At 35.8% G+C, this 144,179-nt stretch overlaps 1 protein-coding gene and 1 long non-coding RNA gene across 4 annotated transcripts; both read left to right on the top strand.

Annotated features, from left to right (window-relative positions):
• The first annotated feature begins 34,229 nt into the window (after positions 1 to 34,229).
• POT1 (protection of telomeres 1) lies at positions 34,230 to 122,982 on the top strand. Of its 3 annotated transcripts, none has more exons than XM_045495496.1 (20): positions 34,230 to 34,547; positions 35,348 to 35,532; positions 43,641 to 43,713; positions 47,590 to 47,681; positions 58,435 to 58,548; positions 59,307 to 59,354; positions 68,091 to 68,205; positions 82,314 to 82,444; positions 85,622 to 85,912; positions 90,314 to 90,469; positions 95,679 to 95,848; positions 97,195 to 97,283; positions 102,142 to 102,198; positions 104,287 to 104,443; positions 105,810 to 106,015; positions 109,288 to 109,423; positions 113,761 to 113,849; positions 115,705 to 115,796; positions 117,458 to 117,563; positions 119,591 to 122,982. In XM_045495496.1, exons 2-20 carry the CDS (start codon positions 35,410 to 35,412, stop codon positions 119,701 to 119,703), a joined length of 2,358 nt encoding a protein of 785 aa, XP_045351452.1. In that variant the 5' UTR covers positions 34,230 to 34,547; positions 35,348 to 35,409; the 3' UTR covers positions 119,704 to 122,982. The 3 variants fall into 3 exon arrangements, with proteins under 3 accessions (XP_045351452.1, XP_045351453.1, XP_045351454.1); XM_045495497.1 differs by having other exon boundaries at positions 34,544 to 34,795; XM_045495498.1 differs by having other exon boundaries at positions 34,544 to 34,851.
• A 10,398-nt stretch (positions 122,983 to 133,380) lies between these two features.
• LOC123606800 lies at positions 133,381 to 140,138 on the top strand. Its single transcript, XR_006716501.1, has 2 exons — positions 133,381 to 135,824; positions 139,681 to 140,138. It is a non-coding gene; the product is annotated as an uncharacterized LOC123606800 (long non-coding RNA).
• The last annotated feature ends 4,041 nt before the right edge of the window (positions 140,139 to 144,179 follow it).

Genomic DNA, 144,179 nt, shown 5'->3' with positions numbered 1-144,179 from the left:
TATCTTTTTAAAGTCCTTATTGATACATCACACACTATTTTGTTTCTTAAAGATTGGTTGAGATGCATGTAGAACTTAAAGGAAGTTGTTTTCATGATAGTAAGGGTTAAGTTGTATTCAAATTCATTGGTGCCTCTTCTACTTTTCACACATATTCGAAGTAAAATTGAACTCCAAAATAAGTTTATCAACACAAAATTTAATATTAAAAAATATATAAGCCCCCAAATTGGGTAGGGGCAATTCATGAAAATATACATTTTTAAAATCATTCTCAAGAATGAAAGAGACAGAGAATCAGAGAAAGAAAGAGAGAGAGAAGGAGAGGAAGAGACAGAGAGAGACAGAGGGCACAAGCATCCAGGGGAGCTAATTTTTTTTTCCTTTAGAAATTGCTTACATTTCATTTTTGTCTCAAAGGAACAGAAGTGTCATATGGAAAGTTTCACTTTGACAGAACTAACATCTTAAAACCAAAGGCAAAATGTGACAAAAATGTTAACAAGAGTGATTGAGAACTCTTTTTAATTTGGAGCTGCATAATGAATCAGGATGCAAGAACTTACAACTGGAGGAGAGAACAGAAAAGTGTTTTCTCAATAAATATCTTCCCAAGAGCTTTTAGAAATAATGCTCTCCTCTATAGATTATATGTTGTACATTAGCATCATCTTCCTAATGACAGGTGGCAAATACCACAGAGGAAGTTTAGGAGCTGGACAAGAGAATATAGAAAGAAGTGAAGTAAAATCCTCTGAAGTATATGGCAAATATTTATTTATAAATAAATAAATAAATAAATAAATAAATAAATAAATAAATAAAAGTAAGAACCGACTAGAAATAGATGCCCAAACTTTAAATTTTCTCTTTGTTGCTCAATCCATTAGACTATGTTATCTCTAGGGTGTATCGAATTGAGCAATTCTTATTCACAATGCTAGAAACAAATGGGGAAACGCTGATTCTGTTTTAAGCCTGAATGGGTGTGAACCGACGGGTAGTTTGATGAAGGTAGTCATATGATGACTCTTTGTAAGAAAATGTTTGACAAGCTGTCAAAACTCTTTTGGAGAAAAAAATAGTGGATAGAATTGCTCTAAGGAATACATGTCAAATCAGTTATCTTATTTCTACATCATATTTTGATGCTAGATGAGTAATCTCTGTGGATCTCATGCTAAAAATCAGGTTAAAGTGAGTCAGATTGATTTTGAAGCATTTAGCTAATGTTATCAGAATATTCATGCCAAAATTTTATCACAGGGTAAGCTTGGTTTTACTAAGATTCAAAACAAATATTGATAATATACAAATACAATCTTATGGCTTGATCAAGTAATTCTACACAAACCCTGTTGTTCAGAGTTTTATGTATCAAATGTCAAAAGTTAGAATCTGAAGAGAAAAACTGTCAGGGAATAGGGATGAAGGGTAATTCTCTGAAACGGACAAAAACCTGCAATCTGTCATCTGGGTAATGAGAACAAGAGAGTTGTACAGTTGACATCTTAAGTGGAATATGATTAAAAAAACAACTCTATCACTCACTAAAATTTTTTTTAATGTCTTATTTTACTTTTGAGAGAGACAGAGACAGAATGCAAGTAGGTTAGGGGCAGAGAGAGAGGGAGACACAGAATCTGAAGCAGGCTCCAAGCCATCAGCACAGAGACCGATGCGGGGCTCGAACTCAGAGCTGTGAGATCATAACCTGAGCCAAAGTCAGATGCTCAACCAACTGAGCCACCCAGGCACCCCTCACTAAAATATTTTTAAGACTTGCCATTTCTCAAGGAATATCATGCAACTACTTTAACTTTGGCATTCTAGGCCCTCTGTGATCTCAATGCCATGTGTCTGTCCTCATTCCCAACATTCCAGCAGACACACTAGACCTCTTACCTGATGTCTACATTTACTGTCTAAAGCCTTCACCGCTAGTCTCTTTGCCTGAATTCCTCTTTCTCTCTGATTGCTGAGACTTTACCTAACTTTTAAAGCTGAGTTCACATACTCAAATCTCATATCTTCAACACTTCTGATTTCTTAGTGAGAATTATGCTCTCATTGTACATACAGATGTTGACTCTCTAATTGACTCATCACATTTTGCCATAAATTATGGTTAATTTTATATATCTGTCCCTTTCCTATATCTAGTCCTAGAGCATAGGAACTGTATTAGTCACTTTGTATCTCATTTATATTTGAAAGGTTTGTGGAATTTGACTAGCACTGACCCTTGAACAACATGGGTTTATACTGCATGCGTCCACTTATAGGTGATTTAGGGTTTCTTTTTAATAAATACAGTACTATAAGTGTATCTTCTCTCCCTTATAATTTTCTCAATAACATTTCTTTTCTCTAACTTTTTTTCTTGTAAGAATACAGTATATAATACATATAATATTTAAAAATGTGTTAATCAACCATTTATGTTATTAGTAAGGCTTCCAGTCAACAGTAGGCTATTAAAAGTTTTGGGAGAATCAAGTTATATGGGATTTTTGAGTGCGTGGAGGGTCACTGCCACTAATCCCCATGTTGTTCAAGGGTCAGCTGTAAATGAATTAATTAGCAGATTAGCAAACCACAGATGATGTTTCATTAAAATATCCTGTATAAAAAAAAAACAAAAACCTCAAAAGGGCTTTGCAGACCTTGATTTCCCATTTTATATAAAGGGGGAAACATCCCCTGGGGTCTTCGGCCCACGTCTTCTTTGCCATTTGAACACCCAAGTATTATTCTAGAGAAATAATGTATCTTTGAAAAATTCTCAGACTTGCCTTATTTATCTCCTGGATCTTGACTATAGCATCACATATTCATTTCTGTTAGCACCACATATTCCTTCTCATTTGGGGTAACAATGGTCTCCAGGCAAAACACACAGACTATACTTTGAAGGCTGAAAATTAAAGTTGGAGGCATGAGATATTGACAATAATTTTTATATACTTTTATATCTATGTATGGTTTCCGACACTAGACTAAAATGAGGAGTATTTCTTTACCCTGCCATAACTGCAGGGTGTTTTGCAATAACATTCTGAAGTTTCCTCTGTAGTGAAAGGGAAATGTATCTTTGGGTTTACTGATTTAAAAAAAAAAAGACTATGTTGGAGTTACAGTCCAACATAAACTCAGACCTCACCGGAGCTCTCAGCAGTTAACATCTTCTAACTAAGCCTTGTAATGTTAATATTTTATGAAGAGATTGGCTTAAATGATCAATATAAGAATTACGTCAGCCAGAAAATTGGCGGATTGCTCTGGCAATCTCGCAGTACTCAGTTATTTGTTTTTAGATTCTAATACCTCTATAGGCATCCAGACAAGAGTTACTTAGGCCTGAAACGTCTTTCGTGAGACAAGAATAAAGAAAGTTGAGATTTGGGGAAACAAACAACCTCGGCTTCAGAATTATTCCTTTTCTTTCTCATTTCTCTGGCTGTGTCTCCGTTCGTGAGTTACATCGCCCTTGTTCCTTCAATTGATGAAGATGTCTGATCCATCAGAGTCGTAACCAACCCATCTCCTACTCTTGCTTCAGTTTCTTCAGATCTCCCTGATCCTGATTAATACATGAAACTTACACCTCCTGCTCTGCTTTGTCTCTTATTCTACTTACCTGGGCACTGGATACTTCCCTTGCCTGGACATGGCATGTTTGTCTGTGTTTGGCTTCCCTCATTACACTTCTTCAAGGAGCTTCTCTATCCACTGCTTGAAGAGGCAATCACAAATAATAGTTTTCACTTTCTCATCTTTTCTCAAATACCAATTGGCCACAGCTTATTAAAAGCATTGATAAAAATGTTCACTGTAAGGAGAGGATAAGGGAGAAGAATGACATATTAGTTTTCCAGGATGGCATAAAAAAATTACCCCAAACTGAAGGACCTCAAAAAACCAATTTTTTCTCCCCCAGTTCTGGACGCCAGAAGTCCAAAACCAAGGTATCGACAAACTCTGATGGAGATAATCTGTTCCATGCTTCTCTCTCAGGTTCTGGTGGTCCCTGGCAATCCTCAGTGAGCCTGGTTTGTAGATGCACTCACTCCATTCTCTGCTTTTAACATTTCATGGTGTTCTCTCTGTGTGTCTTTGTCTCTATGTCTCCTCTTTTCTTCTTATAAGGACACTATGTATATTGGATTAAGAGCCCACCTGACTCTAGTCTTAATTACATCTTAATTAATTACATCTGCAACAACTCTGCATTCAAATTACATCTTAATTAATACATCTGCAACAACTCTGCATTCAAATAAAGTTGCATTCTGAAATAGTTGAGATTAAAATTTCAACATATCTTTTTGGAAAACACAATTAAATTCATAACAAATGGTTATAGGCTGACTGGTCACATTCGTTAGCAGAAATTTAGGACTGTTCAAAAGTATTAGAATTTCTGACCTCAGATAAATATACCCCTGCTTCTATAGGTACGGTTTCTCTGCCTCAAATACAGTTTTGTTTTTTGTTTTTTGTTTTTTTTTTCTTTTTGAGAAGAGAACTTCTCAAAGTCTTTGTCTTAGGTACATTAGCGGGATTCAGGGTGTTTTGTTGTTGTTTATTTTGTTGGCTGTAACTGCAAATACTTTCACATTTGTACTATAAGCAGGCATATACTTTATTCAACAAATATTTACATCTCTATTTATCATAAAATACTATTTTGGGAGAACAGGGGTTTACAAAAATATGTAAGGGCAACTCATTCCTTCAGGGATGTTTTAATTTAGAAGACCACCTACATTTTAATTCAGAAGACTATCTAAATTCAAAGGTATTTACTAAACTTCTAAAAATTGTACAAACAAAGCATTATAGATTCCAATAGAGGTGAAAATGACATCAGTTGAAGAAATGAAAAAAGCTTCCCACGACTACAGTTGTAAGTTTAGGTGTTAAAGAATACGTTAGGAGAAGAGCAATGATTACTGGAGTAACTGCAAGTGTGTATATCTTGCCCCAAAATTCTGAACTTCTTTGATTCCACCATCTTACAAATATGAACATAGATTGATAACGGGCAACATTCCAGGCAGAAGAAAATCAAATTGTGAATCACTGAAGGACGGCAAGGAGAGTACATCTCAGTGTGGTTGGATTAGAGCTAAGGGAACTAATTGGAGATGAGACTGGAAAGGTGGGCTGTGCATGACCCAAGCTAGTTGCTAACAGCAACAGCTGAAACTTCTGCTTTCAGGACCAATCTCGATCAGAAATAAGAGAGTTACAAACATTTCCCAGCTAAAAATCTTAAGTCTCAAATCACCTTTGCTGCAAGTTCTGCCTGCTTCCTAAGCCCAGTCATGTCATTTGTGTCTCAGTTTGCAAAAACCTAAAAGAGCACTCTGGGGAACGCATAGTCCCTATGTATTACTAGTGAAAAGTTAAATTGTTAGATGTTTGCAGAGCAATCTTACAACATCTGTTAGAAATGAAAATATACAAATTCCTCTATCTCTTTAGCATTAAACAGCTAGTAGATAAAAATCTAATAGAAGGATGCATGGTAGCATTGTTAATAGTGAAGAAAAGATTAAAAAAAAACAATGTGAAAAAATAACCATTAACAGAGGAATGATTGAATGGAACAAAATTTATTAATGACTTAATTTTGCAGGTATTAGGCTGTTATTTGATCTATTCAAGTTGATCTGATTTCACCATTCTGTTTGGAAAGGATTACTCTATTGCTATTATTAATAGTGTTCTTATCTTGATTAAAATCATGAAGACAATTCTTTTTCTGCTTTCAATACCCTTTATAGAAGAAACATGTATTATAGAAAATAGAAAATGATATAAGCAAAATTAAAAAAAACTTTACTTATTGGTAAATATTATAACCCTTTCAGTGTATATTGTCTCAGGAATTTTTTTCCTCTGAAACATATTTTTTCACTAATATAAGATGATACAAAATGAGATGTTGGGTGATAAATTAGTTTCCTATTGCTGTTGTAACAAATTATCACAAATTTAGAGGCTTAAAACAAGACAAATGGACGATATCACATTCCTGGAAGCCAGAAATCTTAAATGGGTTTTGCTGAGCTGAAATCAAGTTGTCTGCAGAGCAATGTTCCTTCTAAGCATCCTTAAGAAGAATCCACTTCCTCAACTTTTCAGCTTCTAGAGGCTGCCTGGTTTCCTTGGCTCATGGCTCCTTTCTTAATTTTCAAAACCAGCAAACTAGCATCTTAGAACCTCTCTCTGAGTCTGACCCATTTTTTTTTAATCATATCTCCTCTTCTGAATCTGATACTCCTTCTTCCCATTGGTAAGGACTCTTGTGTTTAAACTGGGCCCATATATTATAAAAAAAAAATAATTAAAAATAAATAAATAAATAAATAAATAAATAAATAAATAAACTGGGCCCACCCAATAATCTCTACCCATTGTAAAATCTTAAACTTTCTCATACCTACAAAGTCCCCTTTGCCATGTAAGTAAACATATTCATAAGACGCTGGGATTACAACATAGATATCTCTGGGGGGAATTGTACCACAGATGAGTTCTCCAGAAGCAGATGCTGAGATGGAGTTTTGGATGGAAGATGTTTTTCAGAATTTCACCTGTGAAAGGGAAGGGAAAAACAGGCTTGGGTGGAGGAAGAAATTAAGCTTTGTCAGGTCTGAAAAACCTCAGCCAACCCAAGGAGGACTTCTAGAGCAAATCTTACCTTTCAGGGTGGTTTATGTGAGGTCCAAATTGTCGAGTCCCTATACCCCAACCTGCATCAATCACTGGGTGTGGGCTGCCCCAGGAAGGGAGTGAGGTGAGGCTCTCCAAAGCTGAGCTTGACCCCAAAGGAATGGACAGCTGGAGGCTGTCTACCAACCACATTTCCTGTGACTGAGCAGGAAATCTATCCTTGAAGAAGGGAACTGCATGGCATGTCCCCATGTCATCTACATAATGTATTCAAGACATTATCTATGGATTACTCTTTCATAAATTACTTTTTTTTTCATTTAATATATTTTAAACATTTCCCAAAGGACTGCATAATTCTTAACGTCTAATACTCATGGTATCTGTAACAGGTATCTCATAGTTGAACATTTGTGTTATTTTCTTTTTTTCACTCTTATGAATAATTCTGCCATGAACTATGAACGTTAGAAATATTTAATAATATTCACCTTATACTTGCTCTTTCCTACCTGCCTAAAATACTAATCACACTTTTTTTCCATCTCTCATAACAATGAGACATTGGAACGAGACATGGTAAATCATTCAAAGCCTAACCTCGGCAATTTACCTTTCAAAAGTTGTATTTTAGGACAGGATGTTGTATTTTTTGTGGCATTAAGATTTGGAGTGTTCCTTATGAATATACTTTTACCCTAACGAATACTAAGACAGGAAATCTTGTCAAAATTTGTAAAAGCTAAACATTAATTCTAAAAATAAAAATCTGTAGCAAATCTGATATTCCTTATTTTTTTTTTCAACGTTTTTTATTTATTTTTGGGACAGAGAGAGACAGAGCATGAACGGGGGAGGGGCAGAGAGAGAGGGAGACACAGAATCGGAAACAGGCTCCAGGCTCTGAGCCATCAGCCCAGAGCCTGACGCGGGGCTCGAACTCACGGACCGCGAGATCGTGACCTGGCTGAAGTCGGAGGCTTAACCGACTGCACCACCCAGGCGCCCCTGATATTCCTTATTTATAGTCAACCTGCCTCTCTATTTTTTTTAGGTATGCCAGGTGCTCTCACTTCCCATTGACTCTGTTTTGTCAATCCCATTGTCATGGATTTTGTCTTAATCCCAGGGACACACAAAACACTGTTCTCCCAGTCCTTGAAATTTAAGCCTAGACCTGAGATAATACCTTAAAATCATGCAGACTAGGGATATTTATACATTCTCTTTATATTAAGCCTATCCTGAGTGCACGTTTATATTAACCGAGGAGAGCAAGAATTCTCCAAACACAGAGAAAAAAGTGGTTGGGAGATTAACAAACCTCATCTCTCTCTGGACCAAAAGTTAGTCATTTTAGGAATTATGTCTGCTTATCTTCCTGGCTAATGTCTTTATCCAGATGCACTGAGAAAATTAGAACACATTTGGGAACAAATTTGTACCAAACAGGGAAAAATTTGATAATGTTTTCAAATACGAATCTCCTTCTACATAGACAGTTACAGAAATAATTCTGCCAGCATTTGGAAGTAAAATTGCATTCATAAAAATAACTTTTTACATCCTTAAAAACATCCTACTCATAATTGCTCAGTACAGAATGTTTATTTTGTGCCTGTTTCTTTCACTTTTAAAAGAACACTAACTTTCAAAATTTAATTGGCTACTAAACTGTCATGTCACAGATTATATGGCCACATGTAATTTTTAAGAATACTATAAAAGAAATATTCAGGGCAAATATTTATAATGTTAAATGCTTAGTGAACATATATTAAAAATAGTTTTAAGTTTGTATTTTAAAAATTTCATGTGCCTATACTGTCCTTCACTTAGAAAATTAAAGTGAAATATTTCTGAAGACACATAAAAAGTTCTATAAAAATATTCTTGCGTATGAGATAATTCATTAGCAAAGTAAGTGCAGTTATTTTTTGCTAGAATTTACATGTCTGTGTCTGTGTACAGAATTTTTTATATTCCAAAGTAAGGAATATTACACCTGAATATAGAGCAGTCACTATGACAGATTATTGATGAAAACAAACAATAAGCTATTGCTTACTTTTATGGAAAAGCGTTGGGTGGAAATGAAACTAATTGAAGTAAATACGATCTGACAGTAGGATGATAGTTTTGAACTAATTAGTGTAACACTAAATGAAAAGAAGGCATAATCGGGTGCCAAAAAAAGATATCTCATTTTAAACAAATGCTTCTGCATTCTTTTAAAGTATGTAAAGGAAATGACAATCTCCAAATGAATCTCTCACCTACCTTATAAGTTAAGACACTAACGGTGAAAATGGGAAAAAAAAAAAAAAAAAAGGATCACAAGCATCGGTGAGATTGTGGATCACTTAGCACTTCTATTTAAGTTGCTATGTTTTTTTTCTCATTATAAAGCCATTTTTTAATAACCGGTAAGACAGTAATACCTTGAAACATAATAATTGTGTAATTATTGTTATAACCTGCTAAAGTTTTCCATCAAAGCAACTGTTATCAATGGAATTTATTCAATATATGGCCATGGTAGACCCGAGCAGTATACAGGTGAAAGATGATCATTCTCTTCAGATCCTGGTTCTCAAGGAGATATTTATGGTAGGAGGAATATAAGCCCTCATATACAAGCACTCTAATTCCCCATTTTTAGTTGTTGGAACAGGTTATAAATGTCTTGAGGGACCTCATAGAGGACTGGTTGGCAAGGAAGGACAGACTTATGTTGATAGAGCATTTCTAGTGATAAATGTTGCTTTGGCTCATTGTTCCCACAATTCATTATAGAACCGGGAATTGGTCCCCAAGTTCGTAATGGTATTGGTTGGTGCCAAAAGTTTGGCAGTTTCTTAAAGCCCTGGACCTTCATCTGAGGCTGACTCACTCCTATATTTGTATCTAATGAGGTAGAATTTTAGTTCTTTCATCCCTGTTAATGGCAAAATGTCTGGACCTTCTTTTCTTGCTCTTTTCTCTTTTCTTTTTTCCCCTTGAGATCTATTCTTGATTTTATTTGGCTCTTCCTGCTCCTACGTGTGTTGCCCTGGAAGTTACAGAAGACAATGGCTTTCATATTCACCCCTTGTTCTCGGACTCCCTTTACCTCTGGCCGTGCCAGGGAAAGAATGAGAATGAGAATCAAGGAAAGTTTGCAAGCGAGAAAATGGTGTTAAATAACAGTCGGGCAAGGCAATAAAGACAGAAAAAAGATGTAAGGTCAAAATAGTGAAAGATTAGAGACAAATTAGAATGTGGTGGATGTAATATTAGGATTTAGTCTTTATGAAAGTTACCAAGAAAAATGCAAGGATGCTGCTGACCACTTATGTGAAATGCCAACTGCATGTCATAGAAAGGAGCCAGACAGCGTGTCCCTTGGAATGTATTTGTTTACCCCCACCTCATCTGTCTGAACAACTATACATTCCTCAGCTTCCTCCAGTGGTCGGTCTCTTTCAATTATCTTCTTATTTCTTTGATAGGCTTTGCCACCATTTGAAATTAATGTATTTTATTTATTTGTGATATGTGTTTATTATCTCTCTTTCCTAACAGAGTGTATACTGCGTGATGTTAGGAGCCTCTTTCTTGTTTACAGCTATAGCCAGCAGTAATGAACAGTGCCTGGCACAAAACTGATGTTTAATAATTTTGATAAATGCATGCATGCATACACAAATGGATGAATGAATGAATTCAAGATCTAGTTCAAGCATTATATCCTTTGTGAATTGTTTGCTATATAGCTTAGTAATTTCTTTCTTGTTACAATGATGGCACCTTCTATATACAATGGTATTCTGCTTTAATAAACTCATTTGTTTACTTCTTATCTCTAATAAAATGAGTCCCTTAAAGATTAGGTCCTGTATTATTCTCGTTAGAACTCCCAACCATTTAGTATATAGTTTCGTGAGTGAATGAATACTTTTGAGAAAATATTATTAGGTTTCCAGAGCCATATTGACCACATGAAAAAACTTAAATTTTGTAAGTTATCAGATGTGGAAAATACAATTTTTTACAAGTCAGATAGCAGAGAGGTTTATATTATTTGTTTATGGAAATGTATCATAATTTAACTACACGTTTTCTCCTTACCTAAATTCTATAGTCAATTTTATCCACTTCTTTGACCAAAAAAAAAAAAAAAAATAGCTGTTCAATATAGGCAAATGCAAGGTTAAGAAACATTACTGATGGGTACTAGTCTTAGAATTTCTTTACCTTCTTCAACTTATCAGATGCTGTGATGTTTGAAAATAATTGTTTCCCTAACATACTTAATAAAAATTCCAGGAATACCGGAGACTTCCTGACAACAGATGTTAGTTTAAAGCAAAAGTCATTTTCCACTGCTTTGCAAAATTTTCACTTAATAGAATAGATACCCTACATTTAAACAAATTAGAAAGAGGCTACAAAATATGAACATTTTTTAAACAATAGAAATAGAGAGCTCAGAGTAAGGAAAACTGTTTATATTTTTCTCCATTATGGATATTAACTTCTTGTCTTTTTGCCTAAACATTTACTCAAGTGAATTTTCAATCAAAAGTGTAAAATGTATATGCTTTGGCTTTCTTATGAGAAACGTGATATTATTGAGCAACCACGAATCCCCGGTGCCTGAAGAGTTTCTTGGGATACAGGACTTTGAGTGCTAAAATCAGGCAAACCAAGACGGTTGTTCACCCTAGACTGATAGAACAATTTTTTTCTTTTTTAACTTGAATAATATACTTGAAAGAGTTTTTAGTATTTTACAAGAATTCATCTCTAAGGTATAGTTAAAAAGAGAAAGGTAACTCATTTTTGTTTGAAAGGTTGACACTTTTATGTTTCATTTTTATCCCAAGATGATGATGATTATTTATTTATAATAGTTGTAAGGGTACATGGCACTTACAAACACATAAAAGACAAAGCTCCTGTGAGATTTCCCATCTAACTCGATATACAATATGCCATGTAAGAGCAAAAGGGGAGACAGAAAAAGGTTGGAGAAAAATCAATACTGGAAAGCTTAGTGAAAGAAATGTGTTCTAAGCTTTCAAGGAGAGATGTCAAGGAATAAAAGGAAGTTTATTCAAGTAGGACTAATCTAGTTTTAAACCTTTTGAGAATTATACATGCATAAGTAATAAGAAAATGGATTTCTAGATCTTTTTTCTTATATTGTCTTAGTGAAGTATTTTTTTTTAATTTATAATTTAACAATGACTCTCTTTAACCTTACTAATGTTTTCTGCCTTAAACTATTTTCCCTGGGAGTTGTATAGCTACACCAGATTCTTATGGTTAATATTTTTCAGATATATAATTTTTATTCCTCTTACTTTCAAATTTACCATGTTACTATGTTTTAGATGTGCCTTTTAAAATAGCGTACAGCTAGAAATTTGGAATCCAGTCATCAAATTTTCACATCTTAATTGTCAAGTTCATTGCAGTTTCCTTTACTGTGTTTCTTAGTATTTTATTTCTGCCAACTTACTTCGTATTTTTATGTTCTTTGTTCCTTTACTGTCCCAGTTGCACTGACCAACGAACTGTCTTTATTCCATTTTTTTCCTCTAAACTATTGGAAGTTACACATTATTTTTCTGTTATTTAGCAATTCCCCTTAAGTTTCTAATATTTGTAACCTATGCTGACAAAGTCTGATATTAATATTCTTGTACTCCTCACCCATAATATAAGTAACTTCTAATCCCTCCCCTGTAATTCATGTCTAATGTTTTAGTTGTCTTATTTTTAAACCACATGCAATTAGTTATTTTTATAGTAATTTTAATTTAGATTACCTCATATTTTTCAATATCCATTCTTACCATCCATTTTAAATCCTGCTACTACCTCCTGGGTATAATTTTCTTCTTCCTACAGTAAATTGCTGAGTGGTAATTTAAGTGATGGAAGGTCTCTGGTGAATAAAAAAAAAAAAAAAATCCAGCAAACAAAAAGTCCTCTCTATCTGGAAATATCTCCACCCACAACTCTTGAAGAATTATTTAGTGAGGTATAGAACTCTAAACTGGTAGTTATTTTCTTGAAGCACTGTGAGACTATAATTTATGCTTTATTTTTTTAGCTTTTTTATTATTTTTGACATACCCGCTGTGGTCCAAATGTTATTACCGTGTAGTTAATCTCTTCCTCTCTCACCTTTTCTTTCCTGGTAACCTTCTTTCTCCTGATTGTCTTTATTTTCTCATTGCCTCTAGGGTCCAGCCATTTCTACTAGACATTATTGGTAAAACTTTATTTTTATTTAGCCTGGAGAGAAATCATTTTGCTTCTGGACTGTAAGAATTCTTATTTTTCTTCAACTGGGAAAAACTTTTAGCCATTATCATTTCAAATATTGCCCCTCTCCTACTTCTTTAACTTATATGAATATATATGTTGGATCTTCTCTTCTGGCCTCTATGTGTCTTAATCTCTCTTCCATTTGTTTAATCTTTGCATCTCTATGGGCTACATCCTGAGAAATTTCACCAGCCATCCAATTCAACATTTTCTGTTTGGCTTTATTTCATCTACTATTTGGCCTGCTCATTGCTCATTTTCATTTCAAGGATCTGTAAAATTTTTTAATTTTTAGAAGTTTTAAGTGGTGATTTTTCAAATCAGTCTGCATTTTTTTTCCTCGTGTCTAATTCTTTTCTTATGGTTTCTGTTCATAGATGGGTTTAACTATATTAAATAAACTCATTTTATTTTCTGTCTCAAACTGTTTTATTATTCTTTTATACATTTCAAATATATCTGCTGGGTCTCAGGTAGATCATTTCCTTGTGATTTTTTTAAATATTTGATTGTGATCTTAAGTTGCAAACCAACTACTCCATAGGCATTTTGTGCAGCGTAGATTATAGAAATATCTCTTGGAAGTAGTTTTACATTATTTTTTCCAAGTGTGTCAGGAGAAACGCTGACCCACAAATAATTTTTTAAGCATCTTTACTGAGATACAGTTCACATACTATAAAATTCATGAGTTTAAAGCGTATCATCACAAAAAGAAAGACTGTACACATTAGAAGTTACTCCCCATCCTTTCCCCTTCCCCAAGCAACCACGAATACACTCTCTGTCTCTAAGGATTTGCCTGTTCTGGATATTTTTAATATATAAATGGAATCATGCAGTATGTGGTCTTTTGACTTCTTTGGTTGATCATGTTTTCAAAATCCATCCATGTATCAACACTTTATTCCTTTTTATCACCAAACAATATCCTGCAGCATAGATATACTGCATGTTGTTATTATTTTTTAGGTGATGGATATTTGGGTGGTTTTTACCTTTTGACTATTATGAATAATGCACTTATGATTATTCATGTGTAAGTTTTAGCGCAGAAGTATGTTTTCATTTCTCTTTGAGTATATACCAGGAGTGGAATTACTATACCATATGGTAACTCTATGTTTAGCATGTTAAGGAATTACCAAACTGTTTTCTACAACTTTCACACCATTTTATGTGCCCATCAGCAGTGTTTGAGGGTTCTGATTTCTCCACCTCCTCATCATTTGTTATGATATATTGTTTTTATTATGAGCCATCTAGTGAGTGTGAAGTGGTATCTCATTATAATTTTGATTTGCATTTCCCTAGTGGCTAATGATGTTGAGCATCTTTTTATTGGCCTACTGGAATTTTGTATATCTTTTCTGGAGAAATGTCTATTCAGATGATCATCCCATTTTTTGATTGTGTTATTTGTCTTTTTATTATTGAGTTATAAGTGTTTATATATTCTGGATACTAGTCCCTTATCAAATAAATGATTTACAAATGTTTTCTCCCATTCATTGGGTTGTCCTTTCACTTTCTTGATGGTATTACTTTCAGAAAAAGCAATTTAATTTTGATGTAGTCCAATTTACCTATTTTTTCCTTTTGTCTATGTTGCTTTTGGTGTCAAATCTAATAAGCCATTGTCTTATCCAAGTTCATGAAAATTTGTCTTTACTCTTATGTTTTCTTCTAGGAATTTTACAGTTCTAACTCTTACTTTTAAGTCTATGGTCCACTTTGAGTTTATTTTTGTATATGGTTTAAGGAAGGGGCTCAATTTCACTTTTTTGCCTGTGGATATTTGTTTTTTTCAGCACCATTTGGTGAACAGGCAATCTTTGCTTTTGACTTGACTTGGTATCTATGATGAATTTTATGTGTCCACTCGGCTAGACCATGGTAACCAGATATTTGGTCAAACATTGTTTTGGATTTTTCTTTGGAGGAGTTTTTATATGAGATTATTATTTAAACAGCTAGTTTTTGAGTAAAGCAAATTACTCTTCACAATGCCCATTAACTACAGCCAATCAGTTGAAGGCCTTGATAGAACAAAGACTAATTCCCACCCACCCACCCCATCCACCCCCTCAGCAAGAAGGAATTACTCTAGCAGATTGCCTTTGGACTCAAGCTGCAACTTTTCCCTGGGTCTCCAGTCTGCAGGTCTACCTGAAAGATTTTGGACTTGTCAAGCCTCTACAATTGTGTAACTGAATTCTTTAAAATCTTTCTATGTATCTGTGTATCTATGTATCTATGTATCTATCTATCCATCCGTACACACACACACACACACACTCACTCACACACTCACTCACACACTCACACACACACACACACACACACACACACACACACACACATCTCTATTACTGGTCCTCTTTCTCTGGAGAACCCTGACAACCCTGACTAATACAGTAACATTGTCAAAAATTAACGGGCTTTAATTGTAATGGTTTATTTCTGGAATTTCAATTCTCTTCCTTCTATTCCATATATCTATATGCCTGTCCTTATAACCCAAACTACCAATTTTAATATTTATGCTTCTATTTCATGATGCACACACATAGGATTCATGCATATAAACATTAATTTAGGATCAGGCTTCAAACGCATGCATGGCACACACTTGGCTTTGAATTCTTGTGAGATATTTCTGTTTTCTATTCAGAGAACTAAACATACACATGATAACTCGATTCATTAGGTCACTGGAAACATTTTGTAATCCCTTTATCACCAAAGGTAAAAAATCAAAGGACCCCAGATATGTGCAGGTGCCTTCATTCCAATTTCATGTCTTAATTGCTCCCAAAGTCTCACCTCTGTCTCTGCATGGCTATTAAACTCAAGACTTTGGGCATTGTAACTCATCTCTGAATTTGATAATCACCTCCTAGATGTACAGCAACTTGTGTTCTTAATTGATCTTTATTTTTAACACTTCAAGATCTGTATTTATTCATTGCAAACACACTTATAGATATATGTTTTTATATTTATATCTGTATCTATCACCTTGAGTTGCAATTTATTATGTCTTCTAAGTATTTATGGGAGTAGAGACATTTTGGTCAAAATCTTTGCTGGAAGCAGAATTCAAATATACTGATTATTTTTCTTTGACAACTTCAGAGGTCCACATTGAAAATTCAGATGAAACACAGATGGAAAATGTTCAAATATGGATTATATTCTCCTATGAAGACAAAAAATAAGTACTCTAAATTCTATTAACATGAATACTCTGAATTATTTATATATTGAATATGCAAAGCTATTATCAGGATTAAATGAGATAGTCTGAGCCGGTGTATTAGTAATTAGCATAAGTTAGTTGCCACTCAGTAAATGGAATTATTATATTAATTTTGTTATTAGTATTTAGTTATACATTGAATTACATGTGTGTCTGATTTACTTTAGGAGTTACTTAATATTATATTTCTTTCTTGATAGGAAAAAATGCATTCTGAATAAAATAACTAATTTACAAATGGATTTTGAAATAAAAAAATTGCTATCTGTCATTCTATAGTATATGTAAGGCTCTATTTACTTGAAGTTGAAGCCATTTAGTGAAATATAAAGGCAGGTTATAGTGTAGTGAAGCATACAATTTCTAAATGTTGTTTCTCCCTCATTGCAATGAAACATTCATAGAGATGCATGATTTGAATAATTGATTTTTAAGGTCTCAGAACAAAGGTTCCAGAGAGAATTTTAACTATTTTACTGAAAAAAATAATTAGTTATGGAAAACTTTCCAACTTCAATTATTAGTGCACTGAAGTAATGTAACAAACCACACTAATCTTGAGAACATTTATCTTTAATTTTTGAGATGGACTATCCATCTTTCATTTCTAATGAAGGGACAAAAAAATAAATACTTATTTCTAATATTTCTGATATTTTTAAAGCCCTAATTTTACTTATATTGATGACATTATTCTAAAGGTTCATCTATGAAATATATTTTTAAACGTTAAAAAAATTCTTTAACATTTATTTATTTTTGAGAGACAGAGAGACAGAGCATGGGGGGGGGCAGGGGGGAGGGGCAGAGAGACAGGGAGACACAGAATCTGAAGCAGGCTTCAGGCTCCCAACTGTCAGCACAGAGCCTGATACGAGGGGCTGGAACCCACGAACCGCGAGATCATGACCTAAGCCAAAGTTGGACGCTCAACCGACTGAGCCACCCAGGTGCCCCATACTAAATATATTTTTTAAAATAAAATTTTAAACATTTAATTTTTTTCTTGTCAAAATGTCTTCATTTCTGGAAAGCCATTCCTTTGTTGTATGCTGTCAAATACATTTTGAAAATAAATAAATCAGCATTTTAACACCAACATTTATTTTTTCCTAATAAATATTCTAATAAAACATTAATTACAAATCAGAGGTTTTCTTACAAAGCACGAGCGATTTCACGTAGCCCAAGAATATTTTCTAGCCATGCAACAACTTTGACTACTACCATCTTACTTGGTTAGAGAGCTAGCAAGTTTGGTATCTGTATTAGATTTCTATGGGTTTATTCAGGAAAGACAAGCAAAACAAAAGATACAAAATGCACTTACTATGTATCAGTTTATCAATATGGCTTACTCCATCAATTAGACCAATGGCTAAGCTATACATCTCATAAGTGTATGTACTATATTGCATAACCAGAATTGTTCTTAGGTTCAACACAAAGATTTTACAGGAGCAGATGGCTATGTCTATGAAATGTAAACCTGTCTTATTTTATATAAAATGCTGAAATTATTTCATGCATTTTTGAACTTGTGGTTTGGACGAAAATTGATCTCATTTAAGCACACTTCCAGTTTATTAAAATAGATATTTGGCTTTCCAGAATTCTATATGTTTGATGTAGAATGAAGCTTTAAACACGCTTTCTCAACATGATTAACAGCTGATATAGTCTGCCTTAGCTGTGTGAACTTATTTCATAAAGAATTGTTTTGCTCTGTTGCATTTCCCAATAGATGTCATTCTCATTTTCTCATAATTTAATCTTTTAAAATCTTTAGAAGTGCCATTTTTATCATGTTAATTAATTTCTAAAGAACATTCCCAACCCCCCCCCCCCCCGGGTGGAAATATAATCTGCTCATTTTCACATTTAGGTGAAAGTGTAAGATTTTTATTTTTAGGATATCTGTTTTTGTAGCATATTTGCTTTTTTATCATTCATCATTTGAAAGTTTCCTTTGAGTTGTTTGATTTCAAATAACAATGGTGCCATAAAATAAATATAAAGGGATTTTTGTTAAATATATATAAGATCTAATAGTCTATCAGTTATTGATAAATAAAAACTACATTCTTCCCAAAATGCCAGGAAGAAAACCCTCACTACATATATCCTGGAACTTTTTTCTGTTAAGATAAGGGGAAAAGATATGATTGCCTGCATTACCCATATTTAATAGGTGAAAATTCACAGTGAAAAGTTAAATATCTGGCCCATCCCAATAAAGATTTTGAAAATGATGACTTCATTTTCTAGACATTAAAAATTAGTCTTAAAATAATTCTTAAATATGTTGAATTAGCAGAACTGCAAGAATAATGTCAAGTACAAATACAACATATGAGTTTTTGTCACTTGTTATATTTACATTTTTTATAGCAATTCTCATTGGTGTTATAGCTTACCTAGCAGTTTTCCTGATACGTGTGTTGACAGAAAGATTTTGAAGGCTGGTAAGAGATAATGGCTAATCATTAGAAGTGAGAGTATGACTCTGTTTTCATCTTAAAATAGCTTCATTTTTCAGATGATTTACTCTAAGTTCCACATGAGCTCTGAGTATGAACAACAGATTGTGCAGGCATGCTCTTCTCTGTATAGATTTTGCTGTATTTTCACAGTCTAACATTCCAGTTACCAAATAGTAAAATGGAGAGCCTCTCTGGCCGCAGAGATGGGCTTTGTGTATCAATCAATGCACTCGCTTCTTGTAAACTGCTATGAAGCCAGACAGCCTGGAACAATTTAATACTGAGAGAGAGGTGTGAATTTCTTCTACTTATCTTAATAAAGTGTTAACTTCAGAATAGTTAAGTGCTTGCAGTTATATTCCAAAATAAAAATGCTCAGATTCAGTTGTGGAAACTTAATGAAATAACTTCTCATTTCTTAGTACTTCCTTAGGCTCTGCTGTTTAACTACTACTATTTTGGGGGCGCCTGGGTGGCTCAGTTGGTTAAGCATCTGGCTTCGGCTGAGGTCATGGTCTTATGGTTCGTGAGTTTGAGCCCCGGGTCAGGCTCTGTGCTGACAGAGCCTGGAGCCTGCTTCAGGTTCTGTGTCTCCTCTCTCTCTGCCCCTCCTTTGCTCATGCTCTGTCTCTTTCTATCTCTCAAGAGTAAATAAACTTAAAAAAAAAAATTAACTACTACTATGTTTGAAAGGGTTCTTAAAATTAAAGTAATTGGTAAAATAGATTTCTGAGCATAAACACACAAAAAAGAACTTTGCAATACTGCCAAAGGTTTTATGAGTAATAAAAATGAATAATAATTCATCTATCATGTAATAAAACTGCAATGTTACTATAGAATACTACATTAGAACAGGAATTTAGCTTGATTTTAAAGTGATGAGTCTGGAGTGAGATTTTCTGGTTTGAGATCTTGGCTCTAATATTTACTAAGACTTTTTTTGGGTAAATTATATAACCACTCTGTACCTCAATTTAGTCATCTGTAAATGGAATGATAACGGTACTACCTCATTGAGCTGTGATAAAGGTTAACTGGGCTCATATTTCTATTTGGAACAGTGCCTGGTATATATAAATATTATATATGAGTTCAAGATGTACTTGGTCTAATAATTTATTATTATATCAGGCGTTGAATAACATACATTTCCAAGTCTGTGTTTTCTATCATCTTTCTGGATATTGGATTATTCTAGAGAATAACTAATCCTAGTCGTCAATCTCTTATTTAGAAAAAAAATAAAAGATAAACTTATCAAATCTGTTACTAACCCAGAACTGAAATCACAGCTCACACTTTGGAGAACACACTGACATTCAGAAAGAACTGCTAGGAAAAAAACGAGCTGATTATAACCAGCTAAAATTGAATAAAAAAAAAATATATGGTTCTATGTTCAGGTTTTTAAAAGTAAATGCCAAGTCTAGAATGGAGGAATTTTGTTTACCAAGAAAGAGAACTTGACAGCACTATTTGTCACCATACATAGTTCATTCTAAATTTACCTGGTAATTGATGTGACCATCTGTGTTAGTTAACTGGCTGTTTCCAAAGGAAAAACAAACTTCTTATATATTTATGATAGGAGGTAGTCTTGCAACTTGGAGGGAGGCAGCCACCTAAGTGAAGCTACAGAAATGGGGAGAAATAAGGGTGCTATATCCCTTGATAATTATATTTCAGACATGGCTCTCAGGTCCTTGAGAGAGACAAGTTGTGCCATAAAGCTGATAGGGGGTCTATTTTTCATCTAAAAGATGTATATACATTTCAAAGAGACAGAGAAAGGACTTACAAGTTTTCTCAGTAAGTTCTCTAAGAAAATGGTGAGGCAGTCTCTTATTTTCAACATGGAGAATTAAATCTGTTATTTTTAATTTATATTTGCCCTTGCAGTAGAAGAGAGAAATTGGAAAGGAAAAGGAAAAGCAAAGACAGAGTCCCTGCCATATATCATCAGACTTAAGATGCCGAAAATACAATTGGCTAAAGAGAGAAATCAAGAATATTTATTTTTAACTGCTTATAAATGAGTGATATCAAGGCAGATGGCTTTCATTAAGAAAGGAAATGTGTACCATAATGTAATTTAACGTTATTTGAAATATATACCATTTATATCTAAGGTAAGTTCAGCCCAATAAAATTATGCTTACAAATGTGGTGGGGGCAGGGGGAAGGGGAGAAAACGTTCTTTATTTGTGCCCAGGCTCCATTATTTATTTTCCCAGGAAGGTAACTGACATGCTAAAAAGAATTGCACTGGGAAGATTCGTACGTATTACCACAAACCCACATCTGAAACACATTTTCAGAAATGTGCTCTGGGAAAAGAAGAATGCATAGAAATAGAAGAGAGTAAGTAGGAGAAACCCTTCTTTTACCTTCCTGTGTCGAAGTTTCACAAGGCATATTTCCATATTAAAAGCTTCTATGAAGCTTTTAAGTCCTTTTAAATTTTGTAGAAATAAGATAGGCTTATTTTTTTCAGAGCTAGCTATACTAAGGGAGTCAGCCACTATCATTTGTCTGCTGCCTTTACAGATAAACAAGAATCTAGAATAATCACAAAATATTTAGTCACACTTCCTCTACTTGAGGATTTTCGAGAATTGTTTTACTTTGCTCTCACGCTGAAAAATGCTGTAGAGAAGGTTGAAACCAATCTTATGAGTGCCTCAAGGTGAGTTGATCGTTTATTTTACTTAGTTTTGGTTTCTTGTGTGCCATAGAAATCTTTCTTTAGTTTTAAGTCCAGGAAATTTATGTGAAACTGTCACAGTGTTAATAAGGCTGAGTCCATTTTAATTAGTCCACCTTCAATTTATTGAGTCAAGTGTCTTTTTAATTTCAGGAATTTTTTCTTGATTTATATTTTCAAGTCTACTTTCTGTCCTAATTGTTGTTTTCTTTTTTATGTGGACCCTGGGTGTGTGTATAATGGATCTATTTTGGGCAAGTTTTCACATCTTTTTCTTCCTAATTATTTAAATGCTTTTTTTTCTATTACATAATTTAAGGTACTAAAAGTTGTCCTTCATTTAGGTAGATATTTATTTTCAATGGTGTGGATGCTTCAACTGTTGCATCACTTATATCATTTTATCTTTGTTCCCACTTTTTTGTTGTATTATTATTTCTTCTCTGAGTTCCTGTATTTTCTGTCTTGACATCTTCATGCATGGGGAACTCATTTTTTTTTTTTAACAAAGCTATTTGATTCCATAGGAAAATACTTCACCAAGGTTTTTATTTACTCTGTGTTAAAATATTTTGTTGGCCATCTTTGTTTATGGCTTTTCATGGTTTTTTTCTTAATGACTTTTGCCTTGTATGTTCCTTTTATAATGCTGCACACCTGTGAACGTGAGACATTCTTTCTGGCCCCAGTTATTTACAGAATTTGAAGTGGGAAGAGACCATATGAGTACTTTGGGCTAACATGAAGAAGAGCGTGGTAAACAGCTTTGTTGCAAAAATGGAACATACGTAGGTTTTTTTCCCTTCGGCTCTAACTCCCTTGCCGCTCCATGAGAACAAAGGATTGGGAAAGCTTCTTCAGCCCACACATTTGAGCCTGATTTCTAACACGAGAGTTAATTTCCCACTGGCTGGCACCAACCACTTTGGAAACCTGCTGCTCTAACAGGTTTGCTAGAGATCTGAAGTGGTCTGTGATCTCTCAGCCTTCTATCTCAAAATGGTCCCTTGTTCAATGCACATCGTATCCTTTATTAAAATTTTTTAAAGTTTGGGATTATCTGTGCTAAATGTCATCTAACATAAAATCTCTACTTCCTATTTGTCATTTTCTTTGTTAGAAGTTGGCAGAGATTTTGTTTCTCCTCCAGCTTAAAAGTGAAATGTCTTCATTGTGTATTTTTTAAGAGTAGTTCTTTTATTCTCTTTTCCATTTTATTTATAATGGCTCATTAATTCAGTTTCTTTCACTCTAGAGCCCATTTGAGCAATTTATATTTCCCCCCAAAATTATCCATTTAAGTTAGCCTTTAAATTTTATTGGTGTAAATATTAACACCAATTAATGTTGTTTCTTTGAGCTTTTCTTTAATTCTTAATTTTTATTTTTTTTAAACGTTTATTTATTTTCGAGAGAGACAGAGAGAGCACGAGTGGGGGAGTCCAGGCTCCGAGCTGTCAGCACAGAGCCCCATGCAGGGTTCAAACTCACAAACCACAAGATCATTACCTGAGCCAAAGCTGGACACTTAACCGACTCATCCACTCAGGTGCCCCTGAACTTTTTTCTCAATACACGCATTATAGCATAAATTTCACTCTAACACCTGCTTTGGCTGCATTCCATAGGTTTTGGAATATTGTGACTTTTTCTTTTGTTTTGAGACGTACCTTTTTTTTTTGAGACATATTTTGATTTGCCATTTGATTTCTTATTTGGTCCATTGCTTGTGTAGCAACGTGTTGTTTAATATTTACATATTAGATATTTCATATTTATAAGTAATTTTTACACCAAGTGTTTTATACTCATTTAGTATTCTACATCTATAATAGGTCCCTTTTTTTCTGATATTTTTATAACATCTAGACTTACTTTGAAGATGTTAATTACATTCCTTTTAAAGTCTACTGTTTGTTCTCTAAAATCTTGAGATTAATTTCTTGTCAAATTGGGTTTGGTGACTATGTTAAAACATGTTTTCCTCAAAATGTTGGTGTTTTTTTTCCACTGGCTCCTCATATTTTTGTTTGATGATTTGTTTTTGCCTGGCTGTGGATGTACATTCTGACATAAGAGCTGGCCTCAGGAGATTGTGGGAGCAAAGTGCTGGTAGACTATGCCAGAAATCTCTGTCTGATTATGTCTGGCTTCAATGATGCAGGCGCTCACCCTTGACACTTTGCTCCAAGGGCAAATGTAGCTGATGCCCAGGGAAGGAGAAGACTCTGTCCAGCTATTCCACATTCACTCACCCAAATAATCCTTCTCTGGGGGACTCCCCAACTGTTTGAATGTGTTGCTCTGGGCTTGAAGCAACCTTTGGTACCATTTCACATCTGCTGCTCAATCCCCTTCTGTAAGCCTTTTGGGCTGTGGTTTACATGAGCCTCTTTTCTCTGTTTTCTCTATTTAATGGATTCCTCAAATGACAAGACTAATTGATAAAAGATATTCTAGTTTCCCATCACCATTTTAGATTTATTATTTAGTAATATCTTTGGGCACTTAAAGGTGATTTGGGGGCATCTGGGTGGCTCAGTAGGTTAAGTATCCTACTCTTGGTTTTGATTCAGGTCATGATCTCACAGTTTTGTGAGTTCAAGGCCCACATCGAGCTCTGCACTGGCATCACAGAGCCTGCTTGGGATTGTCTGTCTCTCCTCTCTCTGCCTCTACCCCACTCATACTATCTCTGTTTCTCTCAAAATAAATAAATAAATAAACTTAAAAAAAGTTAAGGTGATTTGGTTTGGAGAGAGTTCTTAGGTTTTGTCAGCCATCTTCATCCAATGTCCTTGTTCAGCACTTCTGTGACTACTGATTTGAACCTGTTTTATTTTTCTGTGGCCTGGATTAAACGTTTCTAAGAAGGTAATGTAGTGTCTGTATAGATTTATCTTTTCTAGGAATCTGGAGGTTTGTTTTAGTGGCATTTTTTTGTAAGGGAATTTGTCACTGGCAGAATGTTTTTCCATGTCTGTTTAAAGACAAGGCAGCTTATAAAGGCCATAATGGTAGAAGACTGACCTGATTTTACCTTATGTATAATTCATGGTGCAAAGATCTGAAAAATGTTGTTAGATATTTTATTATCTAACAGTCCTAATTGAAACGGCCTTTTGTAAATTTTTTAAAAATTATTTATTTTTTAAAACTTAATTTTTTTTTTAATTTTTTAAGTTTATTTATTTATTTTTGAGGTGGGGGGGGGAGCTCAAGCAGGGGAGAGACAGAAAGTGAGAGGGAGACACAGCATCGAAAGTAGGCTCCAGGCTCTGAGCTATCAGCACAGAACCCGACACGGGGCTTGAACCCACAAACAGCAAGATCATGACCTGAGCTGAAGTCATATGCTTAACCGACTGAGCCACCCAGGGACCCTGAAAGGAACCTTTTTAAACTTTTGATTGAGGTTACTTGGGGGTTTTTACATATTTAGTGGTGCCCATGTTTTCCATCTCTGTGGTAGTCATCACCACAGAATGCAAATATTAGGGTGCAGACATAGTACAGAAGATGCTATGAAAAATGTGGCTGTTTGCACTCCAACTTAAATGGCTGTTGTTTTTGTTTGTGTTGAGAAGGAAAAACTTTCTTCTACCATTGAAGATTCTTTTGTGTAATCTAAGAATCAAATTGACAAGAGACAGATTAACAGGAGAAAATAAAATTTAATTGTACATATACAGGGAATTCACATAAACATGAGAGACTCTAAAGACAGCAAGGCAAAGTGAAGTGTATATATATATATATATATATATATATATACTTTTTTTTTTTTCTAAACTAAGGACAAGGGGGTAAGGAGTCTGGGACTTCAAAGGGAAGGAAAGCAATTCACAGGAAAATAAACAAGAATGATCAAATGTTTGCGGATTTGGTAATCAAATTGTTGCTGGGCCATTCTGAAACAAATGGCATACAGAGAAATTTTAATAGGTTTTGCTGAATGCCTTTCTGTCTATCATACTCAGCTCATATTATACCGTAGTTATTTATGGTAATAGCTCACTTTCTGGAATATGTCCTCTATCTGAATTCTTTTAGGCAGTTAGGGAGAAGGTGAAAAGTTCATCCTGAGCCTTCTGTTTCTTAAAAATAATCAGCCTAAAATAATCCACACGCCAAAGAGACATATTTTGGGGTGGCAAATTTTGCTCCCACACATTTTCTTGCATTAAAAAATGGGGGATATGCCAAAGATAACTTGGAAAATCATATTAAATCTCGGAGCTATCTGAATATAATCAAACTATGCAATTATAATTAGAATATACTTAAACCATCAATCTACAAATGTGACTCTAGCTGTACTGTGTATTTTACTATTTGGTTCTGAAGAAAGCTAGAAAATTGTAAAGTTTATATAGGCTTATAGAAATTAGCCCATGTAAAATTTCTGGGAAGTCTTAGAATTTTAATATTTCATCCTTACATTAATTTTTAACCAGGCTTTCCAGGATTTATAATTGTACTAAAATACTATGATAAATAATTGTATTTACTAAAGGGTCCTATGAAACTGGAATAAGATTAACAACTCATCACAAATCCCAGTTATGTCCTGAAAAGTGTCTTTGTTCCTGTTTTCTCCCAGATTGCTTATTTACCCTCAAAAACAACCAGTTTGAATTAGGTTTGCTTTGCCTTGAGGTACTCACTGTCTGGACTTGTTCTTTTTTATTCAGTAATCCCTAAAGGGTAAATACTTTACCTCCTAATTCATATCCTGAAAATAGTTTTAAAGTAGTCTTCAAAAAGTGGAAGAAAGATTCCTCGAAAGACATGCCATATATTCTCCCTGTGTCTTTCCACACCTTCTTGCCATTCTGTTTTGACCTGCTGCCAGGTTCCTGAGAAGGCTGACAGGTATAGACCACATTACGGCTATCCCATATCCTCTGGCTTCTGGATGGCTTCAGCCAATGGTAGCCCTGGTCGTAGATCTTAGGGACTACGGATCTGTGGGGTGGCCTGAAGTCAGCCGCCTTACTACATTGAAGTCCTGTCTGTGCTCTAGGCAGCCTCCATTTAGCAGAGAGATTGAGGGGGTTATTTGAATACAAAGGTGAAGAGGTGGTGGGAGGCTAGATTCTTTCTTTCTGGGTTGATAAATTTTTTAAAAAAATATTGCATAGAGGAGTGTCATTTTCTAATTATATTATAATTCATTTATTTAATATTTATTTATCTTGAGAGAGAGAGAGAGCGCACGCACAAGTGGGGTAGGGGCAGGGAGAGAGAGGCCCTTCACTGTCAGCGCAGAGTGCAATAAGGGCTGGATCCCACCAACTAGGAGATCATGACCTGAGCCAAAATCAAGAGTCTGATGCTAAACTGGCTGAGCCACCCAGGTACCCCTAATTACTTTTTAAAAGACTCACTCTGGGTCCTATGTGGAGCATCAAATGTAAGAGAATAAGAATAGAAGTTTGGAAAGCATCCTGGATCCAGGATGGATATGTTCTGAAGATAGAGACAACTGGACTTGCTTACAGATTGCTTATGGGCTTTTATAAGCATTAAGTGTATCTTCAAGGCGGCTTGGAGTAAAGTGATTAGTTGCATGAAGGTGGTGTAGTTTGTTGAGTTAGGGAAGCACAGTATTAAAGAGGAGCAATTTATTTATTTATAAAATAAAATCGAGTGTTCTTTTTTAGGCTTGGTATGGTTTGAAAGTTGGAAATATCTTCTAGACATCTGAGTGGAGATCTCTAGTATGCAGTTGAAAATATAAGTCTGGAATTCATAGCAAATATGAATTTTGGAAATATGTCTAGCATAGAGGACATATATTGGGAAGTCATGAGCATGTAACTGCTTTGAGAGTGCGAAGGGAGGGATTCCAGAATAGAATGTCAAGGTGTTGTAGGATGGTGGATGGACAAGAAGTTAAAATCAGAATTCTTAGAGGCTATTTTTTTTATTCTCTCATTTAGTATTGGATTTTGCTAAGGGAAGATTTCTAGTGATGTTAGATGTCTTGTATCTATGAATTCAGGTGCTCACCTGATTTGACAGCCAACAAAAACCTGAAAACTCAAAATGATTTAAACAGTAAGGAAATTTCCTAGCTCATAGACCTAGGAATTCAGAGAAATGTCAGGTTTCAGAGTTAGTTGATTCAAGGGCTTAATACTATCATCAAGTTCACATAATTAAAAAACAAAATCCGACATTCTGCAGAGTCACCATAGACTGGCTTCATCTTTTAATATGTTTTTTTTTTTTTTTTTTAATTTTTTTTTTTTTTTTCAACGTTTATTTATTTTTGGGACAGAGAGAGACACAGCATGAACGGGGGAGGGGCAGAGAGAGAGGGAGACACAGAATCGGAAACAGGCTCCAGGCTCTGAGCCATCAGCCCAGAGCCCGACGCGGGGCTCGAACTCACGGACCGCGAGATCGTGACCTGGCTGAAGTCGGACGCTTAACCGACTGCGCCACCCAGGCGCCCCAGACTGGCTTCATCTTAAATTTGGTTCCTTTTTAGTCATGGAATGGGTGTCAGGGGTCACTGGTCTATGGGTTTCCTCACTTAGTACCAGGAAGAAGGGAGGTTGATATGTCATGTTATCTCTACAGAGAGACCAAAAAAAAAAAAAAAAAGCCTCAGCCAGTAGTCTCCAGCAAGTATCTCTTCATCTCTTCTTGGATTGCATTGGGTCACATGCTCCTTCCTGAATCTGTAACTGTAGCAAAGAAGATAGGATTTTTTAAATGGGGGAATAGGTAATTTATTATAAAGAAAATCATGCAGAAATGGGAGGTGGGGAAGAGGCACTTCTAATATAAGGGAAAATTAGGGAGGAGGTTGATCAAGCTTAGTATCATTAGCACTTGGAAGTATAAAAAGAATAGAATTAGCAGATTACTTGGAGTACATAAAAGACTCTTAATGGTCAGATATAAATGACAAAACAAAAAAGAATATATTTCGCTTTTATCTTTTTTTTAAAACTCTAATACACTTATGAGACTATTAAACAAACATGCCTCTAGACCTTGGACCTGTTTACACCATCTTAATATGAAAATAAGTAGGAATGGCAGAGTATTTGTTTTTATCCATCTGTTCTATTTCTTTGGCTGTGCCAGACTCTGACACTGCACTCTGGGTTGAATGTACCCTAATTAAACAGAAGTTTTTCAAATGTGATTATATAGTAATCATTTCTATTCTGCTCTAATTATAGGAAAGATGTCTTGGACTAATTTTTTACTATTGAGAACTAGATAAAAGTAGGGCCAACACAAATGATATTTTATCCTCTAATTAATACAGTAGCTACAACTTTATCATCCTAACAACATATAATCTTTGATGGGCAAGTTGTGGGAAGAAAAGATACCCTGTCACTTAGCCATAAAAAAGTCTCACTGTTATTGTACACGAGTGGAAAATGAATAAAATACCTTCAATGCTCATCAAGGGAACTCTGTGATGTTAACTTTTCCATTTCCTGAAAAAAGGTGTGAATATAATGAATAAATGCAGATTCTATTTAAACTAATAGAAGATCTGACAGAGTTACAAAATGTCTTTCTGTGTTAAAAATGCATTTTGAACCTAAAGCAAATGGTTCTCAATTATTCCAAATAACTGTGATGAGTTTAAAAAATATGCAACTTCCTAATCAATTTTCCATTACTTACAACCTTTCGTTATAAAGTGTTTTAAAAGTGCCTATTTTGGGTCACCCAAAAAAGAAGGGAAAAAAGAGAAAAATATCAGGCTAACAAATAGCTACCTGCTATGGTGCTCTTCAACTTCTAGACCATTGACTTTCCAAAACAAACATCAATGCAATTATTTATCCTAAGATTGCCTAGAAATAAGGTTCTAAATGTGTTATTGTATGATTTTTCAGGACACACCCTCATGGTATAAAATATAGGGCATGTAGAAAAGAGGTACTCCAAACGCTAGACATAAACCTTTACTTTTACAGTGTTAAGAAGTTGAAAGATCCTCTAATCTATCCTACATGTCTGTTAATTTCCAGCAGGTCTTTTCCTCTTATTTTTCTTATTTTTCTAACTGGATCAATCGGAACATAAACCAAGTTCTTCAGTTCCTTACTATGAGCTGAATTACTTCAGTAAAGATTATTTTTTCTTTTCAGAATGGGTGAATGGAGGACAAGACAAGCATCAGAGGGTATACGCCTTCTAGTTTTCTTATGGTTCCTCCTCAATTTCTCTCTTCCCCACCTCCACAGAGAAACCTGAAGAATCAACCATATTCTTAGGCAACATGGTTCTTCTCACACATAGACACCTGTGAGTCTCATTTTTTTCTATAAGCCAGCTTGTCAGAGAATCTTTTTCTGAATTAATACTCATGTTAATGTTTGTGAATGCAGGTTTTTTTTCATCTCAACATGTATCATTGGTGTAACTCAACAGAAGGCTATCTTTGTTGAATCAGCCTACCTCAAACTTCTTATACACTGTGAGCCACTAAGTGCCACATGGCATGGTCCAAAACAGGAGAATGACCCCTTCCTCTTCATGTGAAAATTTTGGCCCTTCTTGCTCGGACCAGGCCTTGATTTACACACTCGGATTCCATATTATGCTACCTTGGTGTTTAGTCATTTATTTTCTGTTTTCACTGATTCACTTTTCCCTTAGTATATGGCTTGTCCCTTAGCATTCCTCTCAGACAGGGCTTTTTGCCAAATTTGATTTGAAGGAAAATGGAAGTTATGCATGTACAATTTCAAAACTTTGGCACTAAAATACATAAGTTTTGGGGTGATCTCTTCAATAGACATAAGTTTTGGGGTGATCTCTTCAATAGACACTGATGTTTTTCTCAGTTTATGGTACTCAATATTATGATTTTAAAAAATCTTTATCTTCTTAATACACCCTGATTACAGACTTCATTTAATTATAAATTAAACTTATAACTTACACATAAATTTGCTATAAATTTGTTTGAATTATCTTGTTTCAAACATAGAACAATATAAAAAGCTGATACTTCAAATAGGATTTTATACATTGATCTAAATGTTCAATAGGATTGGACAAAAACGCCATTAGGTCACCAGGAAATGAACTCCAACTGATGTAGACTAGCTAGGAAATCTGCTAGGAAATCTCAGAAAACAGTAGCAAATGATATTGTCATGTTGTAGGGATGCAACATGACAACAATGGCTTGCAGAGAGATAGTAAATCACAATGGGAATGGGTTAATGATGCAGCAATTATTGCAAAGAAAATAAATATAAAGTGTTGGGTGATTAGAACATGTAATTCCAAGTCTCAGGTTACAAAGTAAATAGTAAAGAGCATTTTGAAAATGCTAAAGAGGGAAGAAGTATATCAGGGAGACACTTAGCATGTCTGACTCCAAATCGCTTCTATTTCTTTTGCTGCTGTGACCTATGGCTTAGAAACTTCTGCTTAACTCTGCACATAGGCATGTTACAGCTAAGATTTGTAAAAACTGCTTTTTACCCAAAATCTACCTCATCCAAGGAGATAAGGAAATACATACAGAAGTGATTATGCTATGTTTAAGATTTACAGAAATGGCATGACCAGATTTCTGTATGCAAAGATCAACTGACCAAGGACAAAGAAGTTACACAACCTTTACTTGGATGTCTACAGATGTCAGTCACCTTTTGACTTGAACTTCCTCCTACTTTTCTCTTTTGCTAACATCAAAGATGCTGGAATTTCATGCCAGGGGAGATTATAGTTTGGGACAATACTCCACCATCTCCTCAGTTTGCTGGCTTTCCAAATAAAGTTGCTTTCCTTACCCCAACATCTTGCCTCTTGACTTATTGGCTTATTGTGTGGTGAAAGAAGGAGCTTGGACTCAGTTACAGAAGTACCAGATATTTGCAGATTAATTCCTTTAATCTCTGCTCAATTACTTATAAACAGCACCGTATCTTTATATTTATGCTTTTATTAATAAAAATACCCACCCACTTTTAATGCTTATTATTTATTCGTGAGAATCTCATTTTAACTTTTTAAAAATTAAACATTTCACATTGTAGTTTGAAAACTTGACATGACCGCAGCCATTTTGAAATAGAGCTCGAGTGGCCACAGCAGAGAAAGTGCTTATGCTATCTTTGTTTGAACTGGGCCATAACTTTTGCACTGAACAAAACAGAAATTGTTCTAAGCAATTGATTGAGAACGGACATCCTGATTACCAACTGATTGTTTGAACTTTCTGAAGATACAATTAGTAGCCAAGGTGAAACTTAGAATTACCTGTTAACACCCGCTGATAACTTTTTTTCCCTGTTCAACTCATGTAATTGGCTCCCTTTCTTTCCCTCATAAAAACTCTTATAATCCACAAAACTAAAAGTCAACTGACAGAATGGGAGAAGATATTTGCAAATGACATATGGGATAAAGGGTTAGTATAAAAAATCTATAAAGAACTTATCAAACTCAACACCCAAAAAACAAATAATGCAGTGAGGAAATAGGCAAAAGACAAGAACAGATATTTTGCCAAAGAAGACATCCAGATGATTAATAGGCACATGAAAAGCTGCTCAACATCACTCATCATCAGGGAAATACAAATCAAAACCACAATGAGATACCACCTCACACCTGGCAGAATGGCTAACATGAACAACTCAGGCAACAACAGATGTTGGTGAGGATACGGAGAGAGGGGAACCATTCTGCACTGTTGGTGGGGATACAAACTGGTGCAGCCACTCTGGAAAACAGTATGGAGGTTTTCGAAAAATTAAAAATAGAACTACCCTATGACTCAGCAATTACACTTCTAGGTATTTATCCAAAGAATACAGGAGTGCTGATTCGAAGGGGCACATGCACCCCAATGTTTATAGCAGCACTATTGACAATAGCCAAAGTATGGAAAGAACCCAAATGTCCATCGACTGATGAATGGATAAAGAAGATGTGGTGTGTATATATATATGTGTATATATATATATATATATATATATATATATATATATACACAAGGGAATATTATTCGGAATAAAATTCCACATATGAGTAAAATCACATGATATTTGTCTCTCTGACTGACTTATTTTGCTTAGCATAATGGATTGCTTTAACATTTGATCTCAGTGCCTTATCTAGTTGGTCCACTCTTGTGTTTCTCTCATTATCTTAAGTTGTATTGTATATCCATATTTAATGTTCAATTTTCTTCACTTGTAGAACAGACTAATTGCTAATGTGAGAGAAAGGCGTATAGGCTCTGGAGTCATATGTACCCCGGCTCTACCACTAACTGGGAGACAGTAAAGAAGAAACAGGACTGGAAGTTACTTGGATGTGTATGAAGTGTTTAGGTCCTAGAGAAAGAGAGAGCAATCACAACCAAAAAAACCAGTTATAGGTATCATCATCAGGGCAGAATATGAACATTTATAGGCTAACTGGAGGAAGAGAGAAAAACTTTAAAAGATTCAGTTGATATAGGATGAGGTAAACTAAACATGTCAACAAAATGAAAATGTTTAGAAAGATAAGAAAGACTAAAGCATGTAAAGAGTGCCCTTTGGCTTAGCAACAAGGAGGTCTTCAGTGAACTTGGCAAAGGCAGATTCAGTGTAATGGGTGTGGAGGTAGGGCCAAGATGGAGAGGAGGAAGCCAGAGGTGAGGAAAGAGAACACTTTTTTCTGAGCATTTGTTCAACAAATATTCAGCCCCTACAGTGTGCGAAATACTGAATAGGCTCTAAGCATATAATAGTAAACAATTCTCCCTGCCAGTAATAAGCTTAGGCCGTGGAAGAGTATGTTTAAATGCCAATGGGAAAGAATAAGACGTTGAAAATATGTTGAGAGAAGATACATAACTGATGGTAGGAGGTGAAACAAAAGCGGCCTGGGGCGCCTGGGTGGCGCAGTCGGTTAAGCGTCCGACTTCAGCCAGGTCACGATCTCGCGGTCTGTGAGTTCGAGCCTCGCGTCAGGCTCTGGGCTGATGGCTCAGAGCCTGGAGCCTGTTTCCGATTCTGTGTCTCCCTCTCTCTCTGCCCCTCCCCCGTTCATGCTCTGTCTCTCTCTGTCCCAAAAATAAATAAACGTTGAAAAAAAAAAAAAAAAAAAAAAGCGGCCAGAATCCAGAGCCAAGGTGGAGGCCTTCACTTAGGGAGAAAAAACAGTATTTCTAAGCTGGGTGAGGCTAGGGTACGAACAAGGAGAGGATCTAAGCCTCACTTAGTCTAGTTTTCTACAAATGGACAGCTCAGCTTGCGAGTTCAGACTCCTGTCACCGCGGGTTTATGCATGATATGTGAATACAGGGGGGTGAGGGGAAGGTGCGCTAACGGAATGTTTCCTCCTAAGAAAATAGTTACTTTAAGCAGCTATTTCCTCCTGCAAATAAGTATCTGTAGCAGATATTTTAGTCCAAATTAGCCTTGGAAATATTTATGTAATTATTACATCAGGTCTTTGAACTGAGGTGGTTTCACTTTCATCAAATGATCGGGAAATACAAATCAGAAATTAGCAAAGAAATCACATTTAATAATATGTCTTATTAATTATACTCCCAAACCATAGCCCTATAGATCAATGAAGAAGTTAATCCAATCTATCTAAAATAGCATTACTCACTGATGGAATTATTTCTTTGCAAAACCTGCCTTTGGTTAATTGCTTCTGAGGTAGAAAACCTGCAGTTAAAGGAAGTGCCCCGCCCACAGGAGCTTCTAATTTCAAATCCCGCCCGGGTTTGGGGAAGACTTTTTATTGGTTGCGGGATTTATGAATCGCGCTGCGGACCGCCCCCGCTTCCCTGGCCGGCGCCTACAGCCCAACCCCAGGCGGAGCTAAAAGGGAATCGGACAATTCCGAAAAGATACTGTGCCAGCCCCCCACGCCACCCCGGGCGCGGCGCCGTCTACTTATCCCGTGAAACTTCCAGGACACTTTATGCCTGGGAACCATCATGCAGTTTGTCCTCCGCGGGCGTAGGAGCAGTAAGCGTAGCCCTGCAGACCGTGTACGCATGCGTGAGACCTGGGCCGTCGGCGTGCGTGTGGCGTCACGCGCGCGCCCTTCTAAACTTCCTTGTTTTTCTCTAGCGTGGGTGAGTGAAACTCTGAGTCGGTTTGCAGCTCGTTGTCTGAGTGCAGGGTGGTTCGGGTTGTGAACGGGTATCCCAAAGAGGCTGATTTAGTTTAGATCAAAAGGTGGTGTAGTTATTGCAGAAAGACCCTTCATACTTATCTATAGCGTGAGCCTGCTGTGGTTAGTAACTTGCTTGGCATTTTGTGAGCAGCTGACTTGAGTTCATCCAAGTCCCCGCCCTCACGGAACTCAACTGGCTTGGGGAAGGTTGGTGCGCACACATTAAAATTAATATTGACACTGGTGGATGTCCCAGTCAAGAGGTATGACAAATAAGATTGAACCTAGGAAGCACGATTTAATATCAGTTCAGTAGTTCTTTCGATTATGTATAGGGGCTGGAGAGAGGAGGCAACCGGTATGTTTTGGAGTAATAAGCTTTTGGTGCCCAGTTTGCCTACACAATATTACCATGGCCAAGGGGATTAAAAAACAAAAATTCAATTCCCCTCCCTTTCCCAATAGTTTGTACATTTTAAAGCACAATTTTGGTAAGAGACATTGTTAGTGTGGTTTTCGCAGATCCTAAAACTGGCTTTTAGAGGTAAGTCTTTAAATGGAAAACTAAATAGAAAAGGCTGGAGTCTCAGTGTCCTAGGGGAATGGGTGTATTGATCTTTGTAATAAAATTATAGACTAATCCACCCCACCGCCAACAGTGGTTACTAACTTAGAGGAAAGGAAAAGCAAAACTAAGTCAAAGAGGCTTAAAGCAATTTTTGACTGCTTTTTGGGTAAAACGTTGGTCTTTGTTTTCAGCCGCAAGCTGTCAAATTCCCTAGTTGAATTTGCTCTGGACAGCATTTTGAAGCAGATCTGATATGCCCCTTGAATTAATAAAAGAAGTGAATGGAGTGCCCGAAGTTGAGCTGCTAAGTGAATTAAACAAAGTAGATTTCAGATCTCTACAGCCAGGTTGTGATTATAGCAAGAAATACATCCAGGTAAGAATTTTCATAACTCAGAATGCTTTTTGTCTTCAAAAAGGGAATGCTAATTTTTATGTTGAGCTTATAATAGTTGTTTTAGAAATGGTTTTGTGTGTGTCATAACGTGACTATTTTGATGCTGTTGTTCTTACTTAGCAAACATTTATTGAATTGTTTTGTGATACACTGGAATAAATTTTGAGGGTACAGAGATGAGTGAATATGGTCCTTGAACTAAAGGGGACTGAATTTTTGTGGGTTTGGACAGGTAACCTAATCTCTAATTATAATAAGTTGGTATTAGAACTATGGTATGTGAACATTTAGGAGGGAACTTTTGGTTCTGACAAGTTAGGTCTGGAAACTAGAGCTGGAACTTAAAGGGTGACTCAGACTATACCTTTTATTTTGGGTGTAATAGTCCTAATGTGCATTTTGAAGAATTTAGATGTTACCCTAAAAACTATGGGAGACCCTTAATAGATTTTAAGCAGGACAGGGACATGATTCATGTTGAGTTTAAATTACTCTGCCTTCTGGGTGAAGAATATATCAGAGAAGGCAAGATTAGAGGAAGGATAATTAGTTAAGAGGTAGCTGCCATAATCTAGTTTAGAGTTGATGCTGGTCTGAAGCAGGAACAGAGGAGATGATAGGAAGGAGACAGACAATATAATAAAATTATAATAACAAAAATTAACATTGAGCTCTTTCTAGGAGTTAGGTGGTATTTTAAGTGTTTTGCATATATCAATTCATTTAATCATCACAAAACCCTGTGAGTTAGGTCCTATTATTCTTCATCTATAAGTGAGGATACTGCATTTCCAAAAGGTTAAGGTTAATGATTGGCCTGAGATACAGCTCGTAAGTAGTAAAGTTGGAGTTACAGTCTAGACCTTCTGCTTTGGAACTGACAGAATAAAGAGGTAGAATCAACAGATCTTGGAGAGCAATTAGATGAGAGAGGTCACGAGTTCAGGAAACTTCCATGTATTTAAGTCCTGTCAGCCTTGGGAAGATAATAGGAGTCACACGTTTAGGAAGAAAGAGGAGTTAGTTCCGTTTTGGATGTCTTCATAAATTTTTGGAGGTATCCAAGTGGTGATGTCCTATAAGCAAATGGATTTGGGATTTGGGAGCTTAAAGGGTTTCCTTCTCTGGGAGATTTGGTCCAAAGAATAGAATGAGGAGTGTTGAAGGATTTCAGTGAAAGAAGGTAGCATGAATAAGAGTCTGAGTTGATCCAGAGGTGTAGGAGAAAAACTAGGAAAGAATGGTGTCTTGGATATTTAGTAAGTTTCAAGGAATGAGTAATATTAGTAACTTTTACATAAATTGCCATATTGTAAGCACTCTTCTAAGTGCTTTACATGTATTCCCACTTTTAATCCTTGAAAGAATCCTATAAATAGATATTATTATTCCCATTTTATAGTTGGGAAAATGGATACAGTTTAAGTAATTCATTCAAGGTTAGACCCAAGGTTAGCTAGTAAGTGGCTGAGTGTGATTTGAATTTTCATTGTCTTTGCTAGTAACCAAAGCATTATGTTGCTGCTAGATACTCAGTCTAGTCTGAAAAGAATGTTTGATTTAATAGCCAAGAAAGTATAGATCATTTGGAAAGACTAGTGTTGCTGGGTTGGCTTTTTAGTGGTTTGAGAATTGAATGTGGGGTGAGAAAGTGACAGCAGGAAATGTCTTTTGAGGAATATGTACTGGTATTTTTATATTTTAATTATGGTAAATCGTAGTCCTGAAATGGGAGTGGAAGACTTTAATTTTAGCCAAGTCAATTTTGCAGTTGGTTAACAGTGACTGGCTTTTGCGCCACCTAAAATCAACTTCATAACTAACTACTGCACTAAAGTGAAATAAATTCAATTTTTAAAAATTTGTCCGCATTTCCTTTTCTCTTCTGTTCTCCCCTTGTCCCATCCCTCTTCTACCAACACATTTCCAAACTCAAACTCACAGGCCCTGGTCACAAACTTACTCCTATAATAGTTTAGTATTCTAAAAAGGAGTGGAGGTCCTGAAGATATGCTGACTGGATTTAAGCACAGATCCACCATTTACTAGCTATGTAATTGGAAGTGATTTTACCTGTTGATACCTTATTTTTTTCATTTGTAAACTAGGAATTATAATAGAACCTACTTCATAGAAATGCAATGAAGATTAGATGTAACTTGCTTACTTAGTAAATTCAAAGCATTTGGTAAATGCTGGTAAAGATAATGATATCATAATAACACATCTTCGGGCAAGGAATTTACCTGGTATCGGTTTTCAGTGAAAATAATGTACCATAATCCCATTGACCAGTGACAAAATTATTTTGCAGTTAGTAAAGTTGAAGCTTCAAAGACTCTACTTGAACAAGCCCTTCTAAGCCCATGTTAGGGGTCTTAGAAATGAATTTACATTTTCACATATTTGTAAAATTTACACAAATGGGATGTTTTAACCTAGAGTGGTTAAGATTGGTGTCTCTTTCCATTTTGACTTCCCCTCCGTCACATTTTCTGTCTTATCGAGTGGCCTTTGGAGTGGCTGAGAACATTTTTGGAAGGTAGTTAAGGGGAAGTTGACTTATGGAATAATTTTAGTGAGATATATTTGTGTGGTTTGCAGTTACTTCTGCTTATAGGTAGCATATGCCAGCTCTTCTGGTGTAGGAATGTTTTCCAGGAACATTCCAACTCACTGGGTAGTGTAGGAGAAAAGTATGGGGACCGAAGTTGTACCAGGGTACGGATATATACTGTCACACGTAGCATCGGGTGTGTGTAGTTGGTGGACAAAAACAAGTACTGAAACTATGGAATCTGAAGCTACTTTGAGGACAATTGTTATAAATCTTACAGCTTATATAGGAAAGAAACTCAATAGAAACTTTTTTCAAACTTGACAACGGTCCTAAAAATTTACACGAGGTTACTAATAATGAGTGGTGAAATTAAATACAATTGTTGTAAACTGTCAATAACAAAAATAAAATTTTAATCAACTATGCTATAGGAAAAACGGAATTTCTTTATATTTTATGTAGAAACCATACAGGGCTCAATCCCACGAACTGTGAGATCATGACCTGAACTGAAATCAAAAGTCAGATGCTCAACTGACTGAGCCACCCAGAGGCCCCCTATTTTTCAATGTTAGCCCCTTATTGCAATAATTCCTTTTAGACATAAGTGAACATGTTAGTATTCAGTAGGGTTAAACCAAGGAAACACCTTTTACTCATTTCTCATGATTATCACATTTTCATGAACAATGCTCATTTTTAAAAGTTAAGTCAAAGTATATAATCTCTTTCATCTATCAGAATGAATCTCTTATTTTTCATATCTCAGTTTGAATCCTTAACCCTTTTTTAAATTTAAAAATACTTTATAAAAAAGTTTATTCTTGAGAGAGAGAGAGCACTCCTGCGAGCATGGGGGAGGGACAGAGAGAGAGGGAAAGAGAGACTACCAAGCAGGCTCTATGTCAGCACAGAGCCCGACACGGGACTCCGTCCATGACTGAGATTGTGAGCTGAGCCAAAATCAAGAGTCCGATGTTAAACCGACTGAGCCACCCAGGCGTTCCACATAACCTTTTTTAGCCTGCAAATATCTCTTACTTATGTTTCTTGAATTTTATTAAATGCATTTTACTGCTAAATTCACTTTTCAGTATACAGTTCTGCAAGTTTTGACAGATGTATAAAAACATATAACCACAAACATAATTAAGCTGCATAACAGTCCATCGCCCCCCAAAATTTTATAGTCAGGTGCTACTCCCAATTCCAACCCCTGGCAACCACTTTTTACCAATTTTCTGACAGTATACTTTTACCTTTCAAGAATGCCGTGTAGATGGAATCCTGCACTAAGTAGCCTTTTGAGGCTGGCTTCTTTCACTTAGCATGATGCATTCAAGATTCTTCCAGGTTGCTGTTTATTAGTACTTTTCCTTTTTATTGGTGACTAGAATTCCATCACAGTCCATTTCTTTGTTCCTCAGTGTAGCAGTATTTGGATTCTTTCCAGTTTTTTATAATGATGAATGAAGCAGCTATAAATGCTCATACAAATTTTTACATAAACGTAGGTATTCATTTCATTTGGGGTAAATGTCAAGTGGTCAAATAGTTCTTAAGCAACAGTGTATAATCCACCTTTTGAGTTGGTGTGCAGATTTGGTTGGTCAGGAGACAGGTTCCTACTGTGCACAATAGCATTTGTATCCCAAAATAGATCAGGTTCCTACTGTGCACAAAAGCATTTGTATCCCTTTTGAGAGGCACTGACCTTAGGAAAACCCCACTCTTATAATGATGGGATGATACATTTTTAATATCTAATACTAATTGACTTTTATTCTGGAAGCTAGCAGATTTCTGGAGTATAAGCCAGCTATTATTTTTACTCTCAGCAGTGACTGCATCAGTTTTCTATCCCCACCTTCCTCATTCAAGACAGTACAGTGAGGATCAAAAGTCTTCCTGTGTGTATAAAGGGGATTTCTTGTGCTGTAGAAAAGGAACCTTGAAATTATGAATCTGGGAGTTTATATAGGATAGCTACCCAGCTTTACCTTCCCCTCCTGAGAGACAGAGAGAAACCTAATCTCCCTAATGTACATACATCGTTTGCAACGTAGAGAAATGTCTCTAGGTTTCAACCACCCCTTATTGAAATGAAATGTAAACAACTGGGGACATAAATCCCCCCTGCAAGTCTCTCATTATACAGTCATCCTTAAACTTCAAAGCTTAATCTTTAGTTCAGCCTCCATTTTTCTCTGCTCACTTCAGCTGAAGACAGGAACAAATTTTGTATTATCGTTCTAATGGAATAACTCTTACTGTGAATAAAACTGCCTACTTTATATATAACTGAGGGCCGCATAATCAACTGAGGGTGTTTTCTTAAACTTTTGAATATTTTTTATAACTATCCCTAGGAGCAAATCATACTGTTTGTTTTTAGTTAATTTCTGCTTTTCACACAGGAAGCACGATAGTAAGGGCATACATGCTACCCTTGGAAACAAAGAGTTTACAGTTGTTAGGGGTCCTCAAGAAAGGATGTGGATCAATCAGGCAACATAAGTTAACAGGTCCTCTGTGTGGTCTGCCAGCTGGGAAGCCCTAAGGCCCCCAGTTTATTCCTAGTACTTCAGTTTAGTCCTTGTGTTCAGAGAGATTGCTTGAGGGCAGTCACTTAAATCTGGCCTACTTGTCCAGTTCATTTGCCCTGTAAGTTTTGGAATCATTTGAAAGTATCTTCTATTGAAGGTACAGGAGCTGGGCCATACCCCTCAGGTGGGGATGCAGTTAGTTTTCAGAGTTTCCTATAGTTTGTGAGAGCAGCTCCAGGACCTTTCCTTTGTGGTGAGGGGACGGCTTCTGGAATAGTTATGAAAGACAAAGATTAGAATTCCTTCTTTCCCCTTTACCTCCTGATGTTTAAGAAGTTCCTTTTCCAAGTTTGGGGGGGCTTCTCCCCAGGTGCTGGACATCTCTCCCTAGTTGCTTGAATTTTTTGCTCTCTATTATTATAGACCTGTGTATCCCATTCCAGAAAGCATAACATCACATTTTTTCAGTCATTCTGGACTCTCACTTAGAGCATACATCCGGTGGGATCAGGTGCAAGAGTAACAAAAGCATCTGTTTTGAGTTCGGTTTGATTAATTTGACCTGATTGAGGTTCTCTTGATTGCTTTGTGTCTTGACAGTGTTCTTTCCTGTTTTGTTTTGTTTTTTTTTTTTAATGTATGCCTCTGTAATTTGTTGTTGTAAACTCTGGCTCTTGTGAAGAGCAGTGGAAACCATATTCAGTAGTTTTTATTCCTGGAAAAGTGCAGGCCTTTCTGCTCAGCCTTTTGTGTGGTGTTGAGTTAATCCAGTTAGAAGTTGAGCGAAGTTTGGGATTTGTTGTTCTGGTTACTTCGGTGCACTACAAGCTTTTAATTCCTTTAGAGTTACTTTGTATGTAGGATGGGGTCTGGTTGGCCAGAGGGGTTTTCTCATTGTCTAGTTTTAGGTCTTTTCTTTGTGCTTAGCCTCAGCTAAAGTTCCTCTCCCAGTTCTTTGCTTCTGTCTCAATAGTGGGTCATGTTGATTTTTACTAGACACTTGTTAGTCTTTCGATGAGTGGATGTTCTCTGTTCCGGTTTAGCCTCAGTCTTGTGGCAGTGCCACCTCAGTCTTGTGGGTGAGGTCTTCTTAGTGATTCTGGCCTGTCCTTAGTTGTAGGTCTGGCCCTCAACACCTGTATACCTTTTCCTGCTTATCGCTTGAAGGGGTAGAGAGTGGTTTTTTTTTCCTACAGCAGGTTTTCACTGAAGCTCTAGTAAGATACATAAGTTTGTTGCTCTTCTCCCAGCAGTTCAAGGACTTCGTTCTGAGAAACATGGGGAACATCCAGGCAGGGTTTCCTACTGTAACTCCTACCATCCTTGTATCCCCACCCCCTCTTGGCCTCAACTTTGTCAGGTTTGTGCAGAACAGCTTATAAGCGGGTGAGTTCCCCTTGTGTTTGCAGCTCCCAAAAGCCTCATGTCCTGTCACTACCCACACTTGGCCTTTAGCAACATATTAAAAATGTTAGACGGGGGCACCTGGGTGGCTCAGTGAGTTACGTGTCTGACTTGGGTCCAGTCATAATCTCGTCGTTTGTGAGTTTGAACCCCCGTATTGGGCTCTGTGCTGTCAGCGCAGAGCCCACTTTGGATCTTCTCTCTCTCTCTCTCTCTCTCTCTTTCCCTCTCTCTCTGTCTGTCCCTTCCTCCTTCGCGCTCTCCCTAGTTCAAAAATTAATAAACGTTAAAAAAAAAATATTAGATGAATTTTCTGGCACATGTCAGGCAGCTTTACCTCAGGTGAGCAAGTGGTTACCGCCCATCTCTCCCTGAAGATTTTCCCTTTACATTTCTGATAAGTTGGTTGCCTTGTGACCTCACCTCCCTGCTGCCCCTGTCTTATTGGAAGTTTTTCTCTTTTCCTAGATTTCTGATTAGTTGGTTGTCTTTTGACTTCAGTTCTCTGGTGGGTCAAGAAAGATGTTGAAATTTGTACATTGTCCACCTTTTTGTTGTTTTTTCCAGCTTTCTGCCTCCTAAGTGGAACTATTTACTTTTACTTTTGACCAAATCCCGCACAACTGATAGCCTTATTTTAATTTTTTTCGAATTCCTATCTTATAAGTAAAATTGGTCTACACACATAGTTTTTTGTTGGTGGTGGTTATATCAAAGTCTAGAATATTAGCATGGGAGATATGTTTTACGTGATCCATTTTAAAAGTCTTTTAAACTTTTATTTCTATATGGAAGTTTTCAAAGAAACCTATAATGTATTTATTGATAGAATCATTAAATTTTAGAGCCAGAAGAAATTACAGAAACTACCAGGTTAAATACTTCATTTTGTCTGAGGAACTCTGATTAAGTAACTTTTTAAAGCAGATAGCTGGTTCGTTACCGAACACCGAGGACTAAACGTGATGTGTGCCTTCGTCCTTTGCGTCGTCCACACAGACCTTACTTACGAGATGACCATTCTGCACTTTTTAACCCTTCTTTATTTATTTAAAAAATTTTTTTTAATGTTTATTTATTTTGAGAGAGAGAGAGAAAGAGCACCAACGGGGGGGGGGGGGGGGGCAGAGACAGAGAGAGAGAGAGACTGTTGATCTCCTGAACTGTGAGATGATGACCTGAGCCGAGATCAAAAGTTGGACACTTAACTGAGCCACCCAGGTGCCCCTTCTTCAAATTAGTGTTTCCTTCTTTCCAGGAGCAAAATTTTTGTTTTTCTTTAGTAGAGCATAACTTTTTAGGTTAAAATGGAACTGAAGGTGAGCTTCTTCACTTTATCTGTAAAATGAGGTATTGGATAATATTTGACTAACAAGATTGTTTAACAGTTAAATTGTGAACCTAAATAATTAGGTCTTTGGACATTGCTCTAGTAAAATCACTTTCATGTCTTAAATATGGTGACATGAACACAGTCCCTTGTTTTTTTGGGTTTTTTCCCCCCTTTTTTCCTTATTTCTTGCTGTTATAAGAAGCTCTTTTGGCTCTTCTGTATAACTATTTTTTTCTCATTTTAGGGAAAACTCTCAATTATCTCTTCTTTAACTTCTGGTGGAAATAGAACAGCTGTTTTGAAGATTGCATTACAAGGTATACAATATAATACGACCATTTCTGCTTAACCTTTTGCTTGTAATCTGCAAATGGATAACTTCATATATGTACATACTCACATAGGCACAGGAGTGTAAGAAACTATAGGATGAAATATTTTTTTTCCATTAAATTTTCCCCCACTATCTATCCTCTCTCCCCTCTCCCATTGCTTCTGTTTCATTTCAGATTTCTTTAATCTCATATTTAGACTGTTAAATAGCTAACTGATGCCTCTACCTTCTAGTTTCACTAGTGTGACCTAAACAGCCTAGCAAACTTAACTTTCTTAAAATACTACTTTCAGCATGTTATTTGTTACCTAGATATAGTTAGGAGATTATTCCTTCTTCCTAGTAACCTGCAAATAATCCTAGTAAGCTAGGATAGAGCTACCATGGAGTATTTGAGGACCAAAATAGATCTCATCTAAAGCCTGAAATTGCTTTGAAGAAGGGTCTGCAGGGAAACAGACTTTGAACTACAACATTCTGTAACTACTGAAAACCAGTTACATATGAGATACTGTTTTAGATATGGGAGATACAGCAGTGAGTGACCAAAACAAAGCCCCTGCTTTCATGATGTTTACATTGTAGGGGAATAAATAATTACAAAAGTAGTTAGTATTAAGTAGAAATGTCTGAAGAAAAATAAAGCATGATCAAGTGGTAGGCCTGATGTATCATCCTTTTGATATATTGTTAGTTTGATTTACTAATATTTGGTTAAACAGTTTATGAAGAATGTTGTTCCAACTCTGTCTTTTCTGTGGTGATTTTGACTGTGGTATCAGAGTAATGCTGTCCTCCTGAAAGGAGTGTTAAGTGCCTCCTCTTATTTTCTGGATGAGTTTATCTGCTTTTATTTCTTCCTTAAGTATTTGTAGAATTCATCAGTGAAGCCAGCTGTGCCTGGAAATCTCTATGGGAAACTTTTAAACCCTATGTTCAATGTCTTCATTTTTTATGGGGCTTTTTGGGTTATCTTTTTTCCTTAAGTAATGTTGATAGTTTGTTTCTAAAGGAATTTTTCTGTTTCATCTTAGTTGTCAAGTATATTGGCATAAAGTTATTCCTAATATATTTTTGATATACTTTTAATGTTGGTATGATATACTTTTAATGTAGTGATGTCCTGTTTCATTGATTCTCTCTTTCTATCATTTTTTTTTACCCTGATCATTCTGGCTAGAGATTTGTTTTGTTGACCTTTAAAAATCAGCTTTTCATTGATTCTTCTCTGTTTTTCAGTTTTCTGTAACAGTTTATTCATTTTAATCTGTTAACTCCACTCGGTATACTTTTAACCTCTTTTTTTTTTTTAATGTTTTAAAATTTTTTAATTTTAAAAATCATTTTTTTATGTTTGTTTATTTTTGAGGCAGAGCAAGAGATAGAGTGCAAGCCAGGGAGGGGCAGACAGAGGGAGACACAGAATCTGAAGAGGACTCCAGGCTTCGAGCTGTCAGCACAGAGCCCGACGCAGGGCTCGAGCTCACAAACTGTGAGATCATGACCTGAGCTGAAGTCTGATGCCCAACCAACTGAGCCACTCAGGCGCCCCAATTCTTTTTTTTTTTTTTTTAATGTTTGTTTATTTTTGAGAGAGAGAGAAAGAGTGTGAGTGGAGGAGGGGCAGAGAAAGAGGGAGACACAGAATCCACAGCAGGCTCCAGGCTCTGAGCTGTCAGCACAGAGCCCAACGTGGGACTCAAACCCATGATCCGCAAGATCATGACCTGAGCCAAAGTTGGCCATTAACTGACTGAGCCACACAGGTGCCCCATATTAACTTCTAATGTTATATTTTTCTACTCTGAAAGTTCATTTTGAGATTTTTTTTGCATCTTCCATTTTCTCTTCATGTTCATAGCTGATTATTTTTCTATTGGATGCTGGATGCTTAGAATTTTATATTGTTTAATGTTGGGTTTATTTGCTATCCTTTAAATACTATTTGTCTTGATTTTAGGATATATTTAATTTTCTTAGAATCAGTTTGATTAGCTTTGTTGGGGTGTGTATAGAACAGCCTTTATCTTCAGGCCAATTTGGCCTTATCACTAAGAAAATACCCTTCCGACAACTCTATTCTAGGCTTTGCGTGTGAGGATTCCATTCTGTCTGGTTGGAACCAGAACAGCTCCTAGCTCTATGTGAGTGTCAGAACTGTTCTGCCTACTCCTTTCAAGTGGTTCTTCCGCTTCTTGACCTTCTTGCCTTCATGCCATTGGGGATCAATATTCCACCAAAGATCTGTAGGCACCCATCTTCGTATCACCAGGGCACTCTCTGTCTGTGCTGCTGTCTTCCATTTGACACTCTTCTCTGCAAATTCTAGCCACCTTAGTATCCTTGTATCTGAGCTCTTCTGAATTCACTGAGGCTGCTGAGCTTTGTTTGAATTTGAGCTCCACTTTCTGCTGCCTGGAAACTCTCCAGGAATTAACCTAGGGGTATTGCCTTATTTTCCTCCTCAAAGAGATTGCTCTCTGGGGTACTTGGGGCACTTGGGGCACATGTTCAGTCCCACTTGGGCTCAGGTCATGATCTCACAGTTCGTGGGTTCAAACCCCAAGTCAGGCTCTGTGCTGACAGCTGCTTCAGATTCTGTGTCTCCCTCTCTCTTTACCCCTCCCCCGCTCATGCTCTGTCTGTCTATCTGTCTGTTTGTCTCTCTCTTTTAGAAATATTAAAAAAAGAAAGATCGCTTTCCTACACTTACTGTTGTCTGATACCTGAAAACTGTTGTTTCATATTTTTTTTTCTTAGTTTCCTAGTTGTTTTAAGATGAGAATAAATCCAGTCCTTATTAGTCCATGATGGCCAGAAACAGACCCCTGATAGGTCGTTTCAAATATTAACAAAGTGTGTTATATTTTGATTAGAAGCCACTATGTGTTTGAGAAACATTAGTGTTTCAACTTACGTATATATTTGCTTTGAGGAGTTGAAGAGGTAAGTGAAGGGAGGTAATGTGCAGCCATGTGTTAGTTATTTGACTGCTCGGTGCCACCAGATCTGACAGAGTAGCAGACTCAACAGTTCTGACTCACACGGAGGGCTGTCAGTTTGGCAAACGTCTTTCATGCACTGCATAGATTCAAAAAATCTGAAATGATGGCAGTTTCTTGGAGTAGTTGAGTACTTGAAAGCTGATATGAATGAGACTTTCCTCAGATGGTATAACTGAGTCTTAGCATTTGGCCCTACCACACTGGTTACAGGAGGTGACCTCTGGAGAATGCGGATTGTGCAGATTCTTTTCCAAAGCCTAGAAGATCCAAATGAGGTTACTTGTAGAATATTCATTCCTTATTTCCCAAGTAAATTTCATTTTCAGAGTCACAGATACTTTGGTCTTTACACATACTCTATTCTTTTACTCTTCCATTTGTGAGTGTGGGAGGAGAAAATCACTTTTCTAGAATAAAACTTAATGTACTGACACTGTGGATTACTAGAAGTTCAGTAAAAGTGAACTGCTTTGGGGATGATATGTTATACAGTATAAAAATTGAGTAATTGTTGTATTTCATTTCCTTTTATTACAGACATGGAAAATAAATAGAAAGTGGTTATTGTGTGCTGTTAATGTGATATTTATAGAAATTTATAAAATATATTCTAGTTGAAACTTGTTATAGTTTTGATTTGGTACCTAATAGCATTCTGTGCATTATTTTTGCAATACTTAAGGTTAACCTAACAGTGAATGATAAAATTTTTAATTCTTCATAATTGCATTTTGAATTAACTATTGTTTTTAGAATATAGCTGTCATCAATTTTCTTGTGTGTGTAAACCTGCTGTATCTAATTAAGTGTTTTTTTTTTTGTTTTTTTTTTTGTATGTGTGTTTCTCTTTGTAGAACAAGAAAATTCAGATTCAGACATCAACACCATCAATGTATTATTTTTTGGAAAATTAGCAAAGGACTGTGCAAAAGTTTTCTATGAAGGGGTAAACCATTTTCATATTACTTTATTGTTCTAGAAGTAGATTGAAAATTATTGATACTATATTCATCCTATAGATCTTTTTTTAATAGATTCATTATATATTTGTAGTTATGTAAAAAAATGATATTAAGCAACATCTTTAAAATTGCAACATTCTTAAGAGGTTGTAAAATTTATCATTGACATAAAAAGCGACAAATTTTCCTCTCACTTCATCTTAATGTTTAATATTAAATATAGTCAGTATTCAATGTATATGTACATAATTAAAAATAATTCTTAATAACTAAAAAATAATATAAGCTATAACACTCTGTATTTTTTAGTTATTTTCTAATAATTGTTTCAAAATACATGCCTCCTAAATCCAAAAAGATACTACCAAACTGAAGCAAACAGCATATTAAAAGGAATTGACAATATGACCAAGTGGGATTTATCCTAAGAGTGCAATTTGATTCATCATACAGCAATCAATCCTTATAATACATCACATTAATAGAACAAAGGGAAAAAACAAATAGTTGTCTTAATTGATACACAAAAGGCATTTGGTAAAATCCTAAACCCTTTTATAATCAAAACACTCAGGAAACACGACGGGATAGAAGGGAAATCCTCAACACAATACAGGGCAATTATGACAAACCCACAGCTAACATCAAACTCCATGGTAAAGGAATCAAAGCTTCCCCCTAAGATTAGGAACAAAACAAGGTTGCTCATTTTACCACTGCTCTTCCATGTTCTACTGAAAGTTCTAGCCCCAAAACAAAAGGACAACTATTGTGTGTTTCCATTCATATGAATATGTGGAATAGGCAAATTCAGAGTCAGAAAGTAGATTAGCAGTTGTCAGGGTCTGGGGATGGGAGGAGGGGATGGGGAGTATATTGCTTAATGGTTAAAGAATTTCTGTTTGGGATGATGAAAAGGTTTTGGAAATAGTGATGATGGTTTCATGCATCGTGATTGTAATTAATGCCACTGAGTTACACACTTAAAAATAGTTAAAATGGCAGAGCTCCTGAGTGGCTCAGTTGGTTAAGCATCTGACTTTGACTCATGTCATGATTTCATGGCTTGTAGGTTCAAGCCCCACATCGGGCTCTGTGCTGACAGCTCAGAGCCTGGAGCCTCCTTTGGATTCTGTGTCTCCCTCTCTCTGCCCCTCTCCCGCTCTCTGTCTCTCTGTCAAAACTGAACAAATATTTTTTTAAAAAAGAGTGTTTTAGACCAGGAAATTGCAAGTACAAACACTCTGAAGTATGAGTGCATGTTCCAGATGCAGTAGGGGGTCAGAGTGTCTAAATCCTAGCAGGTGTGACTGGGGCAAAACACTTAATTCCATTCAGCCTTTTTTATTTTAATCTTTAAAGATTAAAAGAATTCTTAAAATTTTTTTTATTAAAAAAAATCTCAAGTTAAACAATAAAAATTAATTTAAAAAAATCTTTAAACAAATCGTAAGATAGGGATAATACCTACCTTTCTGGATTGTTGTTCGGATTAGAGATAAGTGTGCCTACTGCTGGGAATAGGTGGGAACTCAGTACTGACAGCTGTTGTTACGACTCTTTTTATCTTCTCTTACTGAAATTAGGTGCAGCCCCAATGAGGAAGAGCAGGGTGGGGAAAGGGCAACTGAGTCTGAGCCCCAGAGTGTGGCTTCCAGTTAATTACTGGATTTTGAGTAACCATTGATAATCTCCAGATATACATTTAATCAAATATGAAATGAGAATGTTGGATTAGCTGTGATTTCTGAATCAGTCCGACATACAGTAGTTTCAGAAACTGGTGATGTATAAATAGTTCTGTGGACTTGAGAAATGGTGCTATTTTGTAAGATCTGTCTTTGGAGTCTAGAATAAAGATCTATGTCAAGGAAACTGTAAGAAAATCTGCCTTTTATTTATTTATTTTTTTTCTACAAGCATTTTGGGAATAGATTGCCAAACTCAAGTTTCGTCTTTTTCGCTAAAGCTTCTGTGAAGAGGTGGTAAATCAGTTAATTTCTTCCTAATTTATAATATGAAAGAAGGGAAGGAGAATCAGCATAGTGGTTTTTCCCTCCTGTGAAAAGTTGTTATTACATCACTGGTATATTTTAAAATCTTACTTTTAGAATTTAAGGAAATGAGGTATTTGCTGTGTAATTTATGTACTGAAACTCCTAGTACATTTCATCAGACTTTCTCTCAGAATGATAGCTAGAGTAATTTGGGGTACAGTTTTAAAATTTTGAGATGTATAGTTCTAATCTAGTTGATGTGGTACAGCAGAGTTCCAGAAGCAAATGTACTGAAAAGTGAAGTGTTACCTGACCGTCTGCTTCAGGCCGCTTAGGTAGGGTAGTAAGCAGTTGCTCTATACGGCTGTTTTGATGGAGCACTTTTGTGGGTGCCTCCAGTAAAGGCATGTTCTTCTTCTTGCCCTTGAAGACATGACTTTATTTCGGCTTAGGTAAAATAATTAATATTCAGGATGGCAGTTCTAAAAAATTCAGTGCTTAAGATCTGAAATCATGCCATTTTTTAAGGGAGATATTCTTCAGAAATGATGAGGTGAAGGAGAAAGGAGAATATGGATGAAAGCGAGAATATTAAGTAGGTGTTTAACAAGGGAAGTTTCACTTATTTGGGGGAAAAAAAACCTTACATATCCTTTTTCCTCTGAACTAGAAAATGGTATGTTACAGTACTTTGTTAGATAGGGAAAAATGAAACAATACCAGTTTGGTGACTAATTTGCATGTGAAACTAGCTTTAACAGATAATTTCTCTGGCTCTTCATCCTTGCAAAAACAAAACAAAAACAAACAAATGCTGTTAACGCTTCCTCATTTTTTATGCTACTAGGTATGCATAGGCAAGTTTTGCTCTAATAGATTGAATTAGTAATATTTAGTGTTCTTGGATTACAGGGGATATGAAATACATATGAAATGTAGTTTTATGCTCTTAATTCAGATGAACTCTTTCCATCTGCAAAGAGGTATACTTTTAACAGAGAGATTTTGGAGATCTCACACACCAGGGCCAGGAAATTATAGTCAGCTTCCTTTCAACTTGCTCAGATCATTAAAGTTGCCTTTGCTTTCTTCTCTCCTGATATTTTATAATAAGTAAGACATTAAATTATCTGCTTTAAATTCCTGCTGCAGAGAAAAGACAATTTTAATGCATGATCAGGAGGGAGGCTCTATTATCTTTTTTAAAGAATCAACTAGCTATTAAATTAAAGCCTACTTAATTTTTGTGAAAGGACCATTAGTTTGTAGATGAAGATGAGTATTCTAGGATGCAGAGATTTCCAGTGAGCCCCCAGCAGTGTATAGATCATCAGAAGATGCTTTTGAATCAACTAAATGTGTATGTAAATGTACATGTGCCCCCCCCCCCCAGAAGGCCATTTATAACTCATTCTGAGAGATCCATGAACCCACAGCCATTAAGAACTGCTTTTTAAGGGCAGAATTTCATATGATTCTATTATGGTATATAGTTGTGTTAATATTGAATTCTAATAGTAGTCAGTTATGTGACCACATTATACAGAAATGATAATGATTTGATATTAGAAATGAGTATCTTGTAAAAATCCTGTATTATTTTCAGAAGAATTTGTGAAAGTTAAGTGCTAATATGAGTACAGTGTTTTACATTCTTAAATTCTTGGGGCGCCTGGGTGGCTCAGTCGGTTGAGCATCCGACTTCGGCTCAGGTCATGATCTCGCGGTCCGTGAGTTCGAGCCCCGCGTCCGGCTCTGTGCTGACAGCTCAGAGCCTGGAGCCTGCTTCAGATTCTGTCTCCCTCTCTCTGACCCTCCCCCATTCATACTCTGTCTCTCTCTGTCTCAAAAATAAATAAACATTTAAAAAAATTCTTAGAAACATTTTTAAAAAACAATACAAAAGTGTATCTTTGAGGGAAATGTTCTAGGTAGAGTTTGTATGAGAAAAGTGTGTGTTACATTTTTTATGTATACATTTAAAAAATTATTTTACTTAAGTGTATGGATCTTTATCTTATACTTCCTCTTTACTCCAGGGGTGTTTCTGTGACTGTGTGCACATGCATGTGTGTGTTCATGTTTTTGTAAAGGGGTGGTTTAGAACTTTTAAAGAGGTTTTCTGGCTAGCATAGTTGGTTGCCTTGAAGTACAATGATATAAAGAAATTGTAAATATTGATTTCTAGTGATTTAAGGAAAATGAACCGGTGTCATCTGTTTTTTATTTTACATAGTTCAATAGCCAATGATAATGGCTATACTTAGGAGACTGTTAGCTAGATTTTGCTTAAGAAGTACGTAATAGAAAACATTTTTTCTTTTTCAGACGTTTGTGATAGCCAGCTTCTACTGTTTAACTAGTGGTTTTTTTTTTTCCTAATCCTTTTATTTAGGATATTAAATTTGTATGGAATTTTATGGATTACAAAGTGCTTCTATATATGTTTATCATTTGAACTTTTAATAACCCTCTGTGGTAAGGGTCATCATAGTTTTAAGAAGATAACCACTGTGAAGCTAAGATTTGTTACAGGACTTGTAGTAGTAAGTGGAGACATGACTGTATCTCCACGACTGTATTCTTTTCTTGCCTCAGGAAGATCATGTGGACTTGGGTTAAATCTTGTAAATATTTGGTTTAGAAGATTGTGTTTTTCTTGTCTGGTCATGGTTTTATTTATTTATTTATTTATTTTTTAACGTTTATTTATTTTTGAGACAGAGAGAGACAGAGCATGAACGGGGGAGGGGCAGAGAGAGAGGGAGACACAGAATCTGAAACGGGCTCCAGGCTCTGAGCTGTCAGCACAGAGCCTGACGCGGGGCTTGAACTCACGGACTGTGAGATCATGACCTGAGCCGAAGTCGGACGCTTAACCGACTGCCACCCAGGCGCCCCATGGTCATGGGTTTAAAAAACATTCAAGTGCTATGGAAGGATATAACCGGGAAAGCTAAAGCTGCCCCTTTTCCAGTGCCTAGTCCCTTTGTTAGGTAAAACCACCACTGTGCTGCTTCTCCTTTCATCTTTCTAGCTGTCCTGTATATGTATAGTTATGTGTATACTTCTGTATGTGTGTGCACACAGATGAGCTCATATATGCACATTTTTTGTCAAATGACAATATTATTCATGTTTTGTGAGTTGCTTTATTTTACAACATATCTTAGACATCTTTAGAGAAGAAGGGTTTTTTTGTTTTTTTTTTTAATTTTTTTTTTCAACGTGTATTTATTTTTTTGGGGACAGAGAGAGACAGAGCATGAACGGGGGAGGGGCAGAGAGAGAGGGAGACACAGAATCAGATACAGGCTCCAGGCTCTGAGCCATCAGCCCAGAGCCCGACGCGGGGCTCGAACTCACGGACCGCGAGATCGTGACCTGGCTGAAGTCGGACGCTCAACCGACTGCGCCACCCAGGCGCCCCGAGAAGAAGGGTTTTAAAAATAAATACATGGTATTAAATATTAGAGGTCTAGATTTTATATTTTATTTTATTCTATTTTATTCTATTCTATTCTATTATTTTATTTTATTTTCATTTAACTTTGAGAGACAGTGAGAGCACGAGCAGGAGAGCGGCACAGAGAGAGAGAGAGAGGGAGAAGAGAATCCCAAGCAGGCTCTATGCTGTCACCATGGAGCCCGACACAGTGCCCAATCCCACCAACCGTAAGATCATGCATGACCTAAGCTGAAATCAAGAGTTGGTCGCTCAACCTACTGAGCCACCCAGATGCCTGGATCTGTTTATATTTTAAAGACATTTTCATCTTTCTTCTTTAAGTTTTTTAAATTAAATTCCTATTTGGAAACAAAAGAGTTCTACTATAATGGATTAGCAGAATATGGGCAGTGCATCTACAAAACATGCACAATGTATGAGATATTAGTATTTTACCTAACTGGAATATGAAAGGTGTTTTCTGCAGTTGAAATATATTTTAAACAGGTATTCATTAAAATAGAATAAAACTACACAAGCTAATTAGTACTTGTCAGATAACAGAGGATGTTAATGATAAGTCAGAGTTTCTCCTTTTTAAAGTACAATGGTGAGAAGTCTGAGGTCACAGTTTACTTTAAAATCTTTCTGGGTTTAAATTCATGAATGCTGATCATTTGGGAGGTCTAATTAGGCTATTTATTTTAGAGTTTGTAGTATTAAGGTTAAAAATTGTTGAAAATCAAAAGTAAAACTTTTTGCATAAAAGAATGGATTTTCTAATTCAATTCTTAAGCCTTTCTCATTTGTCACTTGCTTATTCCCTTAAGGTTAGCTCCATATTTGATTACAAGAAAAATCCTAAAACATTAAAATGAATTTTAACAAAACTATAATCCTTGCTTTGCTAAACTAATGATACATTTTGTAGGAATACACATACAGTAACTGAACCTCTCTCCATTTGAGGCATTTTTTTTGAGTTTAAGCTTTCCTTTAAAGTGAGATTTAACATTTAATATATGCATATAAAATATGAGGAAAGACTTTCAAAGTATTTTGAAAGTTAAAAAAAATTTTGTCACAAAACCATCAGAAGTATAGATGTTTATCAGTACATTGTTTATCCATCCCTGTGAGATTTAGTTCTGAAAGATGTAGAATAGTGAGGAGATTGTGATTCTTGTCTTAATCTACAACTCGTTAGCTGGATGTGACCTTAGACTCATCCTGTCTGGTCCTTATTTTCTTATCTGAAAAATGAACGTGTTTGAGTATATGATCTCTAAAGTCCTGTTTTCAGTTGTGAGATGCTAAGATTCTATGCAGTAAGTTTTGTAGTACTTGCACAGTTTATTTAATGAGGGTTTTATATATATATCTCCCTCCCCCGCCACGTATTTGATTATTCATTTAGTTGTCCAAACACTTGAGTGTTTTTGGTCTTCTGTACCGGATGTCAGAAACATCTTAACTAAGAGGGTTATGGACCTTGCATCGTGGGACAGTGCTCAGTGGAGTAGAGGGACTTAAACAACTGTTATATGATTATTTTATCCAGATACGATACATAACTAAGAAGATTGAGTATTAGAATGAGAAAAGTAACAGAAAGAAGGAAGGTGGGTACCAAGAGAGTGGGTTAGTCAGAAAGAACAGCGTATACAAAGGCCCTGAGTGAGGATCTTGGAATATTCAAGTATCATGAGAAGGCAGAATTCCAGAGTGGGTCACAACAATATATGGCTGGTGAGATGGTGGGCATCCGATCATATAGTGGTTTCTAAACCATTTAAAGATTTTGGGTTTATGCCAATCTGACATATATTACTTCCAATTAAGTTCTTGGCATTATGTGACCAAATGGATGTTAATGCTCATGAAATATGTGTTTTATATTAGAAAAACATTTTCTGTCAGTCACTACCCTACCAATGACGTCAGATTCCTGGCTTCTCCCTGTACTCTTTCCTTCTTTAATGGTGTTTTGAGGTATGATAACAAGATTTGCAAGTCACTATAACAAGATTTGCAAGATTTAATGCCTATTAAATAAGTGTTTTTCTTTTTGGACTATCAATTTTTTCATATTTTCTCTGTCCATTTGCTACTCAGTAAGTGTAACAGCTTGAGAATTTTGGATATACCATCTATTAAAACTTAGCAAATTAATTCACTAGTCTTGTAGTTTACATTTTTGTTAGTCACATATTAATTTCTTATTCCACCACTGATTATAAGATATTGGCATATAAAAATCACATTTGTTAATATGCAAATAAGTTGCCTGATTTTTTTTTTCTTTTTAGGTTTACTGTTGATTATTAAAAAACACTTCTTGATGTTAAAAAACTCCTGTGCTGATTTCATTGATTTTTCTGTGAAACTGGTTTGCAGTAGATGTATTCTTATTGGCTAAACCCAAAAGGAAATTGTTTAATAACAAAGGCTCACTCCTTTTAAGGCACTGTGAGAGAGTAGGTCACACACAAAAGGGAAATGACCCACTTGTTGATATCTGAGTATCCTGAGTAGGTTAAAAGATTTCAGGTATACCAAATGTGTTTTTATTTTTAGCGTGTTCATGCACAGATACTGATAAAGCCTTACCACTTTAAGTCATATGGTATTCTTCTCAGGCTGGCTGCCTCCTAATACTTTTTTCAGCAGATGGAGATAAATACCTGCTTTGTGTATCAGTATACACTCTTAGCACTGAACTGTGTAATTCCTATTCTTGTTTGAATGGCTTCAGTATGCTCTTTTCAGAAGCTTAGAAATTAGAACAATGCATATTAAATCTCATTTTCAGCTCAATCTAATGAATGTTTATACAAACTAATACTGCCTATTATATGTTTATCTTTCTTATCCTCTGTGCATTTGAATTAATTTAAAAGCTATTATGATTTGTAATTCATGGGAACTGGATTCTAAGAACTGTTCATTTTTTCCCCTCTTTTGTTTAGATTTGTACTTTAATTTTACCAGTATTAATTAATTTATTTAACATATACTCTTTTGAGCACTCGCTATGAACATAAGCCCCTTCAGTCGCTTGTATGGGATATGTAGGTAGATAAGACATTCTTAGTCCCAGGGATCTTACAGACTTCTAAGAGCATTACAAACATTAAGAAATCTTTGTAAATAACACACAAGTGAAAAAAAATTAAAATACTGCATAAGTTGAGTTCAGAAGAAGGGTGAATTTTTTTTTTCTCAGACAATCTAGGATAGACCACATAAGAAAAGAAGCATTTACAGTCCAGGCTTTAAAAGATAGATAGGATCAGCCATATGCAAAAGAGAACAATGCTATTTATTATTAGTGGGGCTCAGGATAAGCAAAGAATGTATGTGAAAAAGCAGTAGGCATATAAGAGAATCTGATTTGTGTAGTATTGTATAGACGTATCTGGAAATAAAACAGGCCATGTTGGTGGGGATGAAATCTCTGAGGGCCTTTAGCAGTTTGTGTGTGTGTATATACATATATTCAAATATAAGTTCATCTTTATAAATATAGTAAATAAACACATTGTTTTTCTTTCCTTAAAGAATTTTGGTTGTTATTCTATGTTGATTTTGTCCTAGAAGAAAAGTTTTCTTGTAACCTTTTACTGAATTGTATTGCTAATGTTAAAGTAGAATTACTTTTGAAAAATTTTTTCTTACTAATGCTAATGTCCTGCTTTTAATGATGTATTCTATTTAAAATGTTTTCGTTATTAAATATTCATTATTCTTAAGTTTATACATAAAAATAGAAAAATATTCATCCGTAGCACTAACACTTATATTTAGTAGATTTCTTTTCATATAATATTTAAGATATTTTCAAGTAAAATAGCAAAGGACATGAGATAGGTTAGTTTTTGTGCTTTTAAGAGAATTTAGAACTGATAAATCAGTGATTCCCTACTTCTGTGTTATTCCTGTGTTCCCTATTCCTGTGTTAGTTTGATTAAACAACTTTAAATCTTAGACTAAAGTCGTAAGTTTTCATTTAAATCAGAATATATTGGTCTGAAGTTGAAAGCATTGCATATTTTTCAGTTTATAAAAGTAATTTATTCCAGAAGCAATCTTACTGCTTATTTTATTTCCCATTAAAACTGCCTAAAAACATGGTAAAAACATAAAGAATATTCAGTGAGGATAATTTTCTCCCATTTAACTATGAAGAGTTGTGTTTATTTAGCATTATCAACACAGACAATTATGTTTGCAGTCTCATGTAAAGAATGGAAAAAATGCAGAAATTTTCAGACTTAAAGTATCTGAATAGAGCTAGAGATCTTAGAAAGGCAATATAAGGTCTATACTTTGATTCAGTTTGTTCATGGAGGGCCTACTTTGGGCCAAGCTCTATAAATACAGAGCAGAATAACACATGACCCCTGTCTTCAAGGTGTTCACAGCCTTGTTTAATAGTCTAAGTAGAGAATCCTGGGATTGACACGGGACCCTTTCTTGTATGTACAAAGCAAAAGTCAGTAATGCAGAAGGCTTCCATTTGGTGGAAATTAAGATTATTGAAGGAAGCTGCCTGAAGCCCAGGAGTTTTTATGTATCTTCAGATTTTGGTGTTAAAATTAGAAGAGTAGAATAATATATATAATGCATAAATATAAAACATGTTGAATGTATATGTTCCAGTATTTAGAAAATAAGGCGGTTTAACTAAAGAATGAGAGAGGCAGGAATAAATGGGAATTGGCTTCTTATTACTATTATAAACCTAAGTAGAAAGAAAATATTTTTTTCATATTAGTATATAAATGGAAATTTCTTATTTATTTTCATATTCTGGATTTATATGTACATACGTTAGCTTTGTGACAGTGTGGAGTTTTTACACTAATGAAATGTCTTTCTCAATGTAGTCTCTCAACTCTGATATTTAGTTTCATTTAAATTTCATTCTTATTACTCTTGGTTCATCTCTTGTCTCTTCATTATTTGTGCAAACTTATACAAATTGAGGTAAGCATTGATTTTTGAACTCTCACTAAATAGCAATTTTCAAGTGATTTAGTTGGTGTTTTCCTGGTCCATGAATTAGGACATTGCACTAGTCTATGGCTACATTGTTGATGCCCTTTCAGAGGAAATGATAGTCTCAATCTTATATTCAGAAAACATTAAACATGTGTAGGCTAACCTATAAAAAGTTTTCCATTTTATAGAAATCATTCCTGTTTTTAAATAATAATAAAAATAAAAATTTGTATGACATTCGGAATTACAGATACTTTGATGATTTAAAACCATTTTTTTTCTATGTAGGACACCATTGCAGTGGCTGGATTTTCTGTCTTGTCAGCGTCTTCATCTACAGGCAGAGACGGTAAACATTGCTTATTTTTGAAAGCATTTGAGGACTTCAGATCAACTGTTTATGTAAGTGTGTAATTTTTAGTCTAATCATATCATGAGTTCAGGTGATGGAATAGGAGTAGTATTTCTATAAATCTGTACATAAACAATTTAGTCTGAATTTTGTTAATTAAATATTTTAAGTTTAAAAAATAGAAATTCTTTTATTGGCTTTATGTTTAGAATCACTCCAGGTAGAAAAGAAAGATCCTTTAAAGTTAATTATTTATTAATGGAATTTTTAAAACTTCATAGGTACTCTAAACCTGATATTATTCTTTGCAGTTATACCATCAGACTCTTGATGGTGTACTTGATTTTGCTTTAAATTTATCAAGTGCTCCTTTTTAGGTAAAACTGATTTCCATTTATCTTACTCTTTATGAAGATGCCCATTCTCTACCTCCTGCTTCACCCCTCCCCCCACAGCCTCTATTGTGTGTGCACACACACGGAGACTACCTGTTTGGTCAAGGCTGTCAGAGAAGTAGAGTTGGGCCAAGCCATGTGCCTGCAGGCCACTGTCTGCCTGTTTTCTCTGGTGTCCGGAAGGGCCTTGTATAGGCTAGGGGTGGTCCTGTGATATTTCAAATTGATAAATTAGACTTAAGCTAAGCTTAGACAACTTTACATGTGTCAGTCTTAATTTGTAAGACATAATTTTATGCTATTCTAGTGAATTTGAATATTATACAGTTAAGTGTGTAGCTTTATTGCAATTAAAGGTCTGCAATCACATTGGAGGTTATTTGTATACAAGTAAATCCTCTTTCTGTTTTCAGGTTTATGTTAAATCCGTAAGAGATTTTTCTACAGAATCAATGTCTTTGGTAAGATGACATGCAGTTTAATATAGAGTATGCACACATCTCCCACTCACACACACATAAAAATGCACACATGTATATGCATACATATATGTATTTTTTTGATCCACTTTACAGTCTGATTTTAAAATACTATCAATACAGTGGGAAAACATACTTATACACCCCCCCCACCCCACCCCCGCACCCTGAGAGAGATTGAGAGAGAAAGAGAGAATTTATCTTAGCACAGAGCCCAACATGGGGCTTGATCCCATGACCTGAGCAGAAACTGAGTTGGACACTCAACTGATTGGGCCACCCAGGTGCCCCCATCCATCCATCCATTTATTTATTTATTTATTTATTTATTTATTTATTCATTGATTGATTGATTGTATATTTTTTATTAGATTAGTACTACTTTCAAACCTCAGGCAAATTCTTTTGTTTCATCTTCAGCTATATTTATAAGCAGATTATCAGGTGCCAAGTTGCAATTTGACAAATAATTTAATCTAAATTTTTTTTATTTAAAAAGTTTTTTCTTTAACGTTTATTTATTTTTGAGAGAGAGAGAGGTAGAGCACAAGCAGGGGAGGGGCAGAGAGAGGAGGAGACACAGAATCCAAAGCAGGCTCCAGGCTCTGAGCTGTCAGCACAGAGCCTGACACGGAGCTCAGACCCACAAACCATGAAATCCTGACCTAAGCCGAAGTCAGACACTTAACTGACTGAGCCACCCAGGGGCCCCTAATTTTAAGGATTTTATTATACTTGTGATACATTTTTTATTTTTATTTTTTTAATATTTTATAAAATGTTGTTATAGCTGTAGGAAAGATCCCATTTTTGTATGTAAGGTACATGTAGCTGAGTGAGACTGGATAAAAGGTAATATATTGATGAAGTTTAATGTAAAGTTTACCTTCTACCTGTGTTCTTAAACCTTTTGTTTCTAATGGACAGAGTCCAGGGACTTTGTTTTAGTTAACAATGATTATGGGGTATAGATTTTATATTCTGAATAATACTATATGGTAGAATAATTTAAATTTGTTATTTAGGGAAACGGTAACCAATTAAAGGGTCGATAAACTTTTTTCTTTTTTTTTTTTTTATTTTATTTATTTATTTATTTATTTATTTTTTTATTTTTTTATTTTTTATAATATATGAAATTTATTGTCCAAATTGGTTTCCATAAAACACCCAGTGCTCATCCCAAAAGGTGCCCTCCTCAATACCCATCACCCACCCTCTCCTCCCTCCCACCCCCCATCAACCCTCAGTTTGTTCTCAGTTTTTAACAGTCTCTTATGCTTTGGCTCTCTCCCACTCTAACCTCTTTTTTTTTTTTTTTTTTCCTTTTTTCCTCCCCCTCCCCCACGGGTTCCTGTTACGTTTCTCAGGGTCCACATAAGAGTGAAACCATATGGTATCTGTCTTTCTCTGTATGGCTTATTTCACTTAGCATCACACTCTCCAGTTCCATCCACGTTGCTACAAAAGGCCATATTTCATTTTTTCTCATTGCCACGTAGTATTCCATTGTGTATATAAACCACAATTTCTTTATCCATTCATCAGTTGATGGACATTTAGGCTCTTTCCATAATTTGGCTATTGTTGAGAGTGCTGCTATGAACATTGGGGTACAAATGCCCCTATGCATCAGTACTCCTGTATCCCTTGGATAAATTCCCAGCAGTGCTATTGCTGGGTCATAGGGTAGGTCTATTTTTAATTTTCTGAGGAACCTCCACACTGTTTTCCAGAGCGGCTGCACCAATTTGCATTCCCACCAACAGTGCAAGAGGGTTCCCGTTTCTCCACATCCTCGCCAGCATCTATAGTCTCCTGATTTGTTCATTTTGGCCACTCTGACTGGCGTGAGGTGATACCTGAGTGTGGTTTTGATTTGTATTTCCCTGATAAGGAGCGACGCTGAACATCTTTTCATGTGCCTGTTGGCCATCCGGATGTCTTCTTTAGAGAAGTGTCTATTCATGTTTTCTGCCCATTTCTTCACTGGGTTATTTGTTTTTCGGGTGTGGAGTTTGGTGAGCTCTTTATAGATTCTGGATACTAGCCCTTTGTCCAATATGTCATTTGCAAATATCTTTTCCCATTCCGTTGGTTGCCTTTTAGTTTTGTTGGTTGTTTCCTTTGCTGTGCAGAAGCTTTTTATCTTCATAAGGTCCCAGTAATTCACTTTTGCTTTTAATTCCCTTGCCTTTGGGGATGTGTCGAGTAAGAGATTGCTACGGCTGAGGTCAGAGAGGTCTTTTCCTGCTTTCTCCTCTAAGGTTTTGATGGTTTCCTGTCTCACATTCAGGTCCTTTATCCATTTTGAGTTTATTTTTGTGAATGGTGTGAGAAAGTGGTCTAGTTTCAACCTTCTGCATGTTGCTGTCCAGTTCTCCCAGCACCATTTGTTAAAGAGGCTGTCTTTTTTCCATTGGATGTTCTTTCCTGCTTTGTCAAAGATGAGTTGACCATACGTTTGTGGGTCTAGTTCTGGGGTTTCTATTCTATTCCATTGGTCTATGTGTCTGTTTTTGTGCCAATACCATGCTGTCTTGATGATGACAGCTTTGTAGTAGAGGCTAAAGTCTGGGATTGTGATGCCTCCTGCTTTGGTCTTCTTCTTCAAAATTCCTTTGGCTATTCGGGGCCTTTTGTGGTTCCATATGAATTTTAGGATTGCTTGTTCTAGTTTCGAGAAGAATGCTGGTGCAATTTTGATTGGGATTGCATTGAATGTGTAGATAGCTTTGGGTAGTATTGACATTTTGACAATATTTATTTTTCCAATCCATGAGCAGGGAATGTCTTTCCATTTCTTTAAATCTTCTTCAATTTCCTTTGTAAGCTTTCTATAGTTTTCAGCATACAGATCCTTTACATCTTTGGTTAGATTTATTCCTAGGTATTTTATGCTTCTTGGTGCAATTGTGAATGGGATCAGTTTCTTTATTTGTCTTTCTGTTGCTTCATTGTTAGTGTATAAGAATGCAACTGATTTCTGTACATTGATTTTGTATCCTGCAACTTTGCTGAATTCATGTATCAATTCTAGCAGACTTTTGGTGGAGTCTATCGGATTTTCCATGTATAATATCATGTCATCTGCAAAGAGCGAAAGCTTGACTTCATCTTTGCCAATTTTGATGCCTTTGATTTCCTTTTGTTGTCTGATTGCTGATGCTAGAACTTCCAGCACTATGTTAAACAACAGCGGTGAGAGTGGGCATCCCTGTCGTGTTCCTGATCTCAGGGATAAAGCTCTCAGTTTTTCCCCGTTGAGGATGATGTTAGCTGTGGGCTTTTCATAAATGGCTTTTATGATCTTTAAGTATGTTCCTTCTATCCCAACTTTCTCAAGGGTTTTTATTAAGAAAGGGTGCTGGATTTTGTCAAAGGCCTTTTCTGCATCGATTGACAGGATCATATGGTTCTTCTCTTTTTTTTTGTTAATGTGATGTATCACGTTGATTGATTTGCGAATGTTGAACCAGCCCTGCATCCCAGGAATGAATCCCACTTGATCATGGTGAATAATTCTTTTTATATGCCGTTGAATTCGATTTGCTAGTATCTTATTGAGAATTTTTGCATCCGTATTCATCAGGGATATTGGCCGGTAGTTCTCTTTTTTTACTGGGTCTCTATCTGGTTTAGGAATCAAAGTAATACTGGCTTCATAGAATGAGTCTGGAAGTTTTCCTTCCCTTTCTATTTCTTGGAATAGCTTGAGAAGGATAGGTATTATCTCTGCTTTAAACGTCTGGTAGAACTCCCCTGGGAAGCCATCTGGTCCTGGACTCTTATTTGTTGGGAGATTTTTAATAACCGATTCAATTTCTTCGCTGGTTATGGGTCTGTTCAAGCTTTCTATTTCCTCCTGGTTGAGTTTTGGAAGAGTGTGGGTGTTCAGGAATTTTTCCATTTCTTCCAGGTTGTCCAGTTTGTTGGCATATAATTTTTCATAGTATTCCCTGATAATTGTTTGTATCTCTGAGGGATTGGTTGTAATAATTCCATTTTCATTCATGATTTTATCTATTTGGGTCATCTCCCTTTTCTTTTTGAGAAGCCTGGCTAGAGGTTTGTCAATTTTGTTTATTTTTTCAAAAAACCAACTCTTGGTTTCGTTGATCTGCTCTACAGTTTTTTTAGACTCTATATTGTTTATTTCTGCTCTGATCTTTATTATTTCTCTTCTTCTGCTGGGTTTAGGCTGCCTTTGCTGTTCTGCTTCCATTTCCTTTAGGTGTGCTGTTAGATTTTGTATTTGGGATTTTTCTTGTTTCTTGAGCTAGGCCTGGATTGCAATGTATTTTCCTCTCAGGACTGCCTTCGCTGCGTCCCAAAGCGTTTGGATTGTTGTATTTTCATTTTCGTTTGTTTCCATATATTTTTTTTATTTCTTCTCTAATTGCCTGGTTGACCCACTCATTCGTTAGTAGGGTGCTCTTTAACCTCCATGCTTTTGGAGGTTTTCCAGATTTTTTTCTGTGGTTGATTTCAAGCTTCATAGCATTGTGGTCTGAAAGTATGCATGGTATAATTTCAATTCTGGTAAACTTATGGAGGGCTGTTTTGTGACCCAGTATATGATCTATCTTGGAGAATGTTCCATGTGCACTCGAGAAGAAAGTATATTCTGTTGCTTTGGGATGCAGAGTTCTAAATATATCTGTCAAGTCCATCTGATCCAATGTCTCATTCAGGGCCCTTGTTTCTTTATTGAGCGTGTGTCTAGATGATCTATCCATTTCTGTAAGTGGGGTGTTAAAGTCCCCTGCAATTACCACATTCTTATCAATAAGGTTGCTTATGTTTATGAGTAGTTGTTTTATATATTTGGGGGCTCCGGTATTCGGCGCATAGACATTTATAATTGTTAGCTCTTCCTGATGGATAGACCCTGTAACTATTATATAATGTCCTTCTTCATCTCTTGTTACAGCCTTTAATTTAAAGTCTAGTTTGTCTGATATAAGTATGGCTACTCCAGCTTTCTTTTGGCTTCCAGTAGCATGATAAATAGTTCTCCATCCCCTCACTCTCAATCTAAAGGTGTCCTCAGGTCTAAAATGAGTCTCTTGTAGACAGCAAATAGATGGGTCTTGTTTTTTTATCCATTCTGATACCCTATGTCTTTTGGTTGGCGCATTTAATCCATTTACATTCAGTGTTATTAGAGAAAGATATGGGTTTAGAGTCATTGTGATGTCTGTATGTTTTATGCTTGTAGTGATGTCTCTGGTATTTTGTCTCACAGGGTCCCCCTTAGGATCTCTTGTAGGGCTGGTTTAGTGGTGACAAATTCCTTCAGTTTTTGTTTGTTTGGGAAGACCTTTATCTCTCCTTCTATTCTAAATGACAGACTTGCTGGATAAAGGATTCTCGGCTGCATATTTTTTCTGTCTAGCACACTGAAAATCTCGTGCCAATTCTTTCTGGCCTGCCAAGTTTCAAAAGAGAGATCAGTCACGAGTCTTATAGGTCTCCCTTTATATGTGAGGGCACGTTTACCCCTTGCTGCTTTCAGAATTTTCTCTTTATCCTTGTATTTTGCCAGTTTCACTATGATATGTCGTGCAGAAGATCGATTCAGGTTCCGTCTGAAGGGAGTTCTCTGTGCCTCTTGGATTTCAATGGCTTTTTCCTTCCCCAGTTCAGGGAAGTTCTCAGCTATTATTTCTTCAAGTACCCCTTCAGCACCTTTCCCTCTCTCTTCCTCCTCTGGGATACCAATTATGCGTATATTATTTCTTTTTAGTGTATCACTTAGTTCTCTAATTTTCCCCTCATACTCCTGGATTTTTTTATCTCTCTTTCTCTCAGCTTCCTCTTTTTCCATAACTTTATCTTCTAGTTCACCTATTCTCTCCTCTGCCTCTTCAAGCCGAGCTGTGGTGGTCTCCATTTTGTTTTGCATTTCATTTAAAGCGTTTTTCAGCTCCTCATGACTGTTCCTTAGTCCCTTGATCTCTGTAGCAAGGGATTCTCTGCTGTCCTGTATACTGTTTTCAAGCCCGGCGATTAATTTTATGACTATTATTCTAAATTCACTTTCTGTTATATTATTTAAATCCTTTTTGATCAGCTCATTAGCTGTTGTTATTTCCTGGAGATTCTTCTGAGGGGAATTCTTCCGCTTGGTCATTTTGGATAGTCCCTGGCGTGGTGAGGACCTGCAGGGCACTTCCCCTGTGCTGTGGTGTATAACTGGAGTTGGTGGGCGGGGCCGCACTCCGACCTGATGTCTGCCCCCGGCCCACCGCTGGGGCCACAGTCCGACTGGTGTGTGCCTTCTCTTCCCCTCTCCTAGGGGCGGGATTCACTGTGGGGTGGCGTGGCCCGTTTGGGCTACTTGCACACTGCCAGGCTTGTGATGCTGGGGATCTGGCGTATTAGCTGGGGTGGGTAGGCAAGGTGCACAGGGGCAGGAGGGGCAGGCTTAGCTCGCTTCTCCTTAGGTGATCCACTTCAGGAGGGGCCCTGTGGCAGCGGGAGGGAGTCAGATCTGCTGCCGGAGGTTTGGCTCCGCAGAAGCACAGAGTTGGGTGTTTGCGCGGAGCGAGGAAGTTCCCTGGCAGGAACTGGTTCTCTTTGGGATTTTGGCTGGGGGATGGGCGGGGGAGATGGCGCTGGCGAGCGCCTTTGTTCCCCACCAAACTGAGCTCTGTCGTCCGGGGGCTCAGCAGCTCTCCCTCCCTTTGTCCTCCAGCCTTCCTGCTTTCTGAGCAGAGCTGTTAACTTATGACCTCCCAGACGCTAAGTCGCGCTTGCTGTCGGAACACAGTCCGTCAGGCCCCTCCGCTTTTGCAGGCCAGACTCCGGGGCTCTGCTTGGCCGGCGAGCCGCCCCTCCGCCCCGGCTCCCTCCCGCCAGTCCGTGGAGCGCGCACCGCCTCGCCGCCCTTCCTACCCTCTTCCGTGGGCCTCTCGTCTGCGCTTGGCTCCGGTGACTCCGTTCTGCTAATCCTCTGGCGGTTTTCTGGGTTATTTAGGCAGGTGTAGGTGGAATCTAATTGATCAGCAGGACGCGCGGTGAGCCCAGCGTCCTCCTACGCCGCCATCTTCCTGGAATCCCCCAAGAGTGTCGATAAACTTTTTTAAAAGCATGAATTAGCCCCAGGAATTAGTATTTGTGAAAATTGTTTTAGATTGCTTAGCTTCAAATATTTGATACATCCATGAGCCTGTATATAAGGAAGAAGTAAACAAAAGAACCTCTGAAATTGGCAAAAATGCTTTTTCAGAGAGCCCAGGTATTCTGAACTCTTCGAATATAACTTAGATGCTGTATACAATATACTGGCTTCTTTACATGGAAAGTCAAATTATAATCAAGAAGTTGTTTGTTGTCCATGAATTAACAAGCACATTACAGGGATGGCCGGAATGGTTGATGTCATTGAGCTGTGCTGGCCTACCCCATTCATCTATACGTTAGGGAGATAACTTTTGAAGATAATATCTTGGGTCTAGTTATTTTGTCAGCTGAGCACATATCTTCTCTTTTCTGTCCCGTATGCTGATCATTATTTTTCTTTCATCATTGATGGGCTACACCTTTTTCTCTATCAAGGTTTGATGAGATTGCTAAGCGCTGCCTTTTCTTGTGTTTGAACTGAGATATCAGTTTCCTTGAAAAAGTCAATTAACTTGTTTTGATTTGATTTTTAAAAGTTTAACTCAGTAGTGTGGTAGATAACCTTATTTCCAGTTGTGGATAGGATGGATGGGTGATGGGACTAGATGTCTGACTGCTTTTAAGGATTATTTTACTAATACGCAGACATGTCCTTATAAATCAGTTTCCCTTTTCTTTCTAAACTTCTGTGCAATTATTAAAGAAAACTTTTGTTTCTATTATTACCATTAAAAAATTTTTTTTAAGTTTATTTATTTTGAGAGAGACAGAGACAGCGTGAGTGGAGGAGGGGCAGAGAGATAGGGAGAGAAAGAATCCCTGGCAGGCTCCATGCTGCCAGCACAGAGCCGGATGGGCTTGAACTCACAAAACCGTGAGATCATGATCTGAGCCCAAACCAAGAGTCGTATGCTTAACTGACTGAGCCACCCAGGTGCCCCTCTGTTATTACCATTTTTAATGTCTTTATACCATTTATAATGAAAACCTGGCTTTATTTAGGCCTAAGTAAAATCATTATAGTGTATAGGAAAAGAAAAAAGAAATACATATCACAAGTTTTGTTATTACTTAAGATTAAAATCCAGAACCCAAATCTCTTAAACTGCATTTCTTAGAATTGTATACAAATTGCATTATTTATAATCAAAGTTCTTTCTAAGAAAAACTGGGTGGTGGGGCGCCTGGGTGGCGCAGTCGGTTAAGCGTCAGACTTCAGCCAGGTCACGATCTCGCGGTCCGTGAGTTCGAGCCCCGCGTCAGGCTCTGGGCTGATGGCTCAGAGCCTGGAGCCTGTTTCCGATTCTGTGTCTCCCTCTCTCTCTGACCCTCCCCTGTTCATGCTCTGTCTCTCTCTGTCCCAAAAATAAATAAACGTTGAAAAAAAAAATAATAAAAAAAAAAAAAAAAGAAAAACTGGGTGGTTTATATAGTAACCTTTATAAGCTGTGTATTTCCTTTTTTTCAGACTATAGACTCTTTTTAGACACTTAAAAGGAAAAAATGTAATTAGATGGATTTGTTAATTTAAAATTTTAATCAAAACATCATTCTAAACACTATATATATTTACTGTCTTCTCTTTCTTAGGTTCCAACAACACATTATATATATACACCCTTGAATCAACTTAAGGGTGGTACAATCGTCAATGTCTATGGTGTTGTCAAGTTCTTTAAGCCTCCATATCTAAGCAAAGGAACTGGTAGGTATTAAAATTAGCGAAGATTTTAATGGACTGGAATTACTTTATTGGTTTCAGAAACATAGCTCCTTCAGTACCCTAAGTCTTAGAAGCTCAGTTCTGATTTATAATTGCCACACAACATGGATGCATATGTTTTGGCTTGGCTGTTTTATAAAATAAGTATGGTCGTAAGATTCCGAAGACTAAGTTAAGAAAAGGATGCTAAGGGGCGTCTGACTGGCTCAGTTAGAAGAGCATGTGGCTCTTGATCTTGGGGTTGTGAGTTTGAGCCCCATGTGGGGTATGGAGATTACTTAAATAAATAAAACTTAAAAAAAAAAAGATGCTAACCTGCAACATGACAGCATATGAAAGTATAAAATAGGCTAGGAAAGGTAACTATATAAACAAATATAGAATATTTTAATACTGTATGCCGGTATATAAATCACTTCTAATTCTGGTTATAGAATTTAAAAAAGACAAAAATATAAAAAAATAACTGCCTGTAAACACTTTAATGAATACACAATATAAAAAGATACAAATTACAGCATAAAGTGTATGTGAGGAGGAGTAGAAGTAGAGTTTTTGTATGTGGTATTATCAGCTTAAGATAGGTTGTTGTAACTGTAAGATGTTTCATGTAAACTCCATGGTCACCACAAAGAAAATACCTGCAAAAGGAAATGAGAAAGGAATCAGAGTATGTCACTACACACAAAAAAATCAATGAAATACAAAGGAGGACAAAAGTGCTACAAGACAGAGAACAGTTACCAAAATGGCAGTAATAAGACCTTTCCGATCAATAATTACTTTAAATGTAAAAAAAAAATTAAACACCCCAAAGACATAGTACTTTGGTGGTTTTTGAAGATAATTAAGGTTAAAAAAAAAAAGATAATTGAGGAATAAGCTAATTAATTCTGTATAGTAATACAAGCTTTTAAACAGAATTACATAGAAAAGAATAAAAAAACATGGATTTCAGTTTTCTGAGAGTTCATGTGGGGAACACACCAGTACACCTTTACCTTGGTTTAATTCAATTTGACTAAATTTAACAGTCATTAATCCATTTAATCTGAAACAACATTTGTAAAAGGCATCATTATTTATGTATCATTCAGAAAGCTCTGCCAGTTGAGTTATGCTTCACTGTCCATTGTAAGATGTAGCTGTATTTTAGAGATGTTAAAAACGCAAAATGGTGTTGTTGATGAAATCCTGTCTTTATCTGCTGCATGCCCGCCCCTGTGGCTCATGCTTAGAGACGCAAAGATGTTCTCGTTGAGTTCATATTTACAAACTATTTTATTAAATTACACATATGTACATTTTATTATTGTGGAGTGAACTTGAAGTGTACTCTTTCGTGGGGAGATGGGAGAAACATCTTATTTTCATGTGGTCAGAGTATTTTGTGAATGTAGACCGTGAAGACTTTGTGTGGAAACGACTGTGTGAAGACTGTTAAATCTAGAGAAGTTTGAAATCAGTGGTACGTAAGTCTGAAGAGGGATGTTTTATTGGAAAGTGATGATGGGGCACCTGGGTGGCTCAGTCGGTTAAGCGTCCGACTTCACCTCTGGCCGTGATCTCATGGTTCATGGGTTCGAGCCCCGCATCAGGCTCTGTGCTGACAGCTCAGGGCCTGGAGCCTGCTTTGGATTCTGTGTCTCTCTGCCCCTCCCCTGCTCGCGTTCGTTCTTTCTCTCTCTCTCTCTCAAAAATAAATAAACATTAAAAAAAAAAAGAAAACTGATGATTTCTGTTTTAGCAGAAAGGGAAATACTAAACATTAAGGTTGGAGCGAGAAGTTATTAAGTATTTATTTCTTAAATATTTTCATTTGACTTTACTTTCTCCCAAAGTCTGTGTTCCCCGCGCCATCATACTGTTCAACATAGACTTGCATACTTCCACCTTGGTGATTTTTTCTCATCTGCAGGTTTTGTTCCCCCCTGAATCTTAATATATGCCCATTCTGGGAATTCGCTTATAAAGGTGCGATGACTATGATCCTCTTCCAATTGCGGGTGTTTTCTGGTGGCCTCTAGTTATCCTGCTGAATTCAGGAATAAGCTATATTACTGCAAATAAAGGTCCACCTGACTTGGTAGAAGGTATAATTTTAAAATTTTTTGCACTTGATGTGTTGCTAATTCTTGTCATTGAAAGTTTTTGCTAATCAGCAAATATATTCTAAAATAGCAAATGATAATGTAGAACAAAATGATAGCTGTTTTTATAACATTGATGACTATTAATTTTAAGTTGTTATTAGACAGCATAATCATGTTTTCTTCTGACAGTGTTGTTAAATCATATGTATATAATGAAAGCCTTGGGGAGCTATAATATTTATTATATATTCATATGTATTTTATATCTCTATCAGATATGTTTAGTTGGATCCAGTCCCTAAATAAAAAAGTCATGAGTAGTAATAAACCATCTGTTATTACAATGATAATATGTTTCTCTGTTTCTTCTGAGATACTAAATTAAAATGAATCTCATCAATTTTATCACAACATACTGAAACTAAAGTATATTTTAAAATATATTGATAATGTCTTTACTACTAGCAAGATGGTAAAGTTTTAAATGCTCTATCTTATATAACTTTAGTTACACTTTTTATTTCTGTTGATAGAACTCATCCTTCAACATACTGCAAGAAAGGGAGTCAGATGAAACAGCACTTTTTGTGTTGAGGAAAAGATCAACTTCATTAGTATTACCACTGAGATGTCCCTGAACAATCCACAGCTGCGCCTTTTTTATATTATGTAGAGCAACTTTAGTTTGCAAATATGGGGCTGCAATCTTAAATACTACATCCAGATGTACATAACTAGTTCTGTGGAGGAAAATTACCTTTATGTAACTCAAATTTAGGTAAATGGAAAGAAGTTTATTCTGTTATATATCGTTTGCTAGAGTTTTCATTAAAATTTCTTTTAAAAATGTTAAATTTAGTGCCATACAGGCCATTTGATGCACTCTAGCGTTTGTACTTCTTGACTTAAAACTTCCTCTCCATAGTAATAATGATTACATACGACCTGTAGCACGCAGCTGTCTTCTTTTTGGTAGCAAACACTTCATTTCCCAAGCTTTATATTCAGTCTTGAACAAGTTGTAGCTTTTTATTCTTGCTGAAGTCTGTCAGTCCTGTTGCTAAAAGGACAATAGATACATTCTTCTTCAGTTATGATCACATTCATCATGAAAACTGAGAATTTCTGAAAGATTATGGAAACAATATATATTAAAAGATCTTTGTATCATCGGAATTGATTTTACTAATGACTCATCAGAGGTATGTAATATGTCCTCATTTGTGTAGGCAGACAAGGTCATTGCTGCCTTCTTAGGAATTTGAAATTTTATTAGCAGTTATCTTTGAAAGCCTCACATTTCCTCTTGCTTTAGAGAGCTGGCTAGACAGGTATGTACGTTTTTTTTGCCTTAAACAGATAACGTTGATTATATTTTTTTAGGTAACACCGATGAAGAAGTTTAATTTTAGCTTTGTCTCAGATTTTAAGAAATAGCATACAGCTATTTTTAAACGCGAGACACATTTACTCTGTTCTCATTGTCTGTTCTTGCTAAATATTATAAATGTATGCAGGCCATAAAACACTTCCAGGCTTAATAGTATGGGACTCATGCTTGCTTGTTATTGATAACATAATGTCTGCTTTCTCTGTGAGCAAATGGGAGAAGTAAAGGGAACCCTGTTTGTGCTTACTTTTCTAGTATTTGAGTCCAGAGGAAGGGAGAGGATAACCAAAATACTTATATCATGTTTTTGCTGTCCACCTCTCCTTTTTTGTCTTTTTCTTTTTCAAATTTTGGGACCCTGCAGCTCTCCGCCTTTTTGTGCCACATAATGTGGCACATTGCCTGTGGCTCGCTAGCCTATTACTTCAAGAATGCTTTATGTCCCTAACTTCTTTGTTTTTCATACCCTGCCTCCCATTAAAATCTTCCATTTTTGGAAAGCAGTTTGATTAACCTCAAACAGCTTTAGATGTTACAGTGTTTCCAGAAGCAGACCTTTCGTTTGCTGTTCATTATCTTATGAAAGGATACCTGTTTTAGCCAATAACTGAGTATAGAATCCGATTTCTTAGAGGAGTATCCAAAACATTGCACTTCTGAGAGCCCCTAATCTATTTTGCTTCTTTTAGTTCTTGCGATAGAGTGCTAGGACATAGGGCCCTGGGAGTTTCTCTTTTCCTGTAAAACATCTCAGCTAATGCTAGAATGCTAGTCGTGGCTGGGTAAAAATGTTTTCACTTATAGGAATGAATGACTCGCCATGTATACATTTATATCAAGTAACATTATCGTTTGAATGGTTTTGTTTGGTGGGAGTGATAATTGTTGCAGGTTAAATGATTACGTAGTTAGTGTCTTTTAATTTTTTTAAAGCGTTAAACTCCTTCATATTTTACATTAAAATGGTTAAAAAATAATTTAATTATTGAATAATTAATAACTCATTGGTGTTACATGATATCCAGAACACTGCTGATTCATCAAAGAGAGATTAAAGCATGTAGTACAATTTAAAATTACATGTATGTTGAATTATATTTTTTATTTTATTTTTTTACTTTTTTTAATGTTTATTTTGAGAGAGAGAGAGAGAGGGCACGTGCAAGCAGGGGAGGGGGAGAGAGTGAGGGAGAAAGAGAATCTCAAGCAGGCTCTGCGCGGGGCTCAAACTCATGAACTGTGAGATCATGATCTGAGCTGAAATCAAGAGTTGGATGCTCAACTGATTGAGCCACCCAGGCACCCCTCCCCTTTTGTTTTTAAATTTATAATGCATCTTTGGGAGTTTTAACCCTTTTGCTGTCCTGCACCCTTGTGCAAACGAAGACAGCTATAGAGCTTGTCCTACAAAAATGCACATGCATGCCTAAAGACTTAAACATGCCATGTGGAAGTTCACGCCCCCATTCTTTGAACCCCAGATTGCAAGCTCCTTATCTGTGTTACGTTCATATGTTATTTGAATATTCAGCTGATATCAAGACCACAGCGTACGTTTTTGGTTTAATGTATGGCTTTTAAAATAAATAGCTTTTTGGTTCACTCATCTGTTCCCTTATTCAGTAAACATTAAGTACTTTCTATATGCTGTGTATCATATTAGACATGGAAAATTCAAACATATGTAAGTCATTGTTTCTACCCTTGAGGAATGTTTAAGACAGATAATAATTACAGTACAATGATTATAATTATTTATGATTTTACTTTGTTTTTAGTCTTTCCTTAATTTATGAAATTACACTTTTATTCATCTACTTTATTGTTGGAGGTGTAAGATAGAATCTTCATTGTAAAACACACCATGCTTTTGAGTTTATATGTTAAAGTTGAATAATGGATTTACCTATTATAAAGGATGGAGGTTGTGGATTGGGCAGGCGTGGGGTTTTACATTTCCTAAGAACTAAAAAATAACATCAAGTTGAGTGAGGTAAGACTCTTCTCAAGTGTTTGGCTATCCGACTTTCGGGATCAGGAAGGCATCTAGGGCATGGTTAGTCATCACTTAACCTCTTTAACGATTTGGAAAGGTGAGCTACACCTCTCTTCAAAACTATTTCCAGCTGTTTTGTCCATGCCAGTAAGAAGTAGGTTTCCACTCGGACAATGAAGGTGGAGAAAGATGTCACTGAACCTTTGTATTGCCTGCTTGCTTATATTCAGGAATGACTATGATGAAGCTTGAGGCCTCTATCTGGCTTTCTATATATATCCTAGAACTGACTCTGTCTTTTATGACCTTTTCCTCAAACAAATTATTAGCCTGCTTATTTAGAGAATTATCCTTATGTTTCATTAGTTTATGATTTGAATTGCTTTAATTGATCATAAAAATCAGTACTGTTTCTTCATTCTTTCTTAAAACTTAGTTACATTCTTTTATTCATTCAATTAAAAAATTCTTTGCCAGCCCTGTGTAGCCTTGCACTGGACTTGGTTGTTGTCCATAGTGGTAAAATGATAGAGTCTCAGAGAGTTTTTCCTGAGGGAGATGAGGAAGACCTGAATTGAATCAATTCGCTAAGGCACAGTTGTATGCTGTAACTAAAGAAACAAACAAAATGCTTTGGGAGCAAGAATGGAGAGATTAATGCCAACAGGGGAAAGGCTACTAAGAGATACGGCATTTAAGCTGAACTTTTGAGGATAAATTGGATTTTGATGGATGAGGAAGAAGAGGCCAGCATTGCAGGTGTTGGAATAGCAATAAAAGCTGTCAGACTTTTATAATGAAAATGTGAACTTTCAATTTCAAAGTCTAACTGCTGAAGAAGTTAAATAATAATTTTAAGAGATGGAACATCTGCAGTATGTTGATGCATAATTTTATGCTCTTGTAGCAGTCTTTTTCAGGGATCATTATTAAAGACTTATAATACTTCTGTTTTATACACTTTGTTTATATTCTAGGTCAAAATTTAAAAAGTATTTTTTTGTATTTAACTTTCTGTATGTGGTAAAACTGATTGTTTTATGTATGTAATGAGCAACTTTATTTTTATGATAAAACTATAATACAGTTGGTGGTAGGTTTTTGAAAGATTATGTATTCAGAATTATTACAAATAAAATGTTTTAAGTGGCCATCAGTGGAATGCTTTGCTACATTACTTATCAGGTCAAGTGGATTCTAGTAATATTTAAGTCACAAATATTACTTTCAAGTTATAAATTGCTTTGATTTCTATCTGCATTTTTAAGATCTTTTTCAGTGTACTACTTTTCTTCCACTTTACCCTCATTGATTAAGATAGTCAAAATATATTTTCTTTTTCAGTTTGGTTGTCTTTTGTCAGCAATTTCTGGAAGCTTCTCATATATTAGTGGTATTAATCTCTTTTTTGTCCTAAGTGTTAGATGCTTTTTCCAACTTTTTAGTTCTGGTGCTGATAGTTTTCAAAACACAAATGTTTAACATACTTTTGGAGTCATGATTTTGTTTGGAAGGGCTTATTCATTGTAAGATTTGAAAAATATTAGTCTGTATTTTCTTAAAATTCTTTAGTTTTTTTTATTAAAGTTTATTTTGAGAGAGAGAGAGAGAGAGAGCATGTGCACAAGCAGAAGAGGGAGAGAGAGAGAGAGAGAGAGAGAGAGAGAGAGAGAGAGAGACAGAATCCCAAGCAGGCTCTGCGCTGAGAGCATGGAGCCCAACATGGGGCTTGATTCCCTGAACAGTGACCTAAGCTAAAATCAAGATTTGTGGATGCTCAACCGACTGAGCCACCCAGCCCCTTAAAATTCTTTAATATTTTTAAAAACAGATATATTGCATATATTACCCGGAATTTTGTTTTGTATGTGGTGTGTAATGGTCTTTTTCCTGGTAACTTTCATGTTGTTTCAAAATCATGTATTAAATAATGTGATGTGTGAGTCACATATAATATGTGTACTTGTATATAGAGGTCTGAGGAGCAACGCCTAACAGAACTCCAGGTAAATTTTCTTCTCCCAATATGTGACTCTGTGATGGTTCTCCTTAATTAAGAGGAGGCCTGTTCAGCTGTCCAATTTTTAATCATTAGGCAGAGTATTTGCTACAATCTCCACGTGAACTTTTTGGAGATGTTTGGGTTGGTAAGATTCTTTACCTCCATTCTAAGTTTCATATAATAATACAGTCTTCTTGTTAATCTTAGTTTTTGGTTTCTTCATTTATCATTTTAGTATTTTTTAAGACTTGCAGGAGTATGTTGCTTACCTCTACAATATTCATACTAATATGCTTTCTTTCTCTGTACTACCTTTCTGGACACTTCATATAGATAGACTCATAACATGTGGTCTTTGCTTCTGGCTTCTTTCACTTAACATAATGATTTTGAGGTTCATTCATGCTGTAGCATGTATCAAAATGTGTAGTCAGTCGTAGCATGTATTTTTATTGCTGAATATTAATACACTTGGATAGTTATTTTAAAAATTATTGTTGTGCCTTTCTTATTTTAAATACAAATGCTGTGAAGATAGAGGCCATTGCTAGTCTTAGTATAAATCCTTACACCTAGGTATACCATCTACTGTGGTTTCTCAATATGTGGGGTAAAATGTAAAACAACTCCAGATGTAATTCCAGAATGACACTTATGAACTCACAGAATATCAGCTTACATACCTACCTACCTACCTATCTAATTCATATTTAATCTGTATGTGTACTCATACAAGCATGTATATCTCTAACATAATGTTTATGCTTTCTTTCCTGTCTTTCCTTATCTTTACCAATAAGATTAAAACATGAGGGAAAATTAATGTAACTTCACACCAGCATAATTAAGGGAGTGCTATTATATTTTGTAAAGTAAAACAGATAAACTTGTAAAACAAGTAAGATTGTAGCATATAATATTGTGTTGATTTAGCGATTTGCCTTTTATAATTTTTAGTTGGGTTTTCAGTAATAAACTTTTATAGAACTAGAAACTTACTGAAATACTGATTGGTTTATAAATAGTACTGTAATTGGTAAAAGGAGATGAAATAACTTTCATGGAGGAATTTTTTTTGTGGATTGTATAATTTAAGCATGTATGCTTCTTTGATTAGATAAACTACCAGCTTCCTCTTATAAAACTTCAAGGCAGTTTACACTTAATCATGTTGATGAAATTAGGTGAGTTAGTCAAGATTGCAGAATATAGGACCTAGTTTATCATTTGTTATCTTCTCCAGATTTATATCAGGTTACGTGAAGTTAGAGTTAAAGTAAATACTTAGTCAACGGTTTACATATGAAGTCTTGCTAAAGCATTAAAGTCAAGACTTTCTCAAAGGTTTAAATATATATTTTATTATTTTAAAACATTTTAAGGAATTTATATTTATTTTTATATTAGCACCTAAATGTACTATGTAGGTAAGGTAAGAATACTGATTTATTAAAGTTCTTTCTACTCTTCCTATCTTTCCTGCTGGTGTTAGCTATCAAGAAAACAATTATCTTTTGGCTTTGTAGCTTTATTATTAAAATATGAAGTTGTAAGTTGTAATTTCACAAGTTATTTTTCCTTCATTTGAGAATGGGCCAAAAATAAGGCATGGGGAAAATAAGTACTTTTATTATACAATCATTTTTGATGGATTATTTGGTAAGACACTTTGAAGCAGGAAAATAAAACATTTAGCAGTTTGCCTCGTTAGTATTTGTTAAAATGGGTAGCTTGGTTTCTAGTCATGTCATAAATCAAGTGCTATTTGAAAGAACCTTTTGAAAGCTATTTAATATTTCATTTAGATTGTTGTTTTTATTGCAATTGAGAGAAAATTATTGGACAGATTTTTTTTTAATGTCTTTTGTTTTCTTGAATGTGAAGTTTTGTTTTCTTTCTTTGTTAATAACATTTTATTAAAGGGGTGTGCTTGGGTGGCTAGGTTGGTTAAGTGTCCAGCTCTGGATTTCAGCTCAGGTCATTGTCTCAAGGTCCTGGGATTGAGCCCCGCATTGGGCTCCGTGCTGGGTGTGGAGCCTGTTTAAGATTCTCTCTCCCTCTCCCATTGCCCCTCCCCTGCACGTGCATGGGTGTGTATGCTCTCTCTCAAAAAATAAGAAAAAATAAAATATGAACACATGGTGGGTCTGTTTGGCTTAAACTTGCTAAAAGTCACAGATGATACTTTAAAAAGAAAATATATAAGCCAAGAGAAAGAGTAAGGGGGACACCTGGGTGGCTCAGTCGGTTAAGTGTCCGACTTTTGATCTCACCATTCGTGAGCTTCTTTGAGATCTAGCCCCGCATCCGGCTCAGCACTGGCAACACGGAGCCTGCTTGGGATTCTCTCCATGTCTCTCTCTCTTTTTCTGTCTCTCTCTCTCTCTGTCTCTCCCCTGTTTGTGCGCTCTCTCTCTCTCTCTCTCTCTCTCTCTCTCAAAATAAACAAACTTGAAAAAGAGAAGAGTAAGGAACAGGCACTTAGCATATGATAGCTCAGATATGTGGTGCACAGTGTGCTCCGTTTAAGGAGATGCCACTTTCATCCACATGGAACCACTTACATGAAAACATGCAGGTGTGGAGATTTCAGGCCCCCCAGTCAAGTCCTGATGCAGCTGGGGAGCACTCTTCTGCATAAATCTGTACCAGCATGTGGCCCCATTTCATTTATGGACTCAGAACTCTGCAACACCTACACACCTGGCAGACACACACCTGTTGCGATGCTCTTTGGGCATCCCCTGAGGTTTTCTCTCTCAGCCTCCATTCCCACCCCAGCTCTAAACCTGACACCCTAACCACCCTCACTCTGAACCTGATTTCTAGGGAGCCTGGGAGGAAAGGCCTGGAGAAGGAATGTGTACATTGCGAGTGGATATCTGTTCCTCTTCGGGTTTATGTGAAAAGACTGGAATGCAGATGCACGTGTAGGTGCAGTGAAGACTGCTTCTCTCTTGGGCTCAGTAAAATTCCTCTGGAAAGCTCTTCAGGTTGTGTAGTATTTCTTTTTGAGAAAAGGGGAGGCTTTTTTCTAATTTGCAGAAAGGCACTGCAAAAGCTAGACCCTATAGACGATGGGCCTATGCATTGTTTTTCAGGGCTCAGAGTGGAGTCCTTTGTAGCCCACCAAGTCATTTTTTAGAAAGCTGACATTTTCTTAGGAAAAGTAAAACAATGAGACAGGTTCCAATATTTTGAGGTTTAGATTAAGTCTTTTTTAAATTAATATTTTGGTTTTTTCATTTATTCTTCAATATTGTGTATGTGCTGCAAGGCTGGTACTATGTCAGTTCATCTTAGCTAACGTTTAAATTCAGCTATTATTACTTACGCCTGCTAAATGTGCAGTTTTGTTTTTGCTTTGTAGCCCCAGTTTACATGTGGCTCGTTTTGAAGCATTTAAAGCAAGAAGAATGTTGTAGGATTACTACAACTTAAAATCACATTATGAATATAAGTAGTAAATAGTTCTCCAATACAAATATGATGTGTGAGATTGCTCATTCTATTACATATGAATCTGCAATGTGTGATTTTGCAGAAGCTGTCAAGAAAAAATGTAAAAAAAAAAAAAAAAAAAAAAAAAAGTCAAGTTTGATGGTGCATACCTGAATCGGATTTTGATGGACTTGTAATTTCTTTGCCCTATGTTTTGTCTGTCATGGAATTTTATGAAATTTAAAACCTTTGGAGCATTTGTGTTTTATTCTAAGTACATTCATTGTTAGCAGTGAGATCTAAAGTGCTCCTGTCTTTGCGTTTAGCTTTTGATTCATTTAATCATGGTGAAGGGACTGGCTCTGTCAATTTCCTTCCCGGTGACTATTGGCAAAAATTTCTCAGTAAGTGGGGGAGGGTCAGAGAGAGAGGGAGACAGTGAGTCTGAAATAGGCTCCAGGCTCTGAGCTGTCAGCACAGAGCCCCATGTGGGGCTCAGACTCACAAACAGTGAGATCAGACCTGAAAAGAGGTCGGACACTTAACTGTTCAGTTCTTAATTCTTAACAGCATTTATATAAAGAAGAAGAAACTCCAGATAGTGTCTCTGAACTTTGTCTCCTTGAAAGGTGTTACAATACTTGAGCAGTGCAATGCATTGGGGATGCTTCATTTCACTCTTGTGTCTGTCTTCTAAGCAGGGCCCTCATTTTTCCATTTAAAAAATCAATTTAGTATTTTATAGCATAGGTAGGAATAATGAACTAATTACTAGAGTAATGAAATAGCAAAATATTTCAACATATAGAAATATAGCTAAGGTCTCCTAATACATCTTAGATTTATAAAAGGGTACAATAGGGCCATGTGATAATTGAAAACAAGAATGTTTATATTCTATTAAAAATAAGTAAAATTGGTCTTTGATTTTTTTGTAAGACTGCTAAGAAAAAAAAAAAAACAAACTGTGAAACAACACTCCTCATGAGTAGAGGTACTAAAAAAGGAAATTCTGAATATAAATTTGGGTCCAGTGAATCCTGCTGGTGTATCAAGAAATGAAGATGTAATAATTTTTGCTCTTTGAAGATGCTTATCAAGGTTTTGATTTTATTTATTTTTAAAATGTTTATTTTGAGAGAGAGAGAGAGAGTATGTACAGTGGAGGGGCAGAGAGAGAGAGAGAGAGGGCGGGGGGAGAGTCCCAAGCAGGCTCTGAGCTGTCAGCGCAGAGCCCAAGGCCAGGCTGCATCTCAGGAACTGTGAGTCCATAATCTGAGCCAAAATTGAGAGTGGGATGCTTAACAACCAGCCAGCACTCCTGATTTTATTTTTAAGTTTTTTTTTTTTTTTTTAATGTTCTCTGAATTATTTCCTCCTCTTCACAGACTCAGGTTTCTTTTTCTTCCTCCTTCCTTAACTCTCTCTTCCCCCTCTCCTCCCTTTCCCCTCCCATTTCTATTCCCTGCCCCTCCCTTCTTTCTCTCCCTCTGCCTCCCTTGGCCCATTAGTCTGTCCTTCCCTCCTTCCTGCCTGCCTTCCTACCTTTTTTCCTTCCTTCCTTCCTTCCTTCCTTCCTTCCTTCCTTCCTTCCTTCCTTCCTTTTTATTTTTGCCAGATATTTATTTTACCATAATTGTTTCCTGGCTTTACATTTTAAAATGTAGGTATGGCTTGTTTTAGGTTATAAACAGTCATCTTGTTTGCTTTGTGTATAAGTACTTTGTTTTTCCATACAGTTTTGATTACTACAGCTTTGTAGTCTATCTTGAAATCTGAGATTGTGATGCAGTCTTAGATTGTTCTTTTTCAAGATTGTTTTTCCAATTGATCTCCTCCTTGAATGGGAAATCTGATAGAGACAAATAGTACTTGCATAGGGCATGTTGATTGACAGTGTCATTCTAGGGTGGGTGAAAAGAGAGCTGCCCATCAGGCTGTAGGCCCCCTAAAGTGATAACATGGAAGGATTTATTCTGGGTGATAACACCCAGGTTGGAAGACTTAGCACCCTCTGGTTAATCAGTGAAAAATGTCCTTGGAAAGCAGCCTGTGTTCCTGGAAGTGCTAGGTTTAAATACAGTGCCTTCCTACCTGAAATCATTTTCCTGGGCAATAGAGGTCAGGACAAGTGGTTACTGAAACAGTTCTGTATGTAAACTTTTGATTAACCTTGATTTGGCTCTACTTTTCACTCCCACGCTTAATCCCGGTGGCTTCTATCTTTATTCCAGCCACTTTATACTGTCTTCTGGATTTCAGCCTCCCTGTTTATTTTATCCCTAACCATTTGTTTTCCCATCTTCCTGTAACATGTTGCTACCTTCTCCCCTGCTCTGTCACTCCTTCTCTCTTCTCTTCCTTCACGTTCTGGGTTTATTCTTTTCTATCCCACTACTGTAATTACTAGGGTACTGGGAAGGGCTAAAGTCAACACATTTCCTCAGTGTGCAACTTTCTGAAACATGCATATCTCAGAGTAGCATCTATTACAGTTTTTACTACCACCAGTATTTGAAGTTTTCATTTTCATAGCAACCCAAGTATTATTAGTGGTTTCTTTGTTTTTTGTTTTTTTTGTTTGTTTGTTTTTTTTTTGCCAGTTTCTTGTTCTAACGTGTAATCTTCTGTAAGGAACTGGCAAATCCTCATTTTTTTCTTTTGAGTTTGTTTTTGTTACTATAATTTTCTAGCAGTTGTTTGTTCACTTGAATTACATAGTCACTGTGAAATTCTGGGTTTTATAATCAGTTTTCATAGGATTTTCATGCAGAATATTGATTTTCCATCACATTTACTTCAAATACCTTCTAGTCTTTTGTTTTCACCCTAACTTTTATTATTTTATAAGTTATGTTATTTGAATGTTTCATGATTTCTAAACTTTGAAATAATATAAAAGTCATACCCCTCCAGAGAATTTATATTAATTAGGATTTTTATTTTTGTTTTACTAAATTTTCTAAAATTTTTGTGGAATACTGTTGCAAAATAATTTGGCAGTGCATTTTGAGAGCCAAGAAAATGTCCCTATGTTTTGATCCTGTTCTCAGAAGGCTTCATTAAAAGGAGGGATAAAAATTTGTTTGGTGTTTTGAATTCACCCATATTCTTATTCTGTCAAATTCTTTGAAATACCAAAAGGTAATATATTTTTATGTTTTCCAGATTATTGCTCAGTTGTAACAATTGTGGACCAGACAAATGTAAAGTTAACTTGCCTGCTCTTCAGTGGAAGTTACGAAGCCCTACCAATAATTTATAAAAATGGAGATATTGTTCGCTTTCACAGGCTGAAGGTAAAATTCATACTGTCCAAACTCATCTGTATTTGAAGAGGGCTCTGTATTTTTCATTAGTACTAATTCATTAGTTAGCACTAATTATGTGGTTGCTGTGGTGGAACATGGCATCAGCCATTTCAAGAGGTAAGAAGAAATGTAAATAATACTAGACTTCAAATAATGAATATTAAGAAATCTCCTCATTTGGACAAACTGTGTGCCTTCCTTCCACAGAAATGTGTTAGTTGCCATGATTAAGACTAGTTGCATTTCCTCTTCTCACTTCTAAAGATAGATTGATGGTTTAAAGCTTTTCCAGGTGGAGTTGGGTTTAAAAAAAAAAAAGCCCTAGGCCGCTGAGGTTTTGTTTTGTTTTACTTTTTTATTAAAAACTTACACAAAGATTGGGAGGTCATGTTAATTCAAGTACAGTGAAAGCATTGAGATGTGAGTGTGAAATCAAAGTAAGTTGATCTTTATGAAAAATGTATTAAAACATGAACATATTTCAGTTCTTACAAAATTATGCTAAGCAGTTAAACAAGTAAAGGTAAAAAAACCCCACCTTTATTATGAAAGTACAGCTATTAAATACTGTCTGATTTTTTAAAAAATTCAGTACTGTAATATTTTCAGTCCGTAGGTTTTAAGTAGTTTTGTCCTTTCATCTTTTCCTCTTGTTACATGAAGATTTCCATGCAACTCTTTCATTATCTTGATTGTCTTTTTTCTTCTCATGATTCAGTTATTCTGTGTCCCTCATGGTCAGTGAGATGCTCATGAAGTGAGCACAATATTCTGGGTGTGTTCTATTCTTAGTTTCAGTAAGAATTAGCTATCTTGATCTCTTAAGGCCCTTTTCCTGAGAATAGAAGAGTAGTAGAGAATATTTTTGTAATTGTAAAAGAGAAATAGAAATATTATCATCGTAGTGTTACCATTTCTCACATACTGTTGTTTCCTATAGTATTTGTATTCCGAGAGTGCACTCTTCCCTCCTAATGTTTTTAGTTGTTATTCTTGCTGTTGTTTAACTGAAGTAGACTGTACATCTCTCAGTTCACAATATAAGTATAGTCTGTAACTAGCACTCGGAAACTTCCTTCATACCCCATCCAGGAATAAATACTCTCATGACTTCAAACAACATACATTAGTTTCATCTCTGTTTGCTCTTTATATAAAGAGAATAGACTTTAGGTTTTGTTTTGTTTTTAATGTCTGGCTTATGCCCGTGTGATTCAACCATGTTACTGCATATAATTTTACTTTGTTCACTTTCATCGGTAAGTGGTATTCCGTCGTGTGAATGCATCAGAATGTATATATTTTGTGGAACGTTTAAGTAGTTTTTAGTTTGAGGATATTATGCTGCCGTAAACAGTCTAATATCTTTTAGTGAGCAAATATATTAATATTTTTATTAATGAAAATTTACTAGATAAGCTAAATAGATATATCATGTTTACTTAAAGATTGTGGAACAATATCAAATGGTGAAACCTGTCATTTGAGATGCACAAGAAAACAGTGTGAATGGGAAAAAATATATTTATAGAAATAAATAGAAAGGAGTAGAATTTTTCCAAATTTGATGGAAAACATTGATTTACAGATGTTAAAAACTTGGTGCACTCCATGCTGGCACCTCAGAGAAAAAGCATATCTAAACAAGTCACTGTGAAATCATTGAAAAAGATTTTAAAAATCTTGAAATGAGCTGGCAGAGAAATAACACATTCCACATGAGAAACGATACCAGCCATCTTTGATTTCTTATCTGAAATGATGGTGCCCGAAGAACAAAGCAATGATAAAAGTGGTGATAGAAAATGTATTCACCTGGAATTTTGTAACCAAAGAAAATATTTTTCAAAAATGTGAGAATCCCCAGCCAGTGTATCTTCAGTACAAGTAAACGCTAAAGGATGGGTTATTCAGGACAGAAAAGCATGCTACCAGCCAGAAACTTTTGATGTTTAGGAAATGACCAAAACTAAAAAAAGAAAATGGTGAAAGATAATGTTTTGTATTTCTTCCCAAAATTTCACTAAAAGATAAATGGCTATTAAAAAAATAATAATAACATTGGAAGATGGAGTTTATAAAATAGTAGAAAAATATGAATGATAGCACAAAGGATAGTTAAAAGGAATTATACCACTGAAAAGTTATTATCTTCAGATAATACTTTCAATAATACTTTCAGTAGAAAGTGTAAAACAGGATATGGGCAAGTGGAAATGTGACCTGGAAACTAGTCATTATGTAGTAAAACAATACTGATTCCAAATAGACTTTGCGGTAAAGATTCATTCATTCATAACTCAGAGGAAGTAAACAGAACACTAATAAGGTCAAAATAAGATGGGGAAAGAACAGTAGAAGAACAAAAATTTTAAAGAGCAAAAAAGGGGGGGGGGATACAAAAGGAAAACAAGACAGTAGACTTAAATATAACCGTATCAGTAATTTTATGTAAATGGACTAAACATTCCTTTTGCAAGGAAAAAAAAAAACAGACCAAATAAAAAAGCAAGAACAAACACCACTCCGTATGCAAAATGAAGACACAGGCAAGTTGCAAAACTGTAGAAAAGATATACCAAGCAAACAATAAGCATAAGGAAAATGAAATCACTATATTAATATCAGACAGAATATTACAGATTAAAAGGGGGGGCATTTCATAAAGACAAAACGATTGCTTTATGAAGAAGATGTAAGCATCATAAATGCATATGCATGTAATAGCAGAGCCTCAGAACCTGAAAGCCAAAGTCTTTGTCACTGTCTTGCCTCTCAGTCAGACTGATGAAACCTTAGCCTCTTGCGTTTTGTTCACTTTGAAGTCCTGTATTTTAAGTGTTCTAGTTTTCCTCGTAACATTCATAAGTAATTGTCACTATCCTTTTTCCTTTTGTAAATTATACCTTAATAAGAAAAGTAACAATTGTGAAAGTGCAAGCTTGATAGGATCAAGGAGTTGACCACCTAGACCTTTAAAAAATAGAAATAAATGTTACACAGTGTATCTTGATATAGCCTGGTTGATTTTATAATTTCATATGCTAATTAAATGAAATATATTAATTGCTTATATTCTTTATTAACTGTGCTGGCAAGATTTTATAATCCCTCAAGTATCTTACTTTTCGGGTTCTGCATCAGTAAGCTATTCTGTTTTCTTAGATTCAAGTATATAAAAAGGAGACTCAAGGTATCACCAGCTCTGGCTTTGCCTCTTTGACATTTGAGGGAACTTTGGGAGCTCCTATCATACCTCGTACTTCAAGCAAGTATTTTAACTTCACCGCGGAGGACCACAGAATGGTAGAAGCTTTACGTGTTTGGGCATCTACTCATATTTCACCTTCTTCAACATTAGTAAAATTGTGTGATGTTCAGCCCCTGCAGTATTTTGACCTGACTTGTCAGCTCTTGGGCAAAGCCGAAGTGGATGGAGCATCATTTCTTCTAAAGGTAGGTATTTTAAATACTTGAAATTATAAGTTAGCACCACCTACATATCTATAAAGAGCTTATAGCTCAGCATTCTGAAGGAATAAGTATGCCCACTATTGTATTATATTAAGAACTTTAAATCTAACTTACCATTTTTGATGAGCATAGATATTCATGCAGCTCTACTCTTGAACTTCTCTTTTTTTATGCATCCAGAGAAAAATAGTATTGTCAATAGTTTAAATATAGTTTATGGTTTATTTATATATTTCTTATTTTAATATTAATAAAATATGGAGTTGTTTTCTACTGTTATATTTCAGTTACAATTTTATGTATGCATATTTCTGCTTCCCTGTCAAGGTAGCCTTGCTTCTCATTTATTTTCTTGGCTCATTGATGTTGGCTTCTCTTCCCATGTCATTTCACTGCGTGCCTCATGGGTAGATCACAGATGGTTTTGAAGTGTTTATTTTTGTTCTTGTTATGTTTTGTTTTTAAATCAGAAGGATTTTAAAAAGTAAAGTAAGACCTATCTAATCTTTCTTTACACCTGCCCCAATTTACTCATGAATAGCTTCTGAAAAAGACAGTTGTCCAATATTAACCTCACCTACCCACCCTAGTCAGAATGCATTTAAACAAACACTGCTTCGACTCCGCACCTATGGTTATTTCTTTAGCTTCTGACTCTTTGAAACAACAGGACAAGAAACTGTACCGTGGCACTTGGACAAGTATTGGGTTTAGCATTATTATCATTTATACCTTGCCCTTATTGAGGAGTTGGTGAAGATAAAAGTTATTGAATGAAATATGAAGTTTTTAAAGTTGAAAATAGCATACATATATACATGCGAAATACTTTGAGAAAAGTAATTACATGCTGTAAAAAAGGTAGGTAAGTCAAGTATGACATCTGAAGTTAAAGCAAAGTAAAATCATCCAAAGTTAGAAGAAATCATAGGTCAGCCAGTCATACTGATCACACTTTGGATGCCCAAAGTGACATCCTTAACAGTTGAACATTTGATAGGCACTGAATACTTCCAATGGCATATAATATGCTGTGCAGAATATACTCCATCTTTTCACTGCTGTGTAGAAAATTCTTAAATTATGAGATAAAATCTGCCACCTTTTAGCTGACATGGCAGAATGTACGTTCATTCTAAAGCAACAAAACATATGCCTGCATTCCATTTTTATAGATAGCCTTTTCAGATAAGTGAAAACAGCTTTTATGTAGATGTTATTTTAAAACACAGCATTCGGAAGTGAATGTAAGACTTTCTTGAAGACACTTTAAATCTCAGAAGTCTGTATATTCTTTGACTCAACAATTTTATTTTTGTAAATTTATTTTTGTAAATTTTCTAAATTTACTTCGTAAATGTGGAAAAATGAATTTAAGAGTATTCTTATATTGCAGTAACAAAATTTAGAAAACTCATACTAACAGTAGAGAATTAATTGTGTGAAGTGTTTCCGTATTATGGAATACTCTGTTACAATAAAATGACATTGTAGATGTATAGTTACTAAGATAGATATTTATAATATTCTATTTAGAGATTAATGCAGTTTTATGTACTAAAATGTATTATATGCATAGTAAAAATATATTAGGAAGAATATATAGCAATATTTTACTCATTACCTCTGGAAAATTGAATTTTGAGTGATTTGTCTTTCTGAGATTGATTTTCCTATCACACAGCAGAAATAACTTTTTAAATTATGTTTTAAGCACAAAAGGAGCCAGACATTATTCCAAGTGAGTTGTGGAAAGCATGGAATGCAACAACATAATTATTTCCAGTGTTTGGGCATCTGGTGTCATATCCAGTCTGAACATGGATATGATACCAATATTGATTCCTTTATTAGTAACTATGATACTAGTTCATTTTAATCATACCAGTAGACACGTTACACCAATAATGTATTAAAACAGTAATACACTGCAATCCATGGTTTATTTTAGAAATCAGAAATTTAAGGAATTAATTTTAGGATAACTTTAGGAAAATTACATTCCTCTTGGTGAATGTTCAATACATTTGTGAAAATGTTTAGCAAATTATGTCAAATGTTTAGAATTAGAAGTATGCCTCCTTAACTTGATGAAAAGTTTCTCTTGTAATCAAACAAAATATTTAGTGTTCAAATTTTGGAGTCAGTAATGCCAGGAACAAGACAAAAATACCCACTATTTTCTGTTACCTAATGTTTTTCAGGAAATCTTAAGAAATTCACTAAGAAAAAAAAGAGCTATAACTCTTTAAATTTTTTTTTTATGTTTATTTTTGACAGAGAGAGAGAGACAGAGCATGAGCGGGGGAGGGGCAGAGAGAGAGGGAGACACAGAATCTGAAACAGGCTCCAGGCTCTGAGCTGTCAGCACAGAGCCCGACGCAGGGCTCGAACTCACAGACCGCGAGATCATGACCTGAGCTGAAGTCGGACGCTCAACCGACTGAGCCACCCAGGCGCCCCAGAGCTAGAACTCTTTTAAAAGAAAGAAAAAGAGAAGGTCATTAGTCACAAGATGTAAAACCCAAACAATGAACTGAAAGGCTATTTGGATTAATAAAATTATTCAGTGAGATAAGTGGTTTAAATATTAGTAAAATGTAGCTTTCGTACCTATCAGTAATAAATAGAACATATACGTGAACAAAAGTTCTTTCAAAGTCACATCAACTGTGAAACAAGCCAATTCATGAAAGAAATCCCTGATATTCTGTGAAGAAAACTACAAAACTCCATTGAGCATATTCAAATATTTTTTTTATTCTTTCTTAAAGAATAAAATGCCATTTTAATTAAAACCAAATTTTCTAAATTGACTGTAATTCTAAAATTTATTAGAAACATTAAATGGTCAAGCATAAAACAAGAAAAGCTTGATTTAAAAACTCAGATATCTGATATTAAAGCATATTATGAAATTATAGTAATTGAAATTATAGTGTGATTAATCAAAAGATTAGGAACCTCTTACACTGTACATACAAGACATACATGATAATAACATTTCAAATTGATGAAGACAGATTGCTAAATGGTGATTCTTATCTATTTAGAAAAGAATCAGATCTGTACATAAGATGCAGATTCCTAACAGATTAAGTTTTGATACAAAATTACAAAAGTTCCAGAAAACATTAAAAAAAAAAAAAAAGACTTCTAGGTGATTAGAACTGAAGCATAAAAACAATGTAGCTACACTCTACTCTCTCAGCCCCTCCCCCAAAAGGCTGGGAGATTCATCTGTAAAGCTATTTTAAAGTCACAAAAACAGTATGAAAGAACACATTCCAGGTGGAGAAAAAAGTTCGTGACATACACTGTACCTGCTCCCAGAGTGTGTATCCTGGCTCTTTGAATAATTTAGGGAACGGTGAGTGACCCAAACTCAGTGATTATTTATTTGAAACTTGGAATAGTCACCAACGTTATTCAGTACTTCCTCTGTAAGCTCACGCTGGCAGACAGCTGAAATGAGTGTATTCTGTTCAGAGAGCCTGTTTCTCTTGTCCAGCCAAATTTCTCACATGCAAGGGCATTCTTATCTCGTGCCAGATGTCTTTTGTCATACCCTTTTATAACAAAGCACAGCCATCTCTTCAAAGCCTAGCACAACACAGGCTAGCTCACACCCTAAGGATAGGGTAGCACATACTCCTCCTGTGCCCATGTTCCCATCCTCATCTTAATGTAGCATACATAGCAATCCAAGATGTCCTTTCCTTTTCCAGCACCCGCGAGTTTCATTCATTTGTGTTCATAACCTCTAACTTGAACAGAACGTTCCTATCTGTACTTTTAAAAGCCTCTTCCAAATGAAAACAAAGTGAAAAAATAAGCAAAGGTTAGAATACATTCCTGAAAGTTAGGGATTTATACTTAAGAAAATGAGCAGATGTAGTCATAAAGGTGTATTTTAAATTATTTAAAATAGCAAATCACCAGTACAGGGATCAGTTTAATAAATTTTTGTATATCCACAGCATAAAATGAAAGAAGCAATTGACGATCATATTTTAGAAAAATATTTATATTAGCTGATAAATTGCTCAACAGTAAGCTAAGAAATGCAAAGCAGAATATAATGCCAGTTAAAAACAGAAAAAGACACATAAATACACAGAAGAAAAAAAGATAAAGAAATTCAACAATATGTTAGCACTTTTTTTCCAGGTAGTGTGAATTTTTTTCTTTATAGTTTCTACATGACCTATATCTATGTAGTCCTTTTACAACCAGAATATACACCATTTTTAAAGTTTAGCAGATATTTGGGGGAATACATTTAATACTTGTAAGTTATATTACCGGAAAATAATGTTCTTTTTAAAGTCTCCACTGTTGCTCAGAAAGATCATTAAAGTTTGCTTTACCCTGTTATGGCAGGTATGGGATGGCACCAGGACCCCATTCCCATCTTGGAGAGTCTTGATACAAGACCTTGCACTTGAAGGAGATTTAAGTCACATCCATCAGCTACAGAATCTAACAATAGACATTTTAGTCTATGATAATCATGTTCAAGTGGCAAAATTTCTGAAGGTGATGTTGAGTAGCAAATGTTTTCTATTTTGTGTTTTTATAAATGTGGGGGTAAATCACATTTATAGATGATATTTGAGGTCTAGAAATTAACTCCAAATTTATTTTTCTTTAATTTTTATTTGTAAAATGTATTTAAAATAAATTATTAGAAAAAGGAAAATATTAGAAGATTTCATTAAATTATAATGGCTTGAATAACTTTTAAAAATTAAAGAACATTTCCTGGATATTTTAAGACTGTACACAACTTTACCATAAAAGTAGTAAGGAAAAATGTTCTGGTATATGGTTGTATAAAATGTTTGTAAACTTAAACATTTAAGCTTTATAAATTGGGTTTTGAAAATTTAGCCTACAACTTTCTACTCATTAGTTTAAGAAATTGTTGATCCACCTCTAATATATGTCATAAATTGTGTGTGTTTATACTGTACAGTTTATTAGAATTTGCTCACTGCTTTTGAGTTACTGTTTTTTTTAGGTAAAAGCTCACTGTTGAGATGTGGCACTTCTTGATTATTAATATTTTAGGGAATATTTTTCTTCATTATATTGTGTCTTTTATTTGGAAGTATCTTTTCTAGCAACATATGGCATCATTAGAACAACAGTGATAATAGCAACATTTGTTAAACACTTCAGATGTATTTAGCACTATCCTGTGTAGTCAGTATTGTCACCATTCCCGTTTTACATATGAGAAAACTGAGGAGTCAGCTGTTAAGCCCAAGATTTCACGGCTACTTGTATTGAATCTATAGTGTTTGGTTTCCAGAGCCAGTCCTTTTAAGTAGTATAAAGAAATGATTTTCTTTATTGCAAATAGCTTCGATCCTACCTTTAGGGAGTTATACAGCCTGCTTATAGAAAGTTATATGGCCTACTTATAGGAAGAAAACAGTAAAAGTGAATTGCAGCTGTTTTCAGTCTGAATTTTATGCCCAGTCTCCCTTTGTAAATAAATGTTCTTGGAGAAGGAAATAGTTCCTCTAACACTGCGTTACAAATAAGCCCCCCCAGCTCATCGATAAATGAGGCTAAAGTCTGGGTCCAGAAGGGGTGATAACTGAACTTGCTTGTCCTTTATGTGTGTGTGTGTGTGTGTGTGTGTGTGTGTGTGTGTGTGTGTATACACGTTTTCATACCTAACAGATCAGAGAAAATTGACTGTTGAAAATACATTTTTGATGCTTCTCCCTGATTTTGTCTACACTGATTATTTCAAAAATACACATAATGATAGAGTCAATTCAAAGTCTTATTTTTATTTATTTATTTATTTATTTATTTATTTATTTATTTATTTATTTATTTATTTATTTTTTAGCGTTTATTGATTTTTGAGACAGAGAGGGACAGAGCATGAACAGGGGAGGGTCAGAGAGAGAGAGGGAGACACAGAATCTGAAACAGGCTCCAGGCTCTGAGCTGTTAGCACAGAGCCCGATGTGGGGCTCAAACCCACGAACCTTGAGATCATGACCTGAGCCGAAGTCGGACGCCCAACCGACTGAGCCACCCAGGTGCCCCTCAAAGTCTTTTTAAAATACAGATAGAGTTCTTTTTTAATGAAAAAGATTTGCATTTTTTTTTTAGATTCCGCTTTCACAATTTAATTTCCTCTCTTTCCCTATGCTGCATTTATAAGTTTTCCTATTCCCTCTCACCTGTCCAAGACTTGAATAACACCTAGCACAGTGCTTTTCTTACAGTAAAGATGAAGTAAATAGTATCTGCTAGTGAATGAACAAATCAATGAGAGCTGTGAATTTTTTTCAGGTCCCTTTTTGTTTACCTTATCTTGCCCACTAGAGGGTGCTCTGAGCGCACATTGCTAAGAAAATATAGGGCACTTAATCTTTTTCTAAAGATATAATATTACATTATTTATCTGCACTGTAATAGAAAAATGGAAGGGATTTTCTCTGTATAAGTAAGGCAACTGTAAGCTTTTAGTTAATGTATATTGACATCACATTTTATTTATACTAAGGAAACCTCTATACCATTTCATATTAACTTAAGAAATTCCCAGATGACATTAATACAAATGAATTCTTATCAACGCTTGAAGACAACTGTTTGAAATTGCATTTTTATACTGAAATACATGGAACACATGTATTTTTGTTGCATAGGAACAGGAAAAAAATATATTTTTAATAAAGAGAAGACAGTGAAGGCAATCTAAGTATAATATAATTGGCTTTTATATGCAGTAAATTTTACAGTTGAAATCGCCCTTAACATTCTTCCTAAATTTTGCTTTTTGAGTGTTACACATTCACACATTCACAAACCCACCTATATGTGGGCACACACACATGTGCACAAGCACACACACATCGCAAACTTTTTGTCTAGAAATTAAAGCAGTGTATTTCTAATCCCCAGTCTTATCCTGACACAATTTAAACATAATTATAAAAAATATATAGTCATAATTATGTTTTGGCCTTCAGTGACCCAAGAGCTATATAGTTTGGTTATTTTCAGACATATACAGGTAATTAAAACTATTAAAGGGAACAGGTAATTAAAACTATTAAAGGGAACTATTAAAGGGAACATAGTTTATAGGGAAGATTTAAATTATTTCTAAAGGGATAGTGATTTCTTAATAGCTACATTTGCTTTGCTTTTTTATTTTGCTAGCGGGGAGGGACAGAGGGATAGGAGAAAGTCTTCAGCAGACCCCTTGCTCAGCATGGAGCCCAACACAGGGTTTGATCTCACGACCAACCATGAATGAGATCATGACCTGAGCTGAAATCAGGAGTTGTAGGCTTAACTGACTGAGCCACCCAGGCACCCCTGCTTTACTTCCTTTTTGATATTCACTGAAAGGGATATTTATCACAATTTGTGAAAGTATATTTTTATAATTTTTGGTTATGACTCCCTCACTTGTAATTTTAGAATCTTATCACATTACTGACAAGACTAAGCAATGTGTGTCTATTATAGTAGAGCATCTGGCACATTTCATGGTATATTTAGCCAGCTTAAAAAAAATACAATGCTGCCTCCAGAAGGAATTTGTGGAAATAACAATTTGTCATCTTGATAGCCTATTTATATAAATAAATTCTTTCGTGGTCTTTAAATATTGTTTTATTACGAAATATAGTAGTGGAAAAGATAGTGTAATAAATACCCATGTGCCTACCATTCAAACTTAATATTTTTAAATGTTTTGCCACACTAATTTCAGGTGCTTTTAATTTTTAGGACATAAATCTCTACATGTTGAGTCTTCTTTGTACCTCTGCTCATTCTCATGTTTTGCTCCTTAGTATCTTTCTATTTATCCTAACATGTAGGTATATACACCCAGGTTTATTATGCTTTTATTTTAATAATGTACTTTTCTCTGAAAAATGCATAAGGTATATATATTATTCTGTAATTTACTTTTTTCTTTTATATTTTTAAGATATATCCATGTTCATACAAGTGTCTGCATTAATACCAGAGAGTCTTAATTATTACAGCTTTATTTTTAAATGATTCTACAGATCAAGCAAACCTTCCCCGCCCCCACCCCCCACTCCCGCAGTTTAGTCTTCAAACCTGACTTGCTGTTCACGTCTGTAGGCATTTTCAGATCAGTTTTTCAAATTTCATGTAAGACACTGGAGATTTTGATTGAAATTATACTGATTTTAAAAATTAATTTGGGGGGGAAATTACTATCTTTATAGTGTTAAAGCTTGTTATTTATGAATATGATATCTTTATCCATGTTTAGGCCTTTAAAAGCATTTTTTTTTAATTTACATGGAGCATTTTATTTAGAGGGAGGTGGTTTTTAATTTGTTTTTTTGTTTGTTTGTTTGTTTGTTTTGTTTTTTCCTTACGTGACCTCTTCCTCCAACATGGGGCTAGAACTCAGGACTCCAAGATTAAGAGTTACATGCTCTACTGACTGGGCCAGCCAGGTTCCTGCATGTTTTAGGCCTTCCCTAAGTGCTTTTTTTATATGTGTACTAGTGTATTACCTACTTTGAAAAGGAATCACAGAATAATAAACATCCAGAAAAAGTGAGATAAAAGTAAATAGAAATGGACTGTTTTGTTTTTTTTTTCTTCTTCTAGTATCTCACTTTAGAGACCATGAGGAAAACTAGTTTGTCTTCTTTTCCTTTGGAGTTTTCTTTCTCTGACTCTTTTTACCCTGCTCCTCTGCCATGTTGTAGATGTATGTCAGTGGAAGAAGTCAGAGAAAAAAAGACCTAAATGTCCTATCTCCTTCTCACAAAAACATGACTGGGTTGGAAAAAGGTTATGTAGCTTCTTCCTTTGAGTAGGTGTCAATTTCTTTTATAAACATTCTGCATCTGTCATTTTAAGTCTTCTCCCTTAAACAAATACTCTATAGTTAAAGACATTTTTAAGACTAAATAAAACATCTAAAATTATAGAACATTTAGTTAAAAATTATAATTGGTTTAGTTTTGTATTTGAACTCACAGAATGTATTTCACATTATGGTGACAGAGTTCTTATTACAAAAGTTGTCTTTCCATAAAACTTGTGGAATAGGGGGATATTTTTGCTATTTCCATAGAACTTGTGGAATAGGGGGATATTTTTGCTATTATAGTGCATTAAAAAATATTTTCTAGTATTCTCATAATGAGAGTATTTTAGCAACCGTATTTAATGAAATCTTACCTTCAAGTAGCTAAAGCAAGTTAAGAAACCTTAAACAGGCTTCCAAATCAAATAGAGGGCTTGGGTTTGATTTAGGTTATAGGTTTCTTAACTAGTGTATTTTATCACTGCAAAGATTCAGTTTTATTTCACACTTCAGTATCTTTGAAATGTCTTTCATTGGAAAAAACATACGGATAGATAGATACGTAATATGCATATGTACATATACTTATATACTACATATACACATCTACATAAATACATGGGTCTACGTATATGTATGTATATACATATATACGTGCCTAAATACACACGAACACGTATATGTATATACACATGTGCGTGCACACATAAAAACACATTTTGGTTTTGATAGTGTCCTCGAGACTGATATTCAGTACACATCAGTATCGCATACCAGTATCCTTTCTGATAGGTCAGCACTTTTGACTGTTGGTCTGTGCCCCATATTTGTTGTTAAGTATTTTATGTATCGGAAATTGTTTGATTTTTCTCATTTTTTAAATCCTAAATAATCTATTTTTAGGTTGGAAGCTTTCTTAGAATTTATAGCCTCCATACCAAACTTCAATCAGTGAATTTGGAGAACCAAGCAACATTGTTAGCTCTAGAGTTTCATCTCCATGGGGGTACCAGTTATGGCCGGGGAATCAGAGTCTTGCCAGAAAGTAACTCTGATGTGGATCAACTGAAAAAGTAAGCAAATGATACACCTATTTAGAAGTTGTAAATAAGGTATTAATTAAGCTGATTTCCAAGATGCTATTGTTCTGTGCTGGGGTGGGTGGATTTGATAAGTTCTTTGTAATCAATCCTCATAGGCTACTGTGCCATTATCCATTTGTCTAAATAGGTGAACCAAATGAAACCAAACTCCAGTGATTGCAGGTTCAAATAGCTAACCAGTAGCAGAGCTAGGGGTGTAATGTCAGGTTTCCAACAGTTCTTGTGCACTTATGTCTACTCTGTGTGCTTATTCTCTTCTTCCACCATGGGTCACATTCCCCATGTAACACCAACAAACAGTTGAAACTGGAGCTGAGCTCAAGTTTGGAAAACTTGATACATATCTAGAATTCCAAACGTACTTAATCCTGCCATGAAAAAATAATTATCTTTCTAAAGTGCCTAGGACCGATCAAATAGGTAACAGAAATGTTTTAGAGTGTATTTTAAAAACTTTGAAATGTGCTCAGAAAGTGAATAATGCCTTGGGTCCTGCTACATATGCAGTTCCCTTCTTTGTGAAGTGCTCACTGTGTACAGAAACTTTTTGACCAGGATTCTAGAGGAATAAAAATAAATCTTCTGCATGTCTTCAAAGAGCTCTAGAAAATGACCTGTTCAGTAAGTTCAAATGAAATAATATTTTTATGTTTTAATATATTGAAATAGTATGACTTTTAAAGCCAATTAAATTAGCTATTTTAATAATCTTCTATCAGTTGTACTTCTTTATTTCTCATATTTCCATATATAGAGCATAGTATTTTACTTTTTGAATCCGGAGTAAGATTGTTCTGACAGAATGCCATCCAATAGATCCCTGGTTTACTTTTGTTTGCTGTATTTCATCATCCTACTGTTTCACTCATCTTTGTCGAATCAGGTTTTTTAAATTGGGGGATCTGGGGCGCCTGGGTGGCGCAGTCGGTTAAGCGTCCGACTTCAGCCAGGTCACGATCTCGCGGTCCGTGAGTTCGAGCCCCGCGTCGGGCTCTGGGCTGATGGCTCGGGGCCTGGAGCCTGTTTCCGATTCTGTGTCTCCCTCTCTCTCTGCCCCTCCCCCGTTCATGCTCTGTCTCTCTCTGTCCCAAAAATAAATAAACGTTGAAAAAAAAAAAAATTTAAATTGGGGGATCTTAGAACTCCCAGATGCTCTGAAGAAAGCTGTAGACTTTCTACTGAAGAAGCTGTACTACACACATACATAATTTTTATACAATTTCAGTGATTTCTTATATTCTAAGGCTAGAACGGAACTGATCATATTGACTTTGTTTTATGCAATTTGATTTGAAATTATATTCTTTCCATTATAGGGTTTTAGAATCTGCAGATTTGACAGCCGGTCAGTGTTTTGATGGTATATGTCAGTCAGAACATGAAGACAGCTTTCGTTCTCTTTCAAGTAAGGACAGTTTTTAATGTTAACAGTTTAGTCTGTGCTAAGTAAAATGGCTTTATCAATCAATATTCTCTTTTTTTGAATATCTTCCCATCTCTGCCTCTTTCTCTTTTTTGTTAAATCCATATTCATTGTAAAGGAATAGGCTAAATCTTCACCTGTGTCCTATGCAAAGTAAACATTATTCTTCCCTTATTGTGTAATTGCATTTTCAAATTGGGATGGTAAGGATTACTTGATTTGTGATATATGTAGTATTTGTATGTATATATTTATATGTGTATGTATATATATTCATTAAAATTTTGTATTTCCTAGGCAACCATTTTGCTTGTCAGTTTCTAATATGAACAGTGATTGTTTTTGCTGCTTTATTTGAAAGAGCTCAATTATTTTTTGATCATACCAGTCTTTATCAAGTTAATCAAGTACCTAGATACAAGATCTTAAACACACACATAGTTCTGTATTATATATTATATTATTGTATACTGTTCAAATCTAAATTTTAAAAATCTGCAAGATTTTTGTCCTTTACTATTTTGCCTTACTGTCTTAATGTACAAGGGTACATTCTGGGACCTAGAATCTATGCCATTTATATATACATACACACACACACATACACACGTGTATATATGTATATATATATATATACACACACACATGTAAGTTATATATAAATATAATTACATGATATATATGTGTGTGTGTACATATATATATGTATATATATATATACACACACACACACATATATTTACAATCTATTTTATGAGTATTTTTTTTTCTATACTAGTAATAACAAGCATTAAAATTAACATGTATTGCTTGGTGTAGGAACTTACTAAGTGCCTACATGCATTAATCCTAACAGTATTCCTTTGAGGTTGAAATTGTTTTGTCTCTTTTACAGAAAGGAAACAGGCTTTGAGTGACAGGGGTCGTGTAAGTCACCCAGGGTTACTTAGCTATTAACTAAAGGCAAAGTCAGATTCAACTGCAGATTATTTGATTTTTTTGTACCTTTTTTTTTAAGTTGAGAGAGAGAGAGAGTGCGAGCAGGGGAAGGTAGGGAGAGAGAGAGAGAGAAGAGAGAAGAGAGAGAGAGAGAGAGAGAGAGAGAGAGAGAGAGAGAGAGAATCTTCATCAGGCTCCATGCTCAGCACAGAGGTTGATGCAGGGCTCGATCCCACAACTCTGGGATCATGACCTGACCTGAAATCAAGAATTGACATTCAACTGACTGAGCCACCCACGTGCCCCTGATTTTTTGGACATATTTTAAATTTATTTCTTTATTCTCTCTGCCTTAAAACTCTCCACATTTCCTAGCACCTAGCCAGATCTGTGATTAAACTACAATTAGGAGGGCAATTTACTTCAACTGACAGTCATTTGGAGACAGCATAATTTGTAATTACACTTTTTGAAATTTCTTTTCTCCTTTTTCAGAGATTTTTAAATTATTTTTAAACTATAAAGTTAATAATACATGTCATGATACCAAGTGACACAGCTTCCTCATGCCTTTATGCCCACTACTGAGGTAATGTTAACAGTTTAGTGTGGTTTCTTCAACACTTTCATATTTATAGAAATATATATGCCTGTACATTAACAGATATGACTTTCCCCTCTGTTTAAAATATTTTAAAAAATGGGACATACTACATAGTTGCTTTGTCAGTGTATCATAGATCTCTTCCTGGGCTAATCCATCTTAAACTCATTTTATTAAAAAAAATTTTTTTTTAACATTTATTTATTTTTGAGACAGAGAGAGACAGAGCATGAATGGGGGAGGGTCAGAGAGAGGGAGACACAGAGTCCGAAACAGGCTCCAGGCTCCGAGCTGTCAGCACAGAGCCCAACGCGGGGCTCGAACTCACGGACCGCGAGATCGTGACCTGAGCCAAAGTCGGCTGCTCAACCAACTGAGCCACCCAGGCACCCCAAATCTTAAACTCATTTTATTTTTTTTAATTTTTTTTTTCAGCGTTTATTTATTTTTGGGACAGAGAGAGACACAGCATGAACGGGGGAGGGGCAGAGAGAGAGGGAGACACAGAATCGGAAACAGGCTCCAGGCTCTGAGCCATCAGTCCAGAGCCTGACGCGTGGCTCGAACTCACGGACCGCGAGATCGTGACCTGGCTGAAGTCGGACACCCAACCGACTGCGCCACCCAGGCGCCCCAAACTCATTTTAATAGTTGCATAATGTTTTGTAATGTGAGTCTAAGATTATAAATGTAGCTATTTTCCATTTGATACACCTTCAGGTTTCCAGTTTTTTGCTCTTACAAATAATGCTTTAATAGCTATCCTTGAACAATTATAAATTCCTGCTTTTCTTTCTCGAAAATAAACTCCTAAAAGAGGAGTTGACAGATCAAAGGGTAAGCACATCTTTTATTTTAATAGATGCTGTCAGATTATATGACAAAATGCCATAGAATTCATATGCAAATAGCAGTGTAGCAGATATAAGGTGATATCTTACTTAGTTTCCTTGAGTACTTGGGAAATAGAAAATATTATATATTTTATCAGCTCTTTTTACTTCCTCTTCTTTGAATTGTCTGCTCTTACCTTTTACCTGATTTTCCATTGGGTTTTTAAAATTATTTTAATCAGTTTGAGGGAGACCATATATATATTTTACACATAGTTTCTCTGATTTTCTTCTTATTCGACTGCTTTTAAGGTTTTTACAATGGTTTTCACTTCATGCAGAATGGCTAATACTAGGTGATCAGATTCATTGAAATTCTACTTAGCCAGCTTATGATGTCCAGTCAGGTTCTCTTGTCATGAATTCTTATGCCATTTATTAGTGATGTTGAGGAAGAAGGACTATTAACGCATGTTTGTGTATGATGCCACATAAAAAAAAAATTATAAAAACATACTATAAAATTGTTTTTAAGTTTATTTATTTTGAGAGAGAGTGTGGGGGGAGGGACAGAGGGAGAGGGAGAGAGAGAGTATCCTAAGTAGGCTCCACACTGTCAGTACAGAACTCAATATCAGGCTCGATCTCATGAACTGTGAGATCATGACCAAGAGTCAGATGCTTAACCACTGAGCCACCCAGGTGCCGCCCAAACATACTATGATATGCAATAGAATGTAAGCCAAAGTAATTCCAAAATATGGATACTTTTTTAGTCTCAAATTCATTTTAGAAAGCAGTATTAAAACTTATGTTCACTTCCTTTGCTTTCTTGTTTTTTTAATTCTTTTTTTCATGTTTATTTATTTTTAAGAGAGAGACAGTGTCAAGCAAGGGAGGGACAGAGAGAGATGGAGACACAGAATTGAAAGCAGGCTCCAGGCTCTGAGCTGTCAGCACAGAGCCTGATGTGGGGCTTGAACCCTTGAACCGTGAGATCATGACCTGAGCCGAAGTCAGACACTTAACCGATTGAGCCACCCAGGCGCCCCTCCTTTGCTTTCTTGTTAAAGTAAAATCCTATTTTATGGTGTTCATCAAGCCATCATCTTATTAAATTTAATAACTTTATTGTCTTATACACTTCTCCATTTATTTCTTTCACAATGTGTTTTTCCAAAATAATAAAAATTTTCAAGCATGCAGAAAAATTGGAACAGTTGTACGGTGAACACTCATATACCTGCTCTCTGGATTCTCTTTGTTTTGTCATATATTTCTCTCTCACTCTCTCCTAATCAACCCATCTTATAATTTGATCCATGTCACAGTAAGTTGCAGAAATAAATACACCTCCTCAAAACTTCAGAATAACATCATTAACTAGAATTCAGTATTTGTTGATGAACCTTTTTGCTTTTTGATGTAAAGTTAAACGCAGTGGACAACTGAAGTGTACCATTCCACAAGTTCTGGCTAATACATAAACCTGTGTAACTTAAATCCCTTTAAAAATGTAAAATATCACCCTTGTTGCAGGAAGTTCCCTCATGTTCCTTCCCATTCAGTCCAACCCCAGAAGTTCTGATTTTTTTCCACCATAGACTGTCTATAACTTCAAATAAATGGAATAATATATTCTCTCTTATGTACTGTTTTTGAAATTCATCTGTATTGCCTGTATCGCTAATTCCCTTGTAATACCCAGTAGTACCCTATGAGGTAGACATTGTTTTTAATATGAATTTCCAGTCTTTGCACCATTAGTTTTTTTGTTTTTTTGTTTTGTTTTGTTTTTTGTTTTTTTCTATGAGATGGCTTGGGTGTCTTTGTCAAAAATCAAGTGAGTGTAAATGTGGATTTATTTCTGGGTTTTCCAGTCAGAAATACTTCATAGTATGGTATGAAGTAAACTTTTCTCCTAAAACTAATTTCCAGTTTTTGTAGCACCAGGGTTGTGCTTTCCCTTTGGGTTGTTTCCTGCTTTATCAGAAATCAAAGTGACCATGTAAGTGCAGGTTTATTTCTAGGCTTTCTATGTAATTCTCTTGATACGCTTGTCAGTTTTTATGCCAATATCATATTGCCTTGATTACTGTAGCTTTATAGTAAGTCTTTAAGTCAGGTAGCATAAGTCTGCCAGTTTTATTCTTTTTCAGAATTATATTTTATATTCTGGATTCTTTGCATTTCCAGTTAAGTGATAGAGTCTCTTATCTTTTGCTGTAATAAAGCCTCTGCAATTTTGATTAGGATTATATTGACTGCAGATCAGTTTGGGGAGAATTGATGTCTTAACAAACAGTTTTGAGCCTTCTAGTCCATGAACATGGCATGTTTTACTATTGTTTAGATTTTCTTCAGTTCTTATCAACAATGTTATATAGTTTTCAGTTCCATATGGAATTTTTCATGGATCTTAAAACTGTATAATTCTTCCTTTTTCTTTCCTTTTTCTTTCTAGGCTCTGGATCAGTATCACTGTATGAGGTAGAAAGATGTCAGCAACTATCAGCTACAAGTAAGACTATGTTTCATTTTTGAAATAAGGGTGTAATAGTGTGCATAATAAAGTCTGTCCTTACATTTATCAACTAATTTGTTCCTATCTATTATTGAGAGCAGATATCCATGAGGGCAAAAATATACACATATTTATCTTTCATTTCTGTACCTCATCCTAACTGGCATAAAATGGAACTCAGAAAGATACATGTTTTTACATTGAACATATATTTTAAGTCCTACAGGTATGAGGTTTGTAAAACATATTCTATTTAACAGTGCAATGGGGCTTATTTCATTTTGAGAATGTGATAAAATATATGACATAATTTTTATCTATTCACACTATGAATTTAGCGATATGCCCATAAAGGCAGTATACCCCAAAACTTTAATGTTAGCAATGATAGTAAATCTGTCAGATGCCCTCTTTCTGTTAGTTCAGCTAAGATGAAAAAAATTAAGAAAAAAAATTTTTAAGCACGAGTCTATTAAATGAAGCTCTATAATATACTATTATAATAATATGAGTTTCTCATTGGAGAAAGAACATATAACTGTGAAATGAGGGAAAGCCAGAAGAAAGAAACTTGTGGTGTTGTATTGGAATAGGAAGGGTCAGTATGGACTCATGATTTTATAAATAAATGTAGAAATAGATGTAGATGTCTGTGTGTGTGTGTGTGTGTGTGCATATATATACATGTATGTATATATGTATACATTTATACATGTGCAAGTGCGTGTGTGGAAGTATAAGTATGAACACATTTGCATGTATATCCTATCTCTGTCCAGTTAAAGGGCTTCAAAATAATGGCATCCCAATAGCAATGGATGCACCTCATGCACAGATCTTGGTTTATAAATGATATTCCCCCTTAAAAAGAATCAGGGCTGCTTGGAGAGATAGCAGGCTCCAGGATTGGGACAGGAGAATTACAAGATGAATCCAGAACATCTTGTTGTGCCAGAAGGTAAAGAAGTTCTCAGTTAATTATGGAGCATGTCAAATCTGATAAATTTGAGCATCAAAATAAAAAATACTAGTGATGGAGTAAAACCGAACAGTAGTAGGGATCCATTAGTCCGTGTGGATAGTAAATAAAAGAACAAATGAATGAATGAATAAATATGTGCGATTGAGTGGAGAGCTCCTAGTTACGATAGAATGACAGCTAACAAATGTAAAAGGAATGATGAAGTTAGGGAAAAAAATCATTTTGCAACCATGATAGTAATAACTGACTTAGTTGTAAATCACCAGTGGGTCCTAAACTAGCAGGATCCTAAATGTTTACTGAGGAGTGAGATACTTCTATTTCCCCAAGTACTTTCTTATTAGTTATAAAGGGGGAAATAATAAATTCATAGTGGAGAAGAAACCTGTTGAACACCACTATAACCAAGTGAGCAAAGTTAACATCCCCAGGAATGAAAACGCTGGTGACTTGTATGCCTCTTGTTCTGATGCAGAAAGGGACGCCTGTATCACTTGCAGTATACTAGACTGCCAAAAGGGCATAATCTGTATCTGACCATGAGCAGAACCAGACACACCCAAGTCAATGGCCTCTGCTCAAATATATCAGTGTCATAAAAGACCAAGAAAAGCCGAGGGACCGTTCTACATTAAAGGAGTCCAAAGAGACAGGAAAAATAAATGCAATGCATGGTTCAGGACTGGATTCTGGACCCAAAAATAAAGATCTAAGGAAGAACATTATAAGGACATTTGGAAAAATTTGAATAATGTCTGTTGATTCAGTGATAGTGTTACATATTCTGAAGTTGAAAATTGCACTGTAATATGCCAATCTTCAGAATCTTCTGAAATACACACTGAAGTATTTAGGGATAAAAGAGCATGATATCTGGAAATTATTCATAAATGATTCATGTATACATATGAATATGTAAGGAGATATATATGGAGAGGGAGCTACCAGATGGAGATGATGACAAATGTGGCAAAATATTAACAAGGTTGGCAATAGAACTTAAATAATTCAGTTTTATTGTATCTGGTTCAGGGGAATCCGTATTATGAATACTCTTATTATTCTTGTAGGTTATTCTGACTTAATCTAAAAATTATTTTTAGTACTTACAGATCATCACTATTTGGAGAAAACCCCACTATGTGCTATTTTGAAACAAAAAGCTCCTCAACAGTATCGTATTCGAGCAAAATTAAGGTCATATAAGCCCAGAAGTCTCCTTCAGTCTGTTAAACTTCATTGTCCTAAATGTCATGCACTGTAAGTATTTTCTGTAATAAAACAGAAGTTTTTATTTCAAAATTTTGTGAATATACATTTTCATATATACCAATCAGTTTAAGTCCTGGCAGTGTGTAAATTATGACTTTGTATATTATATTTTGAAACAGTGGTAACATTTTTAAGAGAAAATACTAAATTCTTAGTAAATCCTTCTGACATTTCTTAGTAGTAATAAATAAAAGTGGGTGCTGTTTTCAGATCTAAATTCAGTTTAGTAGCTTTAATACATGCATGAATACATACATTTATATATTTATATGAAATAAATTTATATTAGAATGATTATGTACTTACTAACTCAAGACATTCTGAATTTATTTTTAATCTCTTTTTTCTTTTTTATGCAATTTGACTGTCTTCCCTTTAAATATATAATGTGTAAATATAGTACATTTCCTTTATATTTGTGTGTGTGCATGTGTGTATATATATTATAAAATTATATAATTACATAGTCCATTATATTTGTGTATATAAATATAATTTGTGTATGTACATTAATATATGTATATTTTGCCCTCCACAATCTAAGTATAATACTATTTGTAGACAGTTTTGATCATCAAACTTTAAATAAAATGGGGACCATCTTCTACCCATTTGAGCTTAAAATGATGGTCGGAATTAAAATATAAATACAGATTTTATATAATTGTTGAAGAATTATTAAATTACAGCTTGTTAAATTCTGTAAAGTCATATAGCTTTGCCAAACAAAACTACCGTCTATGAGCATTTTTTTTAGACAAATAAGAGAATCACGTCAAAAAGGTGAAGTGGTGTTACCTGAAGTTACACAGCTGGTTGGAGACAGAACCAAGGCGAGGACATAGACATTTTGGTTCCAGATCATGCCATTTCCATTGTATACATACTTTACCACGTGACTTTTTAAAATTATTAGTCTAGGTTAAAAGGAATTGAAAGGAGTATTGGTTTGTAAAGTGGGTGCCCTGTGAAAGAGATTACTTAGGTGGTAAGTGGATATTTAACAGGAAGCTGTATCTTTTTCTCCCCTGGAGAAGTTTAACATTTCCTTACAGAGGAGAATGAATTGGTATTAGAAATAGTTATAGGATCCTTGGTATCACAAAACCAGATAAGGAAATTGCTAGCAGTTAATATAGTTATGATATGGATCTACTTAGTTGTGAAGTATCATCAAATCTTTTTCTGTGAATAAGAGTCATTTAATCTGCAAAGTGAATTATCTCCACATTTTAAAATAAGTAGCTGGTGCATCAGCATGTAAACAAATTTGTCTTAATTGGATAATTTGTTAAATTTGAATTTCCAAGCTTATACCAATTGTTTTGTATTATTTCATTGTCAATGATTTTAGGCAAGAAGTTCCACATGAGGGTGATTTGGATATAATTTTACAAGAGGGTACAACTAAAATCCCAGATACTAAACTACAAAATACATCATTATATGATTCTAAAATGTGGACCACTAAAGATCAAGGAGAACGAAAAGTAGCTGTTCATTTTTTGAAAAATAATGGTATTCTCCCACTTTCAAGTGACTGTCTGATTTTGATAGAAGGTAAGGTATTTAAGTTTCTGTTTTATTAGAATATAGCTTTTGCTTGTGTCTTTCTCTGATTAATGATTGTTAAATATATTTTAGGGGCAACCTAGGACATACAAAGTCAAAATATTATTAAATTACATAAAATAGAATATATTATATATAACAAATAAATTTAAATATATATATGTACACACATATAAACTAATCTGAATTACATTTGGAAATCATATATTGAATGCAAGTGTTTGCATTTGTCTATCTTGTTGAATTCGGATAGAATCTTAATCAGATTCAAGCTCATTGTCGACCAGTGTTTCATCAGGAGACTGCTTGTTATGTACAGTTGTTGTTACCTTGGCCTCTGGATGTCACTGTTGTTCCATAAAAAATTAAAAAAAAAAAAAATGAGAGTCATCTATTGATATTTAGGTCAAGGAAGGGACCCTGGAAACAAGTAAAGATAACTTGACAGGTTTTAAAAGGAAGAAACTGAGTCATACATATTTTTGCATTTCCTTTCCACTTTTCACTAATTTTAATATCTATCTAATATATATATATATATATATACACACACACACACACACACACACACACACACACACACATATAAACTTATTTTTCCCCATGCCAAATTTAAAGTCTCATAATTTTCCTTGAGACTTTTCTTCCTCAGTAATATTCTATAATAGAAGGAAAACATCATCTTTAATTTGCAGAGAAATCTTTAGTTTTATTTTATAAATGAATTAATCTTTATAGTGGATTATGATCATTTTTGTTAGTGACGTTTTTCTATTTATAAAAGTAATATGTACCTGTTTTAGAAAATACATATATGTAAATACATATGAATATGACCACTGGTATCCTTTCATGAACATCTCTTATTTTAATACACTTACAGCATACCAGAAAAGATTTTAATTTCTATGTATTAATTAACCATGACAATATTCCTATTCATTTGGTCCTATTGTAAGCTCTTTTTTATACATGAGAAAACTGAATCATAGAGAAGTTGTGGATCTTCCCCACTACAGGTAGTAAGTGGAACTGAATTGTTTCTGGTTTTTTGACATATTAACTCTGTGATGAAGTTTCTTCTCCCTGAATGAAATGTAATTGGGGGGTGGGGGGGGCACAAAGAATTAAGTAAATGTTGCCCAGTTACTTTCCAGTAAAGCTGTCGTAGTATTCATATGCTTTAGTAGCATATGAGATTATCTGTTCCCCCATCTTCATCATCATATACTAGCACTTTAAAAAATGTGTCCACTTTGATGAGTGAAATGTGGTATCATCTTAGTCCATTAACAATACCGGAATCTCTACCAGTAAGTAGATATAAAAACAAAGCACACAGACACATGCACACACACAAAAATGGAGTAAGACTATTCGTATGCCCTAAAAATAAAATAAAGCTTTGAAACTATCAGTTTCTATAAATATTGTCCTTGTAGGGCCAACTAGGAGGATATCCAGTACACCTTAGTGTTCTCCTGTGAACTGCCTCCCAAAGAATTCTGTGTTAAAGCCAAGTTGACCTTGAGGGTCCAAAAGAAGCTTGAATGAAGAAGTACCTTTAGCTCCTGATCCTGTCACTCATCCCACAAACTTTCAGTCTCACCTCCTGCCATTCCTCAATTTCCATTACACCCTCCAGCCATATTGAACCGGAGGCAATTTCTAAACCCAGGGTATCTCTCTGTACCTCTTTGCCATTGCGTTGCTATTCTCCTGAGAATTTCTGCTCTAATGTTCATAAGTAACTTAATAGTTCCCTTTACTCAACAATTCATGTGAAATATTTAATGAACACCTACACCTACCAAGCACTCTTGATTCTCAAGGCAGATTTGAGTGGTTTTTATTGCATAGTGTATGAACTTTCAGTAGATCACTTTTCTTCCTGTATTGTATTTGTATTATATCTGTTTATAGACTTGTTTGCTTACTAGACTGTAACTAGGATCCATGTTCATTTTAATCTTTGTATCTTTAGCTCCTAGGGTAGGACACTAGGCATGCAGCTGGCTCTCAGTAAATATTTATTGAACAAATAAATATATCCAGAGTAATAACACTGACTTACAGAGCTTTTTAACGAAACTCAAATGTGAAAATATATCTGAAAGCACTTTAAAATATAAAAGGGTTTCATCAAAATGCAAGCTATTTTTATTTTATCATATTTCTGAGTATTATAACCCTATCCAGGGGCAAGGACCTAACTGCAGTGTGGCACGGCAGAACTGTGGCTTCCAGCTTCGCAAAGCTGTGGAAAGAGGAATGGGAGCTGGGCAACTTAGAACAGCACAAAACTTGTTCTTACCAAGATTTATCTGCTTTTTCTGAATAAACACTCCTTGGATTGTTGCAAGGCTTTGGTTAATTTCTAGAGTTCCAAAAAAAGTCAAATTTGACAGTTTTTGCCAGTGTTCTTTTTCCTTGTATGGAGCAGTGTATTTTTGGACGTCCTTATTCTGCTGTGCTGGGAGTGCTTTCCCCTCACAATTGAATTTAACGTTACAAGTATTAGGAAATACACAAAAGTATTCTTATAAATCATATTCTCTTTCCCTAGGAAGGAGGAATGCTCAGTCTAGGTGAAAAATACACCAGGAAAGGAACCAGTAGGTTTGAGTTATTCTAGATAATCCTGCCTTCTAGTAGTATTGCACCCCTGGGCTTACTCTTTCTTCTCAGCTAGTGATGGCTTTCATGGCCACTGTGTCATACAATTAGAAATGTAATGATTTTTTAGGAAAAGTGAACAAACACTATACATGAATTGTAATTACACAAACTTTTCGCAGCTATATATAAATTTAATGTTGACCTGGAAGTCTAAAAGACTTATTTCAAACTCAAGACTTAATTTACCTAGACATTATTAGTATATAGCAAATTTAATAATGAGAATACTGTTATATTTTGGCTCTCAATTTTATTTTCTTTTGAATACTTAAACCAAAGTGTTATAGCGTAAAAGAGCAGTTTGTATAAATTTAGGAAGATGGTTAAAGTTTCACAAGTCTTCTATTTTGCTCAAGTCTCAGCATTTCTGTGTAGTGGTTTCTTTAATCAGTGCAGGATACTAAGTTTACAAATTATTATTTTTTATAATAAGTGTATTAATCATCTAAATTCTTCATTGTATTTTTCTTTCAGTCCTTTTAGTCTTTTACTATACTTCATGTGTTCCTTTAAATACACACTCAATTTTGCCTTCATTATATTTGTACTACTTGAAGGATTTATTTATTCTGTGTTCATAGGAGGAACACTCGGTGAAATCTACAAACTCGCAAATAAGTTTCATAGTGTAATTCCTGTGAGATCTGGCTATGAAGACCTGGAAGTCCTTGATCTTTCAGTACCATTCCTTATCCAAGGAAAAGTACATCACTATGGGTATGCTTTCAGATCTGGGAATTTTGAGAATAAATAACTGCTTAGGAGTAATTATTTTATCCTACTAGTTGCTATATATTCAGTGGATACTTATTGAATACCAATTTATATGTACAAGATTCTAGATTTTTCTGGTATATATTTTATTCTTCTGATAGCATATATATCGAATACCAACAATGTGCTAAGTATAAGGCTAGCCCAGAGGTTAATATTCATTTGCTTTCTTTCACAAAGATTTAGATACTAATACAGAGAAAGGTTTAGAGCTGTACCCTAGTAAAAGTTAAGTGATTCAATTCCAAAATTTCTGTGCCACGAAGTTACAGATTAGTTGCCACTGAGGAACTGGAAGATATCAGGATATATTGGGAGCTAGAAGTAGACATGCATTTCAATAAATTTACAGTCTCTCTCTTGTACCTTTTTAACTTGATGGTTTCTTTTGTTTTATGAATTTGTAAAATATTAATACAGTCAAATTATTAAAATGCTCATAAAACCTTAAAGGTTTTACTTTAGGTTTTAGTTATTTTGCTCAGATTTCTGGACCTGATTCTTTGTAAACAGAATTTTAAACTAATGCTTTAGTTTATTTAACAGTTATACATCTTTTATGTTTTTTTTTATTTCTTGAATCTATTTTATTAATGAATTTTTTAGAGTTTCATTTCTTATGTAAATTTGCATTTATTGACATAAAATTGTTCATAGTACTTTTGATGATTTTTAAATTTCTACTTTGTTCCTGAATCCACTTAATATTATTTGCACCTTTTTTCCTTGACTTTTTTTTTTGCCAAAATAACTAGCTTTTGTTTTGTTGATACTCTCTGTTGTTTTATTGTTCTTATCTTTAGTTTCTGCATTTACTTTTTCTAGATTTCTTCATTTTTTTGTTTTTTTGTTTTAAGTTTATTTATTTATTTTGAGAGAGAGAGAGAGCAAGTATGCATGAGCAGGGGAGGGGCAGAGTTAGAGGGAGAGAAAGAATCTCAAGCAGTCTCTCCATTGTCAGCGCAGAGCCTGACAGAGGGCTCAAACCCACAAACCATGAGATCTTTACCTGAGCTAAAATCAAGAGTCGGACGCTCAATGGACTGAGCCACCCAGGTGCCCCTAGGTTCCCTTGGTTTTTCTTTTTCAAATGTTTTTAATTGAATGCATACCTCACTTAATTCATTAATTTTAGTATATTTTTTAATATTTATATTTAAGTCCATAATTTTTCCCCTGAGAAAATAGCCATAGCTTTAACCCAGGATTTGATATGTATTAGTTTTTTGTTTTTTGTTTTTCTTTTGTCACTTCTAAATGTTTTCTAATTTCTCATTGTGACATCTTCTTAGGCCCATGAATTACTTAACTGTGTGTTTTAAAAATTTCACGCACACAATTTAGGTGCTACATTTGTTTGTATTTTAGTTAGATTACTTTTTAACCAAATCGCTTGATACACTTCATAATGATCTTTGAGATTCATTTACCTTTGCTGTATCCTAGAATATGTTTGTTCAGATTTTGTATATATTGCCTATATTTTAAAAAGAACGTGTATTCTTTAATAGTTGTGTTTAGTCTTTAAAAGTGGTTACTTGTGTCCATTAGACAAGCTTGTTAATCATATTCAAAACTTCTTTTTCCTTTGTAACTTTGTTTAATCACTTCTTAGAGACTGTGCTTAATGTCCTTTGTGGTTGTAGGTTTGTGATCTTTAATTCGGTCAGTGTTTGCTTTCTACATTTTGAGGTTCTTTTGCTGGTTTGCTTTCATGTTTCTTTGTGTTCTATTTTAGGAAGTCTCATAAATAAATAGGACTAGATTTTAGTTGTTTTTTAGTAGATAAGTTTAAAATATGTTCATTACTGATATATTTAGGTTTTATTTCTACATCTTATTTTGTTTTCCACTTACATTATTACTTCTTCCGTCTCCCTCCCCTTTTTTGGTTATTATTTAGCTTATTTTTTTCCTCTAATCTTCTATTGGATTCATTTATAAAAATGTTCTTAATTTTCCCCTCTTTTGTCTTTTATTGCTTTGGAAATAATAAATCTCTACTTAATTTTTACTTGTTACCCTTAAATTTTAATTTATATACTTAATTTTTAGTTTACATACTTGTTTTATCGATGTCTAAAGTTAATATCCTAGTCTTTAAGGAAGTAATATTTCTTTATTCTATTGCCTTTTTTCCCCCATAATTTTATTTAAATTCTAGTTAATTAACATGTAGTATAATATGGGTTTCAGGAGTAGAATTTAGTGGTTCATCATTTGCATATAGCATCCAGCACACATCATAGTAAGTACCTTGCTTAATACCCTTCACCCATTTAGCCCATTGCCCATCCACGTCCCCTCATCAACCCTCAGATTGTTCTCTGTCATTAAGAGTCTTTTATGGTTTGCTTCCCTCTCTTTTTTTTCCCATCCCATATGTTCATCTGTTTTGTTTCCTAAATTCCACACGTCAGTGAGATCATATGGTATTTGTCTTTTCTCTGACTTATTCACTTAGCATTACTTCTGTAGCTCCATCCATGTCATTGCAGATGGAAAGATTTCATTCTTTTTTATGGCTGAGTGTAATATTTCACTGTGTAATATATACCACATCTTCTTTATCCATTCATCAGTTAATGGATGTTTGGGCTCTTTTCGTGGTTTCACTGTTGATAATGCTGCTATAAACATTGGGGTACATGTGCCCCTTCAAATTGGTATTTTTGTATCCTTTGGGTAAATACCTACTAGTTTAATTGCTGGTCTTGGGTACTTGTATTTTTAACTTTTTGAGGAACCTCCATACTATTTTCCAGAGTGGCTCCACCAGTTTCCATTCCCTCCAACAGTACAAGAGGGTTTCCCTTGTCTGCATCCTCGCCAACCCCTGATGTTTCCTGTGTTGTTAATTTTAGCCATTCTGACAGGTGTGAAATGGTATCTCATCATGGTTTTGATTTGTATTTCCCGGATGATGAGTGATTTTGAGCATCTTTCCATGGATCCTGTTAGCCAACTGGATGCCTTCTTTGGAAAAGTGTCTATTCATGTCTTCTGCCCATTTCTTCACTGGATTATTTGTTTTTTAGGGTGTTGAATTTGTTAAGTTCTTTATAGATTTTGGACACTAACCCTTTATCAGATATGTCTTCTGATATTCAAATATCTTCTCCTATTGCATAGGCTACCTTTTAGTTTTGTTGATTGTTTCCTGTACTGTGTAGAAGCTTTTTATCTTGATGAAGTCCCAGTAGTTCATTTTTGCTTTTGTTTCCCTTGCCTCTGATGATGTGTCTAGTAAGAAGTTGCTACGGCCAAGGCCAAAGAGGTTGCTGCCTGTGTTCTTCTCTAGGATTTTGATGGTTTCCTGTCTCACATTTAGGTCTTTCATCCATTTTTTAATTTATTTTTGGGTATAGTGTAAGAAAGTGGTCCAGTTTCATTCTTCTGCATGTTGCTATCCAGTTTTCCCAACACTGTTTTTAAAGACACTTTCTTTTCTCCATGCTTTTTTTCTCTTAAAGAATAAATTTCTATGTATTTGAAGGCTAGAAGGGGAAAATATTTAATATAGGTACCCTCTACTTTTCCGCAGATTACAAAGGAAAAGGAGTCTACGTAAATCTTTTGAACATTGATTTCTTTTTATATTTTTACTCAAGTATATTTTCTTAGTAGCATCTCCTAATCTTATGATAATATATAATAAAAAATAATTACTTATATTTAAAGTATGTTTGTATGTAAACAAAGCAAAATACCTATACTAAATCATGTGCATTCTTAGTATATTGTGTAGTTTCAGATTGACTTATATTATGAAGGATAAGTATAGTATTGGCATTATAAACTATGAACCTCTAAATATATGCTTACTGAATATATTATCCAAAGTCTTGCTACTACTGACTTCTTTAATGAGAATAATTTTCTGGTATCGGTTATATTTATTTAATACTTTAGCTGTTAATCAAAGAGCCATAAAATGAAAGAGTCCTTAGAGATAATCTCTTTAATTTTTTTCATTTTACCAAATTAAGAAATCAGCCAAATTAATTAACAATCTAGATCTGGACCCTTTCTCTTATTCTCAATTTAGTGTTGTTTATTCTGAACCATACTATCTTTGTGATTGTTTCAAATGTAAAAATCTTGTTTTTTTATAATTCTGTTTGTAATATGTGTGTTATAATGTGGAAGGTGCAACACTATTTAATAATTAACTTTTTAAACTGTGCGTTTTGAACAGCAAAGGTAAGTTATAATTAAATGAGTTATAATAATAAATTATTTTTAAATCTGTATGGTTTCTTTTCTGTCATTAATTTCAGATGTAAACAGTGTTCTACTTTGAGACCAATACAAAATCTAAATTCTCTGGTTGATAAAACACCTTGGATTCCTTCTTCTGTGGCGGAAGGTTAGCTAAATTTCTGTGTTCTACAACTGCAACTGTCTTTGTGTAAGGTGATCTCACTGATTATATTTCAGTGTTTGTGGATATAGTAAAACCAGGCAAAGACTGAGCTAACGTTTAACTTTACTTAAGCAAAACTGTTCACGGTGATTATAATAAGAGCATAACATAGTTTAAACGTATTTGAAAACTTGCTTTCAGGCATCTGCCAGTATCTTTAAGCATTGCTCACATTTTAATGTTCAGTAATTTGTTTTAGTGTTAATCATTAATCACAAATACAGATTCTGAAAAATTCCTCCAGTTCATAGTATCTTAGGATTCAAAACAATTTTAGAGACAGCTGTTACACTCTCCACCCAATACACATCTTTAGTTGGAACGACAAGAAGCTTTTTATATCCTGTTCTTAACTGTGATCATCCAGCCTTGGCTTAAAACTCTTTCAGTGATAGGGGACTCATTACATTGCAAAGCAACATATCCCCTTAATTTTTAAGTACTTCTTAGCAGTGAAGCAAAATCTACCTACTTAAATTTTAACATGGCCCACGTTCTATCTACTAGAGTTAGAGTATGGGTCTTGTAGAAGATCAACAGCTTCATGCATTTGAAGATATCTGTCATGCCTTCATTGAGTCTTTATTTCTCCAAGTAGGCACCCTCACTTCATTTTGTATTCACCACATTCCTTACTATTCTGTTTCTCTTCCTTAGTAAACATTTCACTTTACCAATGCTCTTCTCAAAGTTTGCCCTTAAAAGCTGCAAATAGGGCTACAAATATTGGCCAGTTCAGAATATAAAGAAAACCTTTATTTCTCTAAAATTGGACACTTTGCTTCTACTAGCCTGAAAATTTTATTGTATGTATATTTATTTGTATACTTGGTTTTGTTTTCTTTCTTTTGTAATCCAGCTCTGTGGTACTTCTGTTTCCTGTTTTGTTTGTGGTCCAGTCATGTGAGCCCCTTGCTATCCCGTTTGGTCTCCTCATCCCATTCTAAAATGCAATTCTTCCTTTGTGTGGTCCCTCAGAGTAGGTTCTACATTTGCCCTTCTTGGTTTTAGCTCAGTTTTAACCTATCGAGACCTTTAGAATCCCAAAAATCAGTTCCTCTGTATTAACCACTTTTTGTCATGTCTATGTGTTCTAATTCATTTCTCTGTATGCTGATTTATTCTTCTATTTGCCCCTTAGTTAATCCTTTTAAATATGGATTCCACAAACGAAAGACAGTATTTCATTTTTTAAACATATAAATGTCTCCCATTTCCAAACACAAAGTAACATTTTAACCCATGGATTTTTGTATAATTTAGTATCTCTTCAATTTCTTTTTCCTCATCTTACCAAATTATTAAATCCCGTATTCTGACATTTTTGGCCATTCAACCAGATGAGATCTCTTAAGACATACGTGATCCTTGTGTTTATAATATAAAGGGGAGAAACATTTTACAAAATCATAAATATTGAGCCACATGCTATTCTTTTTAGAACATTCTGGTATTTTAATTTTTGTCTTTCATGTGGCTAACGTGATGAACTGTAGTTCATGAATTTGTTTTTGTGTTTTCTATCATCAACTCATTGTAAAGATACCTTATATTAATATTTAATCAAAAAGGTAGAATTGCTCATGAGTCATTGTCACTACATAGGTATGGTTTAATATTCCAAAGTGAACCTGCTAAATGAGCTTAGTATATTGTTACTAGAGAACAAAAGGCATATATATTTTTTAATCTCAAATTATTTTAGTAAACAAAATTAACATCATAAAACGATTTTTATCTTACTTTGATCATAAAGAATAGAAGATTCATATGGTTTGATCTTTTCTTCCTTCACTAGTGCTGGGTATTGCACCCCTTCAACATGTGTTTGTAATGACATTTATTCTTGATGATGGAACGGGGGTACTGGAAGCTTATCTCATGGATTCTGTAAGTAACAGAGGGAGCGTAGATATTTCTAACTAACAATGTGTTTTTGATTTTAATATGTTTATTCATACCAACTTTATTACTGAGAGGATTTAAGGCAACTTAGAAGAACAAATAAAATGCAAGCACATAAATCTTGAATTGTCTGTATATTTATCCTGTTCCAATCTGACTCTGTAAATTTAATATCCAAATAATGAAAAATCAAAGAATAGGAATTTGAGGAGAGAATCTTCAGAAGTTTTACTCCAGGAGCCAAAGGCAGAGGTATGGCTGCACCTTCTGGACATTGTCTAAGCAGCATTTTACCAGGTTTTTGGAGTCTCCACATTTCCGTAGTAGAGGGAATGAAATTACTTTGGAGGAGAGATGGTTACAGCATACGAAGCTGGAGAGCTATCCACAAACCTCTCTCATTTCTAACAACAGTTCTAAGTTTGGGAGTTCTCAGGACCACCTTAGTTTTGATAATCCCCTAGAAAGACTCATGGAACTTGCTGAAAGTTATTCTGCTATTATTGTTAGTTACACCTAAAGAATACAAATTAAAATCATCCAAGGGAAGAGGTACGTAGGGCAGAGTCCAAGAAGTTCCAGACATGGGGCTTCCAGGTGCCCTTTGCTGTGGAGTAGCAGCCAGCGTTACCAGCCTAGCAGTGATGTGAAACAGGACACAAGCGGTACTGCCAGCCAGGGAAGCCTCACCAAGTCTTGGTGGCTAGAGTTTTTATTGGGGCTCCATCATGTAGTCATGGTAGAGACATGTAGACAGCCCATAGGCTCATCTGGTTTCAGTCCTTCCAGAGATCGAGCTAATACCACATGCCCCAAACTTTGTGCCCTAAATCACGCTGATAGACTTAGCTAGTAGGACAAAGACATTCCTAACAGGCCTGATATTCCAAGGGCTTAGAGGTGATTTCCAGGAGCCAAGGGCAAAGACCAGATTTCTTTTCTCAGTAAGGTCAAATTGGTTTACTACACACGTTGGGAAACAATCTGGGGTAGGTTCGAGAGAATGTTTTCTCTTGCCAAAACAGTTCATTGGTCCATTTATTGAATAAATATTTAATGAGCACCTGCTATGTGCCAGATACTGTTGTATGTGATGGGGATTTAGCAGCGAACAAAAGCAAACAAGATCCCTTTCTTCTTTTAAGAAAGTATAACTTATAATCTGATCGAGGAGAGAAAAATTAAATACACACTATACGTTATACTCTTTTAAATTTAACACTAGATTTTTTTCCTGTACACAAAGAATGATAAGCCTCACTCTTTTCTAATTACTATTCTTACTTTCATTTATATATATATATACATATATACATACACATATATATGTATAAATATATTTACATATGTATAAATATATATTTATATATGTGTATGTATATATGTGTGTGTATATATGTATGTACATGTGTATATATATATATATATATATACACATATATATATCAATGCTGTTTTTAGATTAAAGTAGTAAACCAGATTTTAGAGTTTAGACTAGAACTCTAGTTTATGAAGTCTACAATCTTCACAGAGTGAAATAGTCTAGATTATTTTAATTAGATGATATTGAAATGCTTTTATATTAACTATGGATTTTAAAAAATATTAATATAGTTTCCTATTTTCTCCTATAATTTTTTTTTAAGGACAAATTCTTCCAGATCCCAGCATCAGAAATCCTCATCAATGATGACCTGCAGCAAAGTATGGAAATGATCATGGGCATGTTTTGTCCTTCGGGAACAAAAATTGGTAGGCACTAATATTTTAACAATCTCATTCATTCTTTTTCTTGAAATAATACCTACCTAGCACATATCAAATCTGTAGACATAGAGGTTTGAAAAACTTTAAAATCTGAATACTGTTACAGAATACTAAGTAAATCATTGTCTGATTTGTCTTTTCATGAGGACATTGGCAGGGAGAAGATAGGTAAGAATCATAATTCCTGAAATGAAAAGATTTAGAAAATATTTTTGAAATATAACAAAAGGAGGCAGTTTTGCTTGATCACAAGCACATTTGATATGATGTTTATGTATACAAGCATTTTCATTGAAATTATACCAACAAAGATGAAATTTTGAGAAGAAACATTTTTCTGTAACAGACTACATACAGCCAGTGTAATTCATTCATGAATTTTCTTTCTCTCTCTCTCTTTTTCAAATGTTTATTTACTGAGGGAGAGAGAGAACATGAGTGGAGGAGAGGCAGAGAGAGGAGAGAAAGAATCCCAAGCGGGCTCCAAGCTGTCAGTGCAGAGGCTGACGTGGGGCTCGATCCCACGAACCGTGAGATCATGACCTGAGCCGAAATCAAGAGTCAGACCTCAACTTACTGAGTCACCCAGGTGCCCTTCATTCATAAATGTTCTATTAATATTAACTAGTTTCAGATTTTATGCTTTTTTATTTTACTAATTATTTTTATCAACTTTAGTTGTTCTCTGGATAACATTTGATTAATCAACCAGATCTTCAGGTCAAATTGTATTGATTCCATCTACTGCCACTGAGTTTTCCTTTTGTGGTCATTATTTCTGTTTACATTGAAGTTTGCAAATCCCTTTCATAGTTAGTTAGTTTGACACTATTAACAATTTTTCATCAGTAACAAATTTTACCAGCTGCAGATTTAGCTGCTGTCAGTTTACCTTTTAGAGGTTATTATTATTTTTTTTTTTAAGTTTATTTTGAGAGAAAGAAAGAGCACAAGCAGGGAAGAGGCAGAGAGAGAGGGAGAGAGAATCCCAAGCAGGGTCTGCACCGTTGGCACAGAGCCCGATGCGGGGCTCCAACTCACAAACCGCAAGATCATGACCTGAGCCAAAAACCAAAAGTCAAACACTTAACCCAGTGAGCCACCCAGGTGCCCCTTATAGGTTATTTTTAATCAGACTTTATTTTCCCCTGGTCAGTCTTTGCATTTTATAACAGTTCCAGAAAGATAGCTTTTATACATCTTAACAAGGTTTCATTTATACACTTTTTATTTGGTGTCAGTTTTAATTTTTAGTTTCAATTTTTTTGGATAGATTTCTGGAAATAAAACTGCCATATCAAAAAGGATGGGTTTGGTAGGCTTTTGATACATGCTGCCAGATTGCTTTTCAAGAATATTTTTACCTATTTATAGTTCTTCCAGCAGTAGAGGAGAGTGCCTATCTTGCTCGACTCTTGCCAAGGTTGACTATATTAAGTATCTTTCAAAGTTGAATTTGAAGAAGTGCTAAGAAACTTTTCTAGAAGTTTTAAATAGATTTATTGTGGTCATAATCAGAGCTTGGGAATAGCATCTGCATTGTCTGGACTAAGTGCTTGGAAATTGATGGGGAGTTTCAGCTAGACAGGTGTTAAGGGCCTGAGCTGATGTGAACTTGGGGTTCACTTTCTTTGCAGTCAACCAAGAAAAAAAGAAAAAAAAAACAAAACACCTGGGGAGGTCAGTAAGCAATCAGCAGAAATAAAGAATAAAGAAATAAAGAATGGGAATGAGATGGCTGCTACCTTTGCGATCAGACGTTTGGGAAACTCCACATTTAATTATTGTGTCCTGTGGGGGAAAAGATTAGTTAGGATTGTTACACAATAACAACATGAACCCAGTGTGTATTTGGAAGGGTAGATAATAATATATTTGGTAAGTGTATTTTATTTACTTCTCCAGCTAAATTAAATATGTTAATTTTTCTAGCTAATCATTATGCTCAGCTACCTATTTTAGAGATATTTGTTTAGTTTTAATGCATAAATAACATTTTTTCTCATCTGTAGATGCATACCCATGGTTGGAGTGCCTCATCAAGTCGTATAATGTCACAAGCGGAACAGAGCAGCAGATTTGCTATCAGATTTTTGACACCACAGTTGCGGAAGATCTAATCTAATATTGTCATTTAGCTTAAGCACATGTAAAATACTATAATTTTAGAAAACATCATTTTCTGTGAGATTATTATAAAGATTTAGCTGTATAGTTTATTTTCCACTTTAACCACAATTTAAAATTCTTTTGGCAAATAGACATTGTGTTATCAAATGCCTACTTGTGGGTAAGTTAAAAATGGTCCCGTTGCTCAAAATTTCCAGTATGATGGCTGCTAGGGATATAAAGGAAGAAGTGGAAGAAATAAGGACTGTGTTTTCATTTACCCCTTGCAGCCCTTTCAGAGAAGCTGTTTTGTTATCCTGCTCTAAGTTTGTTTTTCCATATGTCAGCCACTGATTTCTCTGCCAGCCATCATCCTAGGCCTTCCTTCTTTCCTGCCCTGATTTTTGTATCAGCAGTGTCAATGATTTTAGCACAGGTATGGGGTTAGAAAATGTCCTTACATTAAATTACTCAGCTTTTACTGAGTGTGAGGGGTGTAGCAGCTGAGTCGTTTTGTTTTGTTTTGTTTTGTTTTGTTTTGTTTTGTTTTGTACAAAGGGATCTGCTTAAACAAGCACTCTTTTTGAGAAGTGCTCTTCTGAGTGAGCTACAGCATACTTAAAGGAATGATTTACTTTAAGTGTACGTGGCAGAATTGCTTTCTTTCAGTACTATTGACCAATTTAGGATAAATCCATTTCTTAAGACCTGAATTATGTTCTTTTGATTGCTCGTTTCTCTACATGAAGTTATTGCATTCCACCTCGATCTAATAAAGCAGTCAGACTTATAATGTTAGTGACTTATATTACCATTTTTTAATAGTCTTATGTAATGTGTACTTATATTTCAGGTTGAACACAAAATGAGATATTAACTCAGTATCATAGTCCACTTTTTACCTGACAGTGTTTGTGAAGTTTAAAATCATGAATATTCAGTTTTATACAAATACTTCCATATATTTGTATGTATGTATAGATTTACGTATATTATTTGGTAAAGACTAAGACATACAGATCTGCCTAGTTCAGTATCAGTGAAGAATAAATTAACGCACATATTTCAGCTGTTTTCTTTGTTTGCCCTGTGTTGAGTTGAGACATGATTGGAGGCAAAGAAAGCAGGAATGTCACTATAATAGATATTTAGGACCGTCTATACACTAGGTACTGTACAAAGCATTCAACATGTATTTGAGTTTCATAAAAACCCATTTTCCTAATAAAACTGATTTCCTGATAAAACTTGATTGATAAGCTGACTTCACTAAGTTCACGCAATATGCTAGTCAGTACTCTCATTCAGGTAATCTGTGTTCAGAGGCTGCTCTGCTAACCACTCTAGGATTCTGGGGCAAAAGCTAGCATGGGTTTTCTACAACTGCGTCCTCTCTTAAATATTTGAAATGACGTTGGAAGCAGATTATGAGGGGAGTCAGTGTTACATTTTCTTACCCTATCAAAAAGCTTTTAACATTTTATTGGCAAAAAGGGTCAAATACCTGATTTCCTGTGTTTATAATAACTCTAAATTATTTTTTTTAATGTTTATTTATTATGAGAGAGAGAGAGAGAGACAGAGCAAGCAGGGGAGGGGCAGAGAGAGAGGGAGTCAGAGAATCCCAAACAGGCTCCACACTGACAGTGCCTATGCCCAGCCCAGAGCCCAACGTGGAGCTTGAACTTACAGGCTGTGAGGTCATGACCTGAGCTGAAATCAAGAGTTGGATGCTTAATCGACTGAGCCACCCAAGTGCCCCAATAACTCCAAGTTCTAGTTCCTGAGTAAATTAGCCCATCCCCCGACCTAACTACCCATCTCCCATCACTGAATTATCAGCTTTTTGGAGATGGTGAAAGAAGCTGATGCTGTTTTTTGGGGGGATGTAATCACTTGGTTCAAAAACATCTTCAGGGAAAAGTTTTAAGAACCATATAGATGAATAGATTTCAGTACCAATGGTATACTGAGGATACAAAGGTGAGAGAGCCATTTTCTCTACAGGAAGTGCCCAGAAGAGGAGAGGTCAGAAGGTAGGGCAGGTCAGAAGGTAGGGCAGGTCACAGTGCTGGCTCCAAGTTATCAAAGTCAGATGCCTCATGTGAGTCTTTACAGTGATAGGTCACTTCTCTCTTTTCTTTTTTTAAATAGCCCCCCACGTTGTCATCATTTGTTTTCTTTTTTAACTTTTTAGCTTTGAACAAACAAGAAGAGTTCTGTCAACACCTCGTGTTTGTCCAGCTGTGATGTATGCGCCATACCTGAATCAGGAATCCAGAATGCTAGGAGAATTCTATTTCTGGAGCAACAAGTAGACAGTAGTTCATTGTGCCCTGATTTGAGCCATGTCCTCTTTATTGTCCGTGTGAATCCTGGTACCTTTCCGGTCAGACTCAAAATTACGTAAATTTAAGAAAATAGTTTGTGTACAGCCTCTTTGCTCAATTTCCAGTCCCTGCAGCATCCATTAGATACTACCAGACTGTCTCTTATAGCCCCTCACTGTTCCGTGGGAGGAAGAGAAGGCGTAGCCTAGACAGTCCGAGGCAGTCGATTATACAGTAATGAGAAGTGCACTGCTCACACGCCCTTTCCTCTGTCCCTACCCTCCATTTTACTGCTTTCTTTGGGGGAACTCTACAGGCTGAGATGCAATGCATCATTCCCCCTCTTTTTTCTTTTTTTTTTTTTTTTTAAACCCCTGGTCATGTTGCACTTCGGGAGTTGTTTCTGAATGAAATAGAAAGACTGGTGTTGAAATAGGAGCTGAAGACCCCTCTGTCTCCCTGAGAAAGCCGTCTCCACGCACTAGGGCACCGGCTGCCCAGGTTTTGAGTCCATCTGTGTCCTGTGCTGCCACTTTTTGCAGGTCCCAGGGATGGACCAGAATCCTTCACCGGCTGTGCTGTTTGGTTCCAAAGTTAAAGCATGAGTTTGTCACGACTTGTGACTCTCATTCCAGCCAATTCTCTTCTATACTTTCTGGAAGCTTTCCTTGGGATCTGGTGAAATAGCTAGATTCTTATTGTTTTCACTGTTTTAAATTTTGACCATGTGTTTCATCGAGTTTTGTTTTTATCCAGAATTTTGTAAAATGAAAACAGTATGCATTTGTAAATATTGAAGCAACAAAGTATATGAAGTTGGACTAATTCTGACTCTTAACTAGTACCCCAAAGCAAACTACTTTTAACTATGTGGTGTATGCTTTTCAAGACTGTTTTCCCTAAGAATGTGTAAATATGTGTATATATACGTTTTAAAAATAACATCATGTTATAAATATATTTCTACAACTTGCTTTTGTCACTTTTATAGAGTTTGTTTTTTTATGTCAATACACACAGGAGAAACTTGTTTTTAATTAGTCAGCATAAGTAACTTTTTAGTGGGAACTTTCTATTTGACCTTCTATTTTTGTTGTGGTTTTGGGTCTGTTTATGTGTTTCTATTATTGTGACAGTTTTGGAATTTTATATTTTTATTGTTACCTATTTTGTTGACTTTGTTGCCTTATACTTATTCATAATAATATTTTGTTATTTTAGTCTGTGTTTTTGTTTTTTGGGTTTTTTTGGTGTTATTTTCCTTTTAAATAAATCTGAAGCCCCTGGGACCTGATTTCACTGTATCCACTGGCGATTCTTAGGTGATCAGATTTTGAAGTCCTACCCAACTTCTAGTACAGATTAGGACTCTGCCATGACAGAATTGTCTTGAAATATGCTTTAAACGACTCATTGTAATATATATACATATATACATATATATATATATATACACACACACACACACACACACATACACACACACACATGTTTATGTATACATAATATATATGTTTGTTTATGTATGTGTATATACACATCTATGTTAATGTAAGAAAGGAGAATGCCTCCTGTAATGCTTTTCATTATGAGAAAGGTGCTATGATGGCTATGATGAGTCACCCTAAAGTTGTAAAGCATCATTTTAGAGGAAATAAAGATCTCTCTTCCTGTGCTTGCCCTTCAGGATCTCTGGATGGTGTCAAAGCCTTCTACCCACTCCAGGAAAAAGAACTAGTCAGCTAGTAAAATCTGGGCCTAGTGATATTCCTTCTCTTCCCTCTGATACTTGGAAATAGTATCAGAACTCACTAAACAGGAAGTCACCAGTGTGTTCAGGTATGTGAGATCGTATCTTGCCTTGGCAGCCAGGAAGTGAATTAGTAGCACCATGTATTATTTTTCTCTGCAGAAAGTGATTTAAGCTGTTACGAAATTTGAGATCATGTAAGGTTTCGAAGTGATGGTCATCTTACATGGAGATAAATGTCCTTCCATTTAGGACTGCTTTTGATGGGTTGAGAAGTGTTAGGTATCAATTACAGTGATAAGGATAATGCATTAATGTATATGGGAGCTCTCCCTCAGATGCTCCGACCGATGAAACGTGGATAGTTCAGAGACTCCTCTGCTATTTTTGGACTGTAGCAACATCTTAATGTCTATTTTTTCCCCTTGAAATCTAGGCCATAAAGGCACATTGGTACAGTGTGTGCACATGTGTGTGTGAGCACACGTGCTGCTTTTATTCTCTACTTTGAATTCACTCTGCAGGGTACTACGTTAGAATTTTCCTAACAACCTAGTCCACAACTACCAAAGAAAGACATTTTCAGCTTGAGTGAAAAGTTTATTTCATCTGTTCACAACATTCTGAAGATTTGGAGCGTGTATTTGTTAAATACCTCATTATCTGTTAATATATTCCATCAAATATTGGTAACAGTTTCTAAACAAGTACCCTTTTATATACAACCTTAAATCTATGGTATATACTTTTTTTTTTTTTTTCTATACCTTGAGAATGATTGTTCCCTTCTTTGAAATATGCACTCCCAGGGGTGCCTGGGGGTGCTCACTCAGTTAGGCTTCCAACTCTTGATCTCAGCTCAGGTCTTGATTTTAGGGTCATGGGTTCGGGTCCCACATTGGGCTCTGGGCTGGGAAGGAGGCCTACTTAAAAAAAAAAGACATAGGAACTCCCAGATAAAAGCCAATTTGTTTTTACATATGACTCTTCCTCAGCAGATTTTTTGTCCTCTATTAGAGGGCAAAGTCCTTTTAGAATGTAAAACTTGTATCAAGTTTAGCTACCTCTTAAATGACTTTCTGTCACAGACTTCCATAACAGTAAATAGAAAAGACGACACATTTGAAAATCAAAAGTATTCATTTGTGAGTCACATGAAAACAGCTTGCAGTGGATAGGCATGGTGGTGGCTTTTATTTGGTTGGTTAAGAATCCTATGTGTTCATTCCCATTAGATGATGTTCAGGAGCAATAAACTTAATACTTAAATTTTGGAGTCATTGGCAAGTATATCTGCACAATGATCAAAGTTTGGAGGTTAAGCAAAAGAATACAGAGTACAAAATAGGTATGTATTTACAAGTCAGCTGATACATTTATATTCATTTATTATTCATATGGTGTCTGTCTCCATAAAGAATTTCACATGGTTTACAATAAAAGACAGACATGAGACACAATCTTTAGAAATAGGGCAAGAGGACAAGAGCTAAATAGAGGAGTAGCTATTAACTCATTATCCCTAACATATGGGATAGATATAAAACCTATGCTATGGGTTTTGAACAAAACTCATACATGAAAATGCAACAGATTTCATGGCTCTTATTCACAAAGTTATTATCTTATTGGGAGATACAAGCCCTTTATTTATCTCAATATTAAGAATAACAAGGTGGATTTTTATACTAAGCACACTAAACAACAATGTCTTTTTGTAGTGACGGTTATTTTAAAATGCAGAAATTTGTTCCAAAATGGTAGGATGTAAACTCTGCAGGTGGAAGAAATAGAGCAAGGGAATTTTCCACTGGCTGTCCACTTTTTGGCTCTTCTTTGAGGCACTTTCTTGTTTTGTTTTTATTACTAATGATGAGTATAAAATGTTCCCAGTATCTCCACATGCTCAAGAATTATTAGAAGCATTAATTACTACAGGACAGACTTATATTTTTCTGGTATTAAATCAGTTCTCTTCTGATATAAATATCATTGAGAAAATTAGCTTTTCTTACCTTTTCCTATTGTTGTTACAAGTAATGAAAGAATTGTCTTGTTTTTAATGTTTAATGTCCAGAAGAATACGGGTTTTAATGAATCACAGTCGTTTGGAAGATGTGTACTCCCATATTTCACCCTCAGTGCTTCATGGGAAGTGTTGCTTAAGTCCTAAGTAAAACAAGCTTCACACCGGTGTCCAACTAACTGGGAATTTGCTGGGAGGGTATTTTACCTATACCAAATTTCCTAAGCTCTAAATTCCCAAACGTTAGATCTAGTCATCCTTGATCCCTCTCTTTCATTCATGGCCCACATCCAGTCCATTTGAAAAATCATCAGGATGCACTCTTTAAAATATATCCAGATTTTGACTACTTACCACTTCGTCTACTACCATGCTGGCCATGCTACCATCTTCCCTTGCCTGGACTACAGCCTTAGTTTCCCAGTTGGTCTTCCTGCTCCTACAGCCTCCCCACAAACTATATCTATCCTCTATACGTAGCTAGGCTGACCCATTAAAATGTAAGGCAGATAATGTCATTTTCCAGTGTTTTCTAATGTCACGCAGAGTTGAGATTACCGTGGCCTTCACCACCATGTGATCCATTTCCTTTCTACCTCCCTGACATATTATGACCTTTCTCCTCTCACTCTGTCCAAACACTGGTCTCCTTGTTTTTTCAACATACCAGTAAACTTCCCCTTCACAGGCTTTGTACTTTCTGTTGTCACTTTAGTCTGGACATTGTTGAGCTATTCCAGGTTCCATGATTCACTCTCTCACGTCCTTTGTACCAATGTGACCTAATTCAGAAAGTCTACCCCTGACCATGTAAAAGACCATTCGATTCCATCATGCCCCCCTCCAACTGACTTTTCTCCATTGTACTTGCATAACATACATTTGTTCACTTGTACTCTGTTTCCCTTCCCTAGCAGCATATGAGCTCCTTGGGGAAGGTGTTCGATTTGTTCCCTGATGTTTACCCAGTGCCTAGAAGTTCCTTTTTTATAACAGATGCTCAAGAAATATTTCTAGAACGAATAAAGTGATCATCTCATATTTGAGAGCCCAACTCAAAATCTGAGACTACTAGAATGTATTAGCACGTAAGGTGAGTTTAGAGCAGTGGTTACCAGGCACTCAGAAATTTGTGCTTAAAAATAAAACCAAGATAATTTTGATATAGATCAAATGAAGATTTTATGAGGCTGAGGCTTAATAATTTGCATTTTTAACAGTCTCCACAGGTGATTCCTTTGCAGGTATAAGATTTAGTACCATTATTATAGAAATTAGAGTATGGGATCTATATCTGCTTGCTTCAGACGTTGTATTACCTGCCTGATGCTGAAAGCCTTTGAGCTGAAGTACCTTGGTATGGAATCTGGACCAGTCAGTGCTTCTTGACCTTGGCTTCATATTATAATCATCTGGGGAAAGAGCTCTCAAAGCATCAGATCCTGGGATGTCCCCCTCAGCTGTTGTTTAAGACTGCATGGATTCAATCTCCGGCTGCACTTCTCACTGGCTTTTTGACCTTAGGCAAGTTGGTTACCTTCTCTTGGAAACTGTGAGTAGTAATAGTGCTCCCTTCAGAAGATCATGGAGGGGCCCCCGGTAAATGAAATCAAATTATATATGTAAAACACTTAGAATCTGGCACGTAGGAAACCCTCATAAAGGATTAGATAGTATTACTAAGTTTGGGTGACAAAAACTGATCATCTTTATTGCTATTCTCTTACAAAGAAGATTTGAGATTTATTCTATTCTACTTTGTTGATTCCTTAACTTCCAAGCAAACCCAGCTGCAGTGGTGACAAAGGGAAACAGCTACATCTTTGGGTCATTTCAGGCCCAATCTAGTGAAGCTGCTACCTATATGGGAACGGAATGGAGTGAATGGCAGTGGACCAACTGACCAAAGAATCCTCTCCTGAGATGGTCATTTTGGATAGTTTTATTTTTTCAAATCCCATTTTCTCAAATATCTCATTCTTACTGGGAGAAATAAGAGAAATAAAATAAATTCAAGAGAAATATCCATCATTATGTACCAGTAGGGCTGATACTTATTTTAAAATAGGGGCTAGCTTGACTGAGTAACAAGGGGAGGAATCTGAAAATAGCACAGTGTGCAAGCGCTAAAAAAGAATGAAAATATTCTTGTTCCGTTGAAAAAACACAGCTCTGAAACAATGGTAGAGATGGAAGAAAATGTCATGGGGAAATTTCACAGGGAAATTATTGGGCAGTATAGTCTGTTTATAAAAGTCTCTTCGGTTCCTTTGAGTCCGTTAAAACTAAAATACAAGTAAAGCTATGGATTTCCCAGTGTTTTTGTCACTCAGAAGTGGTTATATTTAGTGCCATTGACTAGCTGTTAGTTGTTTTTCGGAAAGTCATCAGGAAAGTTTTTAGTTAATATTTGGTAAGATCTAATTTTGGAATGGGCTTCTATGACTCTATGTACCTGTCTCTCCTTGTAACAGAAAGTTAAACAAAGAATAATGATGTAGTACACTACAAGTGTTGAGTCCCTGTGGTTTTAGTTAAATCTAAATGCAAATCAAAATGCATTTTTTATGCCAGGATATTTGGTGAGCTACTTTAATGCTTATTTTATGGTTCCACAGACCATAACTGACACCTATTTGAAAGCACTCAATTTCCAGTATTGAATGTGCAAAATTGCTTTCTACTCTAAGATCACAAAAAGGGCATGTGACGCATACCATAATTTATCTGCCTCAGAAAGTAAGATTTGGTTCTTATAAAGAGGACACATGTTAGGTACTTAAAATTTACTGAAACCTGGCTTGCATGTATTCCTTAGGCTTGATGATACAACATTTGGTTATCCTAAGGTAGTAAGACAAATCTTTCAGACAAGACTACACCCGCAGGATCATGGCAGAGGAGGTCAAACCACATGGCATTATCCAGTTTCTTCCCTTTAATTATAAAGGAAGCCAACTCTGCAGACATTCAGAACCTGGTGTGTACCTCTGGGTCTGATTTAATACAACTAGTGCTAATCACTGAATTCATCTAATCCTAAGCAAAAGTAAGGAATCAGCACAGATTTCTCATGGGTGATTGTGTAATTTTTAAAGCTTTTTGTAATGTTGAAAATAGTTTAAGACCCTTACGTTCTACCTATTACTTTTCTAATGCCCTCCAATAGTTCACAAATTCAGACTGTAAACCAGTCAACCAGATGATGCTTAAAATAATTTCTTTCCTCTTCCAAGGTGAGAATTTCTCTTTGGCATCTGAAAGATCTTTCTTGGAAAACTTTAAGTCATCCACAGTCATTTCAGTATTTTAAGGAAGAGGCAAATCAATTACTTAGCTCCTCCTTCATCTAAATGGAGTTGTTTCTATTGTTTTTGTTTTGTTTTTACTCTTGATTTTAATCTGTAGTGGGTGGGTCAAACACTAGTGTTCTGGCAAACCAAAATGTAATCATTAATATTGTTTAAGTTCCCTGGCAGTTCATTTAGGAAGTAGGTGATATTTTAAATGGAAAATTACAGACTTAAAGAAATAATAGTGTACATTCGAATGACCCTTTACAATTTACAGTGCACTTACACAGAGTCCAGATTGGTGGTATTGATCTGCTCCAGATTCTCCTGTGTACCTCCTCCAACCTTGGAGCAATGATTAATTTGATTTTCTTCGTTTGTAGAAAGAATTTGCAAATACAATTCTAGGTATGTGGAATGTGGTTTGAGTTAAGTGGATAAAGAGATGAATATGATATTACAATGTTTATTTAGAGTCTACCTCTTCTAGTTTAGGGGATTATGAGGAAACCTTCAAAAGGTCCTTCCTCCAATGAAAATAATAAAAACTATTGTGCTCATGTGTTCCCATCTTTGTATTAGAAATTTTTTCTGAAGATATATTAAAAAAGAAAAAACTAGCCTCTAATGGTGTTAGGAGTTGAACTTTTTCTGTAAGGTTATTTAGTGGCACGTAGTTAAAACTTTAAAAAAATTGTCCTCTATATGCCAGTTTTTCCTCTTTTATGATCTGCAAAAAATTGAGAATGACTGTAATGCCCAAAAAATGTTTAAAAAAAAAATGGAAACAACTATAATGTCCCCAGAATGCTGATTAGATAAATTACCTATCACCTTAAAAAAAAAAAAAAGAGTATAATGCAAACTTCAAAGATCATGTTTTAGAATACTTAGAAAATTCTTCTATTTATTGTTGCATGAAAAAAGTATATCAACAGTTTGACCCCAGTTCAGTCTGTGTGTCTATGTATTTATTCAATGATCAAATTTCACTGAGCATTTACCTTGTTCAGAGCTCTGTGATGAGAACTGGGATAGATGAGAACTGGGATAGCAGCAGTAAATAAGACCATCCCTTCCCTCAAAATCATACGCATGCCAAATAGTACAGGCAGAACCAGTCAGAGTGCTAATGGTTTGGGATTTTGGTGTCTATTTCCTTTTTTAAACCTGACTTGACTTCTCCGAATCCTAGCAGGATCATGTATCAACTCATATTCAGACTACAGCATAAACATGTTTTTGTAACTTTATTCACTTCATGCATATTCAAGGAAGACCCTAGCAGAATAAAAGTTATTTTCTTAAGCAGCTGAAGAAAAGCAATCTCAGTGTATTATAGCATTTATGATAGTCTCCACCACATGTTGCTACTCTCTAAGATAAAGAGCGAAACTAATGCAAAGAGCACTCTGGTGTCTGCTATTTGCATTTTTCGACTAAGAGAGGCATTATTTTAAAACCTAGTCAAATGTTTCTAGGGAGAATTGATAGAAAAATAGAAGAACTCTAGAATATTACTAATGCTTTGGCTATCCAGAATTTGTGTAAAATCACTAATTTAGTATCTATTCAGTAAGTCAAATACTGTGCATGGTCTATCACTTTTAATTATGCTAAAAATCCCAAATAGTTTAAGTATCAATTCATAATTTTCCTTAGAAAAACTCTTGATTCCACTAGGCTTCTCAATGTATTGCATAATTCAAGGAAACAATTGCCGGTTTTAAGTTAACATTATGTAAAATAAGTCACATATTTTTCATAAGCTTAACATTAAGCAGAATTTATTATTTCTTATGTCCTTAGTAATGAGAAGGTTAATTTTGTTAGGACTTTATGGATGAATAGAAGTTCAAGTTAATAATAAAAGATTTGACAGGAATTTTTGTTGTCTTTTTAGTTGTGAACTCAATGATTAAATTTTGCTCCCACCTTAAAAAAATCATCAAAATCATGCTACAGAGATAATCAAAATCAACATTTACATTTGTGACTTTAGATCTTAGAAGTCTTCACTTACTGCTTAAATGGCAGTAGGCCATTTAAGCCTTCCTCACAAAATTATGATAATTGATATATGTCATTCCCTTCACGTTAGCAGTTTTGGATTTGATAGGCAGAAAACAATCCATTTGATAGATCTTTTCTGCAATACTCAAATTTTTGTTTCACTGATTCTGATCAGATGTATGTGGTTTGTATACTTTGGATTTGTTTATTCCTCCATATGAAATCTATTTGAAATTGCTTTCCAAAAGGAAAAGAGGATGGATTTGGGGCTTGTGAATGCTAAACAGAAACTTAATACACATGTAACAGAGATGTGCTTTCGACTTCAAGCTTTAAAATACTGACTTTGTATCAGTATACATATCAGTATACATCAGATGCATAACATTTGAGTCATGAGTATGATGGAGAATGTCAGAATACTAACCAGTTTTGCTGTATAGCCACTATCCATATATCTCTTTAGAGAGCAACTCCTTTTGATCCCAAATAAATCTGAGTAAAAGTATCCTAAGTTCAATGAGATTAGTCTGGCATTAAACCAAACCAAATTGTCCTTGCTCTTGCCCTGCCTTACCCTGATAAAGCAAATAGTCTAAAACAAGAGCAACAAAAAGAAAGAAAATTATCAATTGGAAAGTCATTATTCATCTAAAATTTGAAAACCAGGCATGAATTCAGTAAGTTTAGGAACGTTTGATTCCATAGTTTTAGTCTCGAAAGTGAATTTTACTGAGTAGTTTATGTGGTCTCTTTTGTCCTTTCATTTAACACATATGCATGAATATCTGCTGTGTCAGAATAATAATTCATCATCCACTATGATTATCAAGAACAAATTGAGCAACTCTCTTTGAGATTCCAAAGAAGAATGGAAATCTCTACTAGGCCCAGAATGTTCTTATAACTGAGAAAAGTCAGCTGGACTGAAATGTCTTATTGGTTCTGGCATTAACTTAGTGTGCGATCTACCATAAATGACTCTGCTTCCTGGGGCTGCATTTTTTTTTCCAGGTTCAGATATTTGTCATCTTTTGAAGCACTATTAACTACCTGTCTTCTGTAGTGAACTTTTGTAAGAATTAAAGAAGATGCTCCTGTGAAGCTTTTCAGGGTATTTATTTGTCGTAAAATCAGTGCAAACCACTTTCATTAAGGTCAGCAGAAAACTCTTCTCAAGATTTTAGAAACCTTCATTTTCAGATCTCACATGCAAATATATTTGGCCTTTAAATTTCCTCCACAAATTAAAATAACAAAGATTATTTGCAACTTTGTCCTAAATGCCAGAGTTTGGGCTTCTGTAGTAGTAGGACAAAATAGCAAAATAAATACTTTATGGATGTGTACCTTCATGTAAGAAAAAATGTGTTGTGGTTGATTTTATTTCAAATAGGCAGAGGCAGAGATAGTCTAATTTAGTTTGATGGTTGTCATCCTTTTTTAAAGTCCAGATGTATAACTTTGTGTAAATGTAAGGTGTACGATGTATATTGATGCACCTACATATTACAAAATAATTACTTCCATAGCATTTAGTTAACACCTTCATCACATCAAATAAGTCCTCCTCATATGTTTCACACCACACATCACAATTGATGAGACCTCTCTCCATGCTCTTAATGTATTTACTTGAAACTCGGGTTCTCTCTAGTATGTCATTCTCTTCTTTCATGACCTTTTCTTAGAAATGAGAGATTATTTGATTAAAATGAATCAGATTAGGATTTCCAGGGAAGATGGTGGAGTAGGAAGATCCCAAGCTCATCCCGTGGATGCAACTAAAAACACCCATATTCGTGTAAATAACTCAGAAGACGACCAGAAGACTGGCAGAACAAACCCCCCACAGCTAAGTGTAGAGAAGAGGCCACGTCAAAGTGGGTGGGAAGGGCAGAGATGCGGTCGGGAGCCAAACGGACCTGTCAATGGGAGAGAGGGATGCCGTGTGTGCATACAGCAGGGAGGATAAGATCCTCAAACCAGGCACCACAGGCACAGGGAAGATGAACCTCCATGGCATTTGGCTTTTTTTTTTTGTTGTTTTTGTTTTTTTTAATTTTTTTTTTAACATTTATTTATTTTTGAGACAGAGAGAGACAGAGCATGAATGGGGGAGGGGCAGAGAGAGAGGGAGACACAGAATCAGAAGCAGGCTCCAGGCTCTGAGCCATCAGCCCAGAGCCTGACGCGGGGCTCGAACTCACGGACCACGAGATCATGACCTGAGCTGAAGTCGGACGCTCAACCGACTGAGCCACCCAGGCGCCCCTTGGCTTTGAAAAGCAGAAGGGCCTAACAATCCATGGAGCTTAACATGTGAACTTTAAAAATGAATAGGCTCTTCCCTGGGGGAGCAGTGAAGAAACTGAGTCCCTGCCCATAAAGAGAGAGCACAACAGCCCCTCAGAGATACAGCATAGAAGCAGTAGTTTGAAAAACGCCCGGGCTATACTGGAGGGACATTTGTTTCCTAATCTCGGAGCATGTGCTGGAGGAGCAGGGAACTTCGGAAGACTTTGGAAGACTTCGGGAACAAAGTAGTTGGTGGGCGCTATTCCCCGCCCCCCCCCCCGCCCGCCCGCCTACCTCCCAGCCTGAACACACAGACGCCTGCAGGAAGCAGCTCAGTGCCACCACACCACCTAGCTTGCTAACTGTGTGCCCGTCCCCATTCTGTGCTGTGGACGTGCTCCCTCCAAACCAGCACCTGGTGGGAGCTCTCCCCTCACACAGCAAACCAGCAAGGACCTTGTGGCACCATGAGCCCCACCCCCATGGTCTCCTGGGCACTCACCTCTCCAACCCTGGAGTTTTCTAAAGCGGCTCCAAGTCCCCTCCACAACAGACCCGTGCAGACTTTAACACCGTGTACCCTCATGTTCTCCAGTAGTCCTGCTCCCTCCAATACACCATTGGGTGGGGCCCATCCAAAGTGGTGTCACAAGTCTGGCAGCATGCAAGCAGCCCTGACGGGGGCCAACACAGCTTCAAAGTGACTCCTGCCCTGTGGAAAGGGGAAGACAACCACACATACCAGTCCGACTGAGGCCTCAGTGGCGGGCTGGAGCCAGACATCTGGTCTGATTGCAGGCCCCTCACACCAAAGAAGATTTCTCAAGGGGACAACACAGGAAAAGTGCCCTGAAGGACCCCGAAGTCCAGTGCAACTGCATCTCTGGCAAATGCCTGGTGTGACTAAACTCAAGCCCAAGGTGGCCCCAGACGGGCCCATTAACACAGGGACAGAAGTGCCCCCAACAGGCAAAGAAAGCCATTGCAAATGACAGTACCGAAGGCAAATGCGTCTCAGCCACAATAGCAGGGTACACATAACACACATAGGAGACACCCTTGAAGTGCCAAGTTCTAATTAATAGGAGACATTGCTCTTCAGGACACTACAGGCCTCTTCTTCATAAGGCTGCTAGTTTCAAGATCAGGAAACCTAGCCGACTTTGCTAGCAGAAACACAGAGAGTTAGACAAAATGAGACAACGGAATATGTCTCAAATGAAAGAACAGGACAAAATCACAGCAAACATCTAAATGAAACAGATGACCAATATGCCTGATAAAGAATTTAAAGCAATGGTCATGAAGATGTGCACTGGGCTCGACAGAAGAGTAGAGGACTTCAGTGAGACCCTCAACAAAACAGGAAACAAAAAAGAACCAGAGATGAAAAAAATAAGTGAAATTAAAAATCGACTACATGGAGGAAATAGACTGGAGGAAGCAGAAGAATCAATGAGCGACCTGGAGGACAGAGCAATGGAGAGCAATCCGGCTGAACAGGAGAGAGACAAATAATAGTAATAAATGAAAATAGACTTAGGGAACCCGGTGACACCGTCAAGCATAATATTCCCATTATAGGGTTCCCAGAAACAAACTTCATAGGTACAAAAAAGAGGTTGGTGTTTGCCAGAGGCTGGGGTGGGGAGGAGGTATGGGGGTGGAGGAGCAGTGAAGGTGAAAGCCACTGCTAAGTGTTTTGGTTTTTTTTCACTGTTGCCTTTATGGGGAGAATTGGTTGATGGACCCAATACCCATCTACTAGCCCCTTCTCTCCACTACATTGTAGCTAGTGATGACCATGCGATACATTTCTGAGTCATAGATATAAGTAAGAGTTTACTATTTTAGGGGTTTGCTTTCCTGATAAGAGAGAAGCTGAGCTGGCACCTCACTCTAATTTTATGCCTTTCGCTCCTTCCTGCTTTTCCCTGTTTTCTAATGGAGAGGTGATACCCAAAGAAACAGCATCACTCTAGAATCATGAGGAAATAAATATGAGTACAAAGACCTCCACACTGAAGATTGTCGAGTACAACATCAAAAAAGAGCCTGTGTCCCCTATAGCATCTTTGGGAAGCTGAACTAATATCCCACCTCTGGACTTACTGTTCTGTATGAAAAATGGATTCCCATTTGCTTGAACTTTTTTGTTTTTGTTTTTGCTATTTTCAGCTGCGTTCATTCCTAATCAATTTACAATTTTAAATCTTTCAGTTATCTGCCATTGAGTACCTGTGTGCCAGGCACTGTGCTAAGTGTTTGATATATATCAATTAATTTCAGCCACATGACAGCCATGAGGAAAGTGACACTTTGCTACAGATAACATGCATATGGGCGGATGGATCCCTGTGTGACTGGAATGGATTTATCAAATGAAGGAACCAGAGCACCAAAGTGTTAAGCGACTTTGCGTAGCTAGTAAGTGGCAGTACTAGAATTCAAACAATGTCAGTCATATTACCAAATTTCATGACTTTATAATTTCCTTGACTTAAACTCATTTTTGCTTAAATTTGATTTATGGCAATGCTGAGGTTCTTTTCAAATGCATTTGTCTTTATCATGAATGTTGCCCACTTTTCTATCAGGGCATTCCTATTATTAGAAATGGGTCTGAACCTCTTCCATTCTTTCCTATTTGTCATTTGTCATTTTCGGTTTGCTCAGGGGTTTTATTTGTCATGCGAAATAATTTTATTGTGAAGTTAAATTCATTAATAATCTCTTTTATACTTTCTGGTTATTATATGTAGAAATTTCTTAGACCTCTAAGAAAACCATATTTATAATTTTATTCAAATACTTTTATAGTCTAATTCTTTGATTTTATATCTTTGATCTACCAAGATGTTATTTTGGTGTAAGACATGGGGTAAAATTGCAATTTTCCCAGTTTTCTAGAATGCCACATCTATCATGTGTAAAAACTGAACAAAAACAAAGAAAAAAATCCTGCATATTTTGTCTATAACTGAAGTTTCTGTTCCTTTCTATCAATCTCTTATGATAAAGGATATCTCCTTCATAACTGGGGTCAACATCATAAATATCATAACTAATGAGAATTATGTGAAACCTTTTTGTTTTATTTTTAAAAAATACAAGAATGTGAAACAATTCTATACCTTCTTAAGATTCTGGAGATTATGGCCGATGTATGAAGTTATGAAGCAGACCCAGTAGTATAAACACAGAGAAGGAAAACAAAATATAAATATATGCAAAACATTCTATGATATTAGAAAATCCAAGCATTAACTGGAAACTTATTAGAACTAATCAAAACAACTGAATAAATTGGCAGAACAAAATTTACCCTCAAATCATTAGTTTTCTTAAGTATCGTTGAGGCTAGATAATGTTTCAAGATTATGCTTTATGTTTCTTCTTTATCTACCCCCTAACGATCCACAATTTAAGTAAATCTGAGTTCTGCATTTCATTTCCTCGGGGGAGCATTGACTGAGCAGGAAGCAAAGACTTTTTTGTCCAAAGACTTTTGCATAATACTTAGGAGAACTTGGAGGGTTTATGGGGAGGGTAAAGGGGATGTAAAGCCAGAGTGCCTTGAGGTGTATATTATCAAGATATTGGAGGTCTATCCATAGAAAGTTATAATCCATCTCCTTTCTCCTTTTTTATGCATTCTGCATTGCAGGTTAGGATTGTGGTCTTTTTATTATTATTATTTTAGAGAGAGAGCACGGATGTGCAAGGGGAGGGAGGGGGCAGAGGGAGAGAGAGAGAGAGGGAGAGAGAATCTTAAGCAAGCTCTATGTTCAGCGTGGAGCCTGACAAGGGCCCCGAAACCACGACTCTGGGATCAGGACCTGAGCCAAAATCAAGAGTTGAACTCTTAACCGACTGAGCCATCCAGGCGGCTCCAGGGCACCTGGGTAGCTCAGTCGGTTAAGCCTCCAACTTTTGATTTTGGCTCAGGTCATGATCTCAGGGTTGTGGGATCCAGCCCTGTATGAGGCTCTGTGCAGAGTCTGGAGCCTGCATAAGATTCTCTCCCTCTCCCTCTGCTCCTCTCCCCCCCCCCCCCGCACCCCCCGCCACTCTCTTGCTAAAATTAAAAGCATACATACACACATACATACATACATACATATGACACCTACTCCTGAGGGTGGAGGGAAGCAGGACTTCATGATGCTGTCTTGAGGCTGATGCGTGCCATGAGAGCCAGGGTGCTCTGAGTTCTTTGCCTCCTTTTAAATTTCTGCCCTTTTCATGTACTGGTTTTAAAGACCTAAGAGAGGCTCTTAAAATAAGGCTGTGTGATTTTTCTATGCAATACATTCTGATCTGTTTCTAAAACAGTTCTTTTTTTTTAATTTTTTTTTAATGTTTATTTATTTTTGAGAGAGAGACAGAGACAGAGCGTGAGCAGGGGAGGGGCAGAGAGAGAGGGAGGCACAGAATCCGAAGCAGGCTCCAGGCTCTGAGCTGTCAGCACAGAGCCCGACGCGGGGCTTGAACTCACAGACTGTGATATCATGACCTGAGCCAAAGTCGGAGCTCAACCGACTGAGCCACCCAGGCACCCCTGTTTCTAAAACAGTTCTTAATGTGACTACTTAAACATTTAAGTCTTGTGGGACCACCAAAAAATCCCCAAATAAATGGGAATAGATTTTTTTAATGTGTTAGACTATCTACAAATATTTTTATTATTACAAATTTAAAAATAAAAACTTGTGCTTCCTGTAGTTAAAGTTCAGTTAATGGCACATGTTTGCTAAAAATATGGATAAGAATTAGATCTTCTTGTCTTCATCTCTCATCAGTAAGCCTGAGTGGGTCTATGAGACTATCCATTTTTTCCCTTCCCATTTATAACCTCAAGTTTGGGATTTTGGTTAACTTGAAAGTTATTAAAAGCTCTTACATAGTTTTACTGCAATTCTGGACTGCCTGCAATGTTTCTTTTAGCAATTTTAGGCAAACAGAATATGTATCTACCAGGCCATGTGAATTCATTTATTGAATCATGTGTAGTAATACATCTTTTAGCCTCTACTATGTAGCAGGCATTGTGTGATTGACTTTACAAAGGAAATGTTAAGAATATACAATCTCATAATCCACTTAGGCAAACAACATAGATTTTTAGGAAAAGATGGCCATAATAATGGTTCTAGGCTCCTCCAAACTGGGGCTCATGCCCCAGTTGTTTAAGGTGTAGCTATTCTTTGTTTTGTTTTTTTTTTTCAACGTTTATCCATTTTTGGGACAGAGAGAGACAGAGCATGAACGGGGGAGGGGCAGAGAGAGAGGGAGACACAGAATCGGAAACAGGCTCCAGGCTCTGAGCCATCAGCCCAGAGCCTGACGCGGGGCTCGAACTCCCGGACCGCGAGATCGTGACCTGGCTGAAGTCGGACGCTTAACCGACTGCGCCACCCAGGCGCCCCTAAGGTGTAGCTACTCTTTCACTGATTCATATGGTTACCCTGGAAGATTCTTTGCATTTAATTATCTGTAAACCAATCTGTAAACCATGTAAACATGTAAGAACTGTATTCAAACTTAAGAAAAAGACAAACCTCAAGAAACCCGTCCTGTTTATTGCAATTTTAATCTCTTAATGATTAGGATAATTCACTTGACCATGAATCTAAAATGTATGTTTGAGCTCTTTGATTCCATAGATCATCTTCCTGTTTTTGATTTAGATGTATTTCATCTACTACATACAATATTGGTGGTCTTATAGTTTCTTTCTTATATATATCTGGTTAAAGAATTTAGTGTTAGCAGAGCATGATGACTTTAAGCAACATTTTAGTCAGAACGTCTTAAAAATGTTATCACCGCTTTTTAGTGTGTGTGTCTACATGGGTTTCTACTGATCTATTTTAAAAAGAAAAATTTTTAAGAAAAAAAAAAAAGACAGTGTTATTGTACTCCACTAGCAGAGTGCTATTGTTTAGGGACCAAGTGAGAAAAAGAAACCATTCTCAGTATTTAAAATAAAGAATTTAGTGTAGGAAATGGATGGAATGGGTGATGGAAATTGCTGAGAAGCTATCCAGAGCCAAAGAGGCTATCCAAACTTTGGCAAAATCAAAGCTCCCACCATTTGCAGACTGAAGGACAAAGGAGCGAGAGGTATGATGGTAGCCCGTGGCCATGGGTTACTGCATGAAGTGTGAAGCTTGAGGGCTTCTCTGACAGGAGCTGGAATCTTGAAAGTGAGGGTAGCTACTGCAAAGGCAGAAAAAGCAGTTCCTTGGCTTTTCCCTTCCTCCTGCCCTCGAATCTGCAGATGGTCCTGGAGCCTGGGAAAAGCAGATCGCAGAGGTCAGCCTCCCTGGATACAAAGCAGAACTGGGTACAAGAACAGACATGACCGGAGCAGGCACAGAGGGCATGCAATTCAAGTGGTTTCCAAAAGTGGGGGTGGATTCGCACTGGACAGCGCATGCTATTTCTCCTGTGAGTCCCTTACCCTCACTGTTCTCATCCTGTGGGACAGCAAAAGGGAGGCGTGCAGCAATGATGTCAGAGCCCCTTGGAGCTTAAATCAATGACACTTGTCTCAGTGATAATACTGCGTCCTGTCAAACAAACCAAGCCACATAGAAAGTGACTTATTTTCCATAGCTTCTTTTTGGAAAAAAACGTACATTGCCTCTTCACCATGTACCTTAGCAACAGCCACAGAGAATACTTTCGGACTATGGTAGTACAAAAGAATTCCCTAATTAAGAAATGTATTTATTCGGGGCGCCTGGGTGGCGCAGTCGGTTAAGCGTCCGACTTCGGCCAGGTCACGATCTCGCGGTCCGTGAGTTCGAGCCCCGCGTCAGGCTCTGGGCTGATGGCTCAGAGCCTGGAACCTGTTTCCGATTCTGTGTCTCCCTCTCTCTCTGCCCCTCCCCCGTTCATGCTCTGTCTCTCTCTGTCCCAAAAATAAATAAACGTTGAAAAAAAAATTAAAAAAAAAAAGAAATGTATTTATTCAAAAAAAAGTATTTATTCTCTTAGTTCTTTAATTTATAGTTTTATTTATGTGTGACACATGGAACAATTGAACTAAAATGAAAATACAGAAAACAGTTAAATGATGCTGAGTTTGGAACTTGAAAGTTGGATATCAATCAAAGGGAAAAAAAAGCCAGTAAACTACATTAGTTGCACTGCTATGCAAAAATAATTAAATCAACCTCAAGGAAACCATGCTATGACATGTACACAAACTACATTAATAGCAATGGCGTAGGATAGTCTGCTGTTCAGGAAAAGATTCAGTATAGACATCAATTACATGCAAGATGCTTCATGACTTGACAGCAAATTTTTTCTGCCTGTTTTCCTGCTACTTTCTCATATATATCCCCTACATCATTTTGCAGTACCATAGGTTTTGAATCAAGCAGCATTCTTTAATATAGAGGTAATGCCTTTAAGTTTCTAAAGAATGTTCAAGTATTTTAGAAGGGAAAAGGAACATTTTTCAATACAAGATGACATGGTGCATAAGTGTGTATTAGAATATGTTAACCAGCTGATCGAGAAATATTTATAGGGAGCCAACATAGCCAACGCCTTTGTGAAAGGCACTGGACAATATAAGTAGGTGTAAGACTATAGACGTTTATTGGGGAAGCTTACAGCCTATTTGTGGAACAAGGTATGGGACTGACAAGTAGTGCAAAGAGAGTACTGTAGGAATTCCTGTGTTAGATAAAACCAGATCTGATCATACTTCTTAGGCTTAGAAACTGTTAGTCAATAGGATTTGAGTTCAGCCTCCTTAAAAAGACATACAAGGGACTTCATCACTGGTGACAAATATTTTCTCCCTCTTTGCCAGTTACCTTTACCGCCTCACATTTACCCTTCTCTGCACTAGGTTTCTCTTTGTATCTAAATGCAGCAAGCGGAGCACACTTTCTGTGCGCGTTAGCATGATGTGCCTGCCCTCTGCAGGTCGTGTCCACTCCTGTCATCTTTTTTTTTTAAACCAAAAAAAATTTTTTAATGTTTATTTATTTTTGAGAGAGAGAGAGGGAGACAAAGCATGAGCAGGGATGGGGTGGGGGGGGGGGCGGGAACAGAGAGAGGGAGACAGAATCTGGAGCAGGCTCCAGGATCTCAGCCCTAAGCTGGTCTCAGACCCGTGAACCACAGGATCACGTCCTGAGCCAAAGTCGGATGCTTAACCGACTGAGCCACCCAGGCACCCCTTCTCCTGTTGTCTTTTGGCGTGTGATCACTCATCTTTCAAAGGTTATGTCAAATGTCATCTCCTTTCTGTCATTTTCTGTGACCAAATCTCCATGAAGGAGATAGCTTTAATAGGCCTGTCTCCTGTAATACTTAGTTCGTGCTACTTAGTATACTGAATTGTGGTGATTGATGAGGAGTCTGTATCTCCCACTAGATTCTTTTAAGGATGGAACCTACCTGGATGGTCCCTCCCTATGTTTTAATCCCTGGTCATTATCACAGTGGTAGTGCATAATAAATGCTTATTTCATATTTGCCTAGCTGAATGGAATTGTGAGGGAGAACACTGTGGACAGGGGAGTAAGAGGGGAATCCTCAGAGTGATAATCCTAGAAGAAGGGAAAGAACTGAGTCCCCAGAGTGATGGAGTGAGGGCAGACATGGAGCACATGTGAGCCAGTGAGAATCACGGGGAGTAAGGGCTTTAGAATATTAGATAATTAAGAGGTGAATTGAACTGGGGATCTTTACGTTGTCTCCTTGCAAATATAGAGTAACAAGATAATGTTATGGTTAGTTTTATAGTATTTCAAATAATCAGCATGATACAGTTTGTAGTTGTTATAAATACTTGTAATAAGGTGTTTTTAAGTTGTAACATTAGATTACAAAATGGCTTTTAACCATTTTGATTTAAATGCTACCCTGTGCCTTTCTTATTATATGCATTTTTTATTTTATTGTAAAGGTTTTGATGATTTCTTTTTTCAGTAATGTGCATAAATATTTGAAGGGAGAAGAATAGGTATACCTCTTTATTCTGTTTTAATTTTTTTATGGAACTTATCACTAGACGACATTACTTTCTATTTTTATATATATTTTTCTGCCTCCCTACTTCACTAGAATTTCAGCTCTCAGAAATGGGGGAATTTATCTATTTTGTTCACTGTTGCATTGTCAGGAAGAGTCAGGAAGAGTCATCAGCATTTAAGATGTGCTCAGCAAATAAATGTTTATTTAATGAATGAAGCAAAGAGAAGTTTTATTTAAAAACCAACCAGCCAACTGACCAAACAGATATTCTGGTTCTGATAATGGTGGAGTAGGTTGTATTTGATTGACATTCCCCACACCCCACCTAATGTAACAATTATAAAATCTTTTTTTTTCCAGCTTTTTGAGATATAATTGACATACAATATTGTATGAGTTTAAGGTGTACAACACAATGATTTGACATATATAGATAGATAGATATAGGTAGATATAGATATAGTGAAATTATATTAACATCCATCACCTCACATAGTTACAAATTACAAAATCTTAGAGAAAAATAATGAAGCCACTAGAGAATGAGCAAAAGCAGAATTTGACCTTTGACGTAAGGGTACTGCACTTGTCCTCCTTTCCCACTACTTGGCGTAGTACAGGGCAGCAGGAACTCAGCAGACAGCTGAGTGCCCAGGGACAGGATTTAGGGCTGCCTAAGTGTCTGAGAATTTCTCCACAGGAAGGAAAGGGTTACAAAGGAGGGAACACCACATTATAAAGATAAACTTTGCTTGGAACTGTGCAAGTGTGAGGGGAGAATCCAAGATCAGTGGAAAGCAGAAGTTGAAAAGGCTCAGTAGAGGTAGAGATGTTAGCTGCTGCCCACCACAGGGAAGACAAACATTTGGAACGAGTCATGTGGCAAATTAAAGGGCTTCAAAATACCTTTTTTTAAATTTATTTAATTTTTAAATTTTTTTAATGTTTATTTATTTTTGAGAGAGAGAGAGAGAGAGAGAGCAAGTAGGGGAGGGGCAGAGAGAGAGAAGGAGAAACAGAATCCAAAGCAGGCTCCAGGCTCTGAGCTGTCAGCACAGAGCCCGACGCGGGGCTCTAGCTGACAGACTGTGAGATCATGACCAAAGCTGAAGTCAGATGCTTAATCAACTGAGCCACCCAGGTGCCCCACCTTAGGGTTTTTATTGACACATCATACTTTCAGACTAAAAACTGTATTGCGGGATTAGCCCTATGGGATTTTCCCTGAGATAAAACAAATCTAAAATTATGCCTGCTTTAACAGTATATAAAAGCAAACATTCACAAGTTCAAGGTGAGCAACCAATAATGTAACTGCTAGAGGAAAAAAGTAGCACTCAGAGAACAACACAGAATCCAGTTTCTCACCAGTGTACCATCCATCATGTTCAGAGTATTACGAGCATCACTAAATATGCAAAATAAAATTATGACACTAGATCAAGAGGAAAGCAATAGAAATAGACCAACTGACCCAGAGATGGATAAGATGCTGGAATCATTTTAATAATTTTAATTTATTTAAATTAATTTAAAAGCACCTTTGAAGTTGCTTTTATAAATATGTTCAAGGGCTGAAAGAAAAGATGGTCATATTGCGTGAACATGTGGAGAATCTCCCCAGAGAAATGCTGACCATAAAACAGAATGTAATGTAAACTTTAGAGCTGAAAATGAAAATATCTGAAATAAAAATATCACATGATGGATTTAACAGTACATTAAAGATGGTGGAAGATCAATTAAAAATTATCCAGTTTAAAGAATGAAGAGAAA

Source organism: Leopardus geoffroyi, chromosome A2, assembly GCF_018350155.1.
Source record: "Leopardus geoffroyi isolate Oge1 chromosome A2, O.geoffroyi_Oge1_pat1.0, whole genome shotgun sequence".
NCBI lineage: Eukaryota > Metazoa > Chordata > Mammalia > Carnivora > Felidae > Leopardus > Leopardus geoffroyi.
Note: the sequence above shows the minus strand (reverse complement) of the source record. Positions and strands in the feature narration are given on the sequence as shown.

What these genes read in the sequence shown, in the direction of transcription:
- POT1 (XM_045495496.1), top strand. Translation starts at nt 35,410, where the DNA reads ATGCCCCTTGAATTAATAAAAGAAGTGAATGGAGTGCCCGAAGTTGAG. An exon ending in TTCGCTTTCACAGGCTGAAG is followed by an intron (nt 82,445 to 85,621) that starts GTAAAATTCATA and finishes CTGTTTTCTTAG; the next exon opens with ATTCAAGTATATAAAAAGGA. An exon ending in CTGTCTGATTTTGATAGAAG is followed by an intron (nt 106,016 to 109,287) that starts GTAAGGTATTTA and finishes CTGTGTTCATAG; the next exon opens with GAGGAACACTCGGTGAAATC.